The sequence below is a fragment of the Microcebus murinus genome, chromosome 16 (genome assembly GCF_040939455.1).
Source record: "Microcebus murinus isolate Inina chromosome 16, M.murinus_Inina_mat1.0, whole genome shotgun sequence".
Lineage (NCBI taxonomy): Eukaryota > Metazoa > Chordata > Mammalia > Primates > Cheirogaleidae > Microcebus > Microcebus murinus.
The window spans coordinates 60,482,339-60,613,891 of record NC_134119.1 but is presented as its reverse complement, the minus strand read 5'-3'; the positions used below and the strand labels follow the sequence as shown (position 1 = coordinate 60,613,891).

The 131,553-nt window shown below is 53.5% G+C and overlaps 10 protein-coding genes across 13 annotated transcripts; 3 read left to right on the top strand and 7 right to left on the bottom strand.

Annotated features, from left to right (window-relative positions):
- The first annotated feature begins 3,860 nt into the window (after positions 1 to 3,860).
- On the top strand, positions 3,861 to 17,703 carry RASGRP4 (RAS guanyl releasing protein 4). Of its 2 annotated transcripts, XM_075993058.1 has the most exons (17): positions 3,861 to 4,005; positions 6,371 to 6,555; positions 6,749 to 6,851; positions 6,979 to 7,044; positions 7,633 to 7,764; positions 7,879 to 8,032; positions 9,209 to 9,382; positions 10,453 to 10,569; positions 11,375 to 11,650; positions 13,067 to 13,147; positions 13,235 to 13,339; positions 13,482 to 13,600; positions 13,712 to 13,856; positions 15,304 to 15,340; positions 15,419 to 15,553; positions 15,671 to 15,783; positions 16,255 to 17,703. In XM_075993058.1, exons 1-17 carry the CDS (start codon positions 3,983 to 3,985, stop codon positions 16,309 to 16,311), a joined length of 2,022 nt encoding a protein of 673 aa, XP_075849173.1. In that variant the 5' UTR covers positions 3,861 to 3,982; the 3' UTR covers positions 16,312 to 17,703. The 2 variants fall into 2 exon arrangements, with proteins under 2 accessions (XP_075849173.1, XP_075849172.1); XM_075993057.1 differs by lacking the exon at positions 7,879 to 8,032 and having other exon boundaries at positions 6,749 to 7,044.
- FAM98C (family with sequence similarity 98 member C) lies at positions 17,389 to 21,352 on the bottom strand. Its single transcript, XM_012774729.3, has 8 exons — positions 20,818 to 21,352; positions 20,548 to 20,696; positions 20,339 to 20,473; positions 19,802 to 20,007; positions 19,469 to 19,546; positions 19,260 to 19,376; positions 18,764 to 18,931; positions 17,389 to 17,733 (listed from the first exon to the last, which is right to left on the bottom strand). Exons 1-8 carry the CDS (start codon positions 20,880 to 20,882, stop codon positions 17,590 to 17,592), a joined length of 1,062 nt encoding a protein of 353 aa, XP_012630183.1. The 5' UTR covers positions 20,883 to 21,352; the 3' UTR covers positions 17,389 to 17,589.
- Positions 21,353 to 23,551: 2,199 nt separating this feature from the next.
- Positions 23,552 to 32,462, bottom strand: SPRED3 (sprouty related EVH1 domain containing 3). Its single transcript, XM_012774741.3, has 5 exons — positions 32,078 to 32,462; positions 30,754 to 30,922; positions 30,582 to 30,658; positions 28,081 to 28,221; positions 23,552 to 27,450 (listed from the first exon to the last, which is right to left on the bottom strand). The coding sequence occupies exons 1-5, from the start codon at positions 32,252 to 32,254 to the stop codon at positions 26,785 to 26,787; spliced, it is 1,230 nt and encodes a 409-aa protein (XP_012630195.1). The 5' UTR covers positions 32,255 to 32,462; the 3' UTR covers positions 23,552 to 26,784.
- Positions 32,463 to 34,575: 2,113 nt separating this feature from the next.
- GGN (gametogenetin) lies at positions 34,576 to 38,466 on the top strand. Its single transcript, XM_012774730.3, has 3 exons — positions 34,576 to 34,774; positions 35,513 to 37,390; positions 38,291 to 38,466. The coding sequence occupies exons 2-3, from the start codon at positions 35,532 to 35,534 to the stop codon at positions 38,406 to 38,408; spliced, it is 1,977 nt and encodes a 658-aa protein (XP_012630184.2). The 5' UTR covers positions 34,576 to 34,774; positions 35,513 to 35,531; the 3' UTR covers positions 38,409 to 38,466.
- Positions 38,467 to 39,259: 793 nt separating this feature from the next.
- On the bottom strand, positions 39,260 to 46,719 carry PSMD8 (proteasome 26S subunit, non-ATPase 8). The gene is made up of 7 exons (XM_012774744.2): positions 46,325 to 46,719; positions 45,187 to 45,259; positions 44,965 to 45,067; positions 43,653 to 43,818; positions 42,487 to 42,587; positions 40,228 to 40,339; positions 39,260 to 39,494 (listed from the first exon to the last, which is right to left on the bottom strand). The coding sequence occupies exons 1-7, from the start codon at positions 46,688 to 46,690 to the stop codon at positions 39,357 to 39,359; spliced, it is 1,059 nt and encodes a 352-aa protein (XP_012630198.2). The 5' UTR covers positions 46,691 to 46,719; the 3' UTR covers positions 39,260 to 39,356.
- A 5,419-nt stretch (positions 46,720 to 52,138) lies between these two features.
- On the bottom strand, positions 52,139 to 75,566 carry CATSPERG (catsper channel auxiliary subunit gamma). Its single transcript, XM_020283188.2, has 29 exons — positions 75,394 to 75,566; positions 73,841 to 74,124; positions 73,699 to 73,752; positions 70,144 to 70,288; positions 69,781 to 69,907; positions 69,536 to 69,605; positions 68,824 to 68,979; positions 65,833 to 66,004; positions 64,552 to 64,689; positions 63,225 to 63,284; positions 62,902 to 63,021; positions 62,286 to 62,336; positions 62,057 to 62,186; positions 61,015 to 61,126; positions 60,071 to 60,229; positions 59,874 to 59,986; positions 58,906 to 59,119; positions 58,530 to 58,592; positions 58,236 to 58,434; positions 58,023 to 58,141; positions 57,746 to 57,826; positions 57,598 to 57,654; positions 55,246 to 55,402; positions 54,972 to 55,035; positions 54,796 to 54,891; positions 54,376 to 54,465; positions 52,837 to 52,929; positions 52,644 to 52,743; positions 52,139 to 52,559 (listed from the first exon to the last, which is right to left on the bottom strand). The coding sequence occupies exons 1-29, from the start codon at positions 75,533 to 75,535 to the stop codon at positions 52,338 to 52,340; spliced, it is 3,588 nt and encodes a 1,195-aa protein (XP_020138777.2). The 5' UTR covers positions 75,536 to 75,566; the 3' UTR covers positions 52,139 to 52,337.
- A 1,672-nt stretch (positions 75,567 to 77,238) lies between these two features.
- KCNK6 (potassium two pore domain channel subfamily K member 6) lies at positions 77,239 to 86,701 on the bottom strand. The gene is made up of 3 exons (XM_012774748.3): positions 86,264 to 86,701; positions 81,312 to 81,707; positions 77,239 to 81,173 (listed from the first exon to the last, which is right to left on the bottom strand). The coding sequence occupies exons 1-3, from the start codon at positions 86,583 to 86,585 to the stop codon at positions 80,950 to 80,952; spliced, it is 942 nt and encodes a 313-aa protein (XP_012630202.2). The 5' UTR covers positions 86,586 to 86,701; the 3' UTR covers positions 77,239 to 80,949.
- A 2,345-nt stretch (positions 86,702 to 89,046) lies between these two features.
- On the top strand, positions 89,047 to 95,127 carry YIF1B (Yip1 interacting factor homolog B, membrane trafficking protein). 3 transcript variants are annotated; one of them, XM_012774749.3, is made up of 8 exons: positions 89,047 to 89,186; positions 92,138 to 92,376; positions 92,449 to 92,553; positions 92,680 to 92,758; positions 92,874 to 92,931; positions 93,695 to 93,850; positions 93,927 to 94,020; positions 94,784 to 95,127. In XM_012774749.3, exons 1-8 carry the CDS (start codon positions 89,129 to 89,131, stop codon positions 94,937 to 94,939), a joined length of 945 nt encoding a protein of 314 aa, XP_012630203.2. In that variant the 5' UTR covers positions 89,047 to 89,128; the 3' UTR covers positions 94,940 to 95,127. The 3 variants fall into 3 exon arrangements, with proteins under 3 accessions (XP_012630203.2, XP_012630204.2, XP_012630206.2); XM_012774750.3 differs by having other exon boundaries at positions 89,050 to 89,177; XM_012774752.3 differs by lacking the exon at positions 89,047 to 89,186 and adding an exon at positions 89,217 to 89,302.
- An 80-nt stretch (positions 95,128 to 95,207) lies between these two features.
- On the bottom strand, positions 95,208 to 96,219 carry C16H19orf33 (chromosome 16 C19orf33 homolog). The gene is made up of 4 exons (XM_012774756.3): positions 95,894 to 96,219; positions 95,658 to 95,764; positions 95,463 to 95,540; positions 95,208 to 95,354 (listed from the first exon to the last, which is right to left on the bottom strand). Exons 1-4 carry the CDS (start codon positions 95,913 to 95,915, stop codon positions 95,250 to 95,252), a joined length of 312 nt encoding a protein of 103 aa, XP_012630210.2. The 5' UTR covers positions 95,916 to 96,219; the 3' UTR covers positions 95,208 to 95,249.
- Positions 96,220 to 104,175: 7,956 nt separating this feature from the next.
- On the bottom strand, positions 104,176 to 130,714 carry SPINT2 (serine peptidase inhibitor, Kunitz type 2). The gene is made up of 7 exons (XM_012774757.3): positions 130,202 to 130,714; positions 111,716 to 111,886; positions 109,078 to 109,137; positions 107,758 to 107,811; positions 106,508 to 106,669; positions 106,180 to 106,218; positions 104,176 to 104,828 (listed from the first exon to the last, which is right to left on the bottom strand). Exons 1-7 carry the CDS (start codon positions 130,305 to 130,307, stop codon positions 104,662 to 104,664), a joined length of 759 nt encoding a protein of 252 aa, XP_012630211.2. The 5' UTR covers positions 130,308 to 130,714; the 3' UTR covers positions 104,176 to 104,661.
- Positions 130,715 to 131,553: the final 839 nt, after the last annotated feature.

Below are 131,553 nucleotides of genomic sequence, written 5' to 3'. Positions count from 1 at the left end.
TAATATAATTATGATAAATAGCACATAATTTGGTATCATATTATCGAATTACATAATTCAACATTATATAATACATAATTCTATATATACTTAGGCTAATATAATTATATAGCACAATACAATTATATGTTGTATCTATTATACATTATATAATACATAATTGCATATTAAATATTGTTTTTCCTTCAAATTTTATATATAATGTAAAATTATTCTGTGTCATTGGGACATTATACCATAAGACATTGATAGTGTTTTTCATTTTTGTCAGTCATCATTATGTGTTTTAAGACCTACCCTTGTTGCTCTGTGGACACCTGGTGTGTGGCTGTGGTGGCTTCATGGGACTCCTGGACAGCTGCCAGGAATGCATGGCACTAGCAGTGCCACTAACAGTGTGTGAGAGTTCCCCACGTCCCAACCCCCACTTGGCATTTTCCAACTTTTAATTTTTGCCAGGCCCATATGGGATGACTTGCTGTTGCTTTAATTTGCATTTCCTCAATCAGTTGCAATACCTTCTAGCATCTTCCCAGGTGCCTGTCAGAGTGTTGTGGCTCCTTGTTTGTTACCTGCTCTTCAAACTCTGCACGCTTTTCTATCAGGATTGCTGGGTTGTTTTTTTTTTCTTCCTCATTTGCAGCTGTTGCTTTTACATTCCAGATGTTAATTTCTTGTTGATTTTACACATTGCAAATACCCTTTCCCTGTCTGTCATCTGATATTTGTCCCATGGTATCCTCTTTAAGAGAAAACCCATTATTTGCATGTTATCAAATGCATCATTTTTCTGCCTTATGAGTTTCTGTGGTTTGACTCAGAAAATCTCTCCCTTTGTGGTCATGGATGTTGACTGTGCTCATTAACCACCGAGGGCCATTAAGGCCACATGTGTACAGAATAGATAAGTGCCAGGGCCTTTTGTGACATTCTTCCCTGAGGTTTTTACAGGTTCCCCAGAGCCTGGTGACAGTCCCACACTACAAGGCCTCGGCTTGGCCAGGAGGGTTAAGTCACATCTTGGAGATGCAGGCGCTGCACGAGAGAGCCGGCCACCACGCAGCACGCCACTAGAGACTGCGGGAGACCAGGGGCAAGAGGCAGGAAAAGAGAGGGTCTGAAACTATGGTATGTCACGTGATGGAAAAACTAAAAAGAATGGGCTTTGCCCCTGTGTAAATGTTCCAGCGTGGAAAAAAAATATATATCCATGGTGACTTCGTTCAGTGAAAAAAGGTGCAAAAATACACTTCTGAAAGCACCGTTTCATTGAGCTGACTAACATGAGGTTTGGCAAAATCATTCCAACAACTATGACCTATTTATTCCACCCCTGGGTACTACCCTACCAAGTGCACACTTCATGCCTAGCAAAAGGCAGGTGCTCAGATACTCGCAGTGTTAGGTCCGGACCTGAGAGGGAGGCACCTGAAGCCTTATGTGTAGTAAAATGCTGTTTTATTTTCAGCATCTGGGTGCAGATGGGTGGAGGCCAAAGAGCCTCCATCCTGAGTGAGGGGAAAGCCTTGGTTTTTTTTTTTTTTTTTTGAGACAGAGTCTTGCTCTGTTGCCCAGGCTAGAGTGAGTGCCGTGGCATCAGCCTAGCTCACAGCAACCTCAAACTCCTAGACTCAAGCAATCCTCCTGCCTCAGCCTCCCGAGTAGCTGGGACTACAGGCATGCACCACCATGCCCAGCTAATTTTTTCTATATATATTAGTTGGCCAATTAATTTCTTTCTATTTATAGTAGAGACAGGGTCTCGCTCTTGCTCAGGCTGGTTTCGAACTCCTGACCTTGAGCAATCCGCCCGCCTCGGCCTCAGCCCCGGCCCAAGCCTTGGGTTTTATAGAGGGTTTTTCTGGGTAGCTTCGTCCTTATCAGAGGTGATAGGAATGCTGGCATGGCTGCAGTTGCCTGTGGTTGAAGTTAGATTTACAGCTTTTGTTTCACGGGCTATATGATATTTTTCGGGTTCAGCACTGTTATTCACAACAGCCCCAGATTGGAAACAACTCAAATGTCCACGACAGGAAAATCAATCAATAAATCACGGGAACGGGGCCGGGCGTGGTGGCTCACGCCTGTAATCCTAGCACTTTGGGAGGCCGAGGTGGGCTGATTGCTCAAGGTCAGGAGTTCAAAACCAGCCTGAGCGAGACCCCGTCTCTACCAAAAATAGAAAGAAATTAATTGACCAACTAAAAATATATATATACAAAAAATTAGCCGGGCATGGTGGTGCATGCCTGTAGTCCCAGCTACTCGGGAGGCTGAGGCAGTAGGATCGCTGAGCCCCGGAGATTCAGGTTGCTGTGAGCGAGGCTGACGCCATGGCACTCACTCTAGCCTGGGCAACAAAGTGAGACTCTGTCTCAAAAAATAAATAAATAAAAATAGGCCGGGCGCGGTGGCTCACGCCTGTAATCCTAGCTCTCTGGGAGGCCGAGGCGGGCGGATTGCTCGAGGTCAGGAGTTCGAAACCAGCCTGAGCAAGAGCGAGACCCCGTCTCTACTATAAATAGAAAGAAATTAATTGGCCAACTAATATATATAGAAAAAACTAGCCGGGCATGGTGGCACATGCCTGTAGTCCCAGCTACTCGGGAGGCTGAGGCAGGAGGACTGCTTGAGCCCAGGAGTGTGAGGTTGCTGTGAGCTAGGCTGACGCCACGGCACTCACTCTAGCCTGGGCAACAAAGCAAGACTCTGTCTCAAAAAAATAAATAAATAAATAAATAAATAAATAAATAAATAAATAAATAAAAATAAATAAATAAATAAATCACGGAACCGGGCAACCAGAAGGAATAAACCATAGCCAAATACAATAACATGGAAGAATTGCAAAGACACGAGGTTGAGTGAAAGGAAGGGGACACAGTAAATGAGTCCCTTTATATACAGCTCAAAATGAGACGAAACTACCCGGTTAGACTTAAGGCTGGTGGTATTAATAACTTGTGTCAGTGCTAGCAAGGGGCACAGGGGGTTTATGGAAAATGACCGATGTTTCTTGATTTGTATGAATGTCACGTGGGTTTGCTCAGTTGGGGACAATTCATCAACCTAAGCACTTAATGATTTGTGCTCTTCTTTGGCATTTCAATTTTTAAAAAGTCAAGCATGACACATTTAGGTAAAAGATAAAAAAAAAAAACACACACATACTCAAAAGGAAAGTGTGTTTCTATGAGCACGGAGTTAGGTGATGTTCGTAAAGGCACACATAGCAGTTTGGATGGAGTCTTGGTCACCCCTGCCTAAGAGGGGACAGTGGATGGGGAGGGTTTACCTCCACCTGTAATGTTTTTGTAGTACGATAACACCAGGTTGTGTGAGGATTCAATGAGTTAATATTTGTAAAGCCCAGAGAGCTGTGTGTGGTACACAGTAGGTGCTACATTAAGGTTTGTTACAGTAAAGTAACAAAACGAAAATGTTGTCCAGGGTACAAATGGTACTTAAAAGTAAACTCGGGATAAAAGAAATGTAAAAAGAAATACACAAAATATATGTCTTGTGAGTTTCCATTCAAACTTCTGAGCATTACATGCACGAATATGTCCCCAGAGAAATAACAGACTTTCCTTTTGAGTGTGTGCGTTTTTTTTTTTACATAAATATTAGTCACACTTTTTTTTTTAAACCTGCTTTTACCAAAGAATGACAGTGACAGTCCTGAGACAGAAAGATGAGAGAGATAGAGGGAGCCTCTGGGCCAGAGGGTGGGGGCCGGCAGCACCGGAAACCTCAGCCCGAAGGGATCCCCGAGTGGGGGAGGGGGCCGCTGGTCTCTCCCCAGCCTCTTCCTTCCCCCCGGCCTAGGGGTGGGTGGGGAGGGGCAGTTCCTCTTTCCTTCCCAAGCACCGAGGAGGCCCCAGCTCCCTAGGGGCTGAGAAGCTGGAGCCTTGGCGAGGGGGGAGGAGCTGAGCCACGTTCTCTGCAAGACCCCCATCCTCGTCCCCGTCCCCGCAGAAGCATGAACAGGAAAGACAGCAAGAGGTGAGAGGACCCTCCCTAGCGGCCCGGAGCACCCTAAGCCCCTGGGCCTCCCACTGGAGGCAGGCTGGGGAGACACTGACGAGGGGGTAGGAGGGCGGCTCCTCTAGGAGCCAGCACGGGGGTGCCAGGTGGCAGGATGCTTGGGGAGGCCAGGGCCAGCTGGGGCCGCGCTGCTTGCATTGGAGCACCTGCGCCCATGCCTGGTCCTTCCTCCCTCTCTGGAGTTTGAGCTCCTCCTTGCCACACCCCGCCCCCCAACCTAGCTCCTTCTGCTGAATGTCCCTGTCCTCCCTGGGGTCTTCCTGGTTCCCCTCCACAGTCCCCATCCTCTGGACTGGAAACTCCGGGCTCCTGCAGGGCCCTGCCCCAGGAGAGGGGAGTGTGACGCAGGGCGAGGCGGCTCCCTGCCTCGTAAACCACCCTGACTGCCCCGACACTACCCGGGCTGGGCTGCCGTCTGCAGAGAGGGGCCTGGCGGCTGGCTGTGCCGGCAGGTTCTGGAATGAGTTTCTGTCTCCCCGGCGAGCTTGCCCTCTGTCGCCGCAGGGGCAGGTGGCGGTGGGCTCCCCAGCCTGGGTAGCCCATCCAGCCTCCAATGGGCAAAGGGATCCCTTCCCCATAATGCTCAGCAGTTTAGTGGTGGAGTCCTGGCTGCCTCATTTCCTGGCTGTGTGACCTTAGGTAAGTCACTCAACTGCTCTGTGTCTGTTTCTGTCAATAGAATAGCCACAGACCCTACCTCCGAGGGGCCTGTAAGTACTCACTCAGCAAGACAGTCTAGACCAGTGGTTCTCAAACTTGAGTTTGCATCAGAACCACCCGGAGGGCTCGTAAAACACAGGTTACTGGATTTAGCCCTAAAGTTTTTGATTTTGTAGGTCTGGGGTGGGGCTCTGAGAATTTGTATTTAAATCAAGTTCCCAGGTGATGCAGTTGGTCCTGGCTGGGGACCGTGCTTCGGGAACTGATCTAGCTGGAGCCCCCCGCCCTGGCACAGCGTCAGCCCTCAGCAAAGCCAGGCTCATTCACAGCATTCAGTCCTGACGTGCTGAGCCCTGGGGGTGTGCCGGGGTCCCCCCCATGCCGCAGGCCTGGCTCTGGTCTGCCTGATCACTCTCTCCCTCTGCACCTCAAGTTCAGCTCTCCCACTCTGGTCACCTAACAGCCTGTGACTGAGAACTAAGTCTGTTACTGAGCACTTTTGATGAAGGTCTGTGAGTTTTCCTACGAGGAAACTGAGGCCCAGAGAAATTGACTAACACAAAGTGTCACAGCCAGCAGCTCTGTCTGGAGTCCGGATTCTGCTCCCTTCCACCTCCGCCCTCCCTCCTCTCCATCACCCTCTTTCCCCAACTGGCACCGGAGCCTCAGGGAGGCACGGGGCAGTGAGAGGGTTATTTTAAAACTTTCCTTGAAGCCGCCTTGGCCCCAGGGACCCCTAGCCCAGAGGAGGCCACTTTGCGCTGGCGTTTCCTCTCCAGGGCCCTAATCTAGGGGACCCAGGCTGGAGGCTAAGACTGCATGCAGGTCCTGCCTAAGGGCTAGTGTTCGGTTTGGGGGTGTGGAGGGAGATGGCAGAATGGGGTGGAGTGGGGGAGGGGGCTTGGTGCTGACTCACTGGTCAGAAGAATCTCCCAGGCTCCTCTGGGCCAAGTTGCTCCAAGTTGGCTCCTCTGGGCCACTCCTTGAGGAGTGGTGTACACTTTTAGTAGGGGTGAAGGTGGGGAGCCGGGGAGAGGGACTCCCAGGACTCTGTGTGCAGGAGCCTGATCTCAGAAGGCTGGGCGGGGGGCGCAGGGCGGGTGTCGGAGACCAAAGGGGAATTCTGAGGGGTCGGCCTGAAGGCAGAGCCTCCTGGGCTTCCCCTGGAGGAGAGAAGTGATCCCAGGGTCTTCTGCCATGATCCCCTGGGAGGTCAGGCGTAATCCCGGCATCTGCCAACAGGAAGTGTCTCCCATGATGCCTTGAGACCAAACAGTCAACAGGAATTTGGGGCAGTGCCTGGAGGAGGAAGTCCTTATGATTACCTGGAGGGTCCTTAGCAGTCCCTGAGGGTGGGGGTCTTCTCCTGCGACCCCCTGGGGGCACATAGTGGTCTTCAGGACCTTTCCTCTGATACCCCGAAGGCAGCAGGAGTAACCCTGGGAGTTTACTTGCAGAAGAGGGTTCTTCTGATTATCCCTGGGAGATCTGGAATATTCCTGGGGGCTTCTCCCATAAGTCTGTGGTAGGTCGGGAGTAACCCTGGGGCTCTGCCTTTAGGAAGCTTCTCCCAGGGTGCCTTGGGGCACTGGGGTGAAGAGGCATTCTGGGGGTCTGCCTGAAGGAAAGGGCTCCCATGATTCGGGGTGGCGGGTACCCACAGGAAGTCCCACCAGGAATGCACGGGGAAGACAGGGACACGGGGCCGGCCCCGACAAGCCCGGCGCCACAAGACGTGCCCCAGCGCCCGGGAAATCAGCAAGGTCATGGCCTCCATGAGTCTGGGCGTGCTGAGCGAGGGCGGCTGCAGTGAGGAGGAGATGCTGGAGAAATGCATCCAGGCCTTCGGTGAGCGTCTGCCCCCCAACAGCCCCTCAGTCCCAACGCCAGGCCAGGTACCCACTTCCATCGGCCTCAGCGTTTGGGGGTATACAGTGGGCGCAGGGGCGTGTGGAACCAGGCAGTCCAGCCATCCCTGGAGGCTGTGCTGTCCGTTGCCCGGGGACCATTCTGACGCAGGGTCCCCTCCTCCCATCCCTAGACTCTGCTGGCAGCCTCCGCCATGGGGACCACATACTCAACATGGTGCTGGCCATGCACAGCTGGGTACTGCCTTCCGCCCACCTTGCTGCCCGTCTGCTGACCTTATATCCTCCCAGGACCATGAGCTGTGGGCAGAGGGCGGAGGGTGGGGACGTGAGAGCCTGGGAGATGGGGACAGGGCCAGCAGGCAGGTCTGGGACGCTGGGTAACAGAGCCTTGACCAGAACTCAAGTACCAGAAGGCTGCAGAGGGCACACAGGAGCTGAGGCGGCTGCAGATCTGTCACCTGGTCAGGTAGGGCGGGGCCAAGATTTCTGCTCCCATCACCCAAGACTCCCATCCTGCTACCCCTCAAAAGTATCTCTCAGAGACTCCCCAGCCCAGTGCCCACAGACCCACCCCCACTCCCCAAGATGCCACTTCTGAGACCCCGCTGGCTTGGTCCCTAAGACCCTTCCAGTTCTAGTCCTTAGGACCCCCACTTCCTAGAGTCCCCCAGCCAGATCCCATGGCCCTTCTCCCCACCGGTTTCCAAAGACCTCCAGCTCTGCTCCCTAAAACACCCCCTCCCACATACCCCAGCCTAGTCCTAAGACCGCCTCACCCTGTTCCCCTCAAAATTTCACTCCCAGGAGCCCCCAGTCTAGAGACCCCCCACTATCCTGCTTCTCATCAGTCCCACTTCCAAGAGATCCCCCCAGTCTGTGTTAAGAGACCCCCATCCTACTCCAGAGATCTCCCGCGTCTGGTGCCCCTCCAAACCAACCCTCACCTTCCAGAGACCCCCTAGCTCTGCACCTAGAGATTCCTCAGCCCGAGGGACCCCTTGTAGAGACCCCACCCACCCGCAGCTCCATCTCACCATCTCTAAACCACTCTCAGGTACTGGCTGACTCAACACCCGGAGGCGGTGCACCAGGAGCCCCAGCTGGAAGAAGTCATAGGTCGTTTCTGGGCCACTGTGGCCCAGGAGGGCAACTTGGCCCAGAGGAGCCTGGGAGATTCTTCCAACCAGTGAGTCAGCACCAAGCCCCCTCCCCCGCTCTACCCCCATTCCGCCATCTCCCTCCACACCCCCAAACCCTCAGCTTGGAGCTGCTCCAATACCCTCCCCCTCTTGGCCCCCAGCCTGAGCCCTGGTGGCCCCGGGCCCCCGGCCCCCATGAGCAGCCCGAGCCTGGGCAAAAAGTGCAAGGTGTCCCTGCTTTTCGACCACTTGGAGGCGGGGGAGCTGGCCCAGCACCTCACTTACCTGGAGTTCCGGTCCTTCCAGGCCATCACGGTGAGGACCCCCCTTCCCCTCCCTGCCCCAAGCAGAGGACAGATGTGGGGTGGGGCTGGCGGGGGCCAGGCAGGACTGAAAGGACCCCTGCATGGGCATCCAAGCAGGCATCTCAGATTCTTAAACTGTCAAACCTGGTGCTGGCGGCTCTAGGAAAATGAATTAAGCTGGCTGAGCACAGAGTCCCTGGGTTCAAGTCCCATCAGCCCCTTCTGACCTGTGTCACTTTGAACTAGTTTCTCAACCTCTCTGGAACTCATTTGTAGAATGGAGGTCATAATACCCCATTGGATGGTTGGGGAATCAAATGAATATATCTGAGTTAAAATGCTTATTGCAGTGCCTGGCACTCAGTAAGTGCTCAGAATATTTGATCGCTTATTTATTCAGGAAGCATTTAAATTCACCATGCCTCAGTTTCCTCATCTGTAAAAAGGGGATATTAACAGTCCATGCCTCGTAGGAACAGTGCCTGGTCCAGAGTAGATGCTGTCTGGTGGAACAATTTGAAATTTCCATATTTTACCTAACCAAATGTCAATTTCATGTGCTTCAGTATATATGTGTGCGTTAGCTTTTGCCATGTTGACGTCATAGTTTCAAGGGAAGGTGGGGATCTGGTTCCTTAATGTGGAAATTTCCTGATCATGTATGTGTGTGTGTGTGTGTGTAAATATACAAACATACATGGTACAGTGGATGTGCGTGTGGAATATCTGCTCTTTGAGCAGAACAAATAGACGTTGATTTCAATCCTCATCTCCGTCCTCCCCTTTGCTGATTGTATACCAATCAGGTATACAGCAAGAGCATACAGATGCACACCTGTGTGACCCTGGGCAAATTACTTGTCCTCTCTGTGCCTCAATTTGCCTCATCTCTAAAATGGGAATAATAACAGTACTCACCTCTTAGAGTTATGAGGATTAAATTAGTTAATACGATAAAGTGCTCAGAATAGTGTCTGGCTTTAAACATTTTTCCTCAGATGAGAGAGGACCCTGGGGAAGTCAGGGACATGTGGCAGCCGCGGGGCGGTGGTGGTGGTGACAGATGACAAAGGTCACTCAGACTAGACCAGGCTAGGACTTCAGAGGTTGTGACTGCTTGGAGAATGGTGTGTGAGGGGCAGGGCCTGAGCCCCACCGCCCACCCTGACGGCCACCTCGCCCCCAGCCGCAGGACCTGCGGAGCTACGTGTTGCAGGGCTCGGTGCGGGGCTGCCCGGCCCTGGAGGGTTCCGTGGGCCTCAGCAACAGCGTGTCCCGCTGGGTGCAGGTCATGGTGCTCAGCCGTCCCGGACCCGCACAGCGCGCTCAGGTGCTGGACAAGTTCATTCAGGTGGCGCAGGTAAAGCCCGCCTGCCTTCCGCGCGCTCTCCGGCGCCAGCCCCGCGGGGCTGCTCTCCCGGCCCCCGCCCCTTCGGGGCCATCCCGGCCGTGACGTCACGCATCTCCCTGCCTCGCACCGCACCGGAGGCCACAGTTGGGACTCTCTAACCCGGACTGTGACTTTTCCCTCGGCCTTGGCATCACCGCATCCAATCTGCCTTGGCCCTAGACGTGGCTGTTAACGAAGTCCCTCCTGGCCGGGTCTCCTAAGCCCTGAGCCAGAATATTCTATTCCCAGGACAAGGAATGCGTCCCTCCCGTGCCCCACCTTTGCCTCCACCAAGCCCTCCAGCCCCTGCGCCCCCTTCAGACAGTGACCGCACCCCTCCCCATCACGGCGGCTCCTCCCTTCCCCGCCCCCTAGCGTTACGCACCTCCCCTCCCCCCCACACCCTCCCTCCCTTCTGGGGAAAAGGGAAGCCCGTGGCCACACCCCCTTGTGCATTTCCACGCAGACCACGCCCTCCCCTGGCGCTTCCCTCGCTCTGCTTCCTCCTGCCAGCTCTCTTGTCGTCCCCCCCTCCCCCGGGGGTCTCCTTGGTCTGAGCATCCTCCACTCTTCCCAGGCCCCGCTCTCCAAAGCGACCTCTGCCCTTCAAATTCGGGAAAAGGGAGGGTGAGGGAATGCCCCTGATGCCCGCGTGACCCCACAGCTGTGTGCATCTGTCTGACCCCTGCATCTCTCTCCCGCCCCACTCACCTGTGCCCGGTCCCGACTCCTGCCCAGAACCCACACCTTCTTGTCTCCCCTCCCGTCTGACACACGCCTGTGTATTCCCCAAATCTGTCCCTCTCCCATGCTCGCCTGTTTCCCACATTTTCTAACCTCCCATCAGCCCATCACCTGCCCCACCAGTACCCCCCCAAGATAACAATCTGACACCCCTTGAGGCCACGCGCCTGCTTGTGGCCCACTCCCGCACTGGGCCACTGCTGCACACGCCCTGGACCCCAAGTCACCTGGGATGTTCTCATGTGACTTGCCTGTGCTACAACACCTGCCATCTCTGTGCCCCGCCTCCCTCCCAGAGTCTCCACCAGCTGCAGAATTTCAACACCCTGATGGCGGTCACCGGGGGCCTGTGTCATAGTGCCATCTCCAGGCTCAAGGACTCCCACACTCTCCTGAGCCCTGACAGTACCAAGGTGAACCCCCACTACCCTCCTCAAAGTCCAAGTGGGCAGCTGACCTGAACCCCACCTTTAAATTCCCCAACCCCTGCCCATCCCTGCCCAGGAGCCCTGGACCCACCCGAGGACCTGCCCCTCCAAACCCTGCAGACCTCCAGGCTCTGTCCCCATTTCCCACCTTGTCACCCACCCACCCTCGGGCTGACCCCTCTCCGCTCTCAGAGTGCCTGGGCCTGAGCCGGGCGGTGAGGGAGGCAGATGCTAACAGAACTTGCAGTCCGGGTGGGGAGCTAAGACACACGCCCAACGATGCCAACATGTGTGCCACCCAAAGCGGACGGAGCATGGGCTAGAGATGTCCTGGGAGGTGTCTGAGAAGAGTGAGGCATTCCTGAGTGGGGCGTGTGGCTGAGGCCAGGAAGTGGCAGGAAGTTAGGCTGGAGATGCCCAGGGGAAGAGCCTGCAGAGCGAGCGGGGCTAAGGTGCTTGGGCTTTATCCAGAGGGCAATGGGGAGCTAGGGAAGGTTAGGGAGTGATGGCACATGCATGATTTCTCAGGTTTTTGAGAAATCGCTCTAGCCTGGGGACTGGGGGACAGTGGGGCCTCTCTGAGATGGGCACCCAAGAGGAAGAGCAGTTTGGGGAAGATGCAGAGACCAATGTGGGACATGGAGGGACTCAGGTGGTGTCCTAAATGCCGCTGGGCCCCTGGGGGTCTGGAGCCCACCCAGGAGGCTGCTAGGACACTCCCCTCCAGGGGGCCAGGGAACAGAACTGCCCTCCCGATAACATGGCCCCACGACATGTCCCTCGCACACAGGCCCTGCTGGAACTGACTGAGCTCCTCGCCTCCCACAACAACTACGCCCGCTACCGCCGCACCTGGGCCGGCTGCACGGGCTTCCGGCTGCCGGTGCTGGGAGTGCACCTCAAGGACCTGGTGTCCCTGCACGAGGCACAGCCCGACAGGTTGCCTGATGGCCGCCTGCACCTGCCCAAGCTGAACAGCCTCTACCTGCGGCTGCAGGAGCTGGCGGCGCTGCAGGGCCAGCAGCCGCCCTGCAGTGCCAACGAGGACCTGCTGCATCTGCTCACGGTGAGCTGCCTGCCCTGCCCGGCTGGGCGCCCAGGGGCCGAGCGAGGAGACTGAGATTTAGGGTTCCGGGCGGGTGAGGGTCTGCAGGACCAGGGTAGAATCAGGCTTGGAGCTCACAGGCTCTGAAGCCAGAGCTTCTAGGTTTTTTTTCTAGCGATCTTAGGCGAGTCACTTCGCCCCTTTGCCTCAGTTTCCTTATCTGCAAAATGGGAATAATAATACAACCCACTTTGGAGGATGGTTGAGGAGAATCAACCAATAATATAATTCATATAAAGTGCTTCAAACAGCCTCTGGAGCTCAGCGACCACTCCATAAGTGACGCACCTTGATCCTCCTGGCAACTCAAATATCCACTGATCCAAGCTCTGGGACTGTTTGGGGCTTTCACAGTCCTGAACGCCAGGCTTCTGAGCTTCTCGGGCCAATGGTCCAAAGTTCTAAGCTTTGACATATCCAGGAATCCAAGCCAAAAGCGTGTAACAGTTATTGATCATTCCTATGTCCCAGGCACTGCGTTAAAAAAAAAAAAAACTCCATAGATCTCCTCATTCCATCTTACAAACCTGTGAGGCAGGGACCCTCATTGTGCCCATTCTATGGATTGGGAAACTGAGGCCCAGCAAGGCGAGATCACTTGCCCATTGTCCCACAGCAGTAAAACCAGGATTTGAATCCAGGCAGGCCGGCCTCCGAGCCCACACTGTGGCCTGGGACTGTGGGTGCAGGATCCGGCTACACTTTCCCTCAGTTTTTGAACTGAGTCTGGGATGCTAAGGGCCATGGAGTTTAAAACTGGAAAGTTGACTTGCTATGACAGAACCAGCGACGTAATTGGCAGGTCTGGCACAAAATGAAAACGTGGGCCTCCTCGTTCAAAGTTATTAAGAATTTCAGGACGGTGACGGCAGGGCATTCAGGCAAGGGGGGCTTCTGCAGGGTCTCCGGCCTGTGAAGCCGGCCCTGCCCGAGATGTGGGTGCTTATGGCCCTTCTTGCTCTGCTGCTCCTGGAAGGCCATCAGCCCAAGTGTTCTTGAGCACCTGCTGTGCGCCCGAGGCAGCCAGCGGGTCAGACAAACAATGGCTGTTCTGGAGGGGTTGATGTTCCAGTGGGGACAACGGCCAATGAAAGTGACAAACATCGCCAGGCTTAGCCCATAAGTGCTGGAGGGAAAACAATGGGACAGGGGTGCGATTTTAAACAGGGAGATCATAAAAGACGTCAGCGGGAAGACGCATGTCTAGAGGGGGAAGGGACAGTGTGGAGTGAGGGGGCTGTAGTGGGAGAGATCTTAGGGGTGCCCAAAGAAAAGGGGCTTTGGGAAGAGGACGGAGAGTGGCGGCCCAGGCCGGGACGCGGGCTGCAGGCAGGAGGACGGAGACAGAGCGGTCTGCCCCGCCCCTGCCCGCGCCAGCTTTCCCTGGATCTCTTCTACACGGAGGACGAGATCTACGAGCTTTCTTACGCCCGGGAGCCCCGCTGTCCCAAGAGTCTGGTGAGACCTGACCCCTGACCTCTGACCCTCCTCCCCCTCCTCTGCCCAAGCCTATGCGCTAACTGTGCCCCTCTGTCCCTGCCCCAGCCGCCCTCCCCCTTCAAGGCACCACTGGTGGTAGAGTGGGCCCCTGGTGTGACGCCCAGGCCGGACAGGGTCACCCTCGGTCGGCACGTGGAGCAGCTGGTGGAGGTAAGGAGGGGACAGTGGCCTGGCCCCTGGGGTCCAGGTGGGAGACACCTGCATGGCCCTGTCCCCTGCAGAGGGGGCTCCGAGGCTGCAGGACTCACACTGGCTGACTGGGCCACCTCTGCCTCCCCACGCTGCTCCCAAGTCTGTATTCAAGAATTATGACCCTGAAGGCCGAGGAACCATCTCCCAGGAGGACTTCGAGCGGCTCTCGGGCAACTTCCCCTTTGCCTGCCATGGGCTTCACCCACCTCCCCGCCAGGGGTAAGCGGTCCTGACTCCTGGGTCCCCCAAAGACGAGGACACTGGGGTTGGCTGGACACCCACTGGGAGAAGCAGGGGCTGGGCGTGCTGAGGCTCCGTCTCTGTCCCCAGGAGAGGCTCCTTCAGCAGAGAGGAGCTGACGGGGTACCTGCTCCGCGCCAGCGCCATCTGCTCCAAGCTGGGCCTGGCCTTCCTGCACACCTTCCACGAGGTCACCCTCCGCAAGCCCACCTTCTGTGACAGCTGCAGTGGCTTCGTGAGCACTCTGCCCCTGGGGTCCCCTCCCCTAGAGACCCCCAATTCCTCACGGCCGGGCTCAGAAAACCAGCCCTGCCCTGGGGCACACACAGCCCCCAGATTCCAGAAAATTCTCCAGCCTCAGATAATCCCCACATTTCATATAAACCCAAAACACCAGATACGCCCTACATTCTAGATAGTCTCCAAACTCTAGATAATGCCCAAATTCCAGATAATTCCCAAATCCCAGACCATCTCCAAACTGGACAGTTGCCAAACTGTGGCTAATCTCTGAAACTCCAGATAATCCACAAACCTGGGTAGACTATGTCCAAACAGAATCAGTCTCCAAATCTCTAGACTCCAGACCAAACCATAGATAATTTCCAAATTTAAGGTATCCTCAAACTCTGGGTAACAGACAAATCTCTCAATCTCCAAACCAACACTAATCCACAACCTTGGATTACTTCCCAATTCATTTGTTCACTCACTAAATATTTACTGAGCACCTCCTATGTGTCTGGCGGTTCTAAGCTCTGAGGATACAGCAGGAACACAAACAACAGATACAATCCCTGCCTATAAAACTGACATTTTATTGTTTTCTATTTTAATTCCTTTTTAGAGACAGAGTCTCACTCTGTCACCCAGGCTGGAGTGCAGTGGCACAATCATTGCCCACTATAGCCCTAAACTCCTGGGTTCAAGCAATCCACCCACCTCAGCAGCCTCCTGAGTAGCTGCGACTACAGGCGTGTGCCACCGTGCCCAGCTATTTTTAAAATTGTTTTTGTAGGCCAGGCGCAGTGGCTCGTACCTGTAATCCTAGCACTCTGGGAGGCTGAGGTGGGAGGATTGCTTGAGCTCAGGAGTTCAAAACCAGCCTGAACAAGAGCGAGACTCCGTCTCTACTATAAATAGAAAGAAATTAGCCAAAACAACTAAAAATAGAAAAAATTAGCTGGGCATGGTGGTGCATGCTTGTAGTCCCAGCTACCCGGGAGGCTGAGGCAGGAGGGTCACTTGAGCCTAGGAGTTTGAGGTTGCTGCGAGCTAGGCCGACGCCACGGCACTCTACCCCAGGCAACACAGTGAGACTCTGTCACAAAAAAAAAGAAAAAAATTGTTTTTGTAGAGACGGGGTCTCACTATACTGCCCCGACTAGTCTCAAACTCCTGACCTCAAGGGATCCTCCTGCCTCAGCCTCCTTAAATGCTGGGTTTACAGGTGTAAGCATCATCCCTCACCGAGAATTTACAGTAACTCCTAATTTCTCCTAATTCTAATATCTTAGATGATTCCCCAAACTTGCGATATTTTAATTTCTTCGATTCCAATTAAATCTCCAGCCTTGAGAATTTTCAGAATCTGGGTAGCTTCTATACTTCCGCACCCCTTCCTCCAATCCATAGCCCTCCCTCCCCTAGGCTGGGTAACCTATTCTGCTTTCTCTTCCCAGCTCTGGGGTGTCACCAAGCAAGGCTACCGCTGTCGGGGTGAGTGGGGCAGCGGCGAGTGGGAAGAATGGAGGGCATAGATTGGGCCTCTGGCCGTTAACCTCTGCCTTCCCCCAGACTGTGGGCTGTGTTGCCACAAACACTGCAGAGACCAAGTGAAGGTGGAGTGTAAGAGGAGGCCGGGGGTCAAGAGCGATGTGGGCCCCCCAGGAGCCCCGGTCCCACCCACACCAAGCCCCCCTGCCAGCTGTGGTAAGACCCAGAGCAGAGCAGTCCTGCGGAGGAAGCTGGTGGATGGGGATGAAGTCCACGGTCATGAGGCCCTCCCCATTATACTCACATCCCTTCCACGCACCACTCCACAAACAGGCTCCGAGGAAAATCTCTCCGACACACTATCCCTGGAACCTGAGACTAGGTGCCACCTTCGCCATGCTTGGACCCAGACAGAGGCCACACACCCTTCCTGGGAACCAGAGATGGTGAGAAGGAACTGCTCCCTACCCAGCTGCATACAGGGGAGACGGGTCACTTTGCCTGGGGAAACCAGACAGAACAATAGAAAAGTAAAAATATGCATAAGTCTTCTATTGCTAGGGCAGGAGGGTATAGGTACTAGTTCATTTGTAATGTTGATGGAAAAATACAGATTTTAATGTGTTGGGGGAATAAAGGAGGTTAACCACCAGTAGAATGGAAAAAAGGATTTAGGGAGAAAAAAAAAACCAGTAAGATGGCAACAATAAGGCCAAATAGATCAGAAACTACAATAAATGTCAGTGGCATAAATTCTGCTATTCAAGGGCACAGACTCTCAGGTTAGATTAAAAACTGAGTCCAAGGGGACATTCATTCATCCATTTACCAGTCTGGGTGAGGCAATGCTCCTGGTGGTGAAATGTCTTCTAGGTATCTTATGTTCCCCGAATCACCCGAGGTCTTCCTCCTTCCAGGTCCCCTGCCCAGCGATGGCCCCGTCACCCACCTCGCCCTCCAAGCTGGATTCTTAGACATCACCTCAGTCTCCTCTCTCCCTTCCCCCAGTCAGTCCCACATCCTGCCCTCAGCCTCCAGCAGGGCCCCCAAAGGCACTCCCTGTTTGGTGACATGTCCATCATCTCTTACCCTGGAAGTTATTTTCTTCTCTTGCATCACAGTGGGTACTGATCATACTTCCCTTTTCCTGCACTGAGTATCTGTGTAGCTCTGTGTTCGCTGTATTTAGACTCAGGGATGATGTCACCGCCTCTCTCAACTTCTGTTTCACACATAAGGAGACTGAGGCTTGGGGAGCTTAGGCTGCTGGTGCAAGACAGCAGAGATGCCCAGGACTGGAGGCAGGACTCAAAAGAGCGGGTAGTTCCAGACTCTGGGCTTCCGGAGACGGGAGAGAAGGCTGGGAAGGGGATGGAACAGGAGCCTGCGAACCTCTAAGTCAGATCACAGCCCTTCTCTGCTTGGAGTCCTCACTGCGGCCCACAAAGCCCCACACGATCCGCCCCAACACCTCTCTGACCTCACCTCCTTACCCTACTTCAGTTACACTGGTCTTGATGTTTCCTGAACATGCCTGAAATACTCCTACCTCAGGGCCTTTGCACTGGCTGTTCCCTCTGCCTGGAACGTTCTTCCCGAGGCCCACCTGGCCCCCTCCCTGGTACTTCGCTCCAGTGGCCCCTTCTCCGTGAGGCTTCTATGACCATAATCAAAGATGAAGCCCCCCCCCCAGTCCCCATCCTGCCTCCCTGCTTTATTTTCACAGAACTTTCCCATCTGACAAACCAGACATCTTACCCGGTCCCATGCGAATGTCAGCTCCAGGACAGCGGGGATTTCTGTCCACGTCTTTCCCTGCCGTGTTGCCGGTGCCTAGAACACGGCTGGCATGTGTGGACACCTGACAAATGTTCGTCCAGTGCCTGAATATACCCTTCCCCACGCCCACAGGAAGGGACAGATACATTGCTGAAGAGTAAAGGACTTTGCAGGTCAGAGCAACAGGGGCCTGTCCAGGCCCAAGGAGCAGAGACTTGTACCCCCTCAAGACCGAAGCACCCCAACCCAGCCCTGCAGAAATAGGTCCTGTGGCTGTTATAAATTAAATTTATTTTTCAGAAAACTCGGTTCTTGGTGTTGAGTGGTGGATGGGGCTAGGACTTTAGGGGCCTCAGGTACAGGGGATGGGGGGCTTTGGTGCCAAGTACCAAGGGAAAGCCTCAAACTGACTCCCCAGGGCTTACCGCTGGCATCAGCATCTCGTGGAGGAGCCCCCTGCCAGCGGTCCCGCTTCACTTCTTCTTCTTCTTGCGGCCCCGATACTGGCGGCCCGGCCTCTGCCCACCCCCGTCTTCTCTCCGGTCTCGCCAGCTGGGCATGGGAGCCTCCAGCTCATTTGGGCGGCCCCCCCGGTCTGGCACGTTGCCCATAAGCACCTGAGAGGTGATCAGACTTGAATTTCAGAGGAAAAAAAGAAACTTGGACAAGGGGGCCAGAAAGCAAAGGCATGAGGTGGAAGAAGGAAACGCCACTGTCCACTATTTAGGTATAGTGGCTGGGCGACAGGGGACTGAATCGGCGGAAGATACAGGCGTGAAGCTTTCGAGAACTGGGTTCCAAGGGCCTCAGCAAGAAGGAAATGAAGGGGAAGGTGACAACAGAGGTCCAAGTCCCCACCCAGCATCAACAAGGGTGCCCCAACTTAGTCTATTTCATATATGGGGCTTTGTACATTTCCAGCAAACTAGTGTTTTTCTTCTAAATATCCATCATTTGGGCACCACCTGTAATATTATTTATTTACTATATTTCCTTAAAGTAAATCTCTTTTTTCTTATATTTTGCCTTACTCTTTGCTATGCTAGAGTTTACGCATTCACATAAGTGTTATATAAGACTAGTTCGGTATGAGGCTAGATTCCTAATCGTTTAAACAAGCGTATTTCTGGTTTTTAAAAATGGTTTTAAAAAAATAATACAGGCCGGGCGCGGTGGCTCACGCCTGTAATCCTAGCTTTCTGGGAGGCCGAGGCGGGCAGATTGCTCGAGGTCAGGAGTTCGAAACCAGTCTGAGCAAGAGCAGGACCCTGTCTCTATTATAAATAGAAAGTAATTGGCCAATTAATATATATAGGAAAAAAAATAATACGATAGGGTGAGGTGGTGGGGAAGGATTTTAAGCCTAAGGCAAGAGGTAGACAAGGGCTCAGTAAATAGCAGGACTTTGTCTTCAAGTCACTGGGGAACTGTGGGAGGGTTCTGCACTAGGGAAGTACAAGGTCAGATTTTTTTTGTGTGTGAGAAAGATCCTTCCAGCGCCCACTTGGATCCAAGTGGGTAGATTAGAGGCAGTGAGTCCGGAGGCCAGGGACCCAGGTGGGCAGGACAAGTTTGGACAGGGGCAAAGGCTAAAGGGCCAATTTGCAGGCCAAGGATGCCAGGCCTTTCCTCACCCCAGATACCCACCTTGTTAACTGCACAGCAGGTCCCTCGGCGGGCAGCCACGCTGGTGGCTGGGACGAGACGAGACAGGTCGGCTCGGGCAGCCAGGACATGTGCAATGGAGACATCTGATTCTGGGGTCAGAAGCTCTCGAATCGGGATCAGCACGGCCTTCATGGCCTCTCCTTGGGCCTGGTGGGGGAAGGGGTGGCATGGGGAAGGTGCCCAGGAACCCTCCCCAGGGGAAATCTGTCATCTTGGGAGCGTCTCTTCCCCCACTCAGGGCTTCACTGCTGACATCACTAAAGAAGGAGGATAGATCTGAAGATGCTCCCAGCTTAGAGCTGGGAATTGACAATCCCCTGGGAGCCCTGAGATTCTAGAAGCCCCCAAACTCACAAAATTGTAAAATTGCCTAAGCCTCAGAACCTCCAAGAGGGTAATATTTCTGACCCTCATTCCTCCTCCCTGCAGCTGTAGCCCCCACAGCCCTGCTCCTGCCAAGGTCCTTTGCCCACACCTCTGCCCGATCACTCCAGTGGAAAGCCGATGTCGTGAGGTCAAGGCGCTTGAGGAGGAGGCAGCGGCGGGAGCAGTACTGATCTCTCAGGCTTTGGGACAGAGACTCCAATGCTTCCTGGGAGAGAAAGTCTTAGTCATGCCAGCGGTCCCTGTCACTCCCATCTCTGGATGAGGACACTGTTCACATCCGGCCACACACAGTCTTACCCATCTGGGTGCATCTAGCGCACAGCTGAGGAGAGGCTGCATGGACCCTGGGGGCAAGGAAGGCAGCAGTTCTGAGATCTGATGGGAGAAGAAGTGAGGCCAACAGGGGTAGAAAGAGGATGGACTCCTTGTAGACCCCAGTTCCCCGTGGACCCCAGTTCTCCGTGGCCCTCAGGGCTAGGCAATGGAAACAAGAATGGCCCTCACGGCTCTGGAAAAACATGCCTGTGGGTGGGGCACTCCTGCCACACTGCTTTGGAGAAAGGATCCATGCCCTCTCCCCCTCCCTGGAAAGTGGAGTAGCCCGGGTGAGGAAGGGGCTCTGACTCTCACCTTAGCATGCAATTCCTGCAGCAGCCGGCTGGCAGGGGTCCCGGGGGTAGGTCTGGGCAGCCCCAGGGCTTGGAGGGTAAGACTTAGTTCCTGGACCATGCCAGCTCCCTCTTCTGCCCCTTCCCCCGGGGAAGACACAGGGCTGGGATCCAGCGAGGCATGCAAGCGCAAGAGGCGGGCAGCCTGGAGCTCCGAGCAAAGAAAACCTGAAAGTAGGAAAAGGGAGTGGTGCAATCAAGGGTTGCTACTCCATCCACCATAATCAACAAGCTACAGGCCCTTTTACTCCTGCCCACCTGGAACCCTGGCTCCACCTCCAAAATAAACACCACCTCGAGATCCTGCCTCCTTCTCCTCGCAATTCGACTCCCGCCCACCTGCCCGCCTCCTGGCCCAACCCACTTGAGCTACCAGACCCACCCACAAAAGTCTAGCCCCGCCCACCTCAGAGCCCTATGCCCGCCCTAAAGTTCTGACCACGCCCTCCTGGAGCCTCGGCTCTCCCACCACCGCACCCCAGGCCGGCCCCCGGCTCACGCAGCAGGCGCAGGCCCGCGTCGGGCTCCCGTAGCGCGGCCGCGCAGTCTCCGCCGCAGAGCGCGCGATCCGGGCAGTGCAACCCCCGCAGCAGGCCAGCCAACTGTCGCAGAAATTCCTCCTCTGCGTCCGGGCCTGCAGCGGGCGGGACGTCAGGGCGCGGCGGAAGCCGCGGCTCCATCCCTCCGGCTCTCCTGCCCCACGCGTACCGTGGCCGGCGCTCAGCACGTCGGCGCCCTCCTCTGGCCGCTGCTCCAGGGCGCCCAGACTCGCCAGCTCCGCCGCCAGCCGCCCGCAGAGAGCCCTGAAGTCTGGGCACGAGGCGCCCCGCGACGCCGCCCCCGGGAAACCCCCGTACCTGCGGCGGGGCCGAGGCCGTGGGAGGGGTCGGGGAGGTCAGCGAGGATCCCCGCCCGTCCGCGTCCTGAGGGCAAACCTGCCGTTCCTGCACCCACCAGCGACACCGCACGCCCGCTTACCCCAGAGCCAGCAGGTCCCGGGCCACCGCGGCCCCCTCCCGCGCTCCCGCTTCCGCCCCCTCCATGAAAGCGTCTCCTCCGCGCCGGGTGCGCGCCCCCTGCCGGCAGGCGGTAGGCCCCGCCCCTGGAGCGCCGCGCGCACGCGGCCCCCGGCACGTAGTGCGGCGGCTCCGACCAATCAGCCTCTTCTCGCGAGGGGGCTTCGGGCTCCAATTGGCGCAGGAGGAGGCAGAACCCGCCCCACGCCCGCCAGCACCGCCCCTCGGATAACCTGTCCTGGGTTTGGGAACGCCCCCTGGCGCTGTGCATTCCAGAGCGTGCTGAAGTTCAGGTCCCCGCTGTCACCCGCTGTTACCGGGTGTCGCTACCATGGCGACATAAAAGCAACTTCTGTTTCCTTGTCTTCAGCTTCCCTCAGTTGCTTCTGCTCTTAAAGCAGAGTGTTGTTCACACAACTCTGCCCTAAAACCATAAACTCGCTTCCTCTTTTCTGCCTTAGGGTCGGAATAATGTTAGGGACCCAGGAATCCCGGCTCGCCCCTCACACCCACTCCCCACCACAGCTAGGCCCGCTCGTCGAGCACAATGTCCCCTTTGGGCCTTGGAGTCAGCAGGCACAATACGCCATAGTTATTAAGAGATTGCACCCTAGCAGTCAGGCAAACAAGGGTTAGGGTTTGACTCCCCTATTCATCAGCTCTGTGTTCCTGCCAAATTGTTTCCCATCCGTATAATGAGGATAATAACAGCACCTACCTCTTAAGAGCTGTTTGTGAGGATTAGAGTCCTGTATGTAAAAAGTGCTTAGCAGACATATAGGGGGTACACAATTAAAAATAACAACTAACGTATTAAGCATTTAGTGTGTGCTATTGGGTTAAAGTATCTTATCCCCATTTTACAGAAGAGAAAACTGAGGCTCAGAGAGGATAAGTCACAGAGCGGTGGTGCCAGGACTCAAAGATCTAATTCCAAATTCCATGTTCTTTAACCACCAAATCTATTTCTTCTGTTATCGCTGCTGCTTTTATTGCTGTTGTTAATAATGGTTGCAGATCTAATCTCTTCCTTACTCTATCCTGGTTTCCAGCAGTTCCTAGATAATTCTGCTGAGAGGGGGAGTGAACTGGGAGCCTCCGGGAAGAATGGAGGGCCAGAGTTTGTTCCTCAGGGGCAGAGCCTGCCTTTAATAGTGTCTCTCTAGAGCCCTTATTACTCCAAGGCGTGCACTCAAGGGACCATTTGTTGACCTCAATAAAACATTTAGAACTGCTCAGGTTCAACGATTGTTGGGAGCTATGTAAAAAAAAATTGCTCAGTCCAAAAACTTGGACGTATAACCTTGACTCCTCTCCTTATATCAAACCCCATATATAAATCTGTGGATACTACCTTCAAAATAGAGCCAGTATCTGCCGGCTTCTCTGCACTCCGCTGCACTCACTCTGGTCCTGTCCACCATTGAATTATGCTGGATGGTCACAGCAGCCTTGTCACCATTAGCCTGCACCCACCCCGACTGCACGCCCAGTCTGTTCATTGCCCACAGGCAACAGAGAACACCTGAATCGGTCCACATCCCTCCCACAGCCTTGCACTGGCTGTTCCCTTTCCTTGGAATGCTCTTTCCTGCAAACATCCGCAGGACTCCCTCACCTCCTTCAGGGCTTAATTATTCAACTGCCAGCTCCTGTGTGTGCCCTAACCTGACCACTCTGGCCAAAACTGCCTGTATCCCCCCATCCCCACTTTATTTTTTCTTTATAGTTTATATCAGGCGTCCTCAAACTACGGCCTGCGGGTGTTTTTGCCCGTTTGTTTTTTTACTTCCAAATAAGATATGTGCAGTATGCATAGGAATTTGTTCATAGTTTTTTTATTTATTTATTTATTTATTTATTTTTTTATTTATTTATTTATTTTTTTGAGACAGAGTCTCGCTTTGTTGCCTAGGCTAGAGTGAGTGCCATGGCGTCAGCCTAGCTCACAGCAACCTCAAACTCCTGGGCTCAAGCAATCCTTCTGTCTCAGCCTCCCATGTAGCTGGGACTACAGGCATGAGCCACCATGCCCGGCTAATTTTTTCTATATATATTAGTTGGCCAATTAGTTTCTTTCTATTTATAGTAGAGACGGGGTCTTGCTCTTGCTCAGGGTGGTTTCGAACTCCCGACCTCGAGCAATCCGCCCGCCTGGGCCTCCCAGAGAGCTAGGATTACAGGCGTGAGCCACCGCGCCCGGCCCCATAGTTTTTTTAAAACTGTAGTCCCACCCTCCAACGGTCTGAGGGACAGTAAACTGGCCCCCCATTTTAAAAGTTTGAGGACCCCTGATTTATATCATTTGTAGCATTTTTTTTTTTTTGAGACAGAGTTTCACTCTGTTGCCCAGGCTAGAGTGCCATGGTGTCAGCCTAGCTCACAGCAACCTCAAACTCCTGGGCTCAGGTGATTCTCCTGCCTCAGCCTCCTGAGTAGCTGGGACTACAGGCATGTGCCACCATGCCCGGCTAATTTTTTCTATATATTTTTAGTTGGCATTTCTATTTTTTTTTTAGTAGAGACAGGGTCTCGCTCTTGCTCAGGCTTGTCTCGAACTCCTGAACTCGAGCAATCCTCCTGCCTTGGCCTCCCAGAGTGCTAGGATTACAGGTGTGAGTCACCACACCTGGCCCACTTCTAGCATATTAAGTCATTAACTTAGTGTGTCCCCCACCATAAAATTGATACGCTCTTTGTGGGAAGGGACTTTTGTGTGTTCTGCTCACTGCTTTATTCCCAGTGCCTGCAACACGGCTTGGCACATGATAGATGTTCAATAAATGTGCTTGTTGAGGGACTATAAAACTCAGTTGGAGGCTCTGTTTGGGACTAAAGGATGTGGAGGGGAAACAAGAATTTAGGCAGAAGACTGGCAGTTCAGAGAGGTGAGTGGATGGGGCACGCCACTACAAATAAATAACACAGGCTGAGACTTTGTCACAGACATTTCTTGGAGCAGATCTCGCGGCCCCCTCCCCCGATGACAAGGCTGGGTCTTTGGCCCCCATCCTCCCCCACCATTTCAGCCTGCATTGACATTGACAATAGTGAGGTCACAGACTGGCTTGGAATCAAGATCAGGAAGATAAATGTTGGGGTGCCTCCCCCAAGTCTGGGGGCCAAGCATCCCATCTGAGGGGCAAACAGCTGGGAAATTGGGCCTGGGTACTCCAGGGTCTGAGGTCTTCCTGGGTCCCAGGGTCAACCCTCCATGCACCCGATTTGGGGGCAATGAAGGGTAATCATGGATCAGAGGTGGGTACCAGCAGGGAGCAGGACTGGGAGACCTGGGAGAGGCGCTGCTGGGAGGGGGCGCCGGGGACTCTTTCCCCAGCCCCCACTGCTTCATCCGCGTCCCACAGCACCGTACAGCACTCTGGCCCCCCCGTCCCACCCCTCCCCAAAACGAGGTAGGTTAAGAATGGAGCTTCCCCCCCGCCCACCAAGGAAGGGGGGAGACCGAGGCACAGAGAGGGGGAGGGGGACCCAGGCTGCCCCAGCCCCCAGTCCCTCCACCCTCAGCTCTGGTGGGTCTGACAGTGATGAGAGCTGGGCAGAGTGGGGATGGGAGGGACACCCCACCCCCTTTTCTCTCGCCCATCCCAGGGTCTGGTTGGGAGAGCTGAATCTCACAGGTTCCGGATGTAATAAATAGTTAATAATTTAAAAGAAGTGACAGAAAAACCTATCCCTTGAACCCCTACCAGGCCATCCAAGTCTGGGTAATGGAGAAAGGGAAGTGCGCATTTCCAAATGCTCGGGGGCCAGATGCAGGTCCCAAGCCCAAACGTGGAGACTGTCTTGCTCCAAGACTTTGATCGCCTTCCCCAATACCGGACACTAGATCTTAGGAACATTCTCATTCCACTTAGGGGAATAGACCTAAGAAGTCCCATCGCACTTAGGGGAGAGTGTGGCATCCCCCTGCCCAGAAGAGGGCTAGGAAACAGGCGCTCAAACTTTCTGCAGCAAATCCCACTGGGAGATGGAAGAGAAGGGGGCAATGGGGAGGCAGAACAGAAAAGGAGGGACTTGGACCAGGGCTAGGGCTCAAGGTTGGGCATGGAGGAGGGTCTGCAAGGCTGGGGACTGGGGGACAGTGGGGTCTGAGCAGAGCCATAGCTAGGCCAAGAGGAGCAGTTGTGCAACCGCCTGCTGAGGGCCCAGCTGGGCCAGCAGCCTGCAGTGAGTTCCAGCCACCCTCAAACCCTGGCTGTCGCCTTTGCTTAGTGATCGGCCTGCACGATTATCTGTGGCAATGGCGGGTCCTAGAGGTGGGAGTAGGGGAACTCCCGGGTGTTCTAAAATCTAGGAATACGCATTCAAAATAGTGGATAAAGGGGTAGTTCTGAGGATGGCTGAGAGGCTTGGGCTGAGGTTCTGGGGACCAGAATTCAAGAGTCTGGGACCTTGGGGTGTCAGGGGCCTACGGACACAGGATTCAAGGGGTGGCAGGTCTCAGAGGATGCACACAGGGGCCTGGGGAATCATGGGTAGAGGCATCTGGGGGGCTTCATCAGGCTAGAGAGGTTTGAGTCAAAGAAATCTGGGGTCTGAGAGTGCTAGGGTCCTGGGGCACCTCGAATCTGAATGTCTCTGGTATGGAGGGACCAAGGTCTTGGATCAGGAACAATCCCAACATTGTAGGGCTTGAATCCTGCATCTGGGGGAGGGGGGTCAATGGCACCTTGGGGTCTTGGATTCAGTACTCCTAAAGCACCTTGGGGTCACTCAAGGGCTGAGGGCCAAGGGGTCAGTGATCTGGGTCGCCATGGCCATCCCATCCTCTGGGAGCTGGACCCCCAACTTTTAAGGAATTGGGGATCTGTGGGTAGAAGGAAGCCAAAGATTCCAGGACATTTGGGGTGTCAAATTCCAGGACCAAAGGGGACTGGAAGAAGGCCGTTAGAGGATGTGAGACTAGTATCTTGGGCCCTGAGGTGTTGGTGGCCTTCAGTTGAACATCTGAGGATACCAGGCACCTCACAGTCCTATGTATGAAATCTAGGCTCCTGAGAACACTGGCTTGGGAGGGGGGCTGTCTACAGAGGTCTTTGGTCCCTGGCTCCCAGAGCATTTTGGTGTCTGATGTCTGGATCTGGGGGGCTCTGGGGTGAGTCCCCCAAGTCATTTTGGGCAGAGAACTCTCACACTTGAGCAGATGCAAGGACTCAGTGCAACTCAAGAGTCTGGGGTCCTAGGATATCTGGGGGTTACCTGGACATTTTAGATCTCAGTGTTTCTGAATCTGAAGCCAGGTTTTGGGGGTCTGTGGGCACTCAGTAGTGAGTAGACTTGGGGCCAGTATCTGGTGACTCCAGAACATAATGAAATCTCCAACCCAGGAGGGTTTGGTGTCTCAGGACTCCTGGAGCTACAAAAAAACATCTCGGATGTGGGTGTACCAGGTCTTAGGGGAACATTCAGGGACCAACTGGGGGTAATTCTGGGTCCTGTGGTCTCAAGTTCTGGGAGTAATGGGATACAGGCAGGGTTAGGTATGGGCAACTCCTAATTCTGGGGTTGTAATCTGAGGATCGTGGTGGCAGGCGTCACCAGGATCTGAGTTGGTAACTTGACCATGAAGTTAGGGTTCAGGGCCCTGTCTCTCAGGGATCTGTGTGCTCCTGGCCCTTCTGAGGTGCAGTCTGGGGATGCCTGGAGCCTCCTAAGGTGGAGTGGGGGCGAGGCGGGACGGGGAAGCCCAGAACTCAGGACGCCGGGGACCTCTCGGACAGACTGAGGGTCTGGCGTCTCTCAGTCCTAGGTTTGGGGCCCAGCTTCCAGGTCTGGGATCTCTCAATCCAAACGCAAGCTCCAAGTTCCGGATGTGCCTAGGTTTGGGTTTTAGGTCCGAATGGAGTCCGGGGTCCTGGACCCTCCATTTTGGGTCCTCGGTCCGGCTACAGGACCCGCCAAGCCGTCCTCACCGCGCAGCCTCCTCGTGGCGCCCCCCGCAGCCGGCGCAGCCACATCTGGCCGCGACCCAGTGGCACGCGCGCAGGGGCGCGTAGCAGCAGAGGCAGGGCACGGCCAGGGAGAGCGCGGCCAGCGCGGCCCAGCGCGCGGCGGGGCGCGGGTGGCCAGGCTCGCAGGCGCACGGGTCCGAGAAGTCGCCCTCGGCGTCCGACAGGCAGTGGTAGAGCAAGCTCTCGGCGCACCACAGGCAGCTGAGACGCCGCACCAGTATGCGACCCGGGTCCGGGGCCTCGGCGCAGCGGCCACCACGCCCGTCTGCGCGGCGGCGGAACAGCGCGCGGCAGTGCACGCAGCGCGCCGCCTCCTCCGCCTCCGGGGAGGCCTTGGCCGGCGCAGGGGCTGGGCCCGGGCCCGGGGGCGGACGAGTCGGGGGCGCTGGAGGCGCAGCATCGGTCAGAGGGGCAGGTAGTGCCGCTGGGGGCCCCAGGGCTGCGCCCCTCAACGCGCCGGTCTTGGCGAAGCGCACGACGCAGGTGGACAGGGCGAGGGGAGCCGGCGGCCCCGAGCGCCGGTAATCCTCGTAGCCGCGGCCGCTCCAGCCCGGGCCCCCTGCCGCGGCCAGGGGCTCGGAGGGCTCTGGAATCCCCGTGAATGGTAGAAGCGGAGGGTAGCTCTGGGGGACGAAGGGACAAGGAGATCAGGTTAGCGGGGGTCTGTGACTCCCCCGCCACCTACCAGAATCCACGCCAGTCTCAGAAGACCCAAGGATCTGTCCTCTAGCCCACACCTTAAGGACCCAGTGGCTTAAGGCTCCCAGTCCTCACTCAAGATCCAGGAGTCCTGGACCCCAGTCACCCCCTCCCTGAGGACGCAGGAGTGCAGTCCCTGGGTTCTTTTTATCCCTTAGGCACTGAGCCTTCCCACCCTAAACCTCCACCCTCGTGAATTAAGCAGTCTGAAGGACAACTTCCATGAGGACCAGCATCCTCTAATATACTCGGAGAATTGCCGGATCCATCCCCTAAACTCCTCTGGAACTCAGAACGCTTCAAAATCTCCAAGAGCGCAGGAGACACAGGAAGCCCCCCAAACCTCGGAGGACCCCAGGCCTCCGAGACTCTCCCTAGTTCCCCACATCTGTCCCACGGTCCTCCCTTCCCAGCGCAGTAGACAGGCCATCCATCCCCTGGGATCTGTATTTCTCAGCCCCCCATGGGCCTCGGCTCCCGCCCCCTGCAGGACCCCAGCGCCCAGCCTCGTTCCACCCAGAGCCCGGACTTCCGCTGGGGGGCAGAGGTCGCACCTGAGCCGAGGAGCGGCGACGCTGGGGGGACGTGGCCGGCCCGAAGCCAGAAGCAGACTCCATCGTGACGATGGGGGCCGCGGTGGTGGGAGGCGTCTCCTGGCGGCTGTGACTGGAGGAGGAGTCGCTGTCCACGTGGGACTGGGGGAGATTGGCGGCCTCAGCGCGGGGACACCCCCCACACACACAGCCGATGCCCTCACAAGACCCCCTCCCATTGAGAGCGAGGGCTCTGCGGCCAGGCAGGCCTGGGTTCAAACCCAGCTCTGCCACTGACCGGGTGTGTGACCTCAGGCAAGTGAGCTCACGGCTTTGAGTCCGTTTCCTCCTCTGTAAAATGGGGACCATAGTAGCACCTATTCATAGCTCGTGGTCAGGACCCACTGCACAGGCACCCACGTGCCGGAAGTACAGGTAGAGCTGGGAATGCTTACTGCTGTGACGAGCCCCCTCTTCTTCTGTGCTCAGCTCACCACCCTACAGAACATCAAATCATCTCCCTTCCCGGGACCCTCTCCCTTGGCCAGCCAGCTGCCTCCTGTCGCATTCCGGCCACCACACCTTCACTGGGGCAGTTCCACCACCCTGAGCGCGGGCCGTCCCATCCAAACTGGGCTCTGTCCTGAAACTAGCTGCAACATGGCTTCTCAGACCCTCAGTTTCCCTTCTGTCACTTGGGCATAATTCCTACCTCGCCTGTTCACCATCATCAATATACATTCATTGAGTAGCCACCACGTGCCAGACTCCCAAAGGACACTGTGCGGGTTCAAGATGGAGCGTGCAGAGCATAGCATCTTTCCTGAGTACGGGCTCTACAGACCAGAACTGTCTGCCGGACTGTGTGGTCTGCCTCCATCTTCCATTACCCTGGAATTCCTCCTCTTTCTGCCCAGAGAATCAGTTTTGTTCCTCCAGGTGTTCTCAGTAACTGCCACTGTTGCCAGCAAATGACCAACTGCACCCCACATTCTGTGCATTCATTCATTCAAGTTATTCAACACATGTTTACTGTATGCCAGGCACTGTTTCAGACACTGGATTTGCAGCAAGAAACCAAAAAAAAAAAAAAAAAACCTTGCCCTCCTGGAGCTGACATTTTAGCACAGGAGATGGACCAAAAACTGATAAGAAAACTGGGCTGGGCGTGGTGCCTCACGCCTGTAATCCTAGCACTCTGGGAGGCCAAGGAGGGTGGATTGCTCGAGGTCAGGAGTTTGAAACCAGCCTGAGCAAGAGGGAGACCCCGTCTCTACTATAAATAGAAAGAAACTAATTGGCCAACTAATATATATAGAAACAATTAGCCAGGCATGGTGGCACATGCCTGTAGTCCCAGCTACTCGGGAGGCTGAGGCAGGAGGATCACTTGAGCCCAGGAGTTTGAGGTTGCTGTGAGCTAGGCTGATGCCATGGCACTCACTCTAGCCTGGGCAACAAAGTGAGACTCTGTCTCAAAAATAATTAATTAATTAATTAAAAAAATAAAAGAAAAAGAAAACTGTCTTTTCAGAAAGGAAACGAGGAAAATATATTAGAAGCTGGGGAAAAACTAGAACCAGACAAGGGGCATTGGGAGATTGCAATTTTAAACAGATTACTCAGAAAGAGCCTCCACAAGAAGGTGATAGTTCTGTGAAGCCCTGAAAGAAATAAGGGAATGAGACTTGTGGAAATCTGGGGAAGGGTGTTCCAGACAGCAGCCAGTGCAAAGGCCCTGAGGCAGGATGTGCCCGCCCTGTTGGAGTAGGAGAGAAGAGGCCAATGTGGCTGGAGCACAGTGAGTGAGAAGGAGAATAACACCGGGCCAGATGGTGGCGTGGGATCTTATGTGCCACCATGAGGACTTTGTCCTTTACCCTGAGTGAGTGCTAAGTGGGGGAGGGGGAGGGGCATGATCTGATTCGGCCATCTATAGGGTCCCTCTGGCTTCTTGTGGGGAAGACACTAGGGGCCAGGAGGGAGGGAGTTGACAATGAGAAGCTGTTGAGATGGCCCAGTGGGAGATGAGATTGGATGGGACCAGGTTAGAAGCACATTCTGATCGTTTTGAAAGTAGAACCAATATTGGCTGACAGATTAGATGAGAAGCATTAAAAATAAAGGGAATCAAGGATGACCCCAATGTTTGTAGCCTGAGTAACTGGAAGCATCGAGTTGTCATTAATATGTTCAGGCATTTACTTTTAATATTTATTCATAATTTTTTTTAAAAAATTGTTTCCTTTGCACATTAGAATAGAAGCTCCACAAGGAAAGGGACTTTTTGTTCACTGATGTATCCTGAATGCCTAAAACAGTGCCTGCTACACAGAAGGTGCTAAATAAGTACCCTGGAATCAATGTGTGAACCATGGCAGGACGGACACTAACAGTTTGGGCCCAATTTTGTGTCCCCAGCACATGGCATGGTACCTGCTACAGGGTAGGTGCTCAAGAATGTTTGCGGAATAGGAACAAAACCCCTGCCCTCCCAGCAGAGAAGCGTTCTGGAAACTCACCGTCAGAGGGCAGGGGGTCTCTGCAGTGTCCTGGGAAGGGGAGGAGGAGGAGGAGGAAGAGGAGGGGGTGAGTGAGCCTGGGGCAGGGAGAGAGGCAGAGAGTCAGTTCCCTGGGCCCAGCTTCTGCTCCCCCCACCCCACAGCCCCCAGTGCCACCACCTGTGCCACTCACCTCGACCAAGCGCGGCCAGCGCTGCCAGCAGGCTCTTCTGGAACTCATCGGCCTCTGCAGGACTCTGAAACGTCAGCCCAAACTTGCATTCACCCAGGCTCCAGTGGTGGAAGATGGGGTTCACCTTGTTGTACACCAAGCCTGGCCTCAGGGTACACTCCAAGGTCGTCTAAAGCGTAGGAGGTGGCAGAGTCAGATCCGCCTACTCAGCCATGCCTGTGATTTTCCTTCACTCCCAACCCTTCTTCCCACTGTAGCATCCCACAAGCCTCATTTCTCAATCCTAGGTGTACCCCTGAACCCTGATTGACACTCCAGTACAACTCCCGATTTTATTAAGCACACCTCCGATACTCCAGCATTTTTCCCAATTGATTCCTTGATCCCTACCTTTTTCTAATACCCTCCTCTGATACCCAAGTAGGAAAGTCAAACCTTATCAAATTCCTCAAAAATCTGTTAACCCTTTTCCAATAACCCAACATCCCCACTTCTGACTCAATAGTACTCCCCAGACTTTATTGGACAGCTCAAAATATTATTATTAATCCCCTTCTGATGCCCCAATAATCTTTCGAAGCCATACCCCAAAATATTCTTATTAAACTTCCATAGCCTCCCCCTCAGTTGCTAGTCCACCCCCTGGATGTTCTCTTATATCCTTGCCTAGCACTAGATTCCTTCTCACCATTTCAAATCCCCCTCACTTCCTTCCTCAAACTCCTGCTCTGAATTGCAATCCTTCCCCCAAGCCTTTTCAAACAATCCAAATCTTTCTACTACATCCCCGATTGAAACTTCAACATTTATCCTTCCAAATTGCACCAGACAGTCCCATTATTCCTGAGGAACCCACATATAGGATTGTCAACTGTACTGACACTTCCAAACGGACCCCCACCAAATGCTTCCATATACTTAGGGCAGACAGGGGCCAGCTGGTGGAGGGCCTCGCGGTGAGGATCTCTGAGCAAGATGGAGCCGCGGGAGGGTTCTGAGCAGAGGAGGGGCACGGTCTGAGCCGGGTGTTAGCAGTGCCCATGTGGAACAGACTGGGGTTGGAGGGGAGCAGCAGGAGCGGGGCAGGGGGCCCAGGAAGGAGGCTGCTGTGACAGTCCAGCAGGAGACAGCAGTGGACAGGCCCTGCTTAACATCCCAAATATTCCTGAAATTCCCAACTCTTATCCATGGGACAGACATTCACTTCCAAACTCCATCCCACACCCCAGTTTGATTCCGAGGCTGACCTCTCCTCTGCGCGCCCAGCCCCCTTCCCCTGCCTCCCCAGGGCCCCGCCCTACCCCCACACCCCAGGGTGGCTCACTTTCTGGTCCCGGAGGCGCTCCCCGTGGATGACGTAGTGCCCCTGGCGGGTCCCCCCCTCGGGCCTGGCCCCTCGGACCCGACATACGCTCACCTGGCTGAGGCCCCCGCCCCCCACAGGCAGCCAGCCCCCACTGGAGTCATCTCGGGCCATCACCACAGCTCGGACCCGCACCATGTACCTGAGGGGGGCGACAGGGATGACAGTCAGTGAACTCAAGTCCTGCTCTCCCACTGAACGTCTCCCCAACCCTCATCTCCCCTCCATCTTCATCTCTCACGTCTAGATCCACTGCATCCTAAGCTACCAATACACACCTTCTCCCCCACGTCCACCTTCTCCCCCACGGCTACTCCCTTCCTCATGCCATCTCTTTTCTCCCGTGTCTACCTTCTTTTCTATGTCTACCTTTTCTCTCCATACCCACCTTTCCCCCATCTTTCCATCCCCACCCCCATAGCCGTGGTTTTCCACTTCCCCTCCCCCTCCTGTGCATCCCCTATCAACCCTGTCTCCTTCTCGCTCAGCACATACCCACGGCCCCACCCAGCGTTCCCCCTCACAGCTGGGTGCCTGCGCATATGCATTTTCTCTGGGCCCATCAACTGAGCTCCAGTCCCCCCAGCACTGCCTCCGCACCCTGTCGTCCAGGCCACAGGCTGGGGGAGAAACCCAGGCTCTTTCCCCCCACCCCTTCCCGGATTTATGAATGAGACCGGATGCAAAGCTCACTGAGTCACCCGGCAACGGGAGATAGGCAGGGAACGGGGAGAGAACCAGAAATGGCCAGAAAGAGAGGCCGAGAGGGAGATGGAGGCAGAGGAAGTCAGAAACCGGCGACCGAAGACATATCCAGAGAGCATTTCATTCACAAAAATCAAGGCTGCTCCCTCAGGCCCCAGCCAAAGGAAGCCAAGGGGGAGAGATGGGGGGGGGGAAGAGATTGATCCCTCCCCCACCCCCGCCCCAGCATCCTTCAGAACCATTTACCCCGCCCCCCAGCTCGGGGGATGCAGCCCTCCACCCAGTAATCGGGATCAGCGTGTAGCCCCTCACTGCCACCCAGCACGGAACCCTGGCGTCCCAACCTTAGGGACCCAGGCGCGCTCTAGCCCCCTCCCCCACCTGCGGGCTGCCGGGTTTCCCGGCCCTTCGGGAGGGGAAGGGGCGGCTGCAGCGCCCCCAGCCCCCTTTACTCAATGGGATGGGATTTTGTGAATGAGCAGTCACGTGACGCTGCTTCCTTTGTCCGCCCGCCTCCCCCGACAACAGGTGAAGTAGGGAAAGAGGGCAGGGGTCCCCCCAGGGCCTAGCTGGAATGGGGCACCGGGATTTCAGGGTGTCCTACGCTCCCCACACGTCTATGTTCCCCGGGGGGAGTGGTCCTCTGAGTTCCTCAATGGTGGGGGTCCAGGACGGAAATTTGTGAATGGGGAGTCCTCACAGGAATTCCAGGCCCCCCAAATGGAGCCTGGTACCCCAAATGGCTGCCGCGCAGTTTGGGGGTCTCCACTCCCTTGTCCTCCGAGCCGGGGTCCGGGGGGCGCCCGGGTGGGCAGGAGGCGCAGCGCGGTCCTGACCGCCCCCTCAGCGGTGCAGCCGGTCCGTCCGCTCCCGCCCCCTCGCCCCCTCGGCACCTGCCTGGGAGGCTCCGGCCGGGCTCCGAGCGGCGGCGACGCGGCCTCCTCCTCCTCCGGCTCGCTCCGGCTCCCTCTCTGGCTCCGGCGGCGCTGGAGACGGGCACCGGGAGCCGGGGCGAGGGGGGAGGGAGGGGGAACCTGGAGGGCGGGTGGGGGGGGAGGGGGCGGCTGGGGGGAGGGGTAAGAGCGCGGCGGGCGTGCTCGCCCGCTGGGTCCTAGAGCCCGGCACTCGCTCCAGCGTACAGCCCCCCAACCCCCATTTTCTTAAGATCCAGAGGGGATCCCCCACTTTGTCACCCGTCTGCGCCATTGATCCCCGATGCTGTGAAGAGGGGACAGGCACAGGGACTGGTCCCAGGATTCCAAAGAGGCGGTGGTCGACGCTTCGGGTTCTAGTGGGAGGGGCCGGGGGCCGGCAGGGCTCTAAAAGGGGTGGGGCCAGGAGGGAGCGCTCCGAAGGGGGCGGGGGCGCAGGGCCTCGGCGAGGAGCAGGTTTGGACGCCGAGGGCTCGGACCGGCGCGTGCGTCACGGAAGGGGCGGGTCCAGGGCGGTGGGCCTCCCGGGCGGGGGGAAGGAAGGACAGGGTCTTGGGAAGCAGTTGCAGGGTCCTAAAAAGGCGGAGCTTAGAGGTAAACTGCCTGAGGGGCGGGGCAGATGAGAGGTCCAAGAGGGAGGAGCTACGTAGCAGTGTTCGTAATGGGCGGGGCCTTGGGAGGGAATAACGGAGAGGGGCGGAGCATTCGGAAGGGGAGGAGCTACGGAGAACGCTCTAAAGGGGAGGAGTTTAGGACTAGAAGGCCTCGGGGCGGGGAAGAAGACATCATCAGAGTATTTCAAAGGGAGATCCAGGTTCGTAAGGGACCGGGCTCAAGCTGGCTCTCAGAAGGGCGGGGCCTCGAGCCCGAGGGCGGGGCCTAGATCTCGGGGTCCACCCTCGCTGTCTCGCCCACTTGCCTTCACCCCCGTTCTTTTCGGTTAATTTCTGCTACGGCCGTTCCCCACCCTGCCCTGGGCCCAGGGGGCCGCGGTCTGAACTCTGGTCGGCTGCAGGAGTCGGTGAGTGGGGCCCTGGGGCGGAGGCGGAGCCGGGGCGGGGCTTAGGGAAAGGGGTGGAGCCTGAGTGCCGAGACCTGCCAATACACCGGGAGCGGGAAAAGAAATTTAGGAGGGAGGCCTGAGAATCTGACGCTGCCTGGGATAAGGGCGGGGCCCAAAGATCCGCAGAGTGAGAAGGGAGCATCAGAGGGTTAGAGGCGAGGATTGAGGGACTGGCGTGACCAGAATACCTGGTATTTGTAAGGCAGAGGCGGGGCCATATCGGACGTGAGGTGAGTGTGGGAATGAGGTCCGACAATCGGGGGCGGGACCAGAAAGCGGGGCGTGGCCTGGGGCTCTGGAGCCGGGCTAGTGTGCTGGGAGAGAAACTTGAACTCCTTTTAGGACTTGTAGGCTACTGGGCATAACCATCACTAGTGATGTGGCCGGAGAGACTGACAAGAAGGCAGGCAAGACTAGTTTTGGAGCCTGGCAACTTGGGACGTGGCCAAAGTGATCTGAGGAACCAGCCAAGGGTACAGGCATAGAACCTTAGTACATTAAGGGGTTGGGACCTAAGTGTCCTGTGTGGGGCCATGGGGAAGAAAGCGCGAACGTTGAGAGCTAGGGACTAGGGCCTGAGTGGATCTTGGCGAACAGGGGCGGGGCCCGTCCGGACCGGTAAGACCAAGTACAGCCAGCCTCGTGGGGTCCCCACAGCCCTGGCAGACTGACTGGCTGAAAGTTTTCTGACCACAGTCCCCGACCTCTGTCGGAAATGGGGAACGTGCAGTCGGAGCCGTCCGCGGGCGGGGGCTCCCGAAAAGAGCAGGCCTCGGACCGCGCCTCCGACTCCCGCCGGACGTCCCTGGTGGAGCCCGAGGTGACCCTTTCCTCCCCGGCCATGCGCCTGGCTCGAGGGCTGGGTGTCTGGTTCCCTAGCAGCCCCGCGCCACCGGGACTCCTGGTACCTCCGGAGCCCCAGACCTCACCCTCGCCCCTGCCCCTGACCTTAGAACTGCCCTCGCCAGTGACGCCTCCTCCAGAGGAGGCGGCTGCGGCTGCGGTCTCCACACCACCCCCGCCCCCCATGGGGACCCTGTTGCCCGCGCCGTCTAAGTGGCGAAAACCCACCGGCACTCCGGTGCCCCGGATCCGCGGCCTGCTAGAGGCGAGCCATCGCGGCCAGGGTGACCCTCCAAGCCTCCGCCCGCTGCCGCCACCGCCCCGGCAACTAACCGAAAAGGACCCGGTCCCGAGGGTCCCACCCCCACCTCAGCCGCCTTTGGAGCCGCGGAAGCCGCCACCACCGCCACCTACCGACTGGCAGCTCTTGAACCGCAGAATCACTCCTGCTTTGGCCACACCCGCCGCAACCCCCACAGAAAGCCACGCTGGGCACCGCAGCGAGGCCCAGGCCGCTGGCGGGGCTCGAGGAGGGGCGTCTCCCCAAGCAGGCGAAGGCGAAATGGCCCGGCCTGCGGCTTCCGAGCCCGGCCTGAGCCTGCTATGTAAAGTCACCTTCAAGTCGGGGCCTCCCTTTCCCCCTGCGGCAGCCTCAGGTTCCTTAGCAGCCAAAGCCTCGCTCGGGGGCGGCGGAGGCGGAGGCGGAGGCCTCTTCGCCGCCTCCGGTGCCATCTCTTATGCTGAAGTCCTGAAGCAAGGTCCTCTGGCTCCTGGAGCCGCTCGACCCTTGGGAGAGGTCCCTCGGGGGGCACAGGAAACCGAGGGCGGTGATGGAGACGGCGAAGGGTGTTCTAGCACCCCTTCGGCGTCCGCGTCCCACGCACGAGTCCTACCGCCGCCACCCTACACCACCTTCCCAGGTTCGAAGCCTAAATTCGACTGGGTGAGCCCTGCTGATGGCCCCGAACGCCACTTTCGCTTCAACGGGGCTGCTGGAGGCGTTGGGGCGCCCCGACGGCGCGCAGCAGCGCTCTCGGGGCCCTGGGGCTCCCCTCCGTCACCACCAGGGCAGATGCACTCAGCTCCCGGGCCCCGGAGGCCCGCACCTGCCTTGCTGGCACCGCCTATGTTCATCTTCCCGGCGCCCACCAATGGCGAGCCCGTGCGCCCCGGGCCTCCAGGCCTGCAGGATTTACCCCCGCCGCCGCCGCCCGCGCCACCACCCACACCACCGCCCGCGCCGCCGCCCACACCGCAGCCGCCCGCGCTCCCGCCAGCGCCGCTGCCCGTGGCGCTCCCGCCCACCCCAGGCCTCAGCCTCGTGGAGCCAGCCCTGGCTCCCGCCCCAGCCCCTGCTCTGCCCGCCGCCTTGGCCGCCGACCAGGCCCCAGCCCCGGCTCCAACACCCACCACTGCCGAGCCGTCGCTGCCTGCGCCCCTGCCCGCGCCCATCAAGGCCCGTACACGTAGAAACAAGGGTTCTCGCGCGGCTCGGGGCGCGACCCGCGAAGATGGCGTGCCAGGAGATGGTCCCCGAGAACGAACTACAGCTACCATGACTGACAGCGGCGGTAGAGGGAATGGTGTCAACGGGGCCCCTCTGGCTGGGGCAGCTAACACCGGCGCTGCGCGCCACTGGCCGCCCTTCCAGGTGCTTAAGTCTTGTCCCTGCAAGTGTTACTGCCGCCACCAGCCAGGCCATCGCCGCCTGCCACGCAACGTTTCTGCCTGGTGAGGGAAGGTCGGGGAGTAGGGAAGGGCGAGAATACCTCTCGAAACCCTGAATCCCAGACTCTCCTGGATAGAGTCCTATGCAGCCCTTTGGGGTCCTGTTCCCCTTCCTCTTGGCCACATCTCAAACCTAGCTGAGCTCCCATCTTTCAGGACCAAGAGAAGCCTTGATCCCAAACTGGCCCCAAACAGGAGAGGGGGCACCTTGACCCAGCCCTATGGTATCCACACCAAGTTTACCCTTGGCCCTTCTGTTACTCTCCGGAGCCATCAGGGAGGGAAGCTTGTCCCAGCTGGCCTGATCCTATACACTGCCTTGACCCTGTCCCTGAGGACATCAAGAGGGATCATGTCCCAAGCTCTCCAGAGATCAGAGGGAAGGAGATAACTATCTTCCTGGAACCAAATGGGGGGGGGGTAAATGTAGGCCCCCAAGTTTCCTAGACACAGAGGAATCCCTCACCTCCTTCCTCAGATTCATGACCCCTCCCACCTTTGGTAACTTCTGACTCTGGGACCCAAGGCTGTGGCCACCAGAGGGCACTAATGTCCCAGCTCTTATGCAGCAGAGTCCCCACATTCAGGGGAGACACTGTCCTCCAGCTACCCATTAACCCCACACTGAACCACTTGATCTGGTCACCAGTCTGATCTTTGCTCCTAAGGACAGACTCAGTCACTGGGTGACTCTGCTCTGGACCTCTTGGGGCTCACCTGGGACACTATCCCCAACCTTCAGCCCCCACTTTCCCACTAAGATTAAGTGGATACAGCCCTGCCCCAAACTGCCTTTGGGATATTCAGACGTGGCCTTCAGAAGCTTTATTCAGAAGTGAAGCCCTAGAATGGGTAAGGGCCTGGCCACGCAGCCGCGCCCTGCTGACTCTACCCTCCCCCTAGGCTGAGAACACCTACCAACCACCTGAGTGAGCCGCCCTGGGTCGCCACCATCAAGCTGGCCGGCTCCCTAGTGGCTGGGCTGGAGCACTACGACTTGCAGGCCACTCACTCCAACTGAGTGGTCTGCACAGCACCCTCCACCTTCCCCTCCGTGCCAATAAAACTACCAATACAGATGCTAGCAGCCTGCCAGTCACCTGCTGAGGGCTGAAGGGGTTGGGTGGGGCACGGATTCATGAAAGCACCACATCCTGGGGACAGTAAGAGGCTGAACCCAGAGCAGCAGCAACTGAGGTTCTGCTCACCCAGCATCCAGACTGCTGGGCGGAGGGCTGGGGTGGCCTCATTCTCCTTAATACCGGAAGTCCTGTGTTGAGCTGGACTGGTGCTAAGCTTAGAGTTCAGCACAGACTGCTTTGGAAAGATATGATCATTCCCATTTTACAATTGGGAAAACTGACACTAGTTCTTGAAAATCTCATCCTAAAAAGGGCTCAGCCAGATTTGGATTCTGTGCCTTAAACACATGAAGAACCTCAAGACAGGAAACATGGGCTGGGGGCTAGAGAAGGTCTTAAGTTACAAAGCTGGCTGAGGAAGGGTGGGGACCAGGACACGCCCATGCCAGGCCCCACACCTCTTATTCCAGGGAGGGCTCAAAGCGGTAGCCCACAGATGCTTCCATTTCACATCATTTTAATAACTATTTAATTCATTGCTAACATTTTAAAGAATGGAATACTTCACCCCCTTCATTGTAAAAGCCTGGTTTACTGGCCCAGAATTCCCATATGTCCACAGTGCTGCAGGCCCTACAGTGGCACTTGTGTTTGGGACCCTGAGCCATGGCCACTGGACAGAGGCTGATCCAGGGGGAGGGTGTTATCTCCCACCACTGAGGGCCCCAAAACTTCAGAGCTACAAACTTGTCTCCCTGCCACTCCAATTGGGGAGACAGGGCCCAGAACGGAGAATATCAATCCAGCTTTATTGAAGGAAACCCTGCACTGAAACTTTTAAATACAGCATGCCCTGCCCTGCCCTGCCCACCCGGCGCCCAGTAGGCTCAGACGATCATCTCCAGCTGCCGGGCATACTCGATGACCTGTTTGGCCAGTTCCGTAGAGGGAATGGTGGTGTCTTCTGGCTTCTGCTGCTGGCTGGCAAAACTGTAGTAGTTGTTGGGACCCAGGACCCACCCTCGCTGCAGGAAGGGAGGGATTAGATAGGTGGGTGATCACAAAGGCTCCCCCCACCCCATGGAGCCAGCACTTAGCCACACGTGCCATGCTCTCTTTCCTCACCAGCCCCACGCTACCCAGACAACTCTAGGCAAGTAGCTTCACCTCTCTGTGCCTCAGTTTCTGCACGTTTGAGACAGGGAGGGACCCTAATCACACACTTCTTTGGGTCTTCTCTGAGGATTCACTGAACACCTCTAAAGTGCGGAGAATAGTGTTTGGCCTGGAGTAAGTGAGCAACCAGTATCAGCTGTCACCATCACTCAAACTCAATTTCCCCTTTCCATAGCCTCTTCTTGGTCCTCCTACTGCCTCCTGGGACACCAGAGTCACTGCATGCCATGCCTCAGCTTCTACAGGGGGCACCGCTCCTGCTCAAACGCCCCAGACCAAGTGAAGTGAAGTGAAGTCTTGCAGAAAAAGCTGCCATCTTTGATAAGAACGACAGCCAATATGTGCTGGGCATTGAACTCCACCCAGTACCGGCACTATGCGAAGCTCATCCCATGTGTTAAACTCTAGCCCCATTCTATGGGTAGAAAAACAGAAGCTCAGAGAGGTTTGGCAATTTGCCTGAAGTCACCCAGCTTGATTTAAACCTGGGAAGTCTTGTTCTAGTGCTCCCCTAGGCTGCCCCACACAGCTGTTAGAGTGCGCTACATTGTCCCACTGTCCCTGGGCCTGCACCCCAGCCACCTTTTTGGCGTAGTCTGTCATCTTTTTGGGTGTGTTGAAGAAGAGGATCCGGGTGGCCTCAGTGAAAAGGATTTTCTCATAGGCCTTCTCGATGCATCCAGCAATCTCATCCCTGCGGGAAGACGACGAGCCTCTCATTACTGAGCAAAGACAACCTTCTAGGCCCTGTCCTCCTAGGCCTGATATATGACATGCCCTGGATCACATACTGATAGAGGCTCAAGTTATTCGAGGGGGAGTAGCTCGACTAGAGTCGCAAAGCAAGCAAGGACCACAGGGTGGGGGTGGGATCCACACACAGATCTTGCTGACTCCTGGGCTCAAACTCTGAATCCCACTCCCAGCCATGAGGATTTCAGACTGTCTGAAATCCAGCTCGGGAATCACCCGAGGGGATGGCTTCATGTAACACCCCCTTCGCCAGGGTGCTATAGCCCACTTCACAGATGCCCAGGGGGTTCCTTGTACCCATTAAGAGGCACCCATGGTGAATGACACTGAAGTAGAACACAGCAAGGCATCGAGTCACTGCAATGGGGGAAGGGCCCAGCTCTGGGGAAAAATTTGTGATGTGGAGGAGCGCATCTGTTTCTGACATGTTCCTCTCAGGCCAAGTGGTGGATACCTGGGTACTCCCTGCCCCTCCTCACTCCTGCCATGTCTCTAGGCTTGCCTGTGCCACCCGAGAAATGGAAACTCATTTCAATCTGGTGCTGTGCCCGAGTGAACCAGCTCTGCCACCACTTTAACACCCTTTTACTCCTCAAGGGATGTGTATGTTATGTTCACCTGACCATGTGATGTCACTTGTGCATACAGCAACCCAAGGGGCCAATGGGACTTAGTGGCCCCATTCTAGAGCAGGGGAAACTGAGGGTTCCACAGTTTAGGTGACCTGAGGTGAGGTCAAGTGACTCACTGGATGAGTATCTGGGATGAGAGATGCGCTGGAGCACTTTTAAAAGAGGCAGCGGCAGGGTGCCATGGCTCACACCTGTAATCCTAGCACTCTGGGAGGCCGAGGCGGGAGGATTGCTCGAGGTCAGGAGTTCGAAACCAGCCTGAGCAAGAGTGAGACCCCGTCTCTACCAAAAATAGAAACAAATTATTTGGCCAACTAATACATATAGAAAAAATTAGCCAGGCATAGGCTGTGCGTGGTGGCTCACACCTATAATCCTAGTACTCTGGGAGGCCAAGGCAGGAGGATCGCTCAAGGTCAGGAGTTCAAAACCAGCCTGAGCAAGAGCAAGACCCCTTCTCTACTAAAAATAGAAAGAAATGAATTGGCCAACTAAAAATATATAGAGAGAAAATGAGCCAGGCATGGTGGCGCATGCCTGTAGTCCCAGTTACTCGGGAGGCTGAGGCAGGAGGATCACTTGAGCCCAGGAGTTTGAGGTTACTGCAAGTTCGGCTGATGCCACGGCATTCTAGCCCAGGCAAGAGAGCGAGACTGTGTCTCAAAAAGAAAAAAAAAGAAAAAAAAATAGGCATCATAGTCCTTGACAGGAACTATTTGGGTGCCAAGCCCATGTTCAGGTTTGACACTTAAGGCTGACCATCTAAACAGCCCAGATCGAGATGAGGTTTATCATTCACAATCTCAGGACCAGTTTCAGTTCACAGAAAAGGAGAACCAAGGTGCTAGGAAGAGAAGAAACATGCCCAGGCCAGGTGCAGTGTCTCACGCCTATAATCCTAAAACTCTGGGAGGCCGAGGTGGGCAGATCGCTCAAGGTCAGGAGTTCAAAACCAGCCTGAGCAAGAGCATGACCCCGTCTCTACTACTAAAAAAAAAAATAGAAAGAAATTAATTGGCCAACTTAAAATATATAGAAAAAATTAGCCGGGCATGGTGGTGCATGCCTTTAGTCTCAGCTACTCGGGCAGTTGAGCCAGTAGGATCGCTTGAGCCCAGGAGTTTGAGGCTGCTGTGAGCTAGGCTGACACCACGGCACTCTAGCCTGGGCAACAGAGTGAGACTCTGTCTCAAATAAAAAAAAAAAAGAAAAGAAAAAATTAGCTAGGCACAGTAGCATGCACCTATAGTCCCAGGTACTTGGGAGGCTGAGGCAAAAGGATCATTTGAGCCCAGGAGTTTGAGGGCTATGACAATGCCACTGCACTCTACTTGGGGTGACAGAGAGAAACAAACCCACCCAGCCCATTCTAGATAACAAGTGGCTGGAGTGGAAATCAAACCTGACTCAAGTCCAAGTTCTTTCCAAAGCCCACAGGGCCCTGGCCCCCACGCACCTGATAGTGTCAAGCAGGATGTCAATGAAGAAGGTGTAGCTCTCAGCAGGGATGTTACCCTTGGCCAGGAACACCTTGTTGTAGCTGCCCTCCATCAGGTACTGCAGAGGCCAGAGACGGGGAAGAGAAGGGGATGAAGAGGCAGCAACAGCCTGCCTGCACTCCTAGTGCCCCCATGATCCCTACTCTGCCATACAGCCACCCCGTCCCATGCAGACTGGGTACCACCTTCACCTGGAGGCCTGCTTCCAGGTGAGGCCCTCCTGGGTTTAAACATACACAAACACATGCACCCTCTTCCCGGAAGCCCTCCCTGGTTTAAACACACACACACACAGACACACACCCTCTTTGAGGAAGCCCTCCCTGGTTTAAACACACACACACACACCCTGTCTCTCCCCCCCCCCAAGCCTGCCCTGGACAGGAATGTAATTATCTCATTTATTCTCCAATTACAGGGAGACAGAGCTGGATGCACCCCAGCCTCATGTCTTCAGCCCTCTGCCCAAACCGTGCTGTCTGCTGTAACGACCCTCTCTCCCATCCTCCCCCCACCAGCCCAACCCTCCCAGCTCTAGGAACAACTTCCTGACCTCAGGTCCTAAGGCTTTTCCCTGGCCCTGCTTACTCTGTTCCAGAAACACTGTCCTCTTTGCTGTCCCTCACACACGGCAGGCATGTTTCTGATAGAGGACACTTGGGCTGGCTGGCCCCTACCTGGATGTCTACATGGTTTGCTTCCTCACCCTTTTCAAGTCTTTGTCAAATTTCACCTTTTCTGTGAAGCCTTCCCTGACCACCCGAGATAAAATTTCACCCCTGGCCGCAACTCTCCACCCTCCTTCCTGCTCTATTTTTCTCCACAGCACTGAACAGCTGATAGGCTATTTGGGTTACTTACTCTTCCTTTACTGCCTGCTTCTTCACCTGAATGTCCCCACCACAAGATCAGGGATTTTATCTGTCTGATTCCCTGCACAATCTGAAAATCTACCAGTGTCTGGCACAGCCGGGATTCGGTCTTTGCCAGATGAACAAGTGAATGAGTCCATGGGTTGAAACATGGGTGGTCCCTGGCCATTCCTTCAGAAAACCCTTCCTAATGTCTATCCCTGCACCGCCCACTTTAGCCAGGCCCCCCCCTTCCCCATCCTCAGTCTCACTTGCTCGAGGGACACAGGGTGCTTGATGTAGACATTGGTCTGGATGTCCTTGGCAGGCAGCCGCTCCAGCTCTGTGTGGAACTCAGCCACCCGGTTCTGGGACAGCAGGAAGAGGAGGTTGAGGCCCAAGAGTTGGTGCATGTAGGCTGACTCAGGGAGCTGCTCCCTGCGGACCAGGGAGGGGGAACCAAGGTAAGAAGGGCTTAGGGACCTACCAACCCTCCACCCCAGGCTCCAGGGACCGTAAGAACTGTCCTGTAATGTATCCATAAAGGGGTATTGGATCCTGGGCTTTCAGATGAGGAAACTGAGGCCCCAAAACACACAAAGAAGTCACAAGTCAGAGTGATCCAAGTAAGTGACTTCACTACAGTGAAATGACTCAACCTCAGTTTCCCAAACTGTAAAATGGGTATCCATCTCATAGAGATGGGTTAAATGAACAAGGGTTAAGTGAATTAAGTGATTTAACTGAGAAAAAGTGCTTACTGTTCTAATCAAATACTGTATAAGTTTAGCTATGATTACATTAAGAATCATCACCCACACACACACACTTTAAGGGGGAAACTGAGACTTAGAGAGATAAGGTCTTTTGCCAAAGACCACATAATAAGGAAGTTAGCAGAAGTTTCAAATTCAGATTTGTCTGAGGTCAAATTCTTAATCATTAATCCATGCAGGCCATTAATCCATTCCATTTTATGTTTGAAACATATCTAGTGAGTCCTTGCTCTGGGCCCGGGCCTGTGGTAGGCAGTGTGGGGGAAACAGCAGTGACCAAGACAGCTCCAGGCTCTGCCTTTAGGAAACTGGCAATCCAGGGGGAGAGACAGGGCTGGGATGGGGGCATGGGCAGAGGGACAGGGTGGGACAGTACTGGAGGCCGCAGGAAAGAACTTGATCTTGTGCCTGAGGGCCATGGAGAACATGAAAGATTCTGAGCAAGAGAGCAACAATGTGTGTGTCAAATTTTAATGTCACAAAGATCCTACTGCCTGTCACTAGACTATGAGTCAGAGGGGCAGGGCTGGGGCCCAGGAAGGTGAAAATTGATGGTGGCCATACTGGGCAGAGAGGATGTAGTGTGGAAATGCCTAAGGGGAGACTGGGGACCTACAGAGACTGGATCATACAACCCCAGTCTCAGGACCTCCGGCCAACCCCCTGACCCTGCAGCATCTGGGGACAGAATTAAGCAGAACAGGAGTTCCCAGGAGAAGGAAAACAACCCAAGTGGCTGGAGCATCAGAGATAAAAGAACTGCCATGTAACCACCCTCCCCCCAGTCAGGAGCAGGGCCCGTCCTCACTTGTAATCAAAGTAGTAGCATTTGAGCTGCGCCATGTAGCGCTCGAAGGAGGGGATGTCCTTGCGCAGGATGCTCCACTGGGCCCCAATCTCCAGTATGTCACCTGTGGGTGACAGGGTGGGCGTTCAGGAGGTGACTGGGGTTCCTTCTCCAACCACCACTGCTGGCATTCCTGCCACAACCCCCAGCCCATCACTCCCCACCAACCCCAGTGACACTCACGGGCCAGAATGAGCTGCTGTTTGGTCAGCTTGGTCCCTGTGGTTGGCAGGAAGTTGAGCTCCAGCAGAACCAGCTGATGGGGGTGGGGAGGAGAGAAAGGAAGGAAAGAAGATGGAACTTCAAATACAGATTACTTACCTTCTTCTAGGCTTTGGTTTTCCCACCTGGAAAACAGAGCTAGCCATCCCTGACTCATAAAATTGTTGCAAGTATTAAAGGAGTCAGTCCTCATAAAGCACAGAACAGAGCCTGAGCACACAGCGAGTGCCCATTTAGAATCACCTCACATTACAATTATTAATAGCCCCACGGGACAAACAAGGAGACACTCAGTGCCTGACCCAGTGGAATCAGAGGTAGGGGATACCAGCACCTTCAGTTCTTCCCCACACTCTACTGGGGAAGGGGTAGCTGGGCTACCCCTCAAATCTACATCAGGGAGGGAGAGGCGCTAACCTCACCTCCCCCCCCCCCAGTCCAGCCCGTACACCATTCCTTGGCAGACTCAGCAACTTGGTCGAACGCACTGTATTTACACTCCCTCCCCAAATACACTGGTCTGCAGCACTGAGCCCCATATTCTTGTTCTCTACCTATAAGAATATTTCTTCTTTTGAGATGAGTCTTTATCCTTTGCCAGAAAAAAAAGAAAAAAAAAAAAAAAAGAATATTTCTTCTCGGTTCAGTCCTGACTAAGCCCCAGATCTCTCAGCCCCTAACTTGGCCTGGTCTTAACCACGCATCCCCCGCACACCCCGTCCTCTCTGCCTCACTCTTTCATCACTCGGTGCGGTCCTCGTTCCCCACCTGGTCTTGTCTGGAGAATGTGCCACCAGAAAAACCCTGACAACCTCATCCTGCCACTCTGACCAGGTAGGCCCCCAAGCACCCAAATGCAAACCCCTCACTCGGTCCTGCCAGCACCCCGCCCCGCATTTGGTCCGTCCCAGGCCTCTCTGGCTTCCGGACCCCCTCCAAGCCCGCACTTTGCCGGTTCCGAATCTTTCGCCCTGTCGGATGCCCCGGCCCGTCTCGATCTCGCCGGCACCGCGGTCTGTCCTGCGGCCCGGAACCTGGTTGGGTCCCGAGCCCTCGTGGCGCCCCCGCAACACGGTCTCCTGGGCCCGCCGACCCCTACCTTGAGGCGGCCCAGCTCTTCCCCGCACTTGCTGAGATTGGGGCTTTTACGGTTCCACTCGCCCTTGAGTTGCTCGTACATGCCAGCCGCGGCCTGCAGGACAGCGCTCGAGGTCGCCGCCGAGGGCCCGGAGCTCGAGACGCCGGCAGCCCCGTTCACCGCCGCGGCCGCCATCTTCCGTGACGCGGCAAACCGCCGGCCCGAGGCGCGGCTGCGACGCCGGCCGACGCCCGCCCGGCGGAAGTGGGGCCGGGAGGTGGAGCCCAGGGCCGGGGGCGGGGCCACGACCGCCTGCCTCCGGCCGCCGCGGGTGGCTGGCCGTCGCTCTCGGGGAGGTGCCCTCGCCGCCCTGCCCTTAATGAACATGTCAACTGGAGCTCCGCCTCCGCTGTCGCTCAAGATGGTGATCGAAAGTCGGCTCTTTGCCTAACTGAAAATGACAGCCGTCTCAACGCCCCACCCCTTCCCGTAATCAATATGGCTGCTCCGGCTTCAGCCTGGGCGTTCGGGACCCCACCTTACTGTCTTGGAGGTTCCGCCTTCAGGACGGCATCTCGAATCCCAGAGGTGGCGATGAAGAGCCATTTAGAAAGCTATGTTATTCTTCCCATTTTACAGACAGGCCAAAGCCTAGACTGGGTAACCTTTCGAACGACTAACATCTGGGTTTTGAACCTAGATCTTTCTCTCTATTCTCTTTCCCAGTGCATCCCTCCACATTTTTCTCCAAGTTTAAACCAATAAGCACAAACTATTTACCAATCTCATCCAGTCCTATGGCTTTAAATGCCACATAAAAGCAAAGGATTCCCAATTTTTAAATCCAAAATCCTACTTTCTCCATGGGTGCATAGATATTACACCTGAGTAGCTGGGTCTACAAGCATGTGCCACTGTGTCCAACTGAATAATATTTTATTGTATGTATTCATGCAATTTGTTTACTCATGCTTCCGTTGGTGAACATTTGGGCAGTTTTCATCTTTTATCTATTGTGAATGGTGCTGCTATGAACATGCATGTACATGTACTTGTTATTTGAGTATATGTTTTCAATTATTTTTGGATCTAAATCTAGGAGTGGAATTCTTGGATGACATGGTAATTCTTTCCTCAATATTCAATCTACAGTAAACAAACAAAAAGATACGGTAATTTTATGTTTAACTTTTTAAATTTTTTCAAAAAAAAATTTTTTTAATTTCAATACATTTAGGGAGTACAAATGTTTTTTCTCATCAATTGTATAGTGGTGGTCAGGGCTTTTAGTGCACCAGTCATCCAAATAGTATACATTGTACACAGAAATAAAACCATACAGGTATAACCAACTGATGTTCAATGAAGCAGACAAAAATATGCACTGGGGAAAGGATGCCCTATTCAATAAATGGTGCTGGGAAAATTGAAGAGCCATATGCAAAAGAATCAAACTGGATCCCTATCTCTTGCCATGTGCAAAAATTAACTCAAGATGGATTAAAAACTTAAATGTAAGACCTGACACCATAAAATTCTAGAAGAAAACGTAGGAAAAACTCTTCTGGATATTGCTAGGCAAAGGATTTATGACTAAGACCCCAAAAGCAAATATTAATACAACAAAAACAAAAATAAATAAATGGGTTTTAATTAAGCTAAAAAGTTTCTGTGCAGCAAAAGAAATAACAAAGTAAACAGGCAATCTACAGAATGAGAGAATATATTCTCAAACCATGCATCTGACATAGGACCAATATCTAAAATCTAGAAGGAACTCAAACAAATGAGCAAGAAAAAAACAACAATATTTAAAAAGTGGGCAATAGGCCAGGCGTGGTGGCTCACGCCTGTAATCCTAGCACTCTGGGAGGCCGAGGTGGGCGGATGGCTCGAGGTCAAGAGTTCGAAACCAGCCTGAGCAAGAGCAAGACCCCATCTCTACTATAAATAGAAAGAAATTAATTGGCCAACTAATATATATAGAAAAAAGTAGCCGAGCATGGTGGCACATGCCTGTAGTCCCAACTACTCGGGAGGCTGAGGCAGAAGGATTGCTTGAGCCCAGGAGTTGGAGGTTGCTGTGAGCTAGGCTGACACCACAGCACTCACTCTAGCCTGGGCAACAAAGCGAGATTCTGTCTCAAAAAAAAAAAAAGTGGGCAATAGACATTTTTCAAAAGAAGATACACAAATGGCCAAGAAACATGAAAAATGCTCAATATTACCAATCACCAGGGAAATGCAAATTAAAACCACAATGAGATACAATCTTATACCTGTCAGAATGGCCATTATTGAAAAGTCAGAAAATAATAGATGTTGGCAGAGATGTGGTGAAAAGGGAAGGCTTATTCACTGTTAGTAGGAATGTAATTTAATACAACCTCTATGGAAAACAGTATGGAGATTCTGGGTTCTCTATTCTCTTTCATTTATCTATATGTCTACTTTCATACCAGTACAACGCCATCTTGGTTACTGTAGCCTTGCAGTATAATTTGAAGTCAGGTGATGTGATGCCTCCATATTTGTTCTTTTTGCTTAGCATTGCATTGGCTATTTGGGCCCTTTTATTGATTCCATATGAAATTTAGGATTGCTTTTTCTAATTCTGTGAAAAATGACAGTATTTTGATGGGAACTGCATTGAATCTGTAAATCACTTTTTTAACAATATTGATTCTTCCAATCCATGAATGCGCAATGTTTTCCATTTGTTTGTGTCATCATGGATTTCTTTCATCAGTATTTTGTAGATCTCTACAAGGTTTTGATTTTACATTTTCTTTTTTTTTTTTTTTTGAGACAGAGTCTCACTTTGTTGCCCAGGCTAGAGTGAGTGCCGTAGCATCAGCCTAGCTCACAGCAACCTCAAACTCCTGGGCTCAAGCGATCCTCCTGCCTCAGCCTCCAAGTAGCTGGGACTACAGGCATGTGCCACCATGCCCGGCTAATTTTTTCTATATATATTAGTTGGCCAATTAATTTCTTTCTATTTATAGTAGAGATGGAGTCTCGCTCTTGCTCAGACTGGTTTCAAACTCCTGACCTCGAGCAATCCACCCCGCCCACCTCGGCCTCCCAGAGAGCTAGGATTACAGGCGTGAGCCACCACACCGGGTACATTTTCTAATTACTAATAATATTGAATATCTATTCATGTATTTATTGGCAAGTCATCTATCTTCTTTGGAGAAATGTCTATTCAAGTCCTTTGCCCATTTTTTACTTGGGTTGTTGGTTTTTTTGTTGTAAAGTTGTAGGAGATCTTTATATTCTGGATATTAATCTCTTATCAGATACATGATTTACAAATATTTTCTCTCATACTATGGGTTGACTTTTCACTCTCTTGATTGTGTCCTTTGATTCACAAAAGTTTTAAATTCTTTGATGAAATCCAATTTATCTATTTTTTCTTTTGTCACCTGTGCTTTTGGTGTCATACTTAAGAAAACATTGCCAAATGAAAGATCATAAGATTTTCCCCTATGTTTTATAGTTTTTGTTGTTAAATTTAGGAATTTGACCTATTTTGACTTATGTTTTGTATATGTCATGAAGTAAGGATCCAACTTCGTTGTTTTAGAATGTACAATTTCCCCAGAACCATTTTTTTGATGAATATCCCTTCCCCATTGAATGAGATTTACACCCTTGTCAAAAATCAATTGAAGCCAGGCACAGTGGCTCATATATGTAAATCCAGCACTCAGGAAGGCTGAGGCAAGAGGCACTTCAGGCCAGGAGTTTAAGACCAGTCTGGGCAACATAGTAAGACCCCCATCTCTACAACAACAACAAAAATCAATTGACCAGATATATGAAGATTTGTTTCTAGGTTCTATATTCTATTATATAGGCCTACATGTCTATCTTTACACCAGTACCACACTGTTTTGATTACTGTAATTTCCTAGTAAGTTTTGAAATCAGAAAGTGCAACTCTTCCAATTTTGTTTGGCTATTTCAAGATATTTTTGGCTATTTGGGGTCCATTGAAATTCCATACTAATTCTAGGTTATGTTTTTCTATTTCTGAAAAATTGCCATTGGGACTGTGATAGGGAGAATTAAATATAGGTCATGTTGTGAAAGGCAAGAAGATTTTTGTTTAGAGGTGTGCCTGGTGCCACATTGTGGAAAAGAGAAGCAAGCACAACACTTGGCTAAATCTCTATAGTCTCTTGGGGGTTGGGGAAAGACAGGTCAGGCTGTTGGATTCTCTTATACAGATACCAATAAGAACAAAGGCAACACCTGCGGAGAAGATACGCTGATGGAGTATTTGGAGAATTCCAAGAAGTACATCCCTGGAATAACAATGGTCTTCACCAGCACTAAGAAGAAGGCAGAAAGGGCAGACTTGATAGCTTATCTCAAAAATGAGTAATAATTGGCCATTGCCTTATTATAAAACAGAAATGTCTCATGACTTTATGTGGAATATAATTTAATCAGTCTCATCCACCAGAATTCAGATCATGAATGAGTGACACAATATTTTTGTTGGGTGCAGGGCGCATCACTTGAAGACTGGACACGCTTGAAGCTCTGGCAGAGCAGAGTGGGGAGGGGGGCAGGGGCAAAATATGTAACCCTAACAATATTTGTATCCACAGAATTTGGGAAAAAATAAATAAATTTTTTTAAAAAAGAATATTTTTGTTGGACATTCCTGATTTAACAAAGATTGGCTTGTTGTTAAAGGAATATGATCCGTTTTTTAAAATTTTTGATAGTATTATAATTCCAACTCAGTAAATGCTATCACCGTTTCACTGGTTTCTCCTTCTAAAGATAGGACTGAACTTGATTGGCAATGTTCAACTTTTCACAAAGATGGTAAATTGCCATCTCAAAACCTATTGAAGATTGGTTTCATATCTAGATTTATATAACTGGTTATGTGACTATATTTAAATACTAGGGAAAATCCCTTCACTGTCTCAGAACCAAGCTAGACTCTCTGGTGTTTTAATTTGTGTTCATTAGCCTGTTAAAAGTGAGAACTTTGCTTTTTGCCTGTCTGGTCTCCTGTCCGCTTTCTGAAAGCACATTTTCCTCTAAGAACTGCTCTGCCAACATATTAGCAAGAGATTAGGGTAGGGTTGACTCTACCCTCAGCTCCAGGAATGGGCTCTGATTGGTTTAAACTAATAGAGGTTCCCATCCCTCTGGCAGTGTGATTGGTAGGGTGGTGATCTTGTGATCCAAATACATCCAATCAGAGTGACTGGCAGTATTTTTGGCTGGGAACGTTGGAGCTCAGCCCCTTCTTTCTCTGGACAGTGGGACATATAGATGTGCAGCCTCAGATGGTGAGGGGGGCTGTCCTGAGGCCAGACACCACACTCAGAGGAGGGCAGAGCAGGGAAAGCTACAGAGAAATGGAACCAGAATCTTGTGGACATTGATGACTTCTGGATCAAACTGTACCTGAAGCATATATTAACAAAGCCCATAAATTATCATTTCCATGTAGACTATCTAAATTTTAACTACTTACAACTGAAATAAAAATCCTCACCTCTCCAGAGTCCCCTCCTTAAACCACTAAATAGGTGTTGACATTCAGAATATTTACCAACTGTTACAACCGGGGCACTGAACAATCGGAACAGATTTAGAAATCACAGTCATGGGCCTGGGTTGTGGAGCATTCTGCTGGCCATGGGGAGGTCTGGGACACCTGAGGACAGGCTGAGCTGACGAGCACACAGAGAAGCCACTGTTCAGCAGCTGGCATGGAAGGACTTTGATATTTTAATGATCGGCGCAGCTGTGCTCGTACAAACCAACTGAATATGAGCCCTTATGAGGACCCACAGCTGGCCCTGAAATGAGGCTTTATTTGAGTCTGAACAAGAAGTGAACATTCAAACAAAACAGAAAGGCCTGGGCTTGGTGACAGGCTGCATTTCCAAGATGGGCCTAGCAGGGGAGGTGTGAGTGTGGGTGGGGGCTAGGCCAGGCAAGAGGCTCAGATCAACCAGTCCTTCTTCCAAATTTGCTTAGGTTCAGGTTCAGGCTAACGTTTAGCCTTGGCCTGTGCTGCCGCGGGGCTGGGCCCAGAACCTTGCGACGGTGTCGTGTAAGATCTGGAAGAGGAGCCATAGGAGTAGTAGCTTTCTGATGCAAGGATGTTGTTGATCTTAAAGCGGAGAACGTTGCCAGCCTTAACCATGAGGGGCCATATGAGGCAGAAGATGACGTATAACATCACCAGGCCCAAAAATATGCTGGCTGACACCTGCAGGCAGCATACAGCAGGCATTGGTGGGCAGCCTGGGGGCCCCAGCCTCCCCCCGCGGGGCAGCCCCTGGGCAGCGCTCACCATGACAATAAAGGCGGCCCGAGAGGCGCTGAGCGGGAGCCCGTGGATGTGCAGCAGGAAGGTGAGCTGGTAGTTGCAGTATGTGCTGTTGTCCACACCTCTGCGGTGGATGGGGTACAGGATTCAGGGAGTTGTCAGGTACCCCACGGGACACCCCCAACCCCCCCCCACCTGGGCCACAAGCCTGGCTCACCTATTGCTCACCAACACCTTGAAGAAGAATTCGGGGGAGAAGATGCTCTCGGGAATGATGTCATAGCACGGGGAGTTCTGCAGACACAGCCACCTGCGAGCCCAAGTTCAGGCACTTGTGCTACCAACCATGCCGAGTATGTGCTCACCCTGATTTCTTCCTCTACCCTACACACTTGGGGTGAGCACCAACTTCCTGCATTCATTCATTCATTCTTTTGTTCATTCTTCCAATAATGCTCGCTGAACACCTACCCTGCAGCAGACTGTTTGTTTACTCATTCATTCCCTCCTGCTTCGCACGGCCATATGCCAATGCGTCTGTTACTCTGCACCCACGCAGCTTACCAACTGAGTGCCTATTGTGTGCCGACTCATTCATTCCTTGCTGCCTTCATTCTTTCATGCCATGAATACAGCTTGAGCACTTACTCGGTACAAAGTCACATCTTTCATTTATTTGTTTTTCAATAAACACAGTTAAATACTGACTACGTGCAAGGGGTTGATTTGTTCACTCACTCACTGCCTTCATTTGCTCAGGGCATCAGTTTTTCCCACCACTGAATCAAAAATAGCTATTGAGCCCCTATACTAATTTGTTCCTCTGCAGTTTTTTTTTGGTTTTTTCTTTTTTGAGACAGAGTCTTGCTCTGTTGCCTGGGCTAGAGTGCTATGGCATCAGCCTAACTCACAGCAACCTCAAACTCCTGGGCTCAAGTGATCCTCCTGCCTCAGTCTCCCAAGTAGCTGGAACTACAGGCATGCGCCACCATGCCCGGCTAATTTTTTCTATATATTTTTAGTTGTCCAGCTAATTTCTTTCTATTTTTAGTAGAGATGTGGGTCTATCACTCTTGCTCAGGCTGGTCTTGAACTCCTGACCTTGAGTGATCCTCCTGTTTCGGCCTCCCAGAATGTTAAGATTACAGGCGTGAGCCACCACGCTGGGCCAATTCCTCTGGAGTTTTATTTATTCATTAATACCTCTGTTCAAATGTCAATAAATGCCTACCATGGATTAATTTATTCATTTGTTCATTCTCTCAGTCAATAAATACTAGGTTGAGCCTATGCAGGACCTGGTCCTTGTAAGGGAGACAGACTCCACATGGGATGGGGACAGGCCACAGTGCTCAGGGCTGCGATTGGGGGGGATGGGCAGAGGGGTCAGTGTGGGATGGGAGGCGTGGGCAGATGGGTTGAGTTCAGGTAGGGCGCACTGGCAGAGCTATAGGGCCAGGATGGGGGAGGCACAAGAGACCATGGGAGCCAAGACGGAATGACTATCCCATCCTCAAGCAGAAAAGTGCTCCTGGACAAAGGGGCATCTGAACTAAGGCCTGAAGAGACGGTGGCAGGGACCAAGCATCCCCGAGTTTCAGCTTACGCAAAGGCCATCCCCATTTGAGGAACACAAAGGCAGTCAGTATTTGGCTTGGGGATCAAGAGGCCTCCCAGAAGCAGAAGGATGGGCAGACCCTATGGATTGTGGGCAGGTAGGGGGCCAAGGGGCCTTGTGGCCAGATGGTGCACTTACTGGATGCCTGAGCTCCGATGAGACATGACGTGGAACGCCATGTCTTTGGTGGTTACTTTGCTGTCGGTGGTCCAGATGAGGCTTTCAGTCCTGCGCAGGACTAGGTCAGCTCAGCAGGGGACCAGGTGCAGCCTGGCCTGCCAGCTTAGAGGCCTGCCTCCCCCTTAAACCCGGGGAGAGCAGGGGCGGAGCCTTGAGTGGGTGTGGCCTCTCTATGTGGGCAGGGCCTCGTGTGTGGGCGGGGCAAGAGTTTGCCAGCGGGGACCTAGGAGCCTCACTGTGGGTGGGGCCTAGATGGGGGCGTGGGTATAGGATTTGCAGCCGGGGTGAGAGCCGCTTGGCTCGGAAGTGGGAGGGGCCGCAGGGGAAGAAAGGCAGGCTATGCTGGGGTTGCAGGGGGTGGGGGCCCACTGTGATTACTTGTCCTGGGGGCTGTTGTAGCGGTAGATTTCCTCCTTGCTGTAGTCCCTGATGCTCTTCAGCGTGGGCCCGCCGCCCACCACCTTCAGCACGAAGCTGCCAGGGGCAGAAGTGCACATGCATCCCTCCTCCCACCTCCTCCGCCTGCCCTACCCCAAGGCCAGCCATGTCGTTACCTGCCCTGAAAACTGCCAGAATCTCCCGTCACCAAATCTTGAATCAAGAAGAAGGGGTAGAAAACTGGAGTCGGAGGGCGTTGAGAGCAGGAGAAGAAATTAGCTTGGCCGGAGAAGTGGAGGACGGAGAGGGGAGGAAAGAGAGGGAGTGGAAGACCGGGGATAGGAGCAGAGGACGGGTGGGCCGTGCGTGGGGCAGTGTGCGGGCAGGGAGAGGGCAAAGCGGTGGGGCAAGAGGGCACAAACTCCAGAGAGGAAGGCACTGGACACACACTGTCACGGTAGAGAAAGCAGGGCATCTCGGGGTCCGCGTTCATGCAGTCAAAGTAGTGTTTGTTCTCCTGGTGGTTGTACTTAAGCGTGTAGGTGATGTCAAAGGCCAGGCGCTTGCCTGGGGGGCAGCCGATAAGCACAGGTAACATCAGGGTGCCCTGAGAAGGAGAAGAGAAGCCTCACCTTGAAGGTGGCCAGGGTCTCCTCAGGCCCCACCAGACAGGGAAGGGGGACAGGAAGGACAACTTGCCTCCTACACACTACCATTACCTGCCTGACTCACCCGCACCACCAGGGACAATACGATTGTCATCATCATTAAGCAATACTTTTTAAAATATATATATATATTTTAGTTGGCCAATTCATTTATTTCTATTTTTAGTAGAGACTGGGTCTTGCTCTTGCTCAGACTGGTTTTGAACTCCTGACCTTGAGTGATCCTCCCACCTTGGCCTCCCAGAGTTCTAGGATTACAGGCGTGAGCCACTGCACCCTGCCTAAACAATACTTTTAATAACTGCGAACACTTAAGTGGCTCTTACTGTGTACAAGGCACTGGATGATGTTCTAAGAGCTTTACATATTCAAATTTATTTAATCCTCAAAATACCCCTGTGTGGGCCAGGCCAGTGGCTCACGCCTGCCTGTAATCCTAGCACTCTGGGAGGCCAAGGGGGGCGGATTGCTTAAGGTCAGGAGTTTGAAACCAGCCTGAGCAAGAGTGAGACTCCGTCTCTACTATAAATAGAAATAAATTAATTGACCAACTAATATATATAGAAAAAATTAGCCAGGCATGGTGGCGCATGCCTGTAGTCCCAGCTACTTGGGAGGCTGAGGCAGCAGGATGGCTTGAACCCAGGAGTTTGAGGTTGCTGTGAGCGAGGCTGACTTGAGGGCACTCACTCTAGCTTGGGCAACAAAGCGAGACTCTGTCTCAAAAAAAAAAAAAAATAGCCCTGTGTGGTAGAGACTATTAATATCCCCATTTTAGGGATGGCAAAAGTGAGACACAGAGAGGCCAAACAACTTATTAAGCATCCAAGGCCACACAGCTAGTAAGTGGTAGTGTTGGGATTGGAACAGACAGGTTAGCTGCAGCTGCCTCTAGAATGAGACATACAAAACTGCTGACAGCTGCACCAATGGAACCCCAACTCCTAGTCAGACTGTATGGGTCTGAAGTTGGACCTGAATTCTCAAATATTAGGCCTGCAGGAGCATGGGATATGTAAGGGAAGTGCAGTCCGGGGTGGGTGTTAGGGAGCTGAGAAGCCCCTTGACATTGCCTTCAGAATGAAGAGCCCCTTGGCCCATTTCAGGGAGAGGGCACGAGGGCTTCGCCCACTTGTCAAAAGGGGGTGAGCATCTAGACACTCTGGGTGGGCCTGCTGGTGGCTGGGGAGAGGGTCAGTGGCCATAGATTAAGTGCTTCCCTGCCAGGTGTGGGACTCCACACCTATTAGCCCCTCACTCACTGGGAGGTGTGATGGGCATCTAAGAGTCAATCACTTGGGAGGTGCTGATGGCACCTCTATCCCTCCAGCTGTCAGGCTAAAAGCCTGGAACCTTCTCTCTCAGCCGCCCACACCCTGCCCATCAGGATGTCCTGTTATTCCCTCGCCTTGGAGAGAGATCCAAAACTCACCTCTGCTCCCCACTCACTGCTCTGCCCCTTCCCTCCTTGCCCTGATTCAGTCGCGCCTGCTCCCTGTTGTTTCTTTAATCTAATATGTAAAATCTCATGTAATGCAAGGGTTCAGGGGCTCTTACAACACGCTTCTTACTGCCCAGCGTCATTCCAAGCCAGGAGGGAGGAGCACTGGGGTCTGCTGGGTAGTGGCCAGGAAAGAGGATGAAGACAAGGACTCTGTGTCGGATCCCTCCTCTACCGCTTGGTGGCTCCCTGGGTTACCCCGAGCGGGTATCTGTGCCTCTCTGAGCCTCAGGGTCTGCCTCTGCGCAGAGCAGAGACTGCGTGTGTAAGCGAGGGCAGAACCAAGGACCCAAAGCCGCGAACAAAGAACATGTGAGTGAGCAATGTGTGAACTGAGGGCCAAGCTGGTTGTCACGCCACCTTTGTGCTGATTGGAAAAAGAGGCCCTAACCCTCACTTTACTTCCCCTGCAAAAAAGTATCAGAAGGAACATGCACGCTAATGTGCAACCTACACAACCGTGAAGGCAGCTCTTGCTCAAAACGGGAATGGATGAAAGGAGTGCGTGGGTGGGTGGCGAAACGAAATTATGATACATTAGCGGGATTCCCAGCGGGAGCTCCCGGAACCAGCCCCGTTGAAACCCGACCTCTACCCTCCCCTCCCGGGGCCCAGGACCCCAAGCTCCAATACCTGCATGCGGGGCCCATGGTGCGTGTACTGGAAGCAGTTCCCGGAAGAACCCAGCACCTGTGGGTAGGAGCAGGTGATGACGGTGAGCCCCACGAGCCCAGTCTTTTTCATCACCCTGCGTCCCTCCCCCTCCAGGGCTGGACCTTACTTTGACACTCATGGAAGTCTTCAGGAGATGGTGACCGCTAATGCCCTGGTCATAGCAAAACTCTTTCTCCTTGAGCGTAATCTGGAGAGGCATAAATGAAGGGGAGAACAGGCTTGCCCGAGGAGCCAGGGACGGTGCAGGTAACCCACAGCTGGGGCGGGTGGTCCCCGGGGACGGGCAGGAGAAGGCGGACTTCCACTTCCTACTCAGAAGAATAGATCAACAGCTCCTGCTATCACCGCTCCCACCCTGGCACCGCTTCCCCGCCAGGCCTCACCGTGAATAGCACCGAGTTGCGATTGATGAGGACCTTCGGCTTCACTGTGGCCTCGATGCAGTTGGGGTCGGCCAGCACCACGCCCACGCTCACCGGGCTGCGCTGGGTGTAGGTGACTTCTGCAGGGGGAGACGGACAGGCTCAGGCCCCGCCCTCGGACGCAGCCCCGCCCCTCCCGCAGGCCCCGCCCTCCCGCAGGCCCCGCCCACAGACCAGGTGCCAGGGGGAGATATAAGTCGTTGCCCAGCGCCTTCATGAAGATGGTGAAGTTGTATATCATGCCCTTGTCCAGGTAAATGCGCTCGGGCAGCTGGGAGTCGGGCTCGAGGTCGTAGATCTTTTCGTAGCTCTCCATGTCGATGTGCACGCCTCCCACGCTGCGCCAGTTGCTCGCCAGGTAGAAATAGTAATCCTGGCGGAGCCGTGCGGGGCAGAGTCGGCGCCGGGGTGACCGCGAGGGGTGTCCCCGCGCCGCCCTTTCCGCGACTCCCAACCCTCTGCACGCACCTCGTCGTGTTTCTTGTTCTTCCACCAGCGCCAGGTGGGGTCGTGCACCGGGTCCGCGTACGGCTGCAGGGACCGCCCGGCACAGTGAGCGGACTGGGGAGGGGACAGCTCCCAGGCGAGCGGCCTCCCCAGACCCCTTCCTAACCCAGGTGCAGCCCCTAACCCAAGCAGAAGATGCACACGCGTGCCGCCTGCTTTCTACCCAAAACGGCCACTTCGCCAAAGCCCTGTCCGCGTAGCCCCTCCTCCAGCGCCCCGGCTCCTCCCCGCTGTCCCCCGCGCTGCGCCCCGGCCGCGGCCCTGCCCTCCACGCGGTTCCGCAGCTCATCTCAGACACAGCCAGGCCGGACCAGCACGCCCGCCGCGAGGCGCCCACCTTGTCGTACTTGGAGTGCAGCCAGAGCAGGTAGTAGACGAGGCCCTGGTACACGGCCAGCGAGTTCTCGCTGTGGAAGCCCGAGGCCTCCAAGATTTGCGGCGGCCGCGCCCGGTAGCGCTCCTGGCGAGTGAATCTCTGTGGCTTGGGCAGGTTCCGCAGGTCCATCTCCTTGAAGGGGCAGAGGTCGGTGAAGGACAGCATCAAGTGGCTCCTGGGCAGCGGCAGTGGGGGACGAAAACTGTTTCCCACCTCTGTGCTGCGACTTCCCAAATCGAGTCCAGCCCGGACCTTCCTCCTCGGCTTCAGCCCTGGTGCCCAGTGTCCTCAGAACACACCCCCTTGGACGTCCCTCGGTCCCTCAGAGCAGAGCCCCCCCCCCAGGCAGTCCCCAGTTGCCTGTCTGCATGACCTCCTAAGCACTGTCTGTTCCACCTCCCCCTTTCTCCTGCCACCCCAGCGCCCGGTCCCTGCCCCCACCCCCAGTCCCACCTCCATCTGCCTCCCTGCTCTGACCCACCCTTTACAGGTGACCAGAGAGATCATTAGGGAACACGCTAAGTTCTGACCCTGTATTCCCTCCCCTTCATGCCATCCCGGCTCCCCAGGGCGCTCAAGATGAAGTCTAAGTCCCTGCTCCCATGACTCCTGCACTCTTTCTGCAACTGTTCTTCAACCCCAGTCTTCTTTCCTCCTCAGGGCCTTTGCACCTGTGGTTCCCCCTGTCTGGAACACTCTTCCCCACCTCTTCACCCAGCTAACTCTGCCTTGCCCTTCTTGTCACAGCCCATGCGCCCTCCGCCCAGGCTGCCTGGTGCCCATCCTTTAAGCTTCGGTAGGTGCTCAGCTCCCCCTATGACAGGCCTGAGGTCCTCCGGGGTTGGCTCGGTCCCCCTCTCAAGAACGGCAGCTTCATGAGGACAGTTCTGGAGTACTCAGACTGCCGCCGAGGACCAGCGTCTCCTCACCCCTGCCGCTGCAAGTGGTAGCGGTTGTCCTGCATGTACATCAGCACCTTCTCCACGGGCACGGGCCACTTGACCAGCCGGCCCACCCGCTGGTCGTCTGTCAGGTACACCAGCTGCAGGGGGAAGGCAGGGCCAAGTGAGCTGGTGTCAGCCATCCTGTGGCACCTAAGTGTCCCCTTACGGGCCCCACCCAGCACCTGGTTTAATTTGCCATCGTCATAGAAGAGGGTCACCATGGTCTTGGTGGTCGCGTAGAGGGAGGACTTCTGCATCATCTGCAGGCTGAGGCTCACGTCCCAGCCCTTGGACGGGAACAGCTTGTACAGTTGGTAGCTGCCCTCCAGGAGGTACCAGATCTGAATGCACGACAGCAGGATGTGCGGGTATGAGCCACGGGCACCTCAACCCACCTCTCCCTCTGCCCAACGATGACCCTGTTGTTTTAGGGGTCAGGCTGGGGAGCTCCAGCTGGCACCCAGTGGGTCCCCATTCCTTTCTCAATAGTGCTGACTCTACTTCCCAGAGCCCAGGCTCTCACCATTGCCTTGGCCTCAGTTTCCCATCTCTGCACTGTTGCCCTGCCTCACACACGTCTGAAGGAGACCTCACCCCCTCTTCCTGAGCCCCAACCTGGGAGATCCCATCTAGCCTGCAGGATATCCGCCCCCATGTGGCCTCCCTGACATCCACACCCACACTAGGCCAGTCCCCTCCCCTGAGCTTCTGTAGGTACTGTTTTCCCCGCTACAGCCCTGAGCACTCTGAACTGTCACCGTCTGGGAAGTCTGTCTCCCAGCTGGACTGTGACCCTGTGAGGACAGGGCCCAGGGCTGACTCAGTCACCACTGAGCACCGGATCAGGCATACAGCAAGTGCTCAATATGTATGGAATGAACTGCACAGTGGAATGAACAAGGGCCCCCGCTGGGAATCAGATCCTGGCTCAAGTCTTGCTTTGCTGTGTGACTTTGGAAAAGACACTTATTCCCTCTGCTGTAAATGGAACTCCTGCTGCCCTTCCCCAGGGTCCCTGAGCCAGTTCCCTCCCATTAGCCCCTTTGTCCTGCCTGGGGGAGAAGGGAGGCCCCTGGGGATTGGGGGTGGGCAGACAAACAGTAGGGAAAAGGGAAGGGCAGCCCACCTCCTCAGTCTCTGTGACAATAGCCATGTCTCCAGAGAAGGATCTAACCAGGTAACTGATGGACTGTTCCTTAGGGAAGTCTGCCAGGTAGATGAAGTTTTCCAGGTCAGCGCTGCAGGGGCAGACACGGAGAGCTGGGGGCGCTGGAACAGCTGGTCACCCGGTCATCTGCTCCCCCTACTCCAGGCCTAACACACCCAAGAAGCATGTACTCAGTGTCCCCACTAGCCTTGCGAGAACATGCACAGGGAGCCTGGAATCCTCACTTCTGCCCCCACCCCCGAGCCTGTGGGTGCCCTGCTGCCCTTAGAGTCTCCCCCTCGGTAACATAGGAGCATCCAGCCACCCTGGCAGTTTGCCGACCACCCTTGGAGGTGGCTCACGGGGGGTTCCTATGTTCCTGAGGGGTGAGAGGGTGGCTGGGTGGGAAGGATCCTAAACTGTCCCCAGAAAATGCTCTTCTATTGCTCACACAGGCTGGGTCCTTACATGAGGTTTCATCTTAAGAAAGGGCTCCCATGACTTTATTTATTTATTTTTGTTTTTGAGACAGAGTCTCGCTTTGTTGCCCAGGCTAGAGTGAGTGCCGTGGCATCAGCCTAGCTCACAGCAACCTCAAACTCCTGGGCTCAAGCAATCCTCCTGCCTCAACCTCCCGAGTAGCTGGGACTACAGGCATGCACCACCATGCCCGGCCAATTTTTTCTATATATATTAGTTGGCCAATTAATTTCTTTCTATTTGTAGTAGAGACGGGGTCTCACTCTTGCTCAGGCCTGTTTCGAACTCCTGACCTCGAGCAATCCGCCCGCCTCGGCCTCCCAGAGTGCTGGGATTACAGGCGTGAGCCACGCTCCCATGACTTTAGAATGCCGGCTTCCCCATCCCAGCTCTGACTACCGCAGGCCATGTTTTCCGCATGAGTCCTGATCACTTCTAGACTTGGGCATCCTTTGAAGGTTTGGTGACTACAGAAAGGGCCGTCACCCTAGAGGTGCTGGGGAGGCAGAATATGCCTGGCCTGCCTGGTGGGGGGGCCAACCTCTGCAGAAGGAAGTTGCCCCAGATGAACAGCAGGTTGTTGTAAGGGTTATAGAACATGCCCTTGGGTACCATCTCGGTGTCGGTGTAAGACTCTGTCCCTAGGATCATCAGGAACTCCATGCCTCGAGCTGACCAGGGCAAAAGAGGACACAACGGTGAGGTGGGGTCACTGAGGCCCCTCTTGGCCCAGGCCCACCTTGGAGACCACCTCTGCCTTCCCCTCCTACCTTCAGGGATGAATTCTGGGATTCTGTAGTGGATTTTCAGTTCGTTAGTAACTACAGGTGGGGAAAACACAACAAAATCTCCTGAGGCCCTCACCTTTCAAAACCTGAAGCTGAAGCAAGTCATTCACTTCCCGATCCCCCATGAAACCTTCCAGTGGCTTCTCGTTATTAGCCCTTAGAGTTTCATTATGTGAATTATAAAAAGGCATCGCCTCTGAGAGGCTATCATCCTCTTAGGGCAAAGGACTTGTCTCCTCTCACCCCTTGGCTGGGGGGATTGTGCAGTGCACAGCCTGTGCAACTGCACATGGTGGCCCTGTTCTCACTGCAGATAGAATAAAATCAAATCTCCTTATTGTGAGCCACAAAGGCCTTCCAGATCTGGCTTCTGCTCACCTCTCCAATCTCACTCCCTCCTCTCTCCCCTCTGTTCCAGTTACATTGGCGTCCTCTCAGTTTCTCCAGCCCCCCAAGCCTCTACCCTGTTCTCCACCGTGACATAGCAACGGTTCCCTCCCTCTGCCTGATGGGCACAAATCCTTCAGGATGGGAACACAGTCCAAGGTCGGGGCTCCTGCCTTTTTGCACCCAGTCCCCCTTGTGTCGCCCTGATTACTTATGCTGTAGCCAACCATCAGGAAGTCACGCTGGTCATTTGGGTACTTAGTCTCCACCAGCAGCAGGAGGTAATAGTCACCCGCGATGAATTCCGCCCAGGGGATGGAGCACCTGTCGACTGAGAGGAGAAGGGGAGTCCAGAGCAGCCCCAGTGCCCAGGGGCTTCTCAGTGCTGTGACTGCCATGCCCCTCCCCATAACACGCCACCCCTCACGAAGACACTGTCCTTCCTGTGACCCCCTCGCACCCTTCCCTGCGCTCCCACGCCCTCCAACCCCACCCCACCCCCGGCTGCAGACCCAGCTAGGGGGAGATTCGCACCTCCGATCTGTTCGCACACGGACCAATGCCTGGGGAACATCTTAAAGGACACGCGGCCATCTGCAGAGCAAGGCGGACTCATGCCCAGGCCGTTCCCGTCCCATCCCACTAAACCAACTCCTCCACTGCGCCCCTCATGCCTCCCCAGCCTTCAGTCCCTGGGATCCCAGGGGCAGACCTCACTCTGGCTCTGGTCACAGTGCTCGGCTCACGTCCGAGCACGTGACCCACAGTGGTTCGGTCAGCGTGCACCCTGGGATTTGCATTAGAAATAATAGGAAAGAGGCTGTTCTCATTCTCTTGGGGTGACTCAAACTGGTAGGTGATGTGAGCCCCAAGATCTTAGGGGCCATCTTTAACCCCCATGGAGGAGCAGCTACCTGGAAACGAAGCCAGATTACAGGGCTAATAAGAAGAAACCCTGCGTAGCACTCACCACATCCCTGGCCTGTTCTAAGGCCTTTGCATACACCGACTTATTTAATCTTTGTGTCCGCCCAATGCAGTGGACACCAGGACTGTCATCATCCCATTTTGTAGATGATTAAAGTGAGGTCACAGAGGTCAAGCCACCTGTGCAAAGGCACACAGCACGGGGATGATGGACAGTCTCTCTCCAGAATCTGCGCCATGATTACTATGCGACACGGCTGTGCCAAGAGACAGGGTCTTGGCGACATGCCCTTCAAGCCCCTTCATCCAGCCACGCTCCAAGTTGGGCCCTGGTCTTTTCATTTATAGAACTCCATAAATTCTTTGTGCTTAAATGATGTTTTTGGTTTTTTTTTTCCAGAGAGACAGTCTCACTCTTGTTGCCTCAGCTAGAGTGCCGTGGCGTCAGCCTAGCTCACAGCAACCTCCAACTCCTGGGCTCAAGCGATCCTCCTGCCTCAGCCTCCCGAGTAGCTGGGACTACAGGCATGCGCCACCATGCCCGGCTAATTTTTTTATGTATATATATATTTTTTAGTTGGCCAATTAATTTCTTTCTATTTTTAGTAGAGACGGAGTCTTGCTCTTGCTCAGGCTGGTCTTGAACTCCTGAGCTCAAACGATCTACCCACCTCGGCCTCCCAGAGTGCTAGGATTACAGGCGTGAGCCACCTCGCCCAGCCTTAAAGGATTTTTGAATTGGGCTTCTGCCCTTTGAAATCAAGCACATCATGAAAGATACGCCCTACCCCTACAAATGCATACACCCACCCACAAATCATAGCCCGGGACCCCTCCTGAGGGTACATGGTGAGGAGTCAGGGCCTAAGGTCAGAATTCTTGTAGGTGAGAGTATGGAGGGGTCTCGTGGGGTGCCCGAGGTCCCCACTCTTACCTGTGATGGTCCCTAAGTGGACAAAGCCCTCATTCTTGCCGGTGGTGAGGGCGATTACGTACTCGGAGCCGTTGCTGTGGAAATGCACAGGACACAACCTCTTGATGCACTCGGAGGCCAGGACTCGAACCCAGTTGCCTAGGGAGACCAGCATGGGGCCTCAGGCCCAGGTGGCTGGGCCTGGGGCCTGCGCCCCTCCCCCTCCTTTCCCTGGCCATAGTGAGCCTGTTGTCTGTCCCCTTGCTGAAGTGCCTGCTCAGTGTGGCGTCAGGGGCCCTTGGCAGAGGCACCAGGTGCTTTTGGGAAAGTTGCTCTACCTCACACTGTGTGCATGAGGATCAGGGTGGGCTGACCCCTCCCGTGAGGCCCCCTAGCTGGAGTGACTGGTTTTGAGCTGGGCTGTGACCAAACTGGGCAGTTCCAGCTTGTAACTGCTAACAAAGAGATGCTGCTCTCTCCTGCGGCCACTGAGGGGCATAAAAGTCTGCAGTTGCTGCGTGGGGCTGGGAGTCACCGTGACATCTTCCCGGAGGTGACTGTCTAACAGTGGCAGTGAGCTCCTGGATCCCACAGTCCCTGAGACCACCTGCTCCTGAGCTTCAGTGGCCTTTGCTTTGGCCTAAGCCGATTTTAATTTGGTTCCCGCACTGATAAAGTGCTCTGAGTGAGAAAGGAGAAAATGAAGCTGTTTGGGAACGCACATTAGCTAACGAAATGTAAGGTTACGGCAATGTCCAGTGACCCTATAAACTGACATTTCTCATTTCGATGAGGGAAAACTTGGAAGCAATAGGAGAGTTTTGGTATCATTTACAGAGGAGGCTGAGTCCACAGTGCTTTTCCTCTTTGGTCACCTCCTTGGTGGCTTTGCCACTTCAACAGCCTGACCGCCCGTCGCTGTTTCTCTCCCGCTGTCCTCTCGCACTGCCTCTCTCCTCCCCAACCCTGACGTTCTGTCTCTCCCCCTGCATCTCTCTTGGCATGTCTTCCTGCCACCGTGCGCGTGTGCACGTGTCTATTTCTCCCCGCTCCCTGCCCTCACTCACAGCCCCTCTTCCCACAGCCGGGTCACGAGGCCCAGGAAGGTCTGGGCGGAAGCCACTTGCCAGCAGGTACCGGGCAGGGGAGGTCCCTCGCAGGGTGGGCAGTGGTGATCGGGACCTTGGCAAGTCCCTGCCGCCCCGCACCCCGGAACCCATGGCAATTCCAGTCCCAGGTGCCTCAGTGGCTGGGTTCGCCGCTGTGCCCTCCCCCAGGCTTGGGCTGGCCACAGTTCCTCACTGCTGCCTCGGTTGCTCTCATGGAGTATGGTGTAGGTGCCCGTGAAATAGTAGACCAGCTGGTTCTGCCGAATGAAGAGCGTGCTCTCGGTGGCGATGGTGTCGAAGATGGTGGCTGTGAAGCCCGAGTGGGGGCAATAGTGGGAGCCTACCCAGCAACTGTCAATGCTCAACTGCAGGGAGCAGAGGCCAATGGTGAGCAGGTGGCCTTGGCCTTGGCCCCCACGTCCTGCCTTGGGGGAGGCTCCTACTCTGACAACTGCTTGGGAGGGACCGTGCAGCTGCTCCAGGGTGCTCTCCCCACTCACCCTGTAACGGCACTTTGGGGACCAAACGTCCCCAGTATGGGCCAGGGAAGCAGATGACCCAGGCCTGAGCCACTGCCGGCCTTGTGTGCCCCTGCAGCTGGGCAGTGCACAGCATGCTTAATGGCTCTTAGCAGTCCCTATGCCGGGGCCATACCCACATGGATACAGAGCATCCCATGCTGCCCTGCGTCCAATCAAAAAAACCCTCCAAAAAATCCCATGCTTGGCCCAAGGCACATCTTAACAATCCTATTCTACTGCGTATGCACTGGCAGGCCAACGCTACTGGAAGGCACTGGCCGATCACTAACACTAACAGCATCACTAACAGTGGGAAAGCCTGAAAGATGGAATCTAAATCTCATCAAGTTTTGGCCGGGCGAGGTGGCTCACGCCTATAATTCTGGCACTCTGGGAGGCCGAGGTGGGAGGATCGCTCAAGGTCAGTAGTTCGAAACCAGCCTGAGCAAGAGGGAGACCCCATCTCTACTACAAATAGAAAGAAATTAATTGGCCAACTAAAAACATATAGAAAAAATTAGCAGGGCGCATTGGTGCATGCCTGTAGTCCCAGCTACTCGGGAGGCTGAGGCAGGAGGATTGCTTGAGCCCAGGAGTTTGAGGTTGCTGTGAGCTAGGCTGACACCACGGCACTCTAGTTTGGGCAACAGAGTGAGACTCTGTATAGAAAATAAATAAAAAATAATAAATCGGGCCGGGCAAGGTGGCTCACGCCTGTAATCCTAGCACTCTGGGAGGCCGAGGCGGGTGGATTGCTCAAGGTCAGGAGTTTGAAACCAGCCTGAGCAAGAGTGAGACCCCATCTCTACTATAAATAGAAAGAAATTAATTGGCCAACTAATATATATACAAAAAATTAGCCGGGCATGGTGGCGCATGCCTGTAGTCCCAGCTACTTGGGAGGCTGAAGCAGGAGGATCGCTTGAGCCCAGGAGTTTGAGGTTGCTGTGAGCTAGGCTGACGCCACAGCACTCACTCTAGCCCGGGCAACAAAGCGAGACTCTCTCTCAAAAAATAAATAAATAAATAAAATAAATCTCATCAAGTTACCAGAGCTCACTACCAGTTTATAGGCAACATGGGATGTGATGGACTGAATTGTGTACCCCCAAATTCACATGTTGAACCCCTAACGTGACTGTACTTGGAGACATGGCCTTTGAAGAGGTGATTATGGTTAAATGAGGTCATAAGGGTGGAGCCCGATCCCCTAAGAGTGGCATGCTCATAAGAAGGGGAAGGGACAGCAGGACATGCCCGCTCCTCTCTCCACGCACAGAGAGGGGTCACGTGAGGACAAAGAGAAGGGTACAATGAACCCAGCTTCAGTGATTATCAACATTTTGCCTTTGTTGTTGCTGTCTCACTATTTTTTCTTTTGAAATATTTTAAAGAAAATGCCAGCCATCATATCGTTTGACCTGTAAATTATTAAAATACTTGAGGACGTATCTCTGGCCCTCTAACATATGAGGACTTTTAAAAAATAAAACCATGGGCTGGGAACAGTGGCTCACGCCTGTAATCCCAGCACTCTGGGAGGCCAAGGTGGGAGGATTACTCAAGGTCAGGAGTTTGAAACCAGCCTGAGCAAGAGTGAGAACCCGTTTCTTAAGAAAAATAGAAAAATTAGATGGCTGTGGTGGCATGCACCTGTAGTCCAGTGACTTAGGAGGCTGAGGCAGCAGGATTGCTTGAGCCCAGGAGTTTGAGGTTGCTATGAGCTAGGCTGACACCACACTGCACTCCAGCCCAGGCTACAGAGTGAGACTTTGTCTCAAAAAAACAAACAAAGAAAAACTCCACAAAATACAATGCCATTATAATACCAAGCAAAAATAGCAATAATCCCTTAATATCTAATACTAGGCCATAGTCAATTTTCCCCAGTTGTCTGTCTTAAAGTTGGTTTGTTTGGGCTGGCCACGGTGGCTCACGCCTGTAATCCTAGCTCTTTGGGAGGCCGAGGCGGGCGGATTGCTCAAGGTCAGGAGTTCAAGACCAGCCTGAGCAAGAGTGAGACCCCATCTCTACTATAAATAGAAAGAAATTAATTGGCCAACTAATATATATACAAAAAATTAGCCGGGCATGGTGGCGCATGCCTGTAGTCCCAGCTACTCGGGAGGCTGAGGCAGGAGGATTGCTTGAGCCCAGGAGTTTGAGGTTGCTGTGAGCTAGGCTGACGCCACGGCACTCACTCTAGCCTGGGCAACAAAGCAAGACTCTGTCTCAAAAAAAAAAAAAAAAAAAAAAAAAAAAGTTGGTTTGTTTGAATCACAACCTGACATAATGCATTGGTTGTTGATCTCCTAAGACTCTTCTCACTTGTAAGTCTGCTCCCTACCTGCCTCTCCTTTTCCAGGCAATTTCTTTAAGAAAATTAGGTCTTTTGTCCTATAAAATCTGGCTGTTCCTCTGGCCCCACGTATTAGACTGCTCAGGCTGCCACGATATAATACCATAGACTGGGTGGCTTAGGCCACGGGAATTCACATTCTCACAGTTATGGAGGCTGGAGGTTCAAGAGTGTGGCGCCAGTAGGGCTGGATTGTGACAGCCGTGTCCTCATGGTGGCCTCTCTCTGTGGGCGGTGGAGAGAGGAGCGGGCGCGCCCTGCTGTTCCTGGAGCCCCAGGCCCGCCACCTGCCCGCGCCGGTCACCTCCACGAGAGAGAAGTCCTTGAAGTTGTTGTCAGTCATCAGGATGTGCTTCTCGTTGGGAATGCCACCCAGGATTAACACAGGCGACTGGTTCACGGTGAACCACAGGGGCCTTGATGAGGCGTTCACAAAGTACTTGGGCTTTATGTCCATGAGCTGCCACGGAGGGGCAGGATTTACTTGACGGTCATGTTTAGCAGTTTGCTGCCACCTCTCCCACCAGAATGCCAGCTCTGTGACGGCAGGGATTTGCATCTGTGCATTCACTGCCGTGTCCCCATGATGCCACAGTGTGTGCTCATAAGTGCCTGCTGCATGAATGAATGAATGAATGAATGCTCCATGACTAAGAAGGTGGACACAGGAGTTAGGCAGACAGTTGCAAGTCACCTCCCACGTGCACATGCAAATAGTTCCATCTCTGTGGGGCCTCGGTTTTCTCCGCTTTAAAATGGGCATGTGAGATATGTCCGTGCAGCATGGTTGGAAACACGAAATGAAACGGGTACAAGAGTACCTCCCCTCGCAGGGTCACCGGGAAGACCTGACATGACTGTGTATTTAGTAAGCACTTCGCCCTGGGCCTGGCATGGAGTAAGTGCTCTGTGAATGGGACCTGCCACTTGGTTTGGAAGAGATCAGGGCCCCAGCCCAAGGCCCAGACGACCACCTTTAACCATGTCTCCTCCCCTTCCCACTGCTGGGCCCTCACCTCCTCTCCCACAGTGAATTGGATGGTGTTTTTCTCTCGCTTCAGGAAGCCGTTGATGTTCACGTGGAACCTGGCAGCAGGTGCAAGGCATGCGCAGGTGAGGATCCCGGTTTCAGGGCCTCCTGCCACAGCTCATAGCCACCTCCCCCATTCCGCCCCTTGGGTCTCCCCCAGGTTCCTTTGGGGATCTGGGGTTAGGAATTCCTCCCAGAATCTACCCCCTGCCCCAGCTTGGGGAAAGGTACTTTTTTTCTTGAATGAAGGGCCCTAGGCCATTGCTGTGGACGTGCACTTTCATGACCACGCTGCCGTTCTTGATGGGCATGGGCGTGTACCAGCTCATGGCACACACCAACTCCACCTCGCACGACTCTGCTGGGTGGCAGTGGGCACTGAGGCTTTTGGGGGCCTCCCAGCGGCCCCCTCCAGCCCACAGCCCACACGGGGATCTCCCTGCAACTCGCCACACCCATTTCTAGGCCATGGGTCCCACCGTGTGGCCCCATCCAGTCCTCCCTGTCCTCTCCCCCAGTCATGGGCTGCTCTGAGGCCCCCCGCAACTCCACCGCCCTGCCAGGTGTGGCCACTGCAGACGCCCCCAGGCTCACCTTTGTTGCGGAAGGGGGCTGCCTCCATCTGGATCTGCAGCTGCTCTATCTTCCAGCGGTAGAAGTTGACTGGGGACTGGAAGGTGACCAGCACCAGGGGCTTTAGCCCCGTCAGGTGGCCCCTGCGGACCAGGTTCTCGGAGGGCTGAGGATGAGATGGCCCCGCAGGCGTGTCCTTCGGATGGCCTCTGGGCAACCCCCACCTTGAGCCTCCCATTAGAAGCCTGTCTTCCTGGGCTGGGTAGGGACAGCCACTCCACTTTGGGATGGCTGGAGAACGTGGTCTAGGTTTGGGGCTGCAACTGGGTATGGGCCAGGCTAGGAAAGGGGCAGAAGGGCGAGGGGCTGTGGAGGGAGTCGGAGGTCTTCCTGGAGGAGGTGACTCGAGAGCCAGGGTTGTTGGACAGAGCATGCACGTGGGGAATGCACAGGCAAGGGCAGCTGCGATGGGCAAAAATGTGAAGGTGGGAGGGATCTGACACCCAGAACTGCCAGCAGCCTCTCCCGCTCCAGTGTGCCCAGTGCCACCGTCAAGGTGGGCTTGCCCCCTGCGGAAGACGCTCTGCCACCCCCACCCATCAGAGGACAACCAGGGTCGGGCCCTGGTGGTGGGAGTCAGATGGGGCAGGGAGACGGAAAGGAACAGAAGGGTGGAAGGACATCCACGGAGATGTCCCAGAGAGGCAGGATCCTGGCTGGGGACAGACAGAGGAGGGAAGGAGAGGAAGGACATTGCAGCTGCATAGAACAGCACGAGCAAAGGCCCAGGGGCTCTCCTGAGGGAAGGCTGCACTGGGACTGCTAAGGGAGGTGTGGGCTGGGCTGTGGGACGGGGCCAGGGATGGAACAGGTACAGCTACCTTTGCATCTGGCCAAGGTCCTCTCCATCCTGCCAACTACACCTCTCCCTGGCCCTGCCTCTGGGTTCCCAGTCACAGGGGACCAGGTGCTGGTGGGGTGGGGACCTCCTCCCAGACAGGGCAACAGTGGCTGCCACTACCCTGGTCCGGTCCCCCCTTATCTCCTGCCTGGGCAACACGGCAGCCTCCTCTCTGCCTCCCTGCTCCTGGCCTCCCTCCCATGTGGCAGGGGAGCCTGTGAAGGCTTGAGGCAGGTCACACCCCTCCCTGCTCAGAGCCTTCTCACGGCCGCGCCCCACTCAGGGTAAAGCCAAGTCCTCACCACGGCCCATGAGGGTGTGAAAATCTTTCCCCATCACCTCCCTGACCTCTGTCCTCCCGCACCCCCTCTGGCTCATGGCGATCCAGCCACACAGGCCTCTCCACGGTTCCTCATACACACCGACCTCTTTCCTACCTCTGGGCCATCGTGCTGGCTGTTCCCAAGGCCTGGAATGCTTTGCCTGGCTCTCCTTACAGTTGCCCCTTTTTATCATTTAGGTCTCTCCTCAAGCCTCTGCAGAGAAATCTTCCCCAATCTCCCCCACTAAAACAGTGTCCCCTCCTTTCTAATATTTATTTTAATTTCCTCAGACATTATTCTACTGTCTGCTTCCCTGGTAGACTGAATCCACAAGAAAAACCTGACCATTTCATTTATCATTGTATCACCTGCAACAAAAAGAGGGCCTGGTTCATAGCAGGTGTTGAATGAAGAGAAAAAAGTATTTTTCCCACATTTTTACAGATAAGGAGAAAAGGTTCATGGATAAAACGCTCTGGCCAGGGTCTCGCTCTAGTAACTTATTACCAACGTTCACTGAACCCTTTCTATGAACCAAAGGCCATGCTAACTGCTTCACACGTATTTAATCATTTTATGATTAATGTCATCATTTAATGACAATGCTAGTCAATGGCAGATCCAAACCCAGAGCTGCCACCTCCAGAACTTCAGTTCTGGACCACAACCTTCTATTGTCTTCAAAAAGCTTACTTGAGCCAAAACAATCTAGAAAGACAAGAAAAAGGTTGGAAAACCCAGACTTCCTGATTTGAAAACTTACTGCAAAGCTACAGCAATTGAGACTGTGTAGTACTGGCACAGTCTAGTACTGTGAGAATAGAATTGAGTCTAGAAATAAACTCTTACGTTTATGGTCAGTTGCTTTTTGATAAAGATGCCAAGACAACTTGATGGAGAAAAAATAATCTTTTCAACAAATGCTACTGGGACAACTGGGTATTCATACATAAATGTTGGACTCTTACCTCACACCATATATAAGAATGAACTCAAGGCTGGGTGTGGGGGCTCACACCTGTAATCCTAGCAATCCCTGGGACTATAATCCCTGGGAGGCCAAGGTGGGAGGACCATCTTGGTGGTCCTTGGGCTCAGGAGTTTGAGACCAGCCTGAGCAGTGAGACCCCGTCTCTACTAAAAATAGAAAAAACAAAACAAAACAAAACAAAACAAAACAACTAGCCAGGCATGGTGGTGCATGCCTGTAGTCCCAGATACTTGGAAGGCCAAAGCAGGAGGATCACTTGAGCCAGGAATTCAAGGTTACAGTGAGCTATGACTGGGCCCCTGCACTCCAGCCTGGGTGACAGGAAAACCCTTTTTTTTTTTTTTTAATTTTTATTTTTATAGAGATGGGATCTCGTTCTGTAGCTCAGGCTGGTCTCAAACTCCTGGCTTCAAGTGATCTTCCTGCCTGCCTCAGTTTCCCAAAGTGCTAAGGTTACAGATGTGAGCCATGGCCGCGCCTCGCCTAAATGAATAAATAAAAGGAAGTCCTGACACCTGCCACAACATGAATGAGCCTTGAAAACATGCTAAGTGAAAGAAGTTAGACACAAAAAGCCACATTCAGCCGGGCGCGGTGGCTCACGCCTGTAATCCTAGCACTCTGGGAGGCTGAGGCGGGCGGATTGCTCGAGGTCAGGAGTTCGAAACCAGCCTGAGCAAGAGCGAGACCCCGTCTCTACTATAAATAGAAAGAAATTAATTGGCCAACTAATATATATATAAAATTAGCCGGGCATGGTGGCGCATGCCTGTAGTCCAAGCTACTCAGGAGGCTGAGGCAGCAGGATTGCTTGAGCCCAGGAGTTTGAGGTTGCTGTGAGCTAGGCTGACGCCACGGCACTCACTCTAGCCTGGGCAACAAGCGAGACTCTGTCTCAAAAAAAAAAAAAAAAAAAAAGCCACATTCCAGCCAGGTACATAAAATGTTCGGAATAGGCGAATTCATACTGATAGAGAGTAGATTCGTGGTCTCCAGGGGCTGAAGGAAGAAGGGAATGGAATAGGGAGTGACTGTTAATGGGTACAGGGTTCGGGGATGATAAACTTGTTCTGGAATGAATAAAACAGTAGCAATGGTTACACCACTTTGTAAATATACTAAAAACAAACTGTACATTTTAAAAATGGTGACTTTTATGGTGAATTATATTTCAATAAAAAATATGGCCAAAAAGCTCACTAGAGCATCTATTAGGTGCCTCGTGAGGTGCTGGGAGCTATACACAGATAATCTTCTTGAATCCTTAAAGCCCTGGTGTTGGATGGTGCTACCACTATTAAAATTAGAGGTGGGGAAACTGAGGCTCACAGAATGAGCCCACCCATGCTGCACCCACTCACCTCTCCCTTACAGGAGTAGTTGATCTTCAGGAAGTAAGGGAAGCCCAGGTATTTCTGCAAGGAGAGGTTGGGCAAAATGTCCAGAGATTAGTGAGGTGCGGGTTCAGGACCCCTATGGTTCGCTTGACCCTGGTCCCCTCACCTCATCTGGATCGATGGTTGAGTCCACCAGCATACGGAACACGTCGCCTACTGTATCCACGAGCTCTTGAACCAAGAACCGGTCGCTCCCCAAATTCTCGCCTATTTTGTTATACTCGGTCAGGGCAACCTCCCAGGTGCACTGTCGGATATCCTCCATCGCCCACAGCCTCCACGAAGCCAATAGCGCCACCGTCAGTGTCCACTGCGTCCGCAGGACTCGGACTCTTGGCCACGCAGGCCCAGCAGGGGACATGGTTGGGCCGCACACAACGTGGCTAGAACCTGGAGAACGCGGGGGTCAACACCCGCGCGCAGGATGCCGCTCCCGAGCCGATTTCTGAGATCCCAACTGGTTTCTGCGCTTCCCACGACCCCAGTCTTTGAGCCCACCTCTGCTCTGACTTCTGCCCCCGCTTCTGCCCCTGCACCTGCTCCTGCCCCAGCCCCTGGCCCCGCCCCTGGCCCTGGCCCCGCCTCTGCTCCGGCTCCTGGCCCCGCCCCTATACCTGGACCCGCCCCTGCTTTTGCTTCTGGCTCCGCCCCTGCCCCCCTTGTAGGTCCCACCTCTGCAGTGACTCTGGGCCCAACCCCGACTGACGCTTCTGGCCGCGCCCCTGCTCCTGCACCTCGTTTTGTCCCGCCTCCTCGTCTCTCCCCTTAGCTTTGCCCTGCACTTGCTCCTTGCTCGACCTGCCGTCTGTATTCCGCCCCTGAACTTGGCCCGCCCTGCGTTCCTTTTCCTCGCTTTGGCAGAGCCCTTCCTACTTTTCACTGACACGCTCCTGTCTGCCGGCGCACCCTTGTTCTTCCACCTGGCGCGCCCGCTTCTTGCCCTGCCCCTCAACTTCTCTTCGCACCGCCCCTTTCTCCTCACTTTGACCCTGACCAGGAACCGGGTTGTATATCTAGCCTCCACCCTCTCCGGGTCCTCGTCCTGGACCCCCAAGTCCCACCCTGCCACCCGGTCCTTAGTGAGCTTTTCTTCCCACGCTGGCTCCTCGCCCCGCCCCTTCCTCTGGCCACGCCCCTGCCCGCCCCGCCCCTTCTCGCTGCAGGCCCTCGCTCGGCCCCTGGACTTCTCGCCGCTGGCCTTCCTCCCGCCGCGAGGCCTCGCCGCGCCTTTCTCTCTCTCCTTGCTCCGCGCCCTGTCCCCGCCTCGCCCCGCCTCGTTCCACGCTGGCGCTAGCTTCTTGGTCACCCCCTTCTCGACCCTCGCCTTCCTCCCGTGCCGCAACTCCTCTCCCCTCCTCTTCTCGGCGCCACTTCCCATGCCCCTGACTCCCGCCAGCTCTACGGCCCGCCCCCTCTGGCGCCGCCCCTGCTCATCGCCCCGCTTCTCCAACAGCTCGCTGCCTTCGCCCTGCCCCCTCTTCCCCGCGCCGGTCTTCCCCTTTCCCGCTGTGCCCGGCCCCACGGCTCTCACTCAGGTCTTTCCCTTGCTTTTCCCCTCCCCGCCTCCCCCCGCCCCTCCCCGCCCCGTCCTAACCCCTCCCCGTCCCCGCCATTTCCCCCGCCCCCCGATGGCACCGCCCTCTCCCCGCCCCGCGGTACCAGTCGCTTGGTTAAAACCGGTCAACCGTCGCTTGGTCTCGCCAGTCCCGCCCCTCTTGCCCGGTCCCAAAATGGCCGCCTGCACTTCCACAACGACTTCCGCCTTTGAGGAGGCGTGTCCGCGACGCGCGCCCGTCGCCATGGTAACGCGCCGGCGCCCGGGGCTTGCTGGCGAGGAGGGGGCGGGGCCTCAAATTCCAGCCCCGGGCGCCGGGGCCTGGCGGTGGCCGGCAGAGGGTGCCGAGCTCAAGGTTGGCGCGAGGAAGGCCTTGGAGGAGCTCCTGTTGGTTGGCCCGGCAGTCCACACCGTCCCTACTTGTCCTTCTGCCCCAAAATTCATCTAAAAAAAAAGTTTGGTGTCCTAGAGACCCTGTGGGAATGAATAAATCTGCCGCGCTTAACAGGGTCGTCGGCAAAACGCGGGCGAGGGCAGCCATCTTACACAGCTGTGGGAGGTGGGGGCGTCACGTGGAGATATTAATAGAAGCAGTGTCTGCCGCGAGTAAACATTGTTCATTCTGGAGCCTGACAGTTAAGGACTCAGAACATGACTTTTTGTTGTGCTTTGCTTTGATTTTATTTGGAGATAGGGTCTTCCTTTATCGCCCAGGCTGGTCAGTCCATTACTTTTTTTTTTTTTTAAATATATATATATATATTTTTCTTTAAAATAGACACAGGGGCTCGCTCACGCTCAGGCTGGTCTTGAACTCCTGACTCAAGCGATCCTCCCGCCTCAGCCTCCCAAAGTGCTAGGATTACAGGCGTGAGCCACGGTGTCCAGCCAGTCCATGACTTTTTGATGAACTGCAAAGCTGACTTGTAACCCAGTGGTTTTCAAACTTGAGCTTGCATTAGACTCCCCTAAAGGGCTAGCTAGTTAAGCCAGGTTGATGGGCTCCACCCCCAGAGTTTAAATTCCGTAGATCTGGGTGGGGCCAGAGAATTTCTAGCCCAGCCCCAGTTTCCAGGGGATGCTGACACTGATGGTCTGGGTACCAAACCTTGAGAGTGCTCTAAAACCTTCCATGACTCCCCAGGACCTCAGAAAAACATCCAAACTCCATCACTTGGTTTCCAGAGCCCTGCATCATCTCATCCCTGTCCTTCTATCCCACTCTTCTTCTTCCCCTCCTCCCCCATAGGCCTCTGTAGTGCACAGCCTAGTTACGCAGAGTGATTTAACATCCTCAACCAGACATGGTCTCTTCCACAGACCTGTGCACGCCGTGCACCCCTACTTTGTCACTGGGCCGACTATTTTCTTTCCTCCACGTCTTGTCTGTGATGCGTGACCAGCTCCTGTCCTACCCTTTGACCACTCTAAGCCACGACTGGCTGGGAGTGGGTCTTTCTTTCCCACTGGATCACGCACTCCATGAGGGCAGGGCGGCCCAGGTCTTTCTCTGACACCTCTGACACTTGTCTCCCAAGCCCTGTCCAGTACAAAACAGGTGTTCTCCTTCCCAGCCAAGCCCACCCCGAAGGCCAGGGAAGGGTGACTTCACCGGAGCAAGAAACTTAGCAGCTGTGTGCCTGAGCCCTTGCAGACTCACCAGACAGCAACTGGGGTCTCCCCCAGCTCAGGAATGCAGCCCCACCAGGGGGAGGTGCCTTTGTTAGACCTTGAAGTACCCAGTGTGCACTGCGGCACTGCTTTACCAGCAAAAGACTGGGAAACACCCCCGTATCCATGAGCAGGGGATGTGGGGTGATTTATGGGACGTGTTCTAGATGAGGCACTGCAGGTATACAAGCAGATATGAGACCTACTTGTGTGTCTCTGGAACGATCTCTGACTCACATGGCGTTGGTGAAACAAACAAGGTGCAGAAATGAGAGTCATAACTGGCCAATATTTTATTAAGTGCCAGACACTGTTTTAAAGGCTGTGCAGGTCTTAAGGTGCTTACTTCTCAAACGAGTCTATGAGGTAGGTGTTGTTACCATCTCTCATCCCATTTTACAAATGAACAAACTGAGGCCCAAGGAGGTTGCAATCACTTGCCCAAAGCCACACAGCTGGGGAGGGACACGGTTCAGATTTATACCCAGGGACTTTGCCTCCACAGTCTGCCATCATAGCCACCTCACCCCACTAGGTGCCACTTGTGCAGAGTGAAAAATAAATCACACACACGTGCGCGTTGCTGCTACACACATAGAATAGAAATATGCCTTCGAGGGGGCCTGAGACATCCGTCAACACAGTCCGCGTGTGGGAGAAAGATTTACTTTCCAATGACTGTACACTCTTTTGTACCTGTTGAGTTTTTTAGCCTGTACTTTTTTTTCTTAATGTCTTGAACCAAAAAGGACCTGGTTTCTATTTCTAGAGGAATTTGGAAGGAGAAGCAAGGAGGGGAGGAAGACGACAAATACCTGGGGAGTGGGGGGAGGAAGGGACGGCCTCCCCACCCCACTCGGACTTCAGGTTGACAGTGACCGTGGTAGAGAAGGCTGCTAGACAGCAAATATTTGTGGGCTCCTATGAGAAAAGGTGGCCAACCAAAACCTTGTTCAAATCCCAATTTTACACTTTCTGTGAGACCTTGGGCAAGGTATTTAATATATCTGGATCTCCTTTCTGCGTCTATAAAATGTGCAGGATGTATCCAAGGGCTTGGAACGGTGCCTGACACATAGTAAATCCAATGTAAGTATTTTCCATCATGGTTATTAAAATAATCTTGTTTGATCTGCCTTTAAAAAAAATCTCGTGTGACATTTTAGCATGATTTGACAATGTTGAGTTCTCCCTCCATAAAATTCTCTCCAAAAAAACTCTTACCCTCCTGGTTTTCCTACTCCTCTACTACTCCTTTTCTGCCTCCTTTGTAAGCCCTTTTCTCAGGTGTCAGGACATTGGTTGAAGTGTCACTGCTTACACTAGAGATTATCATGTCTAGTTGTGATGCCTGGACCCATGGCAGCCACTTTGGGACTATGAGGGGAGCTTACACAGGAGCCAAGGGTGGCAGAACACAGACAGAGGGAACCTGGGGTCACAAGCCCTCCCCATAACTGTGGATAGTATCACTCCCAGAGTGCTCCCTTACTCTGGTGACCTAGAATGTAACAATAATCTTATTGTTTCTGCCTGGGCCAGTCATGATTTTATTACCTGCAGCCAAAATCTCTCCTGATATAATATAAACATAAATTCTCACGGGCTCATGACTCACGGCTGGTCTCTGGTCACTCCCTCCCAGGGCTGCCACACCCACTGTAGCCCAGTTCCTTCATCCCCATCTCTAGCCTTGGGGCCCCGGGGGGTCCATGAAGTCTCCATGCCTCCCCCTGGGTGTCCTTTTAGCCCCTCACACCATATTCTAAGCTAGCTTCAGGTCTCCCCTCAGAACTGCTCTTCCTCCCAGGTCCCCATTTCAGGGACAACTGACCATTCCTCGTCCCTCCCGAGTCTCAGGGCCTATGGCCTGTCCACTTGGCTCCTACGAATCCTTGCTCCCACCCCTCCCCCTCCCATGGCCTCCCCCTCTGGTCCACCTCCACTCGGCAAGTGGGGGGTTGAACCTGACTGTGACCCTCTCTTCAAACCCTTATGTAGCTTTTTTTTTTTTTGAGACAGAGTCTCACTCTGTTGCCCAGGCTAGAGTGAGTGCCGTGGCGTCAGCCTAGCTCATAGCAACCTCAAACTCCTGGGCTCAAGCCATCCTCCTGCCTCAGCCTCCCGAGTAGCTGGGACTACAGGCATGTGCCACCATGCCTGGCCAATTTATTCTATGTATATTAGTTGGCCAATTAATTTCTTTCTATTTATAGTAGAGATGGGGTCTCGTTCTTGCTCAGGCTGGTTTCGAACTCCTGTCCTTGAGCGATCCACCCACCTCGGCCTCCCAGAGTGCTAGGATTACAGGCGTGAGCCACCGCGCCTGGTCCCTTCCATGGCTCTTTAGTGCCCTCAAGAAAGAGGCCAGGTTCCTAAGCTTGTCAATTAAGGACACCGAGATGTGCCCTTGTCCACCCCTCCACACTCCCGTCACAGTAAACTGCCTGCCCCAGGCTGACGTCCACCACGCTGTCCCACCTCCCAGCCTTGCACACAGTTCCTTCTGCCTGGCACGCCCTCCCCATGCCTCTGCCACTTGTCCAGCGCAAATGCCCGGTCCCCGTGTAACCCCCACAGGGCGTGGTGGCCAGGAGCTCAGCCCGGGCGGTGAGGCTCACACCCACGCCCCAGCTTGGGGGAATCAAACAGAAAGTCATTCACTCCTCGCTCTGTGGCTAAGACAAGGGACCTCTCTTCTCTGTGCCTCAGTTTCTCCATCTGTGGAAAGGGGATGATTAATAGCCTCTCCCTCGTGTAAACTACCCAGAACAGGGCTTGGCCACAGGAAGCACCACGGAACAACACGGCAGGCTCTGTGAATCGTCTTTGGAAGAAGTACTGTCACGATCGCCACTTTACAGAGGAGGAAAGGAACCAGAGAGGTGGAGTGACCGCCCAAGGGCTGAGCTGGGATTGGAGCCCAAGGACGCAGGCAGGCTGGCTCGGGAGCCCCGAGCAGACGTGCAGTTAGTGCCCAGTAAGAGGGGACGCCCGTTACAACAGTGTTGGGCTAAGAGTGGCACCTCCCAGGCCACTCGGATCCGGGCTGGCATCCTGTGTCAGTTTCCTGCCGCCACGCTGTTCAGGAAGATTCTATCACCCGGGCCCAGCCCCAGGGCTCCTTGACCAGGTCCTGCTCTCTAGAGACACTCGAGAAAGACGAGTCAGGTACAGCTTCTTGCCCTGACTGCTCTTCAGATTTCAGATCGTAGTTCAGGTGTCTCTTCCCCCAGGAAGCCCTCCCTGACCTTCCAGGCGGGACTGGGCACATTCCTCGTGCTTCCCCCGCCTCGGCCCTGACCACTCTGCCGGTGTTTCCTCCGTCACACCTGTGATCGCTCTGCCTCCCCATTTGAAGTCCTGCTCATTTGGGGCTGTCCCTGTCTGGGGACGGGTCTGTCTACCTCACTGGACTGTGGCCCCATGGGAGGGGGCCCCGGGCCATCTCCATCACCGTCGTGTCCCTAGCGCTGTCTCGCATGGGGCCAGCAAAAGCAGGGATTGGGGCATGAGTGAGTACATTCTTTCTGTGTGACAGCAGAGGAAATCGAGGCTCGGGGAGGGGATGTCACTTGTCTGAGACATGGCGACTGGTCTGGTGCCTGAAATGAGCTCCGAGCCCAGAGCCTGGTGGAATCGGCCAGTGACCGTGGCTGAGAGAGAGAGAGACGGATGGAACGTGTGAGAGAATGGGAAATGGGGACAGCGCGAGGGAAAGACAGGGAAGGCGCGAGAGAGTGTGACGGAAAACGGGAGAAAGGGAAGGAGGAGGACGAGGTGACCTTGGTGCCCAGTGCAGCCGGGGACACAGACACAGGGAGTGCCGGCCTGCACCCCCGCCGGGCTGTAAAACAGAGGACGGAGGGCTGGTGGCCGCACCTCAGGAACACCTGCCTGTGCACCTGGATGTCCCTGCGGGGTCAGCTCCAGTCACGTGGGCCTTGGTCCCAGGCCAGGTGCTCGTGGCCTCACAGTACCTGCCCCAGCTACCTGGGGATGGAGGCGTAGTCGGCGTGGGAGCCGGCAGACAGCTGCTGGCGCGACTCCGGCTGGGGACCCAGAATGTCCACGCGATCGTCCTCGTCCCGGGTGAGCGTGGCGGGGCAGGGAGCAGGCAGCAGGATGAGCTCCGTGAGGCCGTGCAGGTCGGACACGTGGCGGAAGGTCTGCAGCAGCAGCACCATGGCCACCAGGCCCAGGAAGAGGTAGACTGCATAGACGGCGGAGGGACCACGAGTCCTCGCGGGGCTCAGGTCCCCAGGGCAGGACCCCACTTGGAACCCGCCCCCCACCCCCAGGTGTGGCTGGGACGGGGCCCTGGGCTCCTCCCACCCTGCCCCCAGCTCACCTGTGACCAGCACCTTGTAGAGGGCCCGGTGGGGCTGGCCGGGGGCCTCCCCGGGCACGTAGTCGCCCAGGCCGATGGTGGACAGCGAGACGAAGCAGAAGTAGAAAGCATCCAGGAAGCTCCAGGCCTCCTCGAGGTGGGCGAAGATCGCGGCGGGCACCAGGAAGCAGACGGTCACCGTGGCGCCCAGCAGGGCCAGCAGGTGCCAGCGGGCCGCCCGCCGGGGGGCCCAGCCCCAGCGCGCACGCAGCCAGGACAGGGGCGCCTGGGCGAGCAGCAGCGACAGGCGCTGGGCCGAGGCGGTCAGCAGCAGCATGGTGGTCGGCACGCCCAGCAGCGCGAAGGCGATGGAGAAGGCCTTGCCCGCGTCCGTCAGCGGCGTCGTGTACCCGTAGCCTGCGGAGCGCAGGGGAGACGCTCGCCGCCGCCCCTGGGGACGCGCGGGTCCCCCAAAGCGAGACCCGCCCGCATCCCCAACCCCACCCCTTCCACGCCCTCTCCTGTCCCAGGTAATGGCACCGCCACCCTCCCGCCGCTCAGCCTAAGAGCCTTGCTTTCGTCCTCGACCCCTCCTCACTCGTGACCCATCGCCACTCAACCTCCAATGGATCCAGAGCCCACTGGCTGCCTCTCCACCCGCCCCGCGGCGCCCACCCCAGGGCCTTTGCACGGGCTGCTCTTTCCCTGCAGAACGTTCTTCCCTCTGGTATCCACGTGCTCCCCTCTCCTGCAGGTCTTTGCTCCAATGTCACCTTCTCAGTGAGGCTTCCCTGACCACCTTGTTTGAAATTGTAACACTCTCTCGCCCAAGTCTTTTTTCCCATAGCTCTTAACACCTTCCAGCGTACCATATGGCTTGCTTGGTTGTTACTGCTCCACCCCTTCTCCTGGTGTCAGTTCCAGGAAAGCTGGGGACTCTATTTTGTCATTGCTATGGGCATTGATCCTGTGAGCACTGGATCAATACTTGTTGAAATAATGAATGATCAACCTCACTAGCATGGACATTCTGGGCAAACAACAACAACAACAAAAGAATAAAATATATAAATAAATTTATAAAAAAGAAAGAATGAATGAATGAAGGGCGCAGGCTGTCACCTGACTCTGAGCCTATGTTTGCTCTAAAGTGGGTGTGACAAGCCCCACTGGGCTCCCAGGGGACCGCAGGATCACAGTAAGTTCAGCGTGGACGTGAGCTCTGCCAACAGAAATATGATCAAGGGGAATTCAGGGCCTGGCGGGACTGATTCACTTTGGCAAAGTGCAATTTAAAAATCTCTTTTTATTTCCTTAGAAATCAAACCAAAGGGTCAGAGCTGTGACCAGGGTAGTGGGGGGACTGGTTTATGCTGACAATTAAATGTTTTGCCCAAAAGACTGCAGAGCCAGCCCTGTCGTCTATAGTAAGGTGTGGACACGTTGCATACGGGAGCAGGCATGCACCTGTGCCTGTGCACCTGTTTTCCATAAAAAAAGGATCCCCTGGTTTTCACATACGCAAAAGAATCCAAACCAGGCTCTCGAAGAGATACCTGTACACCATGTTCGTAGCAGCATTATTCGCAGAAAGCTAGTGTGTGGAAGCAACCCAAGTTTCCATCTGCAGATTAATGGATAAGCAAAATGTGGTACATGCATACAATGGGATATTATTCAACCTTAAAAAGGAAGGAAACTCTGACATATGGCCACCTGGAATAAGGACATCCCCTCCTCCCTTGCAGCTAGGTGTGACTCTGTGACTAATCTTTGGCCAGTGAGATATACATGAAAGAATCAAATGACTTCCAGGAGGGGTCCTTAAAAAGAGGAGGACGCTCATCTTTCTTCCTTCCTCCCTTCTCCAGCTGGCTGGAACACAGATGTAAAGGCTGGAATTGAGCAGCCATCTTGGGCCATTATGTGACCTTGGGAATGGAAACTGCACAGAGAAGTTATGGAGGAACATGAGGTTTTTACCAAGCAAGAGCCTGGGTCTCTGACCATGTAGCACCATTTCAGTCTTGGAATGACTACCTTGGATTTGAGCAAGAAATAAATTTCCATCTTATTTAAGCAACTGTAATTTGAGGTGTATCACTTATGATGATATCACCTTCACTAATACAAGAGTTTTAATGGAAAAACTCCAGCAGCCTGGCTGAAGTGACAGGTTTGCAAATGACATGAAATCCTTATAAATAGAAAAATCACAGAGTTAGAACAGAATAGGGCCTGTGAGCCTCAATTTACTACCTCAAAGAGCCGAATCCAAAAGACTGTGGCCAGGTAACTGCTCCTCTCTGAGCCTCGGTTTTCTACTCTGCAAAAATGGGCTCACAAATAACCCTTTCCTCAAATGTGGTAGTAATCCTACCAGGTTGGGACAGGGAACAGCCCCTAGCAAGAGCATGGAAAGAGTTACAGTGACTGTACTGTTCCCTTCCCCACCAGCCGAGACCCAGTTCCAGGTAGGACTATCCTCCCCTCCTGCCTCAATTGCAGCAAGGCTCCCTGCACCAATTCCAGGGCCAAGACTTGGGTGACTTGGGTGTCTTGGGCAAAACGAGGGACACTGTGGGAAGAGGTCTCTCTGAATGACATTTAGTTGGCTTTCCATTTCTCAGGGCTCCTGGCTCCACCCACAATGATAATAATAGCTGAGGCGCAATAAATATGGCCGAGTAAGGTGCTCACACCCGTAATCCTAGCACTTTGGGAGGCTGAGGCAGGAGGATCGCTTGAGGCCAAGAGTTTGAGGCTAGTCTAGGCAACATAATGAGACTCTGTCTCTACAAAAAAATTTAAAACTTAGCCCAGCATGGTGGTGTGGGCGGTAGACCCAGCTACTCAGGAGGCTGGGCCAAGAGGATCGCTTGAAGAGTTGGAGGTTACAGTGAGCTCTGATCATGCCACTGTACTCCAGCCTGGGTGACAGAGCAAGACCCTGTTTCAAAAAAAAAAAAAAAAAAAAAAATCACTTATTATTAGCACTTCAAAGATTCCCTCCTTGACCAAACTTTAGTCTGGCTCCTCTGAATCTGGCTCAATTTTAGCAAGAATTCTAAGAATCTCCTACCCTTGACATCCGAATTCTCACCCTCCACTCTGGCTAGCTAAGTCCCTGGCCTGTCTTTGGCAAGAGTATTGTGAAGCCAAGTTTAGCAGGAATCCCCCTACCCTGATGTCTTTCCTCCTCGTAATTTTCCACGGCCTGACCCACTCACTCTGCTCGTCAGCTATAAATCTCCAGCTGCCTTTCTGAGATCCAGAGTTAAGTTCAGTCTCTCTGCCTTTGAAGAGTCTCTCCTCTATTGCAATAACTTTCCATTTTCAACAAGTGTCAGGACAATTTTTTCTTTCGCGGCGCACACATCACCCTTTTTCCTGCCAAGTAGCGTGCTGTGTGGGCGAAAAGCCCGCTGGCTTTGGTTCAAGTCTCCCCCTCTGCTCTTTGCTAGCCGTGCGACCCTGGGCAAGTTGTCCAAATTTTCTGGGCCTCAGTTTGCAAGGTGGGAAAAACAGGACAGATAATGGCACCTGCCTGGCACGGCTGCTGTCCCGGTTGAGCGAGTTACAGCACGTGGGAAGTGCTCGCTCAGGCCACTACTGCTACTGTGGAGTGAGGAGTGTTACTGTCCCCACTTTACAGGTGAGAGGGGACACTGAGGCCTAGAGATGCCACCTGCTGTGCCAGGAATGACTTCTCAGAAGCCAGGATCTGGGTGGAGACAGGAGGACGCGCTCACGTGACCCGGGGAAGCCCAGAAGCAGGTCGGGCAGCCCTGGCAGCGTGGGGAAGAGTAAGCCCCAGGGGAGGTCGGCCAATTCCGGGGCCAGTGACAAGTCCAGCAGCTCAGCTGCCTGGGACCTCGGTTTGCTGATCCACACAATGGGATTCCAAAGGCAAAAGCGGCCTCCCACTGAGCGGGGATTAGGAGCCCGGACTAGCCCTGCCCCAGCCTCCCACTGGCTCCAAATCCCAAACAAAGAGACAAAGAGGAAGTCTGGGGGCCGAGGAGCCGGCAGAGCCCGGCAACAAAAGGGATTTCCCAGGGTGTTCTGGCTCCCCCAGGGCGAGCTCTTTCCACACGTCCACAGCTGGGGCTCCGGGTTTGGGAGTCCCAGGTCCAGAGAGAACCGGGTGTCCCTGTTGGCAGGAAAACCCTGCCTTGGTGGCTCCCCAATACAGGGGAGAGATGTCAAGATAGGGTGGGGCACGTAGGGAGGAGCCTTGTGTCTGGAATCAGGGTTACCTGCCCAGGAGTACAGGGCCAGGGAGGGACGGGGTGGTCTTTGCTGTGGAGAAGGGCAGGGCCCCTCGCTGAAAATGTTCTAGGTCCAGGGGGGTGGGAGTCTGGGATGGGGGCTCCAGGTCCTTGCGGAGGAATCTGTACTGGGAGGAAGATCTTGAGAGACCCCTGAGGGGTCTGGAGGTTGGGGGTCCTCCGTGGTGTGCCCGGGTCAGGAGGAGGCTGGGGGGAGGGGGTTCCCAAGGGGGAACCTGGAAGGGCCTGTCTGCAGAGTCGGGAGAACTTGCTGGAAAGGATGGCAGTCCAGCCCAGGGATAAGGCAGAGGTCCCGGGTCCAGAGGGAACAAGGATCTCAAGCGCAGGGTCCTTGCAGGAGGTCTGTGAGGACAGTCCTAGGCCTAGAGGGGACCGAGCGATCTGGGTCCCCACGGGGACTGAGGAGTGGGGTTCCAGATACTCGAAGGGGGACCCTAGTCCCAAGGGAACTGGGGGTGTCTCCTGTTTAGGAGGAAGGACTCCGACCAGGGTTCCCCAAGGGGGTCGGATACCATGATTGTGGGGCCCGGGTCCCCGCTGGGGAGGTTTGAGGGGAACCCAGGCCCAGAGGGGGTTGGGATACGGGTATTTCGTGAGGGACCCCGAGTGTCCAGCGGGCGCGGACGCAGCGGGGGTCCCGACTCTTCGCCGGCTTGGGGAGCGGGGACGGCGCTCACGTACCCACGGTGGTGACCAGCGTGCTGGCGAAGAAGAGAGCCGACGCGAAGTCCCAGGCGGGGTCCGAGGCGTTGGCGGACCCCGAGGCGTTGGCGAGCACTACGCGCCCCAGCCGCCCGGCCGCCAGCACCCGCTCCAGGAAGGCGTCCAGGGCGGGGGGCGCCACACACGGGCTGCGCCGCAGCAGCTGCTCCCGCAGCGTCCCCAGCTCGGCCCGGAGCTTGGCTTCCTGCGGCCCCTCCAGCCGCGCCACCAGCAGCGCGCCCAGCACCAGGTACGCGGCGTAGGCGACCAGGGCGCCCGCCAGGAGCGCGCCCCGTCGCATGGCGCCCGCCGGACCCCGCGCAGCCCGGGGAGGCCCCGCTGACGTGGCCCCCGCCTCCGGACGGTCCGGCACCTAGATTCAGTTCCGGGAGTGCTCGAGGCGCGGCCACGGGTGCCCCAAAGAGGAAGAGAAACAAGGGGAGGAGCGGGGATAGAGGAACGCCCCGCCCCCGGGAAACTGAGGCACGCCCAACCGCCAGGTGTTAGCGCGGAGAGGGCGGAGCCCAGCGCTCCCGGACCCAGGAGACCAACAGGATGGCAAGGGTGGAGGAGATACTCTCTTCCTTCCATTCCTTCCTTCTCTTCCCTTGGAGTCCTGGTTCCTTAGCTCAGAGCGAATCCCAACTCTTTCCCTCGCAGATGCAGGCGTCGCTCCCCAAATCCTCAGGGCCGTCGTGCATGGCGGAGGGGCGAGGGGCAAACCGACATCCGGTTCTTCCTCCAGTCGCCCAGTCGTGTGCCCTGGAGTGGGAATGGCGGGCACCACAGAGTCAAGCGTCCCCGTGCCCTCATGGGCAGAGTGCGGCTCCTTAGCTACTCACCGAATCCTTGCTCAGCACCCATTTTGTGCCCAGCCCCTTGCTGGGTAATGCTGGGGACACGGTAGTGACCAAGACAATTCTGGGCCTACGCCCTCATGAGCCTCCCAGTCTAATAGGGGAGACTGGCACATCAGTAGAGTGACAGCCTGTGGGGTCAGGGCTGTGACGAGGGGAGCACAGGCAGAGTGGCCAAGGCTGGCATGGGGAAGCCTACAGGGCCATGAGAGAGCAGAGGAGGCGACTAACCCAGCTTAGGGAAGTCAGCAGAGCTCCCTGAGGAAGGAGCTATCTGAGACGAAACACGAAAGATGAAAAGGAGTGAGCCAGGGTCTTTTTTCCTGGCAGAATCGTGAATATATGCCTCTATTTAAGAGAGAAAATTTCCTTCCACGTCCCTCCACATCTGTCTCCAGCTGGAACTCCTAGCAGCCTTCTGGAGGGCAGCCTGGAATCTTCTCTGATTGGCAGAGGACTGGGGCTTGGTCCCAACTTAGACACACCCCAGTGGATTCTATTTATAAAACTGGCAGATCTTGGAGCAGAGCCCAACTTGGGCTTGATAATCCACAGGAAAAGACACCCGATGATAAAAACAGTCACAGTAGGTACCAAATGATTGCAATATGTCAGGCTCTGTAGACACAAGAACTTATATGACTCCTCAGTCCCTCTCACATAATTCTCATTAAACAGATAAGAAAATGTGGGCTTAAAAATGGGGTAGACCTGGGCGCAGAGGCTCATGCATATGATCCCAGTGCCTTGGGAGGCTGAGACAGGAGGATCGCTTGAAGCCAGGAGTTTGTGGTTACAGTGAGCTATGATTGGGACACTGCACTCCAGCCTGGGCAACAGAGTGAGACCCCGTCTCTCAACAACAACAAAAATATGGAGCAGTCGCACAACTGGTAATAGGAAAACGTGAGGCCAGCAGGAAGCCAATATACTTGCTTTATTGATAAAAAAAAGTATATTCACAGAAGAGATGCATCTGGAAGCAAGAGGGGGGATTAAGGATGAGGAGAAATGAGGGCACCTCACTCACAAAAAACAACTGCCACTGAGCCAGCACTCATCCTGAGAAACCAGGAGCAGCCCTCAAGGTCCCCAGAAAAGACGGTGTCTCAGAGGAGGAAATGGAAGCCACAATGATAAGGTAACTTGCTAACATCCTTCCTGGAGTTTTATCACTGCCCAGAAGTCACTTCCACCACCTTCTTTGTCTGAGATAAGTGGAGGAGCCAGAGGGGCAGAGAGGAGAGAGGGAGGAAGGCTAGTTGTCAGGGGCTCGTCCCTTGCAGGTGCACCTGCATGCTGTGAGTTGCTGGGGGTTCTGGAGTGTTCGCGGTGGACAGAGCAAAGCAGGTTGCAACAGGAGAACATTTTTGTGAATTTCTGGGAAACCGTCTAAAGATATCTTGGAAGAGGGATACCTGGTTCTTCTCACCCAACCTGTTGGGTGTCCTTTTCTGATTCTAAACGTTCACCTTAATGTAAACGTGCAGCCTAGTCAAGAAAGGAAAAAAAAAAAGAGAAAAATATTCACCTTAATACCTAAGGACTGTCAAAATCGTATAAGCGTCAGAGCGCGCGCAACTCCGACGAGGCCCTGGGGAACACAAAATGAATCTCTCCTCCCCTGCTCCACGCCCCTCTCTGGCTCCCCGGGGCTCTCTTCCGCGCAAATTCAGCGCTTGTCCGTAGAGAACTCCATTTCCCGTCGGCCTCTGCGCTCGACACCTAGCCCTACTCCGCCTACTCTCAGACCGTCCCGGCCCCGCCCTCCTGCCCCTCGGGCTGCTGACTCCGGCCTTACGACGAGACGCCCCCCAGGCCCCGCCTCCTACGTAAGGCACCGCCCACTCGCCCTGGCTTCCGTGGGAAGGCGTGGCTTCCGCGCAGTCGTGACGCCCATTGGCTGTCGCGCGGCCGGAGGGGCGTGGCTACGGGAGCCGGGCGGGCACGTTACGAACCGCTGCTGAGGTGGTGGCTGCGGCGAAGGATGCACCCGGCAGGTTTGGCGGCGGCGGCGGCTGGGACGCCCCGGCTGCGTAAGTGGCGTACGTGGCCGGCGGCGGAGGTCGGGCGGGGGGGAAGCGTGGCGGGGCGGGCCGGCGGCGGTTGGCGAGGTCACTGTAGGTCGGAGGTCACTAGATCAAGGATCTGGAGCTTCGAGGTGTGCACGGTGCGGGGGTGCCAGGTCCGGGTAGGGGTGCGTTGGGGGTAGAGTCTTCAGGACATTCCTTTAGGGGAAGACAGCTTGGGGCGGGGTATTGTGTGATGAGAACAGAAAGGCGACTTTCATTCATTTGCAGTAAGCGGTCCGCCCTGCCCTGCTCCCCACCCTCCCGTGGCTCCCCAGTGCCCTCGGGCGGTAGGCCACGCTCCTTAGCACTGCCTTTCCGGCCCTCCGTGAGCGGACAGGGCCATGTTTACGCCTCATTTTATTGTCCTGTTAACCCCCTTTTCCTGTCTCTGAATTGGTATCACTCTTTAAATTCTTCATCTCCGTAAGTGTGCTGTGCATTTCATTTATTCAGTCAACTTAACTTGCCCCAACCCCGCTTGTGCCAGGCCCTGTGCTGGAATGTGGACAGCCAGTGTAGTAGAAACCAGCATAGTCTTTGTACTATCACAGCTCACAAAGGGAAAAGAGACACTTAACTAGGAAGCAGCCAAGTCAACAAGATAATTTGGGGAGCAGTGACGACTGTAGAGGGAATAATCCCGGGTGTGACTGGGCGTTGGTTGAGGCTGCCTCTCTGTTCCTCCCTTCAGCCGTTGCTAGTCGGGTGCCTGGCTGGCCCCGTGGTGGGTGATGCAGGGTATACGGCAGTGCCCAGACAGCCCTTGCTCCTGTCCTCATGGGGCTGCCAGTACAGAGCAGAAGGCGGCGACAGTCTAGAGTGATGAGCTGTGACAAGTACAGGCAGAGGGGTCGGGGTAGGATGAGGACACAGGCAGAGCTCTACTGCCGGGATGAGCGAAGCATAAGGCAGAGTGGCCAGCGCTGGGGTGGAGGTGCTGTGGGAGCCCACGGGAGGCATGTGACCCAGCCTGGGGATGCCAGTGACACCTCTTGGAAGAGGGTACTTCTAATGAGGAGGAACCACCCAGGAGATTTGTGGTAAGAGGGAAAGGCATTGGAGGTCTGTGCCAGGGCAGACCAGTAGGCAAATGAATATATATTTAGAAATTGTGCTGAGTGCTCAGAAGAGAAAACAAAATCAATCACTGGATGTTATGAGAAGGAGCCAGGAGAAGCAAGTGCTCCGTGTTGAGCAGTGAGAGGTCTCTCTGAGAAGGAGACATTTGAGCTGAGGCCTGAGCGCGATACCGGCAGGTGCTGATGGAGGGAAGGCGGTCCCAGGTGACCGCAGTGCATATTCCAAAGGCTGTAGGGGGCAGTAAGCTGGGCAGGGGCAGGGCCCACCAGGAGGGCGTGTAGCTGGGACATGGGAGCCCCAGGAAAGGTAGCAATTGGGGCTGATTGACAGGGCTGGGTCATGCAGGGCCCAGTAGGTATTTGGGTTTATTCTGAGCTCAGTGGGCACTGATATTAGGCAGAGGATGATGTAGTCTTGTTTGCATTTAAAAAGACCACTCTGGTTGCCCACTGGAGGGAAGGTTGGTGGGGCTAAGAATGGACAGAGGGACCAGGTAGGACATTTAAGGCAGGTGCGAGATGACAAAGTCTGAGAGGAGAGGGTGATGTTGAGATACAGTGGGTGAGAACTAGCGATTGGTTGATTGGATGTCAGGCAGAAGAGGATTCAGGGGACACCGAGGTAAGGGTCCAGGGACAGCCAGACCTGGGTCTGAAGCCAGGAGACAAGTGGCTTCTTACCTATCATCAATTACTGGCCCTCAGCTCTTCCTCTCAGTGATTTGTAGCTTGAATCCCAAAGCAAGCAGCACTGGCCCCAGCCTTGTCCTCATGTCCAACGTCCCTTTTCCTTCTCCCACTTCTGGCCAGAAGGACCAGCCTCACTCTTGCTCAGGCTGGTCTCGAACTCCTAAGCTCAAGCGATCCTCCCGCCTCGGCCTCCCAGAGATCACAGGCCTGAGCCACCACGCCTGGCCCTCCGTTCCCCACATGAAGCCTTTTAGAAACCTCCAAAACCTGGCTCTGCCGCATACTGCGTGCATGACTTTGGGCAAGGGCCTACTTGCGGGCTCACTTTATCAGGGGGGTGATAATAGCATTGGCTGAAATGGGTTGTTACGAGGATTAAACAAGTTAATCCACAGTGTTTAAAACACAGCCTGGCATGCAGTAAGTGGTCAGCTAGGGTTTAATTATTGTCATATCTGTCAAACACACCTGGGCAGGACTCACTCAGTTTGGCCCTTTGCACAAGTCATTTGGCTGTCTGGACCTCAGTTTCCACATCCATGAAATGGGGGTGGCTGGCTGTTCATGCATCAGATTTTTACCGAGTGCCTGCTCTTGCCCTGTTCTAGAGTTGGGGATTTGGCTGTGAATAAGACACAGCTCCCCACCTTAGTGGGGTTCACAGTCAAGTAGGGGAGACAGCAAACAAATAAATAAAACAGATAGTGATTCAGCTGCTGCCGAGCTGGTGGCTGTCAGTGACTCAGGGAAGGGGGATGGGGAGAGAGGTGCGGTTGTGGACAACAGGATAGTCTCGGAAGGCCCCACTGAGCAAAGACCTGGAGGGTGGAGGCGGGGAGCTTTCTGAGCAGAGGCCCGGAGAAGGAAGCAGATGAGTGGGGGTGGGGGAGAGATACGGACATAGGCCTGGTTCGTAGAAGGCTTGGCACAGGATTTGGGGAACAGTAGGCCCCAATACCTATTAGTACATAGAAGCTCTCAACATCATCATCATCATCATCATCATCGGTATCTGGATAGACGGATGGACGGACGGACGGATGGATGGATGGGCCTGCACCCGACAGCCCATCTGACATCAGAACCAGCGTCTCTAACGGTGACCCCGGGAGAGCTGCAGGATGAATGAGGCTCTGCACCCCTCTTCCCTTGCAGCCTCAAAGCGGAGGATCCCTGTGTCCCAGCCAGGCATGGCCGACCCCCACCAGCTTTTCGACGACACAAGTTCAGCCCAGAGCCGGGGCTATGGGGCGCAGCGGGCACCCGGCGGCCTGGGCTACCCCTCAGCCTCCGCCTCGCCCCAGGCCGCCTTCCTGGCGGACCCTGTGTCCAACATGGCCATGGCCTACGGGAGCAGCCTGGCCGCGCAGGGCAAGGAGCTGGTGGATAAGAACGTGAGTGGGCCGGGCTGGCGGGAGCGGGGCGGCGCGGGGCAGGGGCCTCAGGCTTGAGCTCTGCCTCTGCAGATCGACCGCTTCATCCCTGTCACCAAGCTCAAGTATTACTTCGCCGTGGACACCATGTATGTGGGCAAGAAGCTGGGGCTGCTCTTCTTCCCCTACCTGCACCAGGTCAGCGCCGCCCTAGGGGACGCGGGTCTTGGCCTCTGGCGAGCCAGCCTGTTGGGGGTTGGGCCTATAAGCGGGGCGGAGGGGTCCAGCTCCCGGGTCCTGCTTGCTCCCCCACTCTCCCCACAGGACTGGGAGGTGCAGTACCAGCAGGACACACCTGTAGCCCCCCGCTTTGATGTCAACGCCCCGGACCTGTACATTCCAGGTTGCCTGCACCCTCCTCCCTCTGGGTGGGCGTGTCTGGGGCTGGGGTTTGGTGCCTGGAGGCCCAGGGTGGTCCCTCCCCCTCTGACCGGTGTCTGTGTGCCTGCCTCCCACAGCGATGGCTTTCATCACCTACATCTTGGTGGCTGGCCTTGCGCTGGGGACCCAGGATAGGTAAGGGATGCCTGGGGCAGGCAGAGTGGGGTGGGGTCTGGGGCCAGGGAGGTCTCGGTTCCCTCTCTCAGAACAGCCCCACCTTGCTCCCAGTTGGCCCAAGACAGCCCTCAGGGTCACCCTCAGAGTCACCTCAGCATCACCCTTGCCCCTTCCCTCTCTTTCCTGCCCACGTGCAGCCTGACACCACGCCCGGTGCTGGGCGACCCTCGGACTCCATCCCTCCACCACCACATCCATCCTCATCTTCGCTTTCTCCTGAGTAGCCGCCCCCATCCCCCACACGCCCACTCGAGCAGCAGCCAGGATGGTGCTATACGAGATGCAGGCCCGGCCATGTCCCCACCCCTGCCCCCATGCAGTCCATGGCTCCCCGATCAAGCCCAGCTCCTCAGCCTGCGCTGCCCCTCCCCCTGCTCCCCTGGTCCTCCTCCCGTCCCTCCAGGGGGCCCAGGGCCGCCTCCCCAGGGCCCGTGCACATCCGCTGTGTCTTGCTCAGGAGTATGTCCCTCCCCTGCATCACCTGCCAAGCACCTGTTCATTCGTGTTTCCAGTCCAGTGTCACTTCCCCAGGGAAGCCTTCCTGTCCCACCATCCGGACCCCTCTGGGCGTTGCTGTCTGGGGACAGGTCTGCCTTCCTCCCCAGAATGGGATATAAAGATAGGGCCCAGAGCCACCTTGGCCACAGCAGGTCTCCAGCCCCACCTAGCACAGGTTGTCCCCAGGCGGACGCTCAGGGAGTGACAGCCTGGGTGCCGGCAGGTTCTCGCCAGACCTCCTGGGGCTGCAGGCGAGCTCGGCCTTGGCCTGGCTGACGCTGGAGGTGCTGGCCATCCTGCTCAGTCTCTACCTGGTCACCGTCAACACCGACCTCACCACCATCGACCTGGTGGCCTTCTTGGGCTACAAATATGTTGGGTGAGTAGCCCTACCCTGCCTGCCAGCCCCTGCCCTTGGCCTCTTCCTCACACCAGCCTTCTCTCCCTGCCCCCAGGATGATTGGCGGCGTCCTCATGGGCCTGCTCTTTGGCAAGATTGGCTACTACCTGGTGCTGGGCTGGTGCTGCGCGTCCATCTTTGTGTTCATGGTGAGGCCGAGGGCCCAGGCCCCTGGGCAGGGTTGGGGTCCCAGGAGGCATCCAAGCCGAGGACGTCAGGTGGAGAGTTTCGGCCAGAGGCACACTGCTGCACTGAGGGGCTGTGGGGTAGCTGCCCCAGCCTGGGGGTCAGGAGGGCTTCCTGGGAGAGGAGGAGCAGCCGGCCATGCACCCAGCTTCAGGCTCCCCTCTCCCCATGGGGGCCTTTCCTGCCAGAACCTCCCCGAAAGGAGATTTTCCGAGAGTACTTCCTGCTGGAGTGGGGCGCTGGCTGAGAGCACTGGGGTCTGCCAGGCCAGGGTTGACCCCAAGCTTCGCTGGATCCTGAGCAGATCACTTCCTCAGTTTCCCCTTTTGTAAAATGAGGCGATAATACTTGCTGCTCAAGGCCATGGGAGGGAGGCGGTGGGAGCACGTGTGAGAGGCGAGGGGAACAGTGGGGGCAGGTGAGTCAAATCTGACCTTCGGGTACACTTTGACTTAGAAGTCATTTAAGTTTTTTTAAAACAATAGCATTTCTGGCTAGTCTGGACTAATTGTCACCTCGCCAACGCGACACAGTGGCTGGGGCCCAGTCGCCCCGCCCGCTCACTCACTGATGAGTCTGGCCTCCGATTTTGCTTAGGGCCTGGGGAGGAGCGAGTCCTCACCGTCTGTTGGGAGATTTGGGGAAACTGAGGCGCCAGGCTGCAGAGGGGCAGGGACTGTTCTCCAGGTAGAGGGCTCGAGGGGAAACACCCTCTCTCCCACCCAGATCCGGACGCTGCGGCTGAAGATCCTGGCAGAGGCGGCGGCCGAAGGGGTCCCAGTGCGCGGGGCGCGGAACCAGCTGCGCATGTACCTGACCATGGCGGTGGCGGCGGCGCAGCCCCTGCTCATGTACTGGCTCACCTTCCACCTGGTGCGGTGAGGCGCCCCCGCTGCCGCTCCGCGTCGCCAAGCTGCCGGACTCGTCTCCGCCCCCCGGTCCGCCCTGCCGGGCAGGCACCGCCTGTCCCCAGGTCCCCTCCCCAGGTCCCCTCCCCGCCCGGTGCTGAGCTCTCCAGCTGCACAGGCCGCCGGCCGCTGTGACCGAAACAATAAACCCGATGGGCACGGCGTGGCAGCCTCTCCTTGGCCGCGAGCGCAGCTGGGCAGGGAGCCGGGGACGGACGCGACAGGAGGGACAGGGCCGGCACTGCACAGGCTGGAGAAAGGTTTAATGAACCTGCCTGGGCCCCTCAGTGGGACGCCTTCTTGCCCTTCTCCTCCTTCTTGCCCTTGTCCTTGTCCTTCTTCACCTTGGGCTTCTTGGCCTTGCCCGGGGTGGCGCCGGCGGCATGGGGCTGTGGGCAACAGGCAGGAGAGAAGAGAGATGGTCAGGGACTGGGAGCAGAGACGCTGACCTTGCCTGGGGCACAGGACGCAGGCCGGGAGGAGGGGGAGCCCCTTACCTTCCCTTCCCTGTCGGAGTCCGAGTCGCTGGAGCTGCTGCTGCTGCTGCTGGAGTCTGAGGAGCTGCCATGGCCGTGCTGTGGAGGAGTGGCAGTGAGCAGGTGCCCAGCTCGAGCAAGGCACAGCAGGACTCTAGAGTCAAAGGCATCGCCCCCTCCCACCCCCAGGATGTGCCCAGTGGTGAGGTGACTTACCCTTGGGCCGTGAGCCGCCGCTGCCTGGCCCGGAACTTTGGGGGGACTGTGCTTGAGGTCTCCCACCTGGCCTGCCCCACCGGGCTTCTTGGAAGTGGATCCCAGGGCTGCAGAGAGAAGAGAAGCTGGGTGGGTTGGCACAGGTGGCAGGGAGTGCCCCCGTGGTGGCAGCCCCCAGGGTTGAGTCTGGCCCCCTGCGCCGCCGCCAGATCAGCACTCTCCGGGAGGGAGCGCACCTGCTGCCAGGTCGAGGTCCATGGTGGAATGTGTGTCTGCAGGGCCAGGAGGAGCAGTGGGACCTGCCCGCCCCAGGAATGCTGAGCCGCCCACCAGACCTTTGTCCCGAGTCCTTAGCCCTGACTCACCGCCCCTCCCTGGTACCGCCCAGCTGAAGGGAGGTGGGAGAGGCGACAGTCACTGCCTCGCCCCAGCCTTGGTGCCTGAGGGGTTCCGTGGATGGTGTTCAGGGAGGAAGGGCTTCAGCTGTCATCAGGTCCCCCCAAAAGGCCAGATGCCTGCTCTGAAGATGAGAGGGAGAAAGGCCACCCCATGCTGTCCTGTTCCCTGGTGATGCTGACGCTTGTGTATGACACTTGAACAGCGCCACGCGCCATTCCGAAGGCTGTGGGCATCTCAACTCACCTTCACAGCCCCCGTGGCATGGTGAGAAGCAGTGGAGCAAAGACTCGGACCATCATCTAGTCATGTGATGTCTAGTTGTGTCATTGGGGCGGCCTCCAGAAAGTTGCTTCACCACTGTGCCTCAGTTTCCTCATCTGTAAATGACAGCTACCCCATGGAGTCGATGTGAGATTCAAATGGGTTCATTTCCTAGAAATGGTGTCTGGCACAGAGTAAGTGCTTATAAAAGAATGTGTTTGGCTCTTTTTTTCTTTGAGACACAGTCTCACTTTGTTGCCCAGGCTAGAGTGAGTGCCGTGGCGTCAGCCTAGCTCACAGCAACCTCAAACTCCTGGGCTCAAGCGATCCTCCTGCCTCAGCCTCCCGAGTAGCTGGGACTACAGGCATGTGCCACCATACCCGGCTAATTTTTTCTATATATTTTTAGTTGACCAATTAATCTCTTTCTATTTTTAGTAGAGACAGGGTCTCGCTCTTGCTCAGGCTGGTTTTAAACTCCTGACCTTGAGCGATCCTCCCACCTCAGCCTCCCGGAGTGCTAGGATTACAGGGGTGAGCCACCGCGCCCGGCTCCCCCCCTTTTTTTTAAAAAAAAAGAAAAGGTGTGTATCTTAGTTTGGGCTGCTATAACAAATATACCATAGACCCGCGGCTTAAACAACAGACGTGTGTTTCTCACAGTCCTGGAGGCTGGAAGTCCAGTACCAAGGTGCTGGCAGATCAGTGTGTGGGGAGGGCCTGCTTCCTGGTTCGGGGACAGCCACCCTCTCTCTGCCTTCTCACATGGCCACAAGCAAGATCATCTCATGTCGCTTTTTATGAGGGCACCAATCCCATTCATGAGGGCTCCACCCTCAGCTGATTACGGCGCCAATGTCCCACCTCCAAATGCCATCATGTTGGGGACTAGGCTTCAACATATGGATGGGGGGGACACAAATACTCAGTCCGTAACAGTAGGTATTGTTACTACCCCTATTTTAGAGGTGAGAAAACAGAACAGCGGGGAAGATGATGGGGGGCAAACATAGAGCATGAACAGGCTGGAACTGTGATTCAAACCCAGTGGTGTCCAAGGCTTGGCCTGGTCCCTCGGTCTCACCCTCTTGGGGGCTTCCAGTGGAATGCGCAGCCAGCTGAGCCCTGCCTTCCTGGGCACCCCCACCCCCTGGACTGGGCCCAGGTCAGAATGGGGAAAGGACTGGGGCAGCTGAGCCAGCTGCTCTTATCTCTGGGTGACTCGGCGTCCCTGGGCGTCCCTCTCCAGCCCTGCCCTGCCAGCAGCAGCTGTTCGGGCTGCCTGTTCCTGCAGGGGTGGGTGTCTTGGCAGAGGCAGGTGGCTGAGGCCTGGGGATGATAATGAACATGGCTTTCACACCCTCGCGCACTCAGGTGTCTGCTCAAACGTCTGTTCCCCAGAGGGACCCGCCCTGACTGCCAGCAACCCGGAGCCCCGCCACGCCATCCCCCTGCCCTGCTTGCTGCCCGGCACAGCCCGAGCCTGCCTCCCTCTGCGGTTCTCTCTATTCCCCTGGTTCCTTCGCGTGTATTCACTGAGCACCTACTGTGAATCCAACACAGCTCAGGAGCTGGAGGTACAGAGGTGAACAAAATCAGCAAAAATTCCAGCCTCACGAAATTGACATTCCAGTGGAGAAAACAAAATGAAACATATAGTATGTTAAGAAAAAAACTGGAAATAAACTAAGTGTCCGTCAACTGGTGGACGGATAGACAATGGAATATTATTCTGCAGTAGCAAAGAACAAACTCCTGATGTGTGCTACATCACAGATGAGCCTCGAAATGTCACGCTAGGTGGAGGAAGCCAGACACGGGGGACCATATATTGTATGATACCATTTATGTGAGATGATCAGAAAAGGCATTATAGTGACAGAGTGGTTGCTGGGAGCCAAGGGGTAGGAACAGGGATGAACTGTAAATGGGTATGAGGGACCTTACAAAGGGGAAGGGAATGTTCTAGAACTGAATGATGGTGACAGTTGCACCACTTGGTAAAGTTACTGAAAATGACTGAATTGCATGTTTAAAATAAGTGAGTTTAATGCAACCTACATCTCAATAAATGCAATTTTTTTCTTCTCTCCCATCCCCCACTGTATTTTTTTTTTTTAAAGGAACATTTAAGGCTGGGCGCGGTAGCTCACGCCTGTAATCCTAGCACTCTGGGAGGCCAAGGCGGGCAGATCGATCAAGGTCAGAAGTTCAAAACCAGCCTGAGCAAGAGCGAGGCCCCCATCTCTACTATAAATCGAAAGAAATTAATTGGCCAACTAAAAATATATAGAAAAAATTAGCCGGGCATGGTAGCACATGCCTGTAGTTCCAGCTACTCGGAGGCTGAGGCAGGAGGATCGCTTGAGCCCAGGAGTTTGAGGTTGCTGTGAGCTAGGCTGATGCCAGGGCACTCACTCTAGCCTGGGCAACAAAGCGAGACTCTGTCTCAAAAAAAAAAAAAAAAAAAGAAATCTACAGGAAAGGGGACTGAATAGTGATGGCTGTGTGGTGTGTTGGCCAGGGGCTGGATTTTATAGAGTCACCAGAGAGAGCCTCACTGAAATCTTTTTTGAGTAGATTTGAAGATGGGCCCACAAGCGTATGGAGGAAGGGTGTGCTGGGCAGAGGACGAGCGATGCAAAGGCACTGCGGCAGGAAAGTACCTGGTGCCCGCGGAGCTGCAGAGGTCAGAGTAGTGGAGGGCATGGAAGGAGAGCGGTAGGTGCGGCAGGGAGGGAAGAGAGGTGCGATCTTGGAAACCAAAGATCTTTGGTTTCTACTCTGCATGAGGCCAGGCGAGCGATGATGTGGCTTTGCTGGCAAGCAGATGTGAAATGAGAACAGAAATTCCACGAGGGTGGGGACCTCGTCGGCCTTGTGCATCGCTGAGTGGGGTGGCTCAGAGTCGGTGCTATCACTTGAGTTATGAGCAAGGTTACCTGATGCCAGGCCCCGTGCTAATGGCACGTTAGAGCCGGTACAGAGCAGAGCGGCTGCAAGTTTGGGTTCTGGCAGTCGATCTGTTCACGGGGGAATCCTTGTTCCATGCCTTAGTGCTCTGTGGACAAGCATGTTAGTTACTCCGGACCTGTTTCCTCCTGTGTGCATGGAAATCTTACCTTGTGAGGTCAGTGGTTTTGCACAGAACCTGCCTGGCATAAGGAAAATGATGCTCAATAGATATCTTTTTTTTTTTTTTTTTTTTTTTTTGAGACAGAGTCTCACTCTGTTGCATGGGCTAGAGTGCTGTGGTGTCAGCCTAGTTCACAGCAACCTCAAACTCCTGGGGTCAGGCAATCCTCCTGCCTCAGCCTCCCGAGTAGCTGGGACTACAGGCACGTGCCACCATGCCACGCTAATTTTTTCTATATATTTTTAGTTGGCCAATTAATTTCTATTTTTTTTAGTAGAGGCAGGGTCTCGCTCTTGCTCAGGCTGGTCTTGAACTCCTGAGCTCAAACGATTCAGGTTTTTAAAAATTATTCAAAAACACCACCTCATTATTCCTCATGAAACTGCCAATAGGATCCCCATGGTTTGTTTGTTTAGGTTTTTTTACTTTTATTTTCTTGAGACAGGCTCTTGCTCTGTTGCCTAGGCTAGAGTGCAGTGGCATCATAATTCACTACAACCTCAAGCTCCTAGGCTCAAGCCATCCTCCTGCCTCAGCCTCCTGAGTAGCTGGGACTACATACAGATGCATGCCACCACGTGTGGCTAATTTTTAAATTTTTTGTAGAGATGGGGTCTTGCTATGTTGTTCAGGCTGGTCTTAAACTCCTGGCCTCAAGTGATCCTCCCACCATGCTGGGATTATAGGCATGAGCCACCATGCCCAGCCAGATCCCCACGTTTTATATGAGGCAAATGAGCCTGAAAAAGGTGCAGTTTCTTACGCAAGGAAACCAGGCCAGTAAAATGTGGAGCAACAGTGTGAGACCTTCCAGGCCCTGAAGACGTAGTAGTTCTTTATGGCCATGCTAACGTTTTGGAGCAGGTGCATGGGCAGAGACCTGGCCTGGTCCTAGGGACTCCCATCCATTCACTCCTGTAGCGTATTTAGGATGTGGTCTGACAGCTTTTAGAGACCCAAAAGACAAGAGGCTTGACAAGATAGCATCACCTTTCTCTTATAGGAAAGCCTGAGCTGGTGGGAGCCCGGGATGGGTAAGTGCATGTTCCCCATGAGATCATACAGGGACCCAGGCTCCTTCCGTCGTCTTGCTCTGCATCCCTCCAGGGACTGGGGACCTACGGGGTGGCCAGCCCCCACCATCAGGTTCTCAGTAAGGGAAAGGGCAAGTGAGAGCACAGTACTTCCTTTTAAGGTCCTGACCTGGAAGCAGCACACACGCGCAGCCTCTTAGGACAGATGGTCATGTCTAGCTGCAAGAGAGGCTGGAAAACATTTATAGTTAGGTAAAACCTGGGACTTCTATTACTGAAAAAAGGGGGAAAATGGACATTGGAGCCTGTCTCCGTCACTACTCCCTACTGGTGGCAGCTGTCCCTTACTTCCCTGCTCTTCCTGGCCCCAGAAGGTTTACAAATAGAAGCTAAGATTATAGCTGGGCACGTGAACACAGAAAGGTGGGAAACACAGGTGTGAGGGCCAAAGACAAGAGCCTGGCTGTCCTTTTGCTCTTTGGAAAATACTAGTTCCCTGCCAGTCAGTTCTCATCCACCATGACTAACAGGGGCAGGGACAGTAGCTTCCATCTGTCCCTCTCCCCAGGCCCTGCCTGGCCCTGGCCACTCCTTACCTATCAATGGGCACAGGTGGAATGTAGGATTCCCATCAGTCTTGCTTTGGCATCTAATGGCTCTGCTCTCCCCTGCTTGTTCCCTGATTATTTCTGCCTGAAATGCCTTGGTGCAAAGGGCAGAAACCGTGCCTTCTCCCCTGCAGAAAAAAGGGACTTGTGTTCCCAACTTGAACTGCAGCAACATTGGCGATGTTCTCGCCTACGTCAGCTTACCTGCTCTCACCAGCAGACATCCTCAGGGGTTACTCCAATCCTGAAGTTTTTACTTCACCATTACAATTTAGGGTGAGATTTCTGGTTGTAAACTTTAGTGGACGCGGAAGCCAAGATGGTGTAGGACCGAGGGGTGGCTTATGGGAGAAATGGTTCTCACACTGTGGAACGCCTGAGGGCTGACGTGGTTGATAGGAAAAGCAACTGCTGCAAGAAGTGGTTTAGTTTCTTTCCTGAAGTTTATGTGAAAAAGAGTGCCCCGGTCCTATAAACATCAGAATCCCTGTTCTGGAATGTTTCCTTTGAAATCAACCACATCCCACGAAATGGATGATCTTAAGCATGCAGCGCCAAGGGACTGTTTCCTTTCCCAAAAGACAAAATCACTAAGACCTGTCAGTCCAGGAAAGAATCCTGGGGGCCAAATCTGAATTTTAAATCCCATAGGCCCCCTTCTGGGGCGGGAGGGGGGGGGCTTGCCACCTGAAGGCTGCACCCGTTGGGCAGCCTGAGCTTGACATCAGGGGGAAGCAAGATGCGTCTAAGGAACAATGAAGGTAGAATCCCAAAGTTTTAATAGTCTATATAGGCCGGGCGCGGTGGCTCATGCCTGTAATCCTAGCACTCTGGGAGGCCAAGGCGGGCTGATTGCTTGAGGTCAGGAGTTCCAGACCAGCCTTGAGCAAGAGTGAGACCCCGTCTCTACTATAAATAGAAAGAAATTAATTGGCCAATTAATATATATATAGAAAAAATTAGCCAGGGATGGTGGCGCATGCCCGTAGTCCCAGCTACTTGGGAGGCTGAGGCAGGAGGATCGCTTGAGCCCAGGAGTTTGAGGTTGCTGAAAAAAAACCAAAAAGTCTATTTAATCCCCCAAGAGTCCTTTGCTCCAATCTTTCCCCAGGAGAGGGACTTGGGAGAAAACCTTTCTAGGGAAACACTGTTGGCCTTACAAACGTGTGTAGACCAGAAGGCAGAATGAGAAATCTGAGCTGATTTTTTGTTTTCAATGAGTTGATTTAAAAAATGTTTGTAAATCTCTTACCTGGGCTAGAGAACAGTGGCATCATTATAGATCACTGCAACCTCAAACTCCTGGGCTCAAGTGATCCTCCTGCCTCAGCCTTCCAAGTAGCTGGGACTACAGGCATGCGCCACCATGCCCGGCTAATTTTTTCTAAGTATTTTCTAGTTGGCCAATTAATTTCTTTCTATTTTTAGTAGAGACGGGGTCTCGCTCTTGCTCAGGCTGGGTTTGAACTCCTGACCTTGAGCGATCCTTGTTTGTTTTTGAGACAGGGTCTCGCTCCGTAGCCCAGGCTGGCGTGCAGTGGTAGCATCATAGCTCACTGACACCTCCACTCCAACTCCTGGGCTCAAGCGTTGCTCCTGCCTCACCTCAGCCTCCCAAATTGCTAGGATTACAAGCATAAGCCGCCGTGTCCGGCCCCACCAATTTTTGAAAAAATCCAAATGCACCTTTTTCCTTTCTGTGCCTACAATGTGAAGGAGAGGCAACTCTTGTTGGTGTCAGTGGAGAAAGGTCTCGTTCCGGGCCAGAGGCACAGGTGGGTGTGGGCTTCCTGAACCCAAAGAGGGAACAGGAGTGGAGCAGTGGGAAGGGGTGGATCTGAGCATTGCTCATGGGGTGTGGGGCAAGCGTAGGGAGAGCTCCCAGCTCCTGAGGAACCAGGAGATGGGTGTGCGGGCAGGGGTGGGACACCAGCCTGAAGCAGGCCGTCCCTGAGCACCGCCTAGGCACAGCACAACAGACACCTGTGTGCTCCCCCAGCACGCACAGCAGCCCCCCCAACAGGTGAGGCCAGGCAGGGTCACGGGAGTTAAGTGGCTGGCCTACTGCTACATACCCAGTTGTGGGCAGGGAGGCTCCTCCCAGCACCCAGACCCTCTTTCCCTGGACCTCAGGCTTGTGCAAAGCTCTGGGGTCCAATTTGTTGGGGACGTGGAGAGCAGGTTCCATTGCTCACCGAATCTGAGCAGGCTGCGCTGACTGCCCGGTGCTGAGCACGCGTCAGCGACACTGCAGGGCGAGGGGGGCGGAAGGAGCAGATGAGGTATTTGCCCAACTTGCTTCTGGAATAGATTTTTAAGCCCTAAGGGATTTCTAGGAAGGGCCAAGCAAAGGACACCCAAGGCCTTCTGTTCCAGGAAGAGTCCAAAGCAGCACCTGGGACTGTGCGCGGCACCTGGCCGCTCTGGGCGTGGGGGCCCCAGCTGCCCGCATCTCTGAGACAGGTGGAGGCCCAGGCCACCTGCCTCGCCTATATGAAGAAGGAGGGGAGGAAAGGGCCTGAGCCTGGGGGCCAAATCCGGCTGGCAGTGCTCAGTCCGTTTCAACCCAGGGGGCTCGGGACACTTGACACGAGGATTCCCGCCCAGGGGACATGACACCTGAGCAGGAGCCACCCTCCCACCACCCCTCAAGAAAGAGACGAGAATCGCGATGCCATGCGATGCCATGGTGACTCTTGTGAAACCCACTCCAATCACAGGAAGGTCTGGGTCTTCCCTGGACGGGGTGTGTCCTTTTTCCAACCCTCCAAGGCAGTGTTTCGAGGTGCAGGTTAGGGTCCACGGAAGGTCATCGAGGTTGTGGCCAGAATTTTCAAGAAGTGAAATAGAATGAGCAAACATCAGAGTTCACCACAGGCAGTGAGGCTGAGTAGTGCTGCTTGGCGAAACTTTGTGGGCACTTGGGAGAATGTAAATTTTATTTCACACTGCCGGCTGCAGTCAAGAAGATCTGAAAGACGCTACTTTCAGGGGTCTCTTTCTAGAATGGGACATCTCACACAGTGTCGTATGATAATTTTGGTAGAATTTAAGTTCCATTAAAAAAAGAAAGCACATGCTGAATTTTAAAAGGGAAGGCCCTTTTTATTAAACTTGTACATTTTACTTTCTTCCTTTCAGAATCCTAATAAAAAAAAAAACTTCTGTTTATGCTTAAAAAAACACGAATCAAACAAACCAAAGGAACTACTGTAGCATAACTTTTGTGATGAGAAAGGACGCAATGAAATTCAACATAAGCAAAGAAACTACGCCTGGAGGAAAGAAAAATAATGATCCAGGAAAGAATCCTTTAGGGGGGAAAAAAAGACAAAAAATAACGAGGAAACGACTGGGGCTGCTGCCCCCCCCCCCCCAGTGGCGACGTGGCCAAGAGCCCTTCCCTAAGAGCATCTCCAAGTAAATCACCGTGAGACCAGAAAGCAGCTTTCTCACCTTCTGGAGTAACAAACACACCAAAGCCCTAATGATCTCACAAATACAAATCAATCACTCTATTTTAAAAAAGCACACACACGCCCCCGTCCCCCCCGGCGGCGGGGCATTCACAAGACGTATGTGTTCTTCACCAGCTGCTCCTTGTCGTCCGCAGAGCTCCAGACGGTGCGCAGGGCACGCTCCTGGTTCCTCCGTGCCAGCCGGATCAGGCAGACCACGGAGGCTCCCAGGAAGAGGATCAGGACCATCACGAACAGCCCTGTCAGGACCACCACTGGGGACGAGAGAGAGGCCTCAGGACTGGCGAGACGAGGAGGGACACAGCCAGAGCGGGGCAGGCCGGCAGCTCACCCCGGACATGGGGAATCTAAGCGGGCTCAGGGCGAGGACCAACGCCCCCTCCAACCCAGGGGGCTGGAGAACTGCAGCTGGGGAGAACTCTTGACACAGCCTGCCACCAAGGACATTCCCCGAAAAATGGAAATACCACGCCATGTGCACATCCAGACTGGGTATTTCGTTTTCCTTCTTTGTGAACTAAAAACCCACTTCGACTCCGCACTCCCCGCCACCTCTCAGGACAAGCCGTACGGGAGCCCCAGGGCTAAAGATGCGCGGGTGTAAAATACCCTGACCTTTGGTGTATGTAACAGCAAACCCCAAAGGCTGTGTTCACAGCAACAGAGAAGGATGTGACCCTGCAGGTGGCCGAGGTGGCTGAGAGCCACCTGTGGAATGAAGTCAGGGTGGAGGCCAGGGTGGATTAGGTACGGTGCTGGGAGGGACCCTTTGCTCCCAACTGCCAGGCAAGTTCAAGGTGCCCCACTGCAGTCCACTGGCCAGTTAAGATGCTTTTTCTCAGGTGGGGCTCCATCTAAGGAATGTGACCTTCCGTGGCAGCCACCTGGCCCCCTCCCCAACTTGGCTGCGGAACTTTAGAGCTGGCCGTGTTGGGTCCCCCTCTCTTCAGCTCCACCCACCACCGCTCCAGACCTGCCTGCTTTCCGGCCCGCACCTGCCAAACCAGGTCCCAGCTCTAGCCCCAGCAGACGGGCAGGCCCGGTCTTGGCTCCTTAATAGGGAAACAGGTCGAGAGAGAGGCCAAACCAGTGTGGCGGGTCCTTTGTGCCAACACCACCAACCGCACTCAGCTCACAAACAAAAGTGAGAGGACACCCTCCCCCCTCCTGGGTAGACCCGACTGCCTGGGGAAAACAGAGGCCCCTGGCCCGCCAGGCCCTCCGTCCTGTCACCCGTGACCAACTTTTCATACCCTACAGCAGCCAAGTTCCCTCCATACCTCTGGCCAGCCTCAGGCTTGTGTTCGCCAGTCCCCCACACCTAAAAGTTAGCCCTCGTCCCCTAGTAATCCGGACAGCCAGGCAGAGCCTGCCTGGTGAACTACTGACTCACTCCAGCCGCCTGTGTACACTGCACAGTGGGACAAGGAGCCACCACATGTTCCAAGCTGCCTTGCCGTTCCTGTGTGGAAACAACTTTCTACCAAAAGATGTTTACAGAGAAGGACAATCTGTCCAAGCAAAACCACAGCTGGGCAGAGCTGAGCTCACTCAAGGAAGGAAGGGGACAGGCAGATGGCAGAAGGAGGGCAAGGGGCCGTTTACCTTTCGTGCCAGGGGGCAGGACAGGATATAGCTGCTTGCCTGGAAGAGAACACACAGCCCAGAGAGGTCAGCTCACAGTCCCGCCCCAGCCCCACAGAGCTTCCACCAACCCAGGATCCCCCTCAGCCACGGGGTCTTCAGAGGGGGCTCCCTCTGAGGGACTTCTTCCAGCTCTTCTAGGGGCTCTGAGGTCTTGCCACCCCAGTGGGGTCCAAAGGGCAAGCATTCCCAAGGCCCTCATCTTGGGGATGGGAAATGGACTGGAGTCCTCAAGGGGAGGGCTCATCGCCTCCACCGCTCCTGGGATTGAGGAGGCAGGCACACTCACCAAAGCAGCGGTGCATGCACGCCTCCTCGGAGGCGTAGCTATTCTTGTTGCCCTGGCAGCCTCCATAGATAAAGTTATCGCAGGCGTTCTTCTCAGCATCAAAGTACCAGCGCGGGAAGGCTGCGCGGCAAGGCCCCGTGACCGCCTTGGCAGTGCAGTATTCTAGAGCAAAACAGCCCAAGGAACACAAGTTAGCAGGGCCCTGGAGACGTGCAGTCGAGCTAAAATGCTCCACAGTTGGAATACAGCTTCAGTCAAGGAAGAAACATCTCTCTGGTAAAGAAACTTGTAAGTAAATCACAGACAAGGCCAGTCTGGCCCCTCTGACAACTCTGCTCTACATTTTTTTTTTTTTTTGAGACGGAGTCTTGCTCTGCTGCCCAGGCTAGAGTGCAGTGGCATCACCATAGCTCACAGCAACCTCAAACTCCTGGGCTCAAGGGATCCTCCTGCCTCAGCCTCCCGAGTAGCTGGGACTACAGGCTCGTACCACCACACCCAGCTAATTTTTCTATTTTTGTTGTTTTAGTTGCCCGGCTACTTTCTTTCTATTTTTAGTAGAGACGGGGTCTCACTCTTGCTGAAGCTGCTCTGGAACTCCTGACCTCAAGTGATCCTCCCGCCTCAGCCTCCCAGAGTGCTAGGATTACAGGTGTGAGCCACCGCACCCAGCCCACATTTTCAAATATCTTCTCTAGAGCCTACGCTGTGTTTGAGAGGCTGAGGCAGGAGGACCACCTGAGCCCAGAAGTTTGAGGTTGCAGTGAGCTATGATGACACCACTGTACTCTAGCCCAGGAGACAGAGGAAGACCTTGTCTCGAAAAAATAAAATTGAATTTAAAATAATAAAAGATTGTGTTAATCTGGCGATTTCTCTATGCCAGGTACTGTTCTAGGCAATGTACATGTATTGACTCAGTCTCTATGAGACCCATCCTGGGACCCTCATTTTATGCATGGGAGCCCTGAGTCACTTGCCCACACCACACAGCTGGGGAGAGATACAGAGGTAAATTCCAGAACCATGCACTGTGCTGCCTCTTAAAGCAAAAGTTCTCCACTGTCACACCCCGCTCCCTGGTGGCTGGGGACAGCCATGTGAGGCCAACTCTAAGCCCAGAGTGCTACCACCTGGGAAGGTAGGGAGTCCTGCTCCACAATTTCCTTAATGGAAATCCACAAGTGCTTCTCAGTCCTCAACTAAGAAAACCCGTTGTGCCCCACATTAAAATTATTTTTTTGTTATACCTTCATAGTTGAAAATATCGCTGGAGAGGTCATCAGGATCCTGTCTTCTGGGAACTGAAACACAAACATCTGTGTCAGGGAGGCTGGGACAGACACAGGACATGTGGCCTAGCTGGGCTGACTCTACGAGGGCCCACTGAGGGGTGTGGAGACCCTTCCGTGGGCAGCGGGCAGCTGTGCTCTCACCCCTCCCCCGCCCTTACAGGCTCTAAAGCACACACTGAACGAAGGCTGGACAGGGAGGCCCTGCCGGCTCCTTGGCAGTTACTAAGGAAACTACTCCCCGCCAGTTGCTGGTGTGATGAGGAAGACCGTCTTGTTCATACTTTCTGACACAGCAAGGAGGGCCTGCACCTCCTGGGGAAATCTGCTTCTTAAACAGGATGGAAACCAGAGTTCATCGTGCTGAGGCCGCACGGCTCTGGATGCCTCAGAGAGGCCAGCAGGGGATAAGCAGCGAACCCGGGCAAAGCAATGCCAGGGAAGGACAGGGTGCCGGCCTAGCAAACCTGGAAAGTGACTCTAGCCTAACTCTCCAGCATTCCCCGAGCCGGCTGACCCCAACAGTCACTGAACTAAAACCCTGACTCGCACACGGGCACTGGCACCACAGTCGGAGGTCCAGAGCAGACTTCTGCCCATACCTTTGGTGCAGGGGAGTCCGGGCCTCCGACGGGGGTGGGGTTTGTGTCCCTCCCTCCACAGAGGGTCTCCCTTGCCCAGCTGAGCCCACTGCCCGGGGACTGGCTGCTGGAAAAGCAGGGCTGGCCCCCTAAGGGCACATTTGCTACCTGGCGGCCATCGGGACCACTCACTCGAGGCTCCCGCTGCAGAGTCCTTAAAGCATGAGCGGGGGGCAGCTGCTGCCAGCATTACAGAGCGAGCTAACACAAGGCTCGAGATCAAGTTCTATGGTGGAATGGCAAGACACACGTGGCAGAGGACACAGGACTTAGCTCAGGGAGGGAGACAGCAACAGACAAGGAGCAAAGGAGACAGAACAGAGGGCGGGTGGCGGAGGGGAGACAGCACAGCAGGTCGAGGCCTAGAGCCTCGTGAGCAGTGGCCACCTGGATCCCCCGTCATCCAGGAGGAGGCTGGGGCCAGCCGGGAAGCACTACAGAACCCCGGTCTTTGTGTCAGCTGGACATGTGCCCTCTGCCATGTAAGCACGCCGGGGCCAGAGCAGGCAGCCCAGGTCAGTTCTGAGTCAACAGAACCAGGAGGTGGGAACCCTTCGCAATTCCCACATCACAAGCGTCCTTTCACAATACCCATCTGGGTGGCCCTCACTTCATCCTGGTCTTTTTAAGAACCTACCACTCGGGACAGAGGAATCTGCTCCATTCTTGCTGGCGGCCAAATCACCAATGGAATTCTCTGCAAGGGGACAAATAAACACCACAGTGAGAAAGGGCACCTCCAAGACTGCCCTGCCCGGTGGGAAAACACTGAGCTGTATCCGAGCCCTTGTCAGTCTGTCCTGTGTGCCTCTCGAAGCACTCCCATTTCTCTTTTAGGTGGGACCTTCAATGTGCATGATAAACCACAACGGGCGCACCACAACTTGGAAATAAGGAACCAAGAATGCTCTCTGAGGATTAAACTTTCAGATCAACTTGCAGAGAATCAGAGCAAGGAGTGACTATAAAAAGGCAGAATGGCTTCCCGGGCCAAATAATCTGTTGAATTGTATCAATCACCTCAACAATTAATAAGTTAAGAGGGTACACAACAGTGTAAATGTACTCAACACCACCTGAACTATACATTTAAAAATGGTAAAAATGGGCCGGGCGCGGTGGCTCACGCCTGTAATCCTAGCACTCTGGGAGGCCGAGGCGGGCGGATTGCTCCAGGTCAGGAGTTCGAAACCAGCCTGAGCAAGAGCGAGACCCCGTCTCTACTATAAATAGAAAGAAATTAATTGGCCAACTAATATATATATAGAAAAAACTAGCCGGGCATGGTGGCGCATGCCTGTAGTCCCAGCTACTCGGGAGGCTGAGGCAGTAGGATCACTTGAACCCAGGAGTTTGAGGTTGCTGTGAGCTAGGCTGATGCCATGGCACTCATTCTAGCCTGGGCAAAGTGAGACACTGTCTCAAAAAAAAAAAAAAAAAAAAAAATGGTAAAAATGAAAAATTTTATGCTATGTAAATTCCCCACACATGAAAATTAGGGAGTGGGTGGAGAGGCCAGCTGATCCAGGAGGGAGGGAACCCCAGCTCCCCTGCTGCCATTAAACAGTCACCTCGCAAACTAGCTCCTCTCATTCTGCCTTCTTCACGCAGCTATCTTCCGGCAGTTTGGCCGAGAGGTTTGCCTCTGTGGACTAAAGGCGCAGGCACAAAGACATGTCTATTCCCCGGGGTGGTTCTGGTTCTCATTATAAATTAATAAACTGGTCTCCTCATTCTCATCTGCTCCCCGCAGAGCCCGCCTGCCTGGAAGGGAACATGCTGGCAAAGGACCCCAGGCGCTCGTTGCTCTGGCAGGTTTTAGCTCTTTACAGACTCACACGAGAGCACGCTCAGGAGACACACTGGATTCACAATCAGATGCCAACAGATGAGCTTTCTGGGCCTTGAGATAGGGCTGGACTCTGGACCACCTCCCGGGAGACAGCTTACCTGCCTTCTCCCAGCAAAACACAGCCACCCCTGTCCCACTGTGGCGACAGGCTGTCTCAGTGCCCACTGTCTGAGAGTTCTCGGCACCAGCTCTCTTCCTGAGATGGCAGAAACCAGCACAGGCAGGCACATCTGCTACAGGCACCTCCTGACTGGGGTGGCACGGGAAAGGTAGTGAAAAATATTCCCCCTATGATTTCACACCAAATCACCGCTGGATGGAAAAACACAAATACCAAAAAGGGTATTTTCCTTAGTCACCTCACCAGGTGTCGAGGTTGCCAGTTACCTCTAAGAGGTGAGGGACGGCCTGCATGATCCAGAAACAATACCCAGGCCCTGGCTCTCTAATCACTTGCCGAGCGTCCGCTAGGCACCAGGCACAGAGATGTCAGTAAAATTCTCCTCACAGTACTCAGTCACCTCCAGGTATGTGTGCTCGTGTGCTGTGTTTTAAACCTGAGGTCACGGCCAAGGCCACTGTTGTTTTTCCTCTCTTTACACGTGACTTTCATAAGCATATCTGATCTCTGAACGCACAGCTGGAAGCCAAGAGGGAAGGGAGCGGTGGGCGCCAGCACATCGTCCCCACATAGAATCGTCATTTCCAGGCAGAGTGTCAACCCCAAGACATCAAGAAAAGAGGTGTGGAGTCCCGTGCCGATGTTGGGGAGAGTGCCGCTGGAAACCCTTAAACCCTCCGGTCTGCACATCTCACTGCCATCAGCTCTCAAGGAGTCCCTCACAGCTCGGCTCGGAGCCAGGGCATGCTGTTGCGGGCTGGAGGTTTTTATTCGAACTGTGAGGCTGTCAGGGTCAACGTTACCTTGACTCCACAGAACCCCTCGCAGGTGAGGGCCAGTGAGGAGGGATTCCAGCACATATGTTCGTTTTAACTTGACCTATAACTTGGCTGGGTGAGCTATTCGAGTCATTTGTCCCAGAAGTAAAAATAACCCTGTGGCCAGCCTTGTCGGAGTGGACGGCGAGGCCTCTGCTCGAGAAGGGATGGCCACTTCCTCCTCTGCCTGGTCTGGTGTGCAACTCGCACTCAGAAGTGGGAGAAGGGAAGTGGGCAGAGGCCAGGTCACACTGCCCCCCAGCTCCCCCCTGCAGCCTAGCTCCCCTTTCTGGGAAGAGGAGGAGGAAGGTGCCACTGTGCACTCACTGTACGGCCGCCGGGACCTTCACTGCACCTGATCCTTCTGCTTTTTAAAACATCCCCAGATCCTGCTGTGAAGAACTAGCAAAGAGCAAAAGGCGTCCACAGCCCAATTAATAGATTTCCCCTAAGTAGTAAAATTGCCTCACGACCACTGTCTTACCTGTGACACCAGCACATTTCTTGAGACACTCCTCTTTGCTCTGGTAATTGTTGGCATTTCCTCTGCAGCCTCCATACACAAACTGCTGGCAGGATCCATCAGTGACATTGTACCACCACCTGGGGATGGAGGCCCGGCATCGCCCCACCACCTTCGAAACCAGGCAAAAGTCTGAAACACAAGGCAGAGCGCTGTTAGCTTGCTAGGGCAATCCTGCAACAACGGACATGACAAACACATAGTGCAGGAGGTGGCCAACAGCATTCCAGATCCCCAAGAGCCGAGCCAGATCCTAAGCTAACAATTCCTCAGTGAGCTGTTTCCAAAGCCCGGGGTGCCAACAGGACAACTTAGCGCTTCCTTCCTTGTATAGGAAAGAAACATCCTCTAACAGCAAAGATACCAACTGCCCACTGAACCGTACTGCAGTCGCGTGTTGATTCTGTCCCTGCCCCCAGTATCAGAGACTCGCACATCCAGTAAAGAAACATGACTTTTAAAGGCAAAAAAAATAGCCCGGCACGGTGGCTCACATGCATAATCCTAGCACTTTGGGAGGCTGAGTCAAGAGGACCTCTAGAGTTCAGGAGCTCGAGATCAGCCTGAGCAACAGCAAGATAGTAAAATTAGCTAGGCCTCCTGGCGCATGCCTGTAGTCCCAGCTACTCAGGAGGCTGAGGCAGGAGGATCGCCTGAGCCCAGCAGTCTGAAGTTGCAGCGAGCTATGACGACACCACTGTACTCTACCCCGGGCAACAGAGCAAAACCCTGTTTCAAAAAAAAAAAAGCGAAAACCCCAGACTCTAGGAGCCCTCTGCATGCTGCTCCATGCTCAGGGAGTTTAGCACTGAAAGGTCAGGGCTGGAGAGTGAGGCTGGGAAGCAGGTCCCCTATCAGTGCCCTCACACGCACTTTTCCCGTCCACTCTCCACCAGGGCAGGCCACATACGCTCAAATTGCCACGAGAACCTCAGAAAGAAGTTCTGACTCTAGTTCCCCCAGCTCGCTCCACAGGCAACTCAGGTCATGCCACTGCTCCAGCGCTTGTCACAGCTCCCATCTGAGCACACCAACATGGCCCTGGGTTTCAGGGGGCCCCCAAATCTGGTCCTACTCTAGTAAAAGGGAAACAAAATGATGTTATAAAATCTCAGCCAGACACATTTGCTTGCAAAATGCTAGAGGTCTCTGCTCTCTAAAAAAGGAGAGACAAACAAGTGCTAGAAGTATCACTAACACCTAAAGGAGCCTTTCTCCTTGAAACTTGAAAAGGAAATAACCACGTGATTCCATGTCTGCACCACCATGTCACCCCCCCACCCCCGGCCTCCACCCAGCTCTGCCTGCTCAGCACAAGGGCCTGGCCCAGGGTGCTCAATAAATATGTCTCAAATAAAAGCATCCCAGAGCCCAGTGCTTGCTTGTTGTCATTTACTCCTCTCTAGCTGTTTTCATGTTTGTTAGGTTTACTTTACCACCTAAGGATAATCTTCAAAAGCACAGAGTGCAGGATTTGTGCTTCCGTTGTGTCTCCCAAAGTATGTCACAGCGACGGACATGAAACTAGATGTCTCACAAAACACCAATCTATAGACAAAAAAGGTTGCTATTGTGCAAAACACACACACACCAGGAACTGCCCCGCACGCCAATAAATCACAGGTAACGAGGACAGCAGAAAGAGCACATTCTGATGCAAGAAATTTTCTATCATTTGAAAGCAACCACCAATTAAATCACCAGTTAAAAAGCACCTTATCTGGACATTTCAGATGCATGAAATCATACAACATGTCCATAAAAGGCAAATCAATAGAGACAAGAAGGAGATCCGCGGTTGCCTGGCGCTGGGGGTGGGAATGGGGAGTGACTGCAAATGGCTACAGGGATCTTTAGGGGATGATGAAAATGTTCTAAAATTGGATTGTGGTGGTAGCTGCACAGCTCTGGAAAATGTACCAAAAATTCTTGGAGCATATACTTAAAATGTGTGATTCTATGGTATGTAAAGCCTTTTTATAAGGGGCACCTTTTGTCCGTCACACAGCAAACAGAACCAGCTGGGTGTACACCTTGAGCAGGTACTTTTAACAATATGCCAAAGGTCGCAGCACATACACAATCAAGGTCCAGGGAAAACACAGCGGAGTTCTCTGCCAAATGACTCTGCCCAACTCACACGGCCCTCAAATGCCCGAGGCAGGACTGTCACCAACAAGACAATATTTACAGGACCCACACAGGATCCAGTTATGATCTCAAACTGAAAACATCACCAAGGCAGGGAGCACCCAACTGCTATGGAGACATCAACAGCCTATCTGGCTGGGCGCAGTGGCTCACGCCTGTAATCCTAGCACTCTGGGAGGCCGAGGCGGGCAGATTGCTCAAGGTCAGGAGTTCGAAACCAGCCTGAGCAAGAGCGAGACGCTGTCTCTACTACAAGTAGAAAGAAATTAATTGGCCAACTAAAATATATATAGAGAAAAAATTAGCTGGGCATGGTGGTGCATGCCTGTAGTCCCAGCTACTTGGGAGGCTGAGGCAGTAGTATCACTTGGGCCCAGGAGTTTGAGGTTGCTATGAGCAAAGCTGATGCCACAGCACTTACTCTAGCCTGGGCAACAAAGTGAGACTCTGTCTCAAAAAAAATAATAATAATAATAAAATAAAATAAAAAAAAAAAAGGAGCCTATCGGATGGCCCACCATGCTGACAGTCCTGGTGGTCACCCTGACTGCTTTGTGTCTCTGCTTCCTAAGCAGTTTCAGAAAAAAGCAGTTTTTTAGAAAAAAACACTTAAGGGAGGAATTGTAAACCGTAAGTGGGTGGATTGGACGGTGTGTTGATTATATCTCAATTAAAACAAAAACCAAAAGCCTGTGGGAAGGCCCAACAAAACTCAAGGCAGCAGGGCAGGGAGCACCAGACACCGGGCCAGGGAAGGAAGCGGGGTGGCCGCAGCATAATGGCAGGCATTGGGTGGCTTTTCACAAGCAGGCTGCCAGGTGCATGCTACCTGCCAGGTATGGAAGCCTGAGAGTGTGGAAAGCAGGAGAGGAAAACTGCCTATCCAGGACAGTCAGCTCGGTGAATTCGACACCGCCCAGAATCCAGCTCAGACACACTCCCAGCAGTACCCCCGACACTGATGACACACAGGCATGCTGATCTAAGCTACAAAGCACGCAAGATGACACACAAAGCCAGAGTGCCAGGTGGTAACTGAGCACCAGGTGATCAATTTACAATAAGAAAATCAATCGTCAAGCAGGTAGGACATTTACGTTAAGCACGTCACCCTGGAAAGCAAGCTTGCCTGGAGTCAGAATAAGAAAAGTCTACTGATAGCCTCCGAGATGCACGGCTGACCAGTGCCTCCCCTGGACTGCGGTGCTCTCTCTGCACATGTGCGGGCACCTTCGTGACAAGTCCTACGGGCCTGGGAAGCCATTCTGTGTCTAGACAGCTGCTCACGTCTGCTCTGGATTATCACACACCGATTTAACAGTGTAAGTTCCAGAAGGCAGCCTTATTTTCAGGTTTCTTGGGTGAAGTAGGAAAGAAAGGGAGGACCCTCACTGCTGTCTGTCCTGGTGGAATTTAGAAGTATCTCTCTCTTTTTTTTTTTTTTTTTTTGAGACAGAGTCTCGCTTGTTGCCCAGGCTAGAGTGAGTGCCATGGCATCAGCCTAGCTCACAGCAACCTCCAACTCCTGGGCTCAAGCAATCCTTCTGCCTCAGCCTCCCGAGTAGCTGGGACTACAGGCATGCGCCACCATGCCCGGCTAATTTATATTTATTTATATATATATATTAGTTGGCCAATTAATTTCTATTTATAGTAGAGACGGGGTTTTGCTCTTGCTCAGGCTGGTTTCGAACTCCTGACCTCGAGCAATCCGCCCGCCTCAGCCTCCCAGAGTGCTAGGATTACAGGCATGAGCCACCGCGCCCGGCTAGAAGTATCTCTTTATTAAGAGAAAACTTGGACTAAAAACATAGTATATCTGGAAAGACTGTTTTTATCACTTTGTGTGTATTTGAAAATTTTTATAATAAAAAGAAAAGACTTCTTTTTTACTCAAATTTCATCAGAGTAAAAGAGTTCTAAGTAGCAGATTAATTGGCTGAAGCTAGGTCCAATTAGGACTAAATTTAGGCCAGGTGCGGTGGCTCACGCCTATAATCCTAACACTCTGGGAGGCTGAGGCAGGAGGATCGCTCAACGTCAGGAGTTCGAAATCAGCCTGAACAAGAGTGAGACCTCATCTCTACTAAAAAATAGAAAGAAACTAATTGGCCAAAAAAATTAGCCGGGCATGGTGGTGCATGCCTGTAGTCCCAGCTACTCAGAAGGCTGAGGCAGAAGGATTGCTTGAGCCAGGAGTTTGAGGTTGCTGTGAGCTAGGCTGATACCATGGCACTCTAGCCTGGGCAACAGAGTAAGACTCTGTTTCAAAAAAAAAAAAAAGACTAAATTTAACCATGTCACTATGTGCTAAGACAGACTCCTTTTTGTGAGTATGGAAAGAAGCTACTGGGCGAATGGAGGGAAGTCTCACTTTACCACATGCTTTTACTAACTAGTTTTTAAGAATCTGTGAAGTAGGCCAGGCGTGGTGGCGTGGCTCATGCTTGTAATCCTAGCACTCTGGGAGGCTGAGGCTGTGGATCGTTTGAGCTCAGGAGTTCGAGATCAGCCTGAGCAAGAGCGAGATCCTGTCTCTACTAAAAAAAAAGAAAAAGAAAGAAAGAAACTGAAAAGAAAGAAAGAAAGAAATTGGCCAACTAAAAATATATAGAAAATATTAACAGGCATGGTGGTGCATGCCTGTAGTCCCAGCTACTTGGGAGGCTGAGGAAGAAGGATTGCTTGAGCCTAGGAGTTTGAGGTTGCTGTGAGCTAGGCTGATGCCACGGCACTCTAGCCCAGGCAACAGAGTGAGACTGTTTCAAAAAAAAACAAAAAACAAGAATCTATGATGTAAACTTTTATTACTCTTGAGGCTTCAGAGAACTGAGATCATGAAAAATGATTTTGTTTGTTTTAGTTTGCTCGTTGTTTTAAAAGAGGCAGTGCTCCTTCAAGAAACACAGGCCATATAAACACTTCCACCACAAATAACAATACATTTTCTCTCTCATTGTCCTCCAATTATAAAAAGCCAAAAATACTCTGGTGTTTAAGACGGCTTCCATGATTTGTCATCTTCCTTTAAAAAAATTATTTTTTGCTGGGCATGCTGGCTCATGCCTGTAATCCCAGCACTTTGGGAGACAGGAGGATCATAGGAGACCAGCTTGAGCAACGTAGCAAGAACCTGTCTCTACCAAAAAAAAAAAAAAATAGCTGGGCATGGTGGGGCACACGCCAGCCTGGGCACACAACCCTGCCTCTAATAAAAATAGATAAAATTAATTTTCAAAAGTATTATGGCAGATTCGTATTAAAATCAAAATCAACCACAATGCAAAGCACTACATATTTTTTGACAGCTCATTACTTCTGCCAAGCCACTATACCAGGCACATTATGTGTACTACTTCTAATGGTCACAATAAAACTGTGAATCATGTAGTGACACCCCCACTTTACAAACAAGGACACCAAGGCTTGGGGTGGTTAAATATAGGCAAGCAGCAGAGCTGAAATTTGAGTTCACAGTGGTCTGATTAGAAAGCCCAGGCACTAATATAACCCCTCAGACCGACAGAAAGAAAAAGCCACTTTATCAACAGGCAGTGGGAAAAACACAGAACTGAAGTTGCCTAAAAGCCAAAACATTCCTCAGGGCCTTTATCACAATCTAAGGGCTCACCAAGGCCAGGCCTCTATTCTCAGTCACACTCAGTGACAGGGTCATGGACAGCACCAAAGCAAAGGAACTGGCCCGGGCTGAGGAGGAATCTGGTCGAATGTGGTTTTCAGAAAGTTGCTCCTTAATGAGCAGTTCTATTATTATATTATTAAGAAATGACAAAACGATGTACTGGGTTTAGAACAGTATTGGGGAACAATCATGAAAAACATGTCTCAAGTCCTATTTGTACGCTCATAAATGGTAGTGCAAGAATCAAGTACATCCTGTATGTTTTCAAAATGTAGACAGAAAAACAGGAAAATGCTAAAGGGTACCAAATTTGGATGCATTTGTAAGCTTCAGAATATGTAAGTAAAAATGGAATTCCTGACTTCAGGAAAGAGTAACAATCTTTGGGAAAAGCATCAGAAATGGTTAAAATCACACATTATCTCAAATATATGAACCTGACTTACAAAATCCTGGCAGGTGTTCTCAAATTAGCTACTGCTAAATTGCAAAACAGACTGGTCTTTGTGAACAACGTCCTGGAAAACAGGTTTCTCCGGTTCTGAAGTCACTAAAGCTTTAACCCAGACAACCAGCCAATGGCTCAGACAACTTGCTGGACAGATAACACTGTCCCCTTCTGACAAGCACATTACAGAATCTTTGGCTCCCAAGTACTACCAATCTAATTTAATTTTACCAGCTTAAGATAGTATCTAATCATTTTTCGAAAACACAACTGCAGCTGGGCCTACTTTGTAAAGTTCACTTTAATGGAATATTTCAAATATGCTGAAAAGTACTAAAAATACCATAATACTGATGTATCCACTTCATGGAATTCTAACATTTTCAAGGACTAAAATATTATGGATAGAGCTGAAACCCTTTGTATAGCACTCACTTCAATCCCACCTGCTCTCTCTCCCCTAAACTGAACTTAGTGTTTTCTTTAATCATGTTTTTATATCCATTCTGAGTAAGCTTACTTTTTTTTTTTTGAGACAGAGTCTCGCTTTGTTGCCCAGGCTAGAGTGAGTGCCGGGGTGTCAGCCCAGCTCACAGCAACCTCAAACTGCTAGGCTCAAGCAATACTGCTGGCTCACCCTTCCGAGTAGCTGGGACTACAGGCATGTGCCATCATGCCCGGCTAATTTTTTCTATATATATTAGTTGACCAATTAATTTCTTTCTATTTATAGTAGAGACGGATCTCGCTCTTGCTCAGGCTGGTTTCGAACTCCTGACCTCCAGCAATCGCCCACCTCAGCCTCCCAGAGTGCTAGGATTACAGGCCTGAGCCACCATGCCCGGCCTAAGCTTACTTTTAAAACAAGCACAAATAACTTTCCTAGGGTTACAGTCTGACAGTTTTTCTTCCCAGGGGAGCTATAAAGTGAAGCACATGGTCCCTCACCCCACTATATGCATGACAGGAAAGCCCTTACAGCCCAAAGCCACTTATGAAATCTTCCTCCTCTTTCTCCTCCTCCCCACCCCTCATCTGTTTTCTCTAGAGCAAGAGCCAGCAAACTCTTTCTACAAGGGGCCAAATAGTAAACACAGGCAGCAGGTACCTTGCACAACAGCATGGGATCACACAAAGCAATCTCATAATCAATGGGAAAAACGTTGAAAAATTTTTGTCAAAACATTAAAAACTTGGGCAGGGGTCAAGGGGCCGGGCGTGGTGGCTCACGCCTGTAATCCTAGCACTCTGGGAGGCCAAGCCAGGCAGATTGCTCGAGGTCAGCAGTTCAAAACAGGCCTGAGCAAGAGCGAGACCCTGTCTCTACTATAAATAGAAAGAAATTAATTGGCCAACTAATATATATAGAAAAAATTAGCTGGGCATGGTGGCACGTGCCTGTAGTCCCAGCTACTCGGGAGGCTGAGGCAGCAGGATTGCTTGAGCCCAGGAGTTTGAGGTTGCCGTGAGCTAGGCCGACACCATGGCACTCACTCTAGCCTGGGCAACAAAGCAAGACTCTGTCTCAAAAAAATAAATAAATAAATAAATTGGTGCAAACAAAAAAACAAAAAAAACAAAAAAAACCAAGAACCACAAAAACTTGGGCAGGGCACGGTGGCTCACGCCTGTAATCCTAGCACTCTGGGAGGCTGAGGCGAGAGTACTGCTCGAGGTCAGGAGTTTGAAACCAGCCTGAGCAAGAGCGAGACCCTGTCTCTACTATAAATAGAAAGAAATTAATTGGCCAACTAATATATATAGAGAAAAAATTAGCCGGGCATAGTGGCGCATGCCTGTAGTCCCAGCTACTCAGGAGGCTGAGGCAGTAGGATCGCTTGAGCCCAGGAGTTTGAGGTTGCTGTGAGCTCAACAGAGTGAGACTCTGTCTCAAAAAAAAAAAAAAAAAAAAAAAAAAAAAAAAAATTAAAAACTTGGTTATAGATGCACAGAGTAATGAAGAAATAGTAAAATGAGTTGTTTTGTTTTGTTTAAGAGACAGGGTCTCACTCTGTTGCCCAAGCTGGAGTACAGTGGCATGATCATAGCTCATTACATATAGCCTCAAACTCCTGGGCTCAAGTGATCCCCCTGCCTCAGTCTCCTAAGTAGCTGGGACTACAGTCATGTGCCACCACATCTGGCTGATTTTTATTTTATTTTATGTTTTTAGAAATGGGGTATCACTATGTTGCCAAACCTGGTCTCAAGCAATCCTCCTGCCTCAGCCTCCCTATCTGTTGTGATTACAGGCGTGAGCCACTGTGCCTGGCAAAAGTGTTTAATTTCTTTGCAAAAATATTACCAAGAGTAGTCTGAACAGTGCTTGGTCTTCTTATAACTTATGAAGTGGAGCAAACATCATTTCCAACCTTTTCTAGCAATTGCCAAACCCTTTTCTAGATTTGGATCAGCCTCTGATGTTTTATCCTTTGTTCTTGCAATGTCATGGAATGGTTCTGAGAGTTGCTTCACTTAGGAGGTTTTGCTTCCTCTGGGCTATCACCCAGAAAGTCACAGTGCCTTCCTCATTCCTGTGGCCAAGAGGGCCTGTGCTGAGTTCCCCTGGCTGCTCATCCAGAGTCTCTCCAATGGTGGAAGGAGGGGTCAGGATTCCAGTCAGCTAGTGCTCACATCCCTCCTCCTATGTGCAATCAGAGTTTCACTTCCAGGGGGTACCACTTTTTCTCTTTGCTGCACTTTTGTCTTTTTTGGTCAGTTCTATTACCCATTTTTGTGAATTGACACAGACATTCATCACTGGGAAACGAGGCACACAACTACATGCTCTGCTGTGTATGAACTGAGTAGCAGATGGGCAGTGACAAGCACTATGAGATTACGATCACCAGACCTGTGTGACTCACACAGCCATATGCAGGCTGAAGGGCTAGCAGCTGAAACTTGTAATTTACTCAAGTACCCACAGTTAATATACCATGGTAATTGAAATTTGAACCCTGCTGCTGGGGACCTGAAGTTATTTAATGAAACTTAGGTAAATGAAATTCCTGCACATAGAAAACATGCAAAGTAAGGACTGCCTTCACCTGGTCTCTGTGGCAACTATTCTGTCATCACAGCATAAAAGCTGCCATAGACGGTATGTCAACTGAATAACCATGGCTGTGTTCCAATAAAACTTTATGGACACTAAAATTTAATTTCACATAGTTTTCACGTCTCAAAATATTCTTTTGTTTTTTTCCAACCATTAAAAAATGTAAAAACCATATCCAGCTTGTAGGCTGTATGCTGGCGGCAACTCGAGCTACAGTTTGCCAATCCCTTCTTTGTTAGAGGATGTTTATAAAAAACATGCTGTTCACATTTTCCACTCCCACCATCCCAGAACTCATCAAGTCTCATCTGTGTGGTCAGAACCTACCACGCAGACTCCTAGAGTTCTCAGACTCCTGGAGTTCTCGTTCCTTATAATGGCCCTGACCACCTCGGGTTTACCTTTTGCCCCAAACGTTGAAGCATACCTTTCCATTGCTAAAAACTCAACTCTTTCCATTAAAGCCACTTGGAATTCTAAGGATAATGGCCAAGGGTAAATTATTTGCTATGGTAATCCCGAGACATTTGAAAATCATATTTTATGCAGAAAAGTAGAATAGGCTACAACCACTCCTCAGTATCAAAAAGCAGAGAAAAGCTCTGAAGAGTCATTTAATTAAAGAGTTTCAAAGAACAGGAGCAACTATTGCCACATCCACAAAACGCTTGGTATTCACAGACCTACAACAGCTAAAAATTCACCACCAAAATATCTTGTTTGTACTGGCTAACTTATGAGACATCCACACAGGGAAATAAGCACAACTGTTAAAAATACACAAATGTGTATGTGCCAGTACAGAAAAATGTCTAGACTATGAGAAGAAAAAAGCAAAGGAATGGTTTATATATATATTATGATTTCTTTTTTAACCTTTTAATTTAGCCACATAGATGAATCTACCTTTAGGGAAAGGAACTAGAGGAGGGAGAGAGTTTTTCTTTTTCCTTAAAAAGATTTTTAGGGGGTAGGCAGGGGAAAAAATTTTTTTAGAGCAGTTGTAGGTTCCCAACAAAATGAATAGGAAGGTACAGAGATTTCCCATTTCCTCATTGCCCCCACACATGCACAGATGATTTTCTTTTTCATCTGTATCATTTAGTAGTTTCAGTATTCTTATTTTGTGAATGTATTATTTTTATTATTTTTAATAGTCAACAGTGGTTTTATTTGGGTAGATTATGGTCCTTTTCATTTGCTTAAATTTTTCAGTTAAAAGATTGATTTCAGGCCGGGCACGGTGGCTCACGCCTATAATCCTAGCACTCTGGGAGGCCAAGCCAGGCGGATTGCTCGAGGTCAGGAGTTCAAAACCAGCCTGAGCAAGAGCGAGATCCGTCTCTACTATAAATAGAAAGAAATTAATTGGCCAACTAATATATATAGAAAAAATTAGCCAGGCATGGTGGGGCATGCCTATAGTCCCAGCTACTCGGGAGGCTGAGACACAAGGATCGCTTGAGCCCAGGAGTTTGAGGTTGCTGTGAGCTAGGCTGATGCTACGGCACTCACTCTAGCCTGGGCAACAAAGCGAGACTCTCAAAAAAAAAAAAAAAAAAAGATTGGTGGATTTCAAGCTGGGCATTGTGGCACACACCTGTAGTTCTAGCTACTTAGGAGGATGGCTTCAGCCCAGGAGTTTGAGGCTGGCCTGGGCAACAAAGTGATATCCCCATCTCAAAAAAAAAAAAAAATATTAATCTACCTGGTAAATAAAATCAAATGTACTAAATCCTTTAGTATCTAGAACAAACGATAAGTAGAAAGTGTTTGGTGAATAGCTATTTCACGTAAGCAAAGATGTCCACGTAATTTATAGTTTGGACCCAGGCACTGTTCAGAATGGAAGGGAGTGTTCTCAATAGTTACTATGGGACACATCGTGGCATAAACTGGAACCATCCAAAGTAAACTGGGCCTACTGACTGGGGATGTGGTCCTTGCCCTCCAGGGTTTGGCAATTAAGGAGGTGCCGCAAGACTCACTTGGATAGAAAAAATTACACAAGGTAAAATATTACAATCGCACCCTAAACTCAGAGGGTTTGTAAGCCATGTAGGTACAAAGGAAATGACCAAAGAGGGGTGACACAATAAGGAAGAGTCACTTCACAGATTAGAAGCCAGCCTACGATTTGGGAAGTTGTTCCAGCAAAGACCAAGGATTGCGCCAGTCCCTATCTGCCTCTTGCTTCCCGGGGCAGTTTTCCTGACCTCCCTGTGCTTATTTCCTTGTTCATAACATGGAACAACACTCCAAACAAAAATAAACTCTATATTCTTTGATTCAACAAGCCCCATACTCTGATTTAGGTCTGGCTAACTAAAAAAAAAAAAAAAAAAAAAATCACACAGACCACCGAGGCTTAGGAAGACAAGGCAAAGGTCTGACTATGGAACCATCATCATCATGTCCCTTTGGGTTAAGGCAGGAGTCCTCAAACTACGGCCCGCGGGCCACATACAGGCTGCCTAGCACATTTATCCAGCCCTCTGGGTGTTTTTGCCACCACTGCCTGTCCTCGTCCCGGCCCACAGTGAGCATTCTCCAATGGTCTGAGGGACAGTGAACTGGCCCCCTGTTTAAAAAGTTTGAGGACCCCTGGGTTAAGATGAAAGGCTGGGAACATTAGCGAAGACAACTATCTTGAGGACATTATAAATATAACTCAGCCCAAGTTGAAGGTCTGTCTGCACACGATTTATACCTGTCTAGATCTAATTAGTATAAATTTGGGGGGGGGCAAGTTTGTTAGCAAAAAGTCTCCTTTTGTGACCTCCCTCCAGACTTAGTTTCTTACTGTGGAATGTGCCATTAATCTTGAGGCTATCTTGACAATCCCTTGCCTGGGAAATAGCATTTGCTCTTAGTAACTTGAATTGACTTGTGAATGATGAAGCAGGAACTCAGTCAGTTTTCCCTCTATGGCCCCCATCAAGATAAATTCTGCAGGCTTGCAGGTTCATTACTTAAAAGGAATGCAAATAGGAGGTTATTCTCTGATACACAGTATAATATCGTAAGAGTGTCGTGAAGATTAAAGGAGTTTTAAATTCACTGTAAGCGCTTTAAACAATATTTGGCACAAAGCTTTTAATAGTAGAAACTTTACTTTTTATGAAGACTGGACTAATACTGGGACAATGGGAATGACAATGAAGAGAATGAATGCATCTCACCAGGGGTCTAACCGATCATGGCAACTGATAGGCTACAGGGGAAAAGGACATACAGAAAGCCAAACCTGCAACCTCAAGCCAAACATGATACAACCAACTCAACCCTCACTCCTCTACTTTGTTCTTCTGCTGTGCCACCATGGGCAAGGCATCAAGTGACTTGACTCCTTATCACCTAGAATATGACAATGGCAAATCATCACACGGGTCAAATTCCTGCCACACCACATGATCATGAGATCGTAAGTCCAGAGGAAGAAAGTGTGAGTGAAAAAAAGAAACATTACGCTTTGGATTCCCATTTGCACTTCAAGTATCTTTTCCCCAAGGAATGAAGCATCTTGAAATGTTTTGTGTGAGTGAAGAGGTACTGTATACCAGGGAGTACTCTAGGCTGTTTTAATACTATGAAACCAAATTCCAAAGTTGATATTTATTTTATAATCAACCTTATTTTAAGGTGATCTATAAATCTACCTGTTAGCTGGGTAGGTTCTACATATCTGAGTGCTTCTGTTTCCAGTACAGAAAGTTACTAATTAGCCATCTCCTCTAGGTTTGGGTGTCTGGAAGTTGTCATTATTAGGACAAGTAATTTAGAAACTTTAACCCTTAGGTATTTATGGGGAAAAAACATTTACAATGACAAACCCAACTTAAATTACAAGGCTCGTAAAATCCTAGTGTTTTAGATATAAAATCTTGGCATTCCAGATATAAAATATTTAGATAGAAAGGTTTACATTTCGTAAGCCATCAGCACAATGCAAACCACCACTCCTATCCACAGTCACTTCATATTCATCACTAAAATACAACTATAAATTCTATTCTCAGCCCAATCCATAATGAGAACTTAAACAGCCCATCTGAATAAGGTGGGAGGAAACAGCAGTTTCAAAGTCCTTCACGGAACTGGCTGCTGTTAAGTCACATTCAGGTATTCTCAACCGTTTGCGAATCATGGATCACTTCCAGAACTGATGAAAGCTACTGGAGCCTCTACCAACATTTTTCAAGCTTTTTTCCATTACAGCGCTCCACACCCTCCCCCAAAGATCTTGGGCCTTCGGCATCTATGTTCCAACATTGCTTCACGGGGAGTTTTCAAAAAGATCTTCTCAGAAACAATCCTTGAAATGACATCTGTAACCAGCATCTTACAACAGTGTCCATAATCCATACTCTAGTGCTCTGGGGTCATCTGTGATTCTGCATTAGTCACAGCCCAGTGGGCCAAGGCCTCTTGGGGTTATGGAAGTCATTTCAGTGTGACCCTTGCAGGGCTCTCTTCCCCTCCCAACTGAATCCCAGGCTAATCACCCTACCCTGTGGGCCTCAGGAAGGCAAACACAATGGGGATAGTAAACCGAGAAACAGGTGGGGAGGGTGAAGGCGGAGCCATTTGCTTCTCCAACACAGGCTGAACGCTCACATGCTGACCAGGGCAAAGGAATGTTTCTGGTGCTTTCTGGGTCGGCCACTCTCGCTTGGCGGACCTAAAGGCAAGGCCCTCAACAGTTACCACCTGAGGCCCCAAAGCCCACGTTTCCGGTGCCAAGTACACCATCCCGTACTGTGCTTTTCTTCACAGCACTCATCACCAGTTCAACTGGTCCTTTACCATATTGACTTCCTCTCACTACAACCTAACTACCATGGATGAGGGGTGTCTATTTTGTTCTGTGCTCTATTTTGAGAGCTGGAAACGGTTCCTGGCACTTGGTAGGTGCTCAATAAACATTTGTTGACTAAATCAATAAATATTTCAAACCGTCCTGGAACCAAACCGCCTTGCCCGCAGCAGGACAAGCACCTCCGCTATGGAGAACAGGAATAAGGAAGAGGCTACTTTGGAGAAGCCCCAGCTGCACTTTAGCTTTTATCTGTCATCTTATCTTTGACCACCAGGGTCACAACCATCCTGGGGGCTGGGTGAGGAGGAAGGGCTAGAAAGAATGGCAACTAATAATATGTTTATTGGAGACCGGCTGGGAAGTTCACCTTTTAGTTTAGGTTCTGGGGAAGCTGTAATTAACCCAGGAGGTTAACTGAAACTGAAAGGCTCTCAAATGAATGTTGCTGTCCTCTCTCCAGTGGAAATCCCCAAGAACAATTAACAAAGGACCATGAGCCAATTAACCATTAACACAAGTTCTGATGGCCCAGCTCAAAGCTATTGGCAGCAAGAACTACACTTAACTGACCACTCCCTAAAGGAATTTTCAAGGTTCTATTCTGAAGAGGAAATACGTTATCTGACCTTATACTGATCAAAATTACATATCTCAGGGCCTCCAAATACCAGGGATTTGTCACCTGGGGAAAAGAGAAAAAAAACTGATAAAAGGTTTTTCCCTAACAGTCATAATACACATACACACACACACTCACTGTACTGTACAATTCATCAAGAACTATTAGGTGTTGCCTACCTCCTTTTACTGAATAGAACATATTGTTATGGTGGGGGTCACAACCCAAAGGCCTAGAGAGACGGAGAGCAGGCAGGTCACTGCAATGAGGCAGGCTAAGTGACTATAGATGAGGAAGGGCGTAGGAGTAGTATATACCCTGCCCAAAGAGGCACTAAGCTCCAGCCCATGAATGCCAGGTAAGAACACAGGCCTGGGTTCTGGTCTGGTTCCACCATATCTTTATATTTTTCAGACAAAGCCAAAAGGAAAAAACAGTATCCTGCTCTGTCACTGGGCTAGAGTCCAGTGGCATCATCATAGCTCACTGCAACCTCAAACTCCTGGGCTCAAGTGAAGCGATCTTCCTGCTTCAGCTGCCCGAGTAGCTGGGACTACAGGTGTATGTCACTATGCCTAGCTAATTTTTCTATTTTTTGTAGAGACAGGGTCTCCCCCTATGTTGCTCAGGCTGGTCTCAAACTTCTGGCCTCAAGCAATCCTTCCGCCTAGGCCTCCCAAAGTGCTAGGATTACATGCATAAGTCACCACACTCGGCCCAAACTTCTACACAAAAAATTTCCAATTCTGGAAACTGTACAAGTCACACAAAGGCTGTGTGAGACTCCCTGGGAGTGGTCAGTTTATCATCTCTGCATGCTTTCCACTGCAGGCTAGAATTCTCACCTGAAGACTAGATCAGGGAGCGTTCTCACCTGGTGCAAGATCAGCTCACCTCTGTCTGCAGAGGTTTAGAGTCGGGACACTTTACCAAGCCTGCAAGCACCACACCCTTCCTACCTGCCCTCCACCACTTGGAGCTTCACCAACACGTCAATCATAGACTATCTCAGACTACACAATGCTTATCACAAGAAACCCCAGACTCCTGAGTTAGCACTTAGCCCCACACAACCTGTTTTGTCCCCATATCCCCTCCCCCAACTCCTGGGCACCAAACATTCTTGCCACCTTCTTACTCTAACCAGAATCTGGCTCCCCTCTGAGGACATGCCTCCTGTGGCCCTTCCAAGTGAGTAGGTCTCCTTGCTCCTTGGAGGGGCTTCAACTCTTCTTCCCTAGAAGCCCCCAGCTGCGAATCTTGCGTCATCAGAGTAGATTGTTCACCACCCCACCCTGCTTGCTAACCCAGGTCATCCCTCCTCTCTTCTCCACACTTTCCTCTCACGCTGCTCTTATCATCATTCCTGGTGATTTCCATAGCCTGCCAGTTTCCCAACTTCTCCTGCAGTGATGATCCTGTCCGTCCCTCCCTCTCATGGTCACCCCTAGACCTTGTCTCAATAACTGCAACCTCTTCCAAATCTCAACTTCACGCATCTCATGCCCACTATATCCTGCTTTTCTATGTCGTTCTCTCCAGAACCTCAACTCCAACAATCTGTTGGCACCACCCCCTTTCCACAGCCCCTCAGCCCCCTCATGTCTTCATTCTGATTAAATTCCTTGCACAACTATTACAATCACCCCTCTACGTTCTCTAGCACTCCCCCCTCTCCACATACTCCTCCAGCAGCACCTGTGCAGATGCGTGTGGCTGGAGAAACACCTCTTAGCGGGCGGGGACTGACCTTGCTTCCTGAGAAAACCAAAGCAATCGTAAAAGAGTGGGGAAAGAAATCAAAACTGCCTCCTGCCTCAGATGAAGCTGTTCAAGCTTTCAAACAAACAGAACTTCAGATAAGTGAGGGCATTAGTTCACCCGGCCAGACACTAGTACTTCTGAAAGGTCAGTAGGTCCAGCCAGCGACTGCAGTCAGGGAGGCCACTCTGAACAGGGAAGGCCTGTGCAGTCAGACCTGGCTTTGTCAAATACTACTGTTGTGTGACCTTAAACAAGGTCTACAACTTCACTACTGCACCAGGCTGTTTCAAGGATTAAACGACACATCCAAGTTCAGAGGAAGCACCAAATGTATCAGAGACCAGGTACATCTTAGCATAATTACTTCATTTGAAAAAGTCCAAAAGGGCTGCCAAATTCTGGTTCAGATTGCTAGGACGGTCAACCACCTGCATTCCTGATTCCTGCTCCCCTACAGCTGAGCCTCTCCCCACCAACTCTTTTTTTTTTTTCCTGCCTCAGGCACAGGAAAACCAGAAGCTACCACAGGAGATGACCTGGCATGTACTCACATCCTGCTTTCTCTTTTTTTCACTCAGTACACTGGCCTATAAAGCCTTAGGCCATCTCACTTCTGCCTACTTCCCCCACCTCCTAACCCCCTCCAATTTCCCCCTCCCTCTCTCCTGCTCCAGCCACGCTGGCTCTTTCCCTTCAATACAACCACACTTGTTCTGGCCTCAAGACCTTTGTGCTCCATTACCCTCGACTGGACACTGGTTCCCCAGGTCTTTGTGTGGCTGCCGCCTCTTCATTCTTCATGTTAGAGCTCAGATGTCACCCTCCTCAGAGAGACCTCCCCTGACCACCTAAGCGAAAGCCACCCCTCTCATCTTTCGTCACCCTGTGTACTTCTCCCTGTTCATTTACTTCTTAGTAATTTAACTCTTGTGGCAAGTGCTACGTAAATGTTCACTCACTGTCTCTCCCGCCATTATGTAAGCTCCGTGAATTCAGGAACTTGGCTTGTCTGAAGCAACTGTTATCACCAGTGCCAGCACCCCATCCCTGACACACAGCAGGGACTCAGTCGGTTTTGCTGAATCAATGAATTCTTCTTTCAAGAGAGCTCTTTTCAAAACCCGCTGGTGCTTGTCTGAAGCAGTTAAGGTTATAACAACACTTCTTCAAAGAGACCTTTCAGGCCACACTTCCTTAAAGTGTAGGGTTTTAAATCACCTTATCCACCACCAACCTCTAAGGGCCAATCCAAAGAATCCAATCCGGCTGCTCAATGCCAATACTATTACCCCAAGGCGCCATCACCCTTGCACAATTTCCTCCCCTCCAACACTTGCTTCTTTCTCCTTCCTTTGGCTATCACTGAAAAACACCTTCCATCTTGGGCAGCTACTCCACTGCAGCTGAACTAGAAAAAAAGGTCCTGAAAGGTTGATGTCCAACCTCCAAAAACGTGGGGGCCTCCTCACAGAGGCTAAAACGGCAACCAGGTCACCTAATCGAAGCCCCACCCTCTCAGGTCTGGCCTCCCTGGGTTTTCTTTGGCCATGGAACTTTCCGCTGCCAGGAAGAGGCTGGTCGTCCATACCGGCTCCTCACCCCATTCCTGCCACAGGAAAGGCCAGTGCCACTCCTTCTTGGTCAACAGCTCCCGTCTCCTCCCTCACCCGAAGGAAACTTTCTTACCCCAGGGGCCTCCGCCCGTCCTCACGTTCTCAAGGACGCCCAAAGCTCATTCTCAAGGTTCAATCCCCAGGACCGTCGCCACCACACCCCCTGAACGCCACTAAGTCGCCCCCAATTTCCTCCCCCGCCAATTCTCGCGCTCAGACCAATTTATCCCCCGACCCTGCCCCCTCACGCCCGCCTCCAGCCTCCCTCTCCCCCCCGCCCCGCCCCGCCCCGCCATCCTTTCTTCCCAGGACCCCCGCCCGGCCCTCACCGCGGATGTCACGTTCTCCGTCGGCCGCCGAGGCCCCGGAGAGGAGCAGCGATGTCAGCACAGCGAGGAGCGCCCGGCACCGCCTCTGCCCACACAGCTGCGCCATGACCCGCTCCGCCAGGACGCCCACGCGAGGCCTCGAGCCGCCGGCCGTTGGGGTCTCGCGAGCGGGGGCGGGAAGACCCTTGCCGCGCACGCGCACTAGAGGGCCTCGAGTTCAGGTACGGGCGCGGCCGGAGCGTCCGCAAGGTGCCGAAGCCTCTGGAAGCCCCTTTCTCGGACCTAAGGTGTGCGGATACGCTGCCTTCCACGCGCTCAGTGCTTCAGTCCGCTCGTCACTCGCCCCTTTGCCCCCCCGCGACACTCAGTAACTCTTCCCCACCGCTCAGCGCCCCTCGACACTGCCGGACGCTCCTGAGGGCGGCGAAGCCAATGGCGGACGCCGGGCAGCAGCTGCCGAAGGTGGCCGGCGGGGCAGGGGGCGGGCGCACCTGGCGAGGCGGGGCGTGTCGGGCGCAGGCGCAGAAGGCAGGCACCTGAGCAGCCCTCCCCCGCCCTTGGCGCACCTGTGCCCGCCCCTGCCGCTGGGGGAGGAGGCGGGGCTTGCGTGGGCTCCGCCCCGCGTGGGACCTGGCTCAGTGAGGGCCCCTCCCCGGGTACCGCCAGGGCTTCTGCCACCCTTGCCCGTGGGCTCGTGGGCTCGGGAACGCGCTCTGAGGGCCTGGGCTCCTGGGCTGGGCCTCGGGGTGGGAGGAGGGGGCGGCAAACAACGCGTATCTTGGAAACCTGTGGCTTTCTGCCTGCTTTGCCTCTGCCGTGCTTTGAGGGTGAAGGATTTATTCCTGCCTAAATTCACCATTCACTGAGCGCCTGCTCGGTGGCACAGTGCTTGGGAGCCAGCGGTGGCCACGCCAGACTGGTCCCTTGTGTCGCTAGACAGAACAGCCCAGAGTAGTGGTGGCGGAATCATAGGGCAGAGTGTGTTGGGGAAAGCCCATGCTGAGTGATCAGGGGCTGAGATGGCCGAAGACGAGGTCCCCAGCCAGCCTGAAAGAGGGCCAAGAAGGTCTTCCTGGAGGACGTGAGAGACCCGTGAAAGAACAATAAGCTCCAGGCCCTGCCTCTGGGGTTCCCAGCACAGATAAGGAGACAAATACTTCACCAGGCAGCCATAGAGTGGCGTCTGTATTGTGACGGACTGTGACACGGAAGCACAGGCGGAGTGATCAGACTTGAGACGAGGGGAGCTCAGAGGAGACAGCTGACCCAGCTTGGGGGGCTGGGTGGGCTTCCTGGAAGAGGGGATTTATGAGCTGACTTTCCAAAGGGGGACGGAGTGGGGCAGGCATAGG

Coding starts and splice junctions, on each gene's coding strand:
- GGN (XM_012774730.3), top strand. CDS start 35,532: ATGGGGAACGTGCAGTCGGAGCCGTCCGCGGGCGGGGGCTCCCGAAAA. Junction 37,391..38,290: donor CCACGCAACGTTTCTGCCTG/GTGAGGGAAGGT, acceptor CCCTCCCCCTAG/GCTGAGAACACCTACCAACC.
- RASGRP4 (XM_075993058.1), top strand. CDS start 3,983: ATGAACAGGAAAGACAGCAAGAG. Junction 6,556..6,748: donor GAAATGCATCCAGGCCTTCG/GTGAGCGTCTGC, acceptor TCCCATCCCTAG/ACTCTGCTGGCAGCCTCCGC. Junction 13,340..13,481: donor ACGTGGAGCAGCTGGTGGAG/GTAAGGAGGGGA, acceptor GCTGCTCCCAAG/TCTGTATTCAAGAATTATGA.
- SPRED3 (XM_012774741.3), bottom strand. CDS start 32,254: ATGGTGCGGGTCCGAGCTGTGGTGATGGCCCGAGATGACTCCAGTGGG. Junction 30,923..32,077: donor AGCGCCTCCGGGACCAGAAA/GTGAGCCACCCT, acceptor CCTACGCTTTAG/ACGACCTTGGAGTGTACCCT. Junction 30,659..30,753: donor GCTGGCCGCGCTTGGTCGAG/GTGAGTGGCACA, acceptor TCCCTGCCCCAG/GCTCACTCACCCCCTCCTCT.
- PSMD8 (XM_012774744.2), bottom strand. CDS start 46,690: ATGTTCATTAAGGGCAGGGCGGCGAGGGCACCTCCCCGAGAGCGACGG. Junction 45,068..45,186: donor ACAGCAGCTCATTCTGGCCC/GTGAGTGTCACT, acceptor TGTCACCCACAG/GTGACATACTGGAGATTGGG. Junction 43,819..44,964: donor TGCTACTACTTTGATTACAA/GTGAGGACGGGC, acceptor CCTGGTCCGCAG/GGAGCAGCTCCCTGAGTCAG.
- SPINT2 (XM_012774757.3), bottom strand. CDS start 130,307: ATGGCGCAGCTGTGTGGGCAGAGGCGGTGCCGGGCGCTCCTCGCTGTG. Junction 111,887..130,201: donor CGGAGAACGTGACATCCGCG/GTGAGGGCCGGG, acceptor CTTGTGTTTCAG/ACTTTTGCCTGGTTTCGAAG. Junction 106,670..107,757: donor CGATATTTTCAACTATGAAG/GTATAACAAAAA, acceptor GTTTTGCTCTAG/AATACTGCACTGCCAAGGCG.
- YIF1B (XM_012774749.3), top strand. CDS start 89,129: ATGCACCCGGCAGGTTTGGCGGCGGCGGCGGCTGGGACGCCCCGGCTG. Junction 93,851..93,926: donor TTGGGCTACAAATATGTTGG/GTGAGTAGCCCT, acceptor CCCTGCCCCCAG/GATGATTGGCGGCGTCCTCA. Junction 94,021..94,783: donor CGTCCATCTTTGTGTTCATG/GTGAGGCCGAGG, acceptor TCTCCCACCCAG/ATCCGGACGCTGCGGCTGAA.
- FAM98C (XM_012774729.3), bottom strand. CDS start 20,882: ATGGAGGGGGCGGAAGCGGGAGCGCGGGAGGGGGCCGCGGTGGCCCGG. Junction 19,547..19,801: donor TGCAGGAATTGCATGCTAAG/GTGAGAGTCAGA, acceptor TTCTCCCATCAG/ATCTCAGAACTGCTGCCTTC. Junction 18,932..19,259: donor ACTGGAGTGATCGGGCAGAG/GTGTGGGCAAAG, acceptor TTCCCCCACCAG/GCCCAAGGAGAGGCCATGAA.
- CATSPERG (XM_020283188.2), bottom strand. CDS start 75,535: ATGGCGACGGGCGCGCGTCGCGGACACGCCTCCTCAAAGGCGGAAGTC. Junction 68,980..69,535: donor AATTCACTGTGGGAGAGGAG/GTGAGGGCCCAG, acceptor CCTCCGTGGCAG/CTCATGGACATAAAGCCCAA. Junction 58,435..58,529: donor AGAACAAGAAACACGACGAG/GTGCGTGCAGAG, acceptor CGGCTCCGCCAG/GATTACTATTTCTACCTGGC.
- KCNK6 (XM_012774748.3), bottom strand. CDS start 86,585: ATGCGACGGGGCGCGCTCCTGGCGGGCGCCCTGGTCGCCTACGCCGCG. Junction 81,708..86,263: donor CACGCTGGTCACCACCGTGG/GTACGTGAGCGC, acceptor TGCGCTCCGCAG/GCTACGGGTACACGACGCCG. Junction 81,174..81,311: donor CTACAAGGTGCTGGTCACAG/GTGAGCTGGGGG, acceptor CCGTCTATGCAG/TCTACCTCTTCCTGGGCCTG.
- C16H19orf33 (XM_012774756.3), bottom strand. CDS start 95,915: ATGGACCTCGACCTGGCAGCAG. Junction 95,765..95,893: donor GGACCTCGACCTGGCAGCAG/GTGCGCTCCCTC, acceptor TTCTCTCTGCAG/CCCTGGGATCCACTTCCAAG. Junction 95,541..95,657: donor CGGCGGCTCACGGCCCAAGG/GTAAGTCACCTC, acceptor ACTCCTCCACAG/CACGGCCATGGCAGCTCCTC.